This window comes from Marmota monax, unplaced genomic scaffold, assembly GCF_021218885.2.
Source record: "Marmota monax isolate L192 unplaced genomic scaffold, Marmota_monax_Labrador192_F-V1.1 WCK01_AAM20220418_F8-fsc00188, whole genome shotgun sequence".
NCBI classification, from domain to species: Eukaryota; Metazoa; Chordata; class Mammalia; order Rodentia; family Sciuridae; genus Marmota; species Marmota monax.
In genome coordinates, this window is record NW_026692655.1 from 3,343,057 (window position 1) to 3,477,081 (window position 134,025).

Below are 134,025 nucleotides of genomic sequence, written 5' to 3' on the forward strand. Positions count from 1 at the left end.
AAGGCCTTTCTCCATCACTTCCTGGCTGGGTGGCCTGGACAAGCCTTTTGATTTCCTTTCAGTTTCCTCTCCTGGAAAGTGAGGTTGAAAACCCTACTTGATCCTGCTTCCCTCTCTGGTTCGTTGACAAATTTAACATTTGGCACCTAAATGTTAAATGCATATCCCCAAGGATATGCTAGAGAGATATACAGATAATTAATCTTTTTGTGCCTAACAGTGAGGGATTTAGTCTCTGTTCTTACCACCCCACCCATCCAACCCTCAAGGGTAGTGGGTCCTCAGATGTCATATGAACCCTGCTCAGTGTCCCTTCTCCCTCTTTTTTAAAGACCCCTTGGGTCCTTACCCCATCTTCCAGTACATTCTGTGACTGATGGCACCCCTGTTCCATCCCACCCTGCTGGGAGCACTGCCCTCTAAAGCTGCTTCCTGCTCTGAAGTTCTAAGGTTTTGTGTCTTACAAGGTTTTAGGATCCACACCAAGTCTTCTTGGTTATTAACTGATTTGTCATGCCAGCCCTATGAGCTATGTAGCAGATATGGTTGGTGGCCCTTCCTGTACTCCCTTTACCAAAGCAGGGTCCTCCCAGACTGGAGGCCACGAATGAATATTGCCTGCTGTATTGTAAACAGTGCTACTCTGCTAGTGACATAAAGCAGCCACTTTGGGATACAGAAAGACCCATACCCTTTTGTCAGTATCTGGAGAGCAAATGCTATTGTTCATACTCATGGAATTTCTGTGGGTGGTTTGGGTAATTATTTGCTATAGTGTAAACATTCATCATTGTTATAATTTAAAATAGTTGATAAGCTATAGAGACATAATTTAAGAAATCATTAAGCAGTCCACATGATGAAAAGTGAATTTGAAAAAATCTTAGTGGAAATAAGAAAAGATTAAATTGCTATGTTACAAAGAAGACCAGACACAACCAGGAAATTACATACTAGTGATGTAGGAGAGAGTATCTTGTAAAGCAAATGAGCAAAGGAGTTGAAGACTGAAAAGCAGCTCTGCAAGCAAGAAGCCACCAAGGCAACCAACATCAAAACAGCTGGAGTCGGGTCAGCGTGGCTGTGAGGTACCTCTGCCTCTAAAACATTATTTTGACTCTTATGGTGATTTGTTTTGATGATTTGAAATGAGGTAAGATAATAAAAAATATTTTACCAATAGTATGTTTGTGGCAAACAAGATATAAAGAAAAAAATGTTACAAAGGCCATAGACATAGGTACTCTTGAGATCCCAGGAGAAAATGTTGCAAGCTACTTAAGATTCCATCCATTCAGTGGTTAAATGGGACTCCTCTGCCACCAATGCCAATGCTTTGATGCCTGAGAGAGGGAAGAAGAATGGCAGATTCCCCAGGGACACGGACCTGGAGGGATAATGTAAAGATGATGCCAAAGAGAACACTCATTTGATAACCCGCAGGCAGGGTCACAAGGACAAGAGCATCAAAGTACAAATGTGACAGCCAGGTTCAAGCCTCTCCTTGGAACCATGTACCGCTCACCTATGATAAAGAACTGACTTTAAACACATCTTATTGTGATAACATAAAGATGATTTATCCAGTGATGCGTGATAGCCAATGGGGTACCAGGATGGGTCAGGAGGCCACTGATATGGATACCCTGGTCCCTTGGGGTAGCCAAGAGGATCCTAAGGTGGCTGGGGCCCCTGAGACTATTATTGCTTGTCATGAGCTCCTTAAGTGGTCTTTTTTCCCAAGGACCTTCAAACTGTTATCATTTTCTACACATTATGATGTGGAAAAGATTGGGAAACAGGGGATAGGTAGTGTACTCATGCAATTTTTTATTCAAATAGAGACACTTTTGAGAATGAAAGGGGCTGTATTATGATTTTTACAGGAACAACAGAAATATAATGGAAGTGTCCCAGGTAAACTGGGTTGTAAGGTGTAGAAAGAAGACTAATGGCCCCCGAAGATGTTCACTAATCCCCTGATGGCCTAATCCCAGAACCTTTGAATACCCTATCTCCAGTGGAAAAAGGGACTTTGCATTTGTGATTCAATGAAGGAACTTGAGGAGATTATCCTGGATTGCATGGGTGGGCTTATTATGTTCATAAGGTTTTTTATAGGAGGGGGGCAGGGCAGGAAGTTCAGAAAGGAGAGAAGATGCTATCCCATGGCTTTAAACACAGAGGAAGGAGCCATGAGTCAAAAGAAAGCAGGAGGCCTCTGGAGGCCAGGGGAGCAAGGAAACAGATTCTCCCCTGGAGCTTCCAGAAAGAGCGAGGCCTGGCCAATACCTTGATTTTAGGACTTCTGACCTCCAGAACCGTAAGGAAATAAATTCATATTGTTTTATTCCACTACATTTGGGGTCATTTGCTATAATGGGAATAGGAAACTAACACAAATACTAATAATTTCTATGAAATTTGGCCTATGTTTATATAATTTTTAAAGTTACAGAAGCAATCAATAAAGCACCAAAGCAATGAAATATTTATATTGAGAGGTGGAGTAGGGTGTACATTTTCATCTTGTGTAGTGTTGGTAAATTAATAAGCGTAACTATAAGGTTATTGTGCAGAGAGATGAAGGACTGAATAGCTAAAATGAACCACTGATTTAAAAAAAAAAAAAAAAGATTACTAGCCCCAGAAAGAGAAATTTTGGGTAGAGAAGTGCTTCTTATTATAAATCCTTTAGTTAAAACCATTCCTTCTTTAACCATGGGCATGCATGTTTAAGTGGGAACATGAATTTTAAAGTCAGATGGTGTTGGGAGACACTCCCAAGAGCTTATGAGCTCAGGGTCTCTCAAGTTCTAGCCCCACTAATCCTCAAGCATGATTCCAGCTTCTGCCCTCCCAGGACCCTCCCCTCACCTCTGACTCAGCCAACAGCTTCCTTAATCTCAGTCTTGGCACAAGCCAACTGATAGGTCCTCCTGAAAGAAAGCAGAAGAAGGCACCAGTGGAGGAAGAATATGCTCAGGATGGGGGCCAGGCAGTTTAAGAGATCAGGGCCAAGCCCCAAGCTCCAGGAATAAGGAGGGCAGGCTGCCATTTACCTCACAATGGTAACAAAGGCCTGTGTGCTCAGGGGAGAGCAGGCCTCCGGCTGCCAGTACGAAATCACTGACAGGAGCCAAAAGGACAAGGCTGAGTCCAGCTCTGCCACCAACCAGCAAGAGCCTTCCTGACTGGGCTTCAGTCCCTCACTGTGAGATGAGCAGAATTCATCTCTCAACCTCCAGCCCTGTCGGTCTTCCTTTTCCAACTTCAGCAGCATTCCTCCTGCCTAAGAGGATAGGCTGGGCCCCAGGTCAGCCCCAGAATCATTCCGTATCATACTCGAGAGCTTCTCGTTCATTTTATGTAAGTGAAACAGCCTCAGAGAGACCCAAACACTTACTCATGGCCCTGCTTGGTAGTGAGTGTGAGAATCTATGGGTTCATCTATGACCCCTCACTTAAACTGTAGGGTTCCTTGGTCACAATTTGTCAGATGATTGGGAGAGAGGCTGGGACCCCTCACTTAGTCATAGAAGTCCTTGGTTTCAATTTGCCATATGAACGTACAGAATGGTAGACATGGTGGGGAGGCCCTCAACCCTATTCCAACCTCTCTCCAAACCTGCCTTTCAAATTGTAGAAGATGGAAAGAGTAGAGTATGTCCTGTGCTATCTCATGCATACAACGTTCATGAACAGGCAAAACTAAGGCGATAGGAAGCTAAGTGGTGGATGTTGGCTGTGTGTGTTGGGAGGTATTGATGGAAAGAAGCATAAGGGCATGTTCTGGGTGGTTCACACAAGTGTACTCGTTAGTCAAACTGTACATGCAACTGTCCATGTAAAATCTGCATCCAAAGTAAAGATTTTCAAATGCCTATCTTAGAAGGAGGCTGTTAAGATTGAGATATTGCCTCACACAGAGCGGGTGCTCAATAAACAATAACGAGGGCAATAGCAATAATTTTTTTTTTATTAACGTGGTCATATTACATTTCTGTGGGTAGGTTTCTGGTAAATATTTTTCTATCCTTTTCACTTCCAACCTTTCTGCATTTTTATGTTTTAGATGTCTTTTATAGACATTACTTTGGTGATATTTTAAAAATTATTTTATTTATACATATTACAATTACATACATGGTTGCAGTCATATCTACCTTCTTATTTTGTTCAATATGTTCTACCTATTACATTAATTTTTCTCTCCTTTTTTTGGCCTTCTTTTGGACCAGTTGAATTTTTCCCCCTTATTCTATTTTGCTTTAACCTCTACTAATTTGGAAGTTAAACACTTTATTCTCTCTTAAGTATGCTTAAATTAATAGAGTGGTAATGAAAAGTTAAGCAGTATCTTTCCCTAACTCCAGAAAAGATGAGTATTTTCACTACCCACTCAATTATACACTATTGGTGTTATATTTTAGGTCTCCTTTCCTTAGGAGATATACTTTTTTATTAGTCTCAGATTGCCCACGTATTTATCCCTTCTCGTTCTTCACTTCCTATTGCATCTCAGCCCTTCTATCTGAATCTGTGCCTTAAAACTTACTTTAATAAGGTTCTTTTCAATTTTATTTGAAAATATCTTTATTTTGTAGTTTTTTCTTAAAAGGTATTTTATCTTTTCTCAGCACACTGAGATTATCATTTCCAATCATTATCTCACCATTTCTGTGGTTGCTGTTAAGAAAGCAGTTAATAGCCTAAATGCAACTTTTTATTTTACTGTTGATATGTTCTTTGTACTACAAGTCTTTCTTTTTTGGACTGGGGATTGAACTCAACAGTGCTTAACCAATAAGACACATCCCCAGCCCTTTCTTTATATTTCAGAGACAGAGTCTTGCTAAGTTGATTAGGGCCTCATTAAGTTGCTGAGGGCTGGCTTTGAACTTGCAAACCTCCTGCCTCCAACTCCCCAGCTTCTGGGATTACACAAGGATCTGGTCCTAATCATTCTTTACAGTACCTTGCATACTGTACATATTTTCAAGCTCATTTTTATGGTTGCTAAACATTTAAAATAAAATACTTTGTAGTCTGTATCATAATTCCTATTTTCAATTTTCTTTTATGTTCTATTTGCTTATTTATTTTTTATGGTGCTGGGGAATTGAACCCAGGGCCTCATGCACTTCCCTTTGTTCTATTTAAATTTTCCCTTGCTTTGCTATTCCTTGGAACTTGTGTGAATTCTTGGAGGTCTGAGATGAAATGTGTGTTCCTCTTGAAATAATATGTATTTGCCTATGCCATCAGTTGGTGACTACCAATCTAAGAATGTGAATTAAATTCTGCACTTTCCAGGTGTTTGGGACTACCCAAATAGATGAATTTTGGCTGCAGAGCTGAGTGATGGTTAGATTCTCAGGCTACATTGCAGACACAATTTTACTCCATCTGGTGAGGTTCAAGGCAGTACTTTTCTTTAAAGGCCCCGGATGGAGTCTGGGTAGGCATGAAGGGTCAGGAGAGAAGAGATCTACTTTTATTCCTAATTCACTGTGTGAAGAGGTTCCAACCCATCTGGGAAGGTGGGGAGCTATCTTGTTGGAATCACCTGCTGTTTCACCATACTTATGTCCCATAAGGTCAGTGTCACAGAGTTCCACAAATAAGTCAGAATTGGAGAACTGGGTACCAAGTTGTGCTACACATTTTTCCTTTTTCACTGTGCAGTTTTAACAAAATTTAATCAAACAGGTGGTTTTTAAATACAGAGAATTTGGCCAAACTAAGCTCATAGGACCTGCTTACAATTCTGGTTCAAGTTCAAAGAGTCATATTTGGTGAATGGATTGACTTTTTCAAGAGGATAGAACTCTAGTCACCTCTTCAAGTTCCTGCATCCTAATATCTCCTAATCCCTCATGGGAATTGCAGCATGGGTCTGGGAGGGGACAAACCATATTCAGACCATAGAGTCACCCCACAGCAAACACCAGCTAGAGCTAAGTAGTTGATCCTCAGTTTGTCACAATTGCCTCTGTTCCCTATTATACACTCATTTCAAAGACAGAAAATAATTATTTCCTATTGATCACTGGGCTTGCAATGTTGTTTTCTTTATAGTGAAAGGAGAGGAAAATATCTCAGTTGCCTACAGCTCTAGAAAATAGGCCAACAAAATCTCAGAGCAAGACAGCTGCATCTTTCAAGAAAAGTTTTAAATTTACTCATAATTCTGAATATATATTGAACCAGGTGCTTTAGGTCCTGGGAATAGAGCCGTGAAGATGTAAAAACAAGACAAGCAGGGTTTTTTTTATGGAAGTGAAAATTATTTCTACCTATTTAAAAGGCACATAAATTATGTCTGAGTTTTTAAAAAATACAACTTAAGAAGGCACTTACGCAACAGACATAAAAACGAATGACCACATTAAAAAAGATGAGTGGTTGTATTGGTTATCCATTGTTGTGTAATAAGTTACCACAAAAGTAATGGCTTAACAACTCACATTTTAACAACTTACATTTTACAGAAAGGGACATTTTGATGATGCATGAGAGAGGAAAGAATAAGTATAGAAGAGATGGTTTCTTGAGCATGTGGATGAAAGGGGATGAAATCCAATGCAGGAGATAAAGGGACCTAAGGTCAAGGACAGCTCAGCTACTGTAACAAGAGGAAAAGGCCAAGTTCATGCTTTCAGACACAGGTCCATGGATAGATCTAGTGGCTGTTGTAAAAGAATATTCTTTTCTTGTTGATTCTGTTTTCTCAATGAATTAAGAACAAGGTCATCAGCTGAGACTAAGAAGAGGCAAGCTATAGAGTTTTGAACCAAGTAGAAAATAGTCCTCCTGAAGGATGAAAGAGGGATATAAATGAGAGAAGTAGTAGATTTTGACCACCCACTAACACCCACTTGAGATTCCTGTTCATAAATTTAAAATACAACCAGCTGACAAATCATGTTTTCTGTAGCCATATTTAACTGTTTGAGCACAGGCACAAGGTACACGGAAAGGTGGTTTAATTACTTAGGTAGATTTGCAGGTGAAGACAATGCAAGGTGAGGATGAGAATGTGCGACAAAAATGATTGCAGTGATTGACAGATAAGGGGGTAAAGAGAGGAGAGAGAAAGAAGGGACAGATAGATAGCAGTGTAGCCTCAATAGACTGAGGCCCTGATGAGCTCATAGGATTGTGGAGGGGTCAGACTATGGATTTGAGCTAGAACAATAGAGTTGGTAAAGTCTCCCAGAGAAGGAGATGCTTAAAATACAAATGTGGAAGGTGGTGCTGTTTTGGGTAACAAGGACTGGGGTGTGATGGCGGGACTGGGTGTCTCAGCTGGGGGTGGAGGAGAACCACCTAAGGTGGTCAAGAACATAAAAGGTTGGTGTACAGATGACTTGTTTGTGGTTGTTGAAGTCATCAAGAATGGCCACAGTAAAATAGAGAGAGAGCTGGGGCAGGAGAGAGAAGGAGAAGTTAAAATATCAGTGGAAGAGGGGACCTGGCCCTGAGGCTTGCACACCTGCAGTACAGAGAGGAGATGCATGGTCTACTGGAACACGTTTCAAAGGAGCCAGCATTCTTTTAGAGAGGGAGGAATAATGAATGATTTGAAAGCAATAATTAGAACAAGGGTCCTGGCCCTGTGGAATGAGGAGATGAGGGAATGAACAGTCCTCTATTCGAAGCCTGCAGGGACAGCAGTGACCTCATGGGGAGCCACACTTTAGTGGGAGCAAGAAGGTGGGCGACATGGCAATGCAAGGGATATTTTCTCTTCTTCAAGGAAACCTTTGCTGACTTCCTATACAAGAGTAACTGCTTTCATCGCCATCTAAGCCTCTGCATTTTCCTTCGGAGTACTGACCATAGTTGAATTGTTCTTTTATTTTTTTTACTAATTTATGGGAAATTATGATTCATTTTCATGATTTCCAGCTGAGCTCGTTGAGGGCAGGGACTACACCACTTGGAACCACTGGGTTCCCAGCACCAAGCCAAGTACCTAACACATAGGTACCCAATTGGTAGAAGGGAAAAAATTAAACTGTTAGAGCAGTAGTCTCTGTGTGGGTAAAGGAGAAGCCTCATTGTCCAGTCATTCATGCTTTTGGCCCCTCACTTTTCCTAAGAGACAGGGTCTATGTCACTTCAGGCAAGAGGGTGAATCTGTATTTAAGTTCCTGAATTTACCAAGGCTCGAGAGCTGAGTTTTGCAGCTTCTGTAGGCCCAAACCCTTCTTGCTCTGACTCTGATAGAGCCATGGTGACTCCAAGCCCCTCACTCACCCAGTGCTTAGAGCTGAAAAATGCAGTGTCCACCTGCCTGGGACTGGGGGCACTTCTACCAGCTACCAATCCCTGGATAGAAGGGTCAAAAGAATACCTACCAGGCTCCAGGGAGGGTCCAGCAACTCCTCCACCCCAGGCACTGCTTCCAGGAGGCCATTGGGATATAATAGTGTCCTTCCCTCCCCAACAGGAGCTTCTGGGCCTGAGAGCTCGTACCTGGAAACTTTTATGTTTATTTCTCTTCCTTCTTCTTTCCAGTAACCCAAAGAGATAAATTTGACTTTTTTCCATTCCTGACAAGCAAAGAGAGATGTAGATAAGTTGTATTAGTGGCAAAAATAATGTCCCTTGAACACCAGGCTTTGAATCCTAAGCATCACTCTTTACCGCTTCACTCATTCATTACACGTCACTGAACAACTGGGAATGGTGGGTCTTTGGCAATGAATGCAACATATCATTTGTGTCCCTGAAGCTAAGAATCTCACAGCCGAGGGAGGAAGGTATGTATACACATAACTGAAAATCCCAAGTGAAATCAGGGTTCCACCAGGATTCAGAAAAGGAAAGTGTTATTTCCGAATGGTGAAAACAGGGACTACGAAGTGGCAAAGTCCAAGTTAGACCTTGAAGGAATGGTACTACCAGTGATGTCATCCATGAAGCATTATCTGCTTCCATTGAAGAAGACAGATCACACCGTAGCCAGAATGATAACAAGGTCCTGAGGTATCAGAGAGCATCAGGTGGCAAGAGGGGGATCTGCAAGAGACTGAGCTTTTATACTGACCTCTCCCTGAAGAATACACATTAAGCCATTCATCTACAAATAGATTAATCCATTCATGGAGAGTGGAGCCCTCATGACCCAATCACCTCTGTAAGGTCCTACCTAGTGCCATTTCTTTTTTTGGGGGGTGGGGGGTGGGGGTGGGAGTGCCAGGGATTGAACTCAGGGGCACTCAACCAGTGTGCCACATCCCCAGCCCTATTTTGTATTTTATTTACAAACAAGGTCTCACTGAGTTGCTTAGTGCCTCAATGTTGCTGAGGCTGGCTTTGAACTCCCATTATCTCACAATCGGGACTAAATCTCAACACAAATCTTAGTAGGTTGGTTCAAACCATAGTAAACATCCACTGCTTAGAGTTAAGAGATTAAATGGGGCCATGGGTATAAGCATTGTGCAGGTAGCACAAAGACCTGGGACTTCTTCCTGGGGTCCTGTGTGGGGCAGGGTCTAGTCTGGTACTGGCATTCTAGGGATTTTGTTCCTGTGCCAGCGGGGTCACAACCTTATCCATTTCTCGAGGTGCTTTCTTATCAAGAGCTTGCAATATGCAGAGGAAGGCAATGCCCTGTACTGCTTGTCCCTAGAATGCCCACAAGTTAGGGTTAGGCCATCTGTCCTGGAACCCTGGATGCAGTCAGACTCACAGTACTGGTGCCACTGGAGCAAGAAAGAGCCATAGATCTAAGAGAGCCATTGTGATGCCCATCTGCTTGGTCAGCCAGGCCTGGAGACATAGCCGGGGGAGCATGGGGGAGTTACTTCTCCAGGACAGCCTCACCTCCCTTGATAAAGGAATGCTGCTTTGGGGGAATACTGCTTTTTCTTCTATGGAACAATATCACACGGCCATGAACACTGACAGTAGGATGATCCTTGGGGGCCGTCTTGTCCTGTACACCCCTCCTCCTATCAGTTTGGGTTTAGGGAAGAAACAGTATCTTGGACAGAAAAATGCACATGGCCAACATGCTTTGGGTGATGTCATGCTGCTGGTCCAAAGCCGACACTTTGAGTCGCAAAGCTCCCAAGCACTTCATGTGTGAAATGCTGGGTTTCCAAGCCCTCCACAGTGCTAGTGGACCAGAATGCCTCTGGAGTTCCAGAGAGCTCAGCCTAATAGCTGCCACTGTTTCTTTTTAACAGCAAAAAAGCAAGGTAAGGAAAAAAAATATGGATATAAATTCTCTACCTCCTGAGTACCTTCCTCTCTAAGCAACAAGGAACTCCCAACCTCCTACCCCTAAGACTGGGTCATCCACTCACCACTACCCTGATTGCAAGGGTCTCCCCATGTCCAACAGAATAGAGAAAATACAGAGGCTCCTAGGATCCACTTGCTCTAAATATTGTGGAGGTCACGTGTACCATGGCTGCTGTCTCTTTAGGAGCACAGCTCCCAGCTGTCAGGCCTCACCAGGATTCTCAGATCTTACAGAATCAGAAATAGGATTGGACAGGAAGTCGTATGACTCCTGTCCAATGTTTCCATTGCCCCTGGTGGTGCATGTAATGAATTTAGGGGCAGGTGGGTAATGTTTATTTTCTTAATTAGAAACTTGTATCAATATGCTCTCTTGCATCCATGGCAACTTAGAATTGCATTATAATTAATGTTTCTTTTTCAAATCAATTTAATTTTAAAACACTGACACCACGAGAAAAATAGCATAGGCGGAACACAGATACACGCTCAGTGAGGAAAACTGCAGACAGCCTGCCTGAGTTCATCCTCCAAGCTTCAGGAGGACCTGAAGCAGGAGTGAACCTGAGCCCCAATTTCCTTATCCTCGAAATGGTGAGAATTAGATAAAGTGGTGCATTTGAAGCACTTAGCACAGTGCCTGGCCCATCGCAAGGCCTGAGACCTGTGAGGTGCTTAAATATGTTGGATGAGGGAGGAAACTATGCTGTAATCATTGTTAGTCCCTCTGGGCGGCAGGCCCTCCATGGGTAAGATGAAGGCATCTGATCAGGGGATTTCTGAGGATCCTTCTTCTGCTTTTCTGAGCATTGAGGGTCATCCAGCAGTCTCCTCCTCTCAGTGATCCCAAGTGTCAGCTCTGAGAGTGGCAGAGGGCAGAAGGTCTCACTTCAATTCCTCATCATATAGTGGGATGGGTGGGTAACAGGGATTGAACTCAGGGGCACTCAACCACTGAGCCACATCCCCAGCCCTATTTTGTATTTTATTTAGAAACAGGGTCTCACTGAGTTGCTTAGTGCCTCACTTTTGCTGAGGCTGGCTTTGAACTCGCCATCTTCCTGCCTCAGCCTCCTGAGCCTCTGGGATTACAGGTGTGTGGCCTGCGCTCAGCCTCCCCATCATATTTTACACATGGAGAAAGTAAGGTCCAGATGCTTGCATGATAATATCAGCTTAGAACTCAGCCCTACTCACTTTCAGTTCTTCTCTGGGGGTTTCCTGCCACCTCTCTTAAAAAAAAAAGTTTGTTTGTCAAACAGTGAAGACAGTAGAAAGCTGAGCCTTTCAGGGATCACTGCTGGTTGTTTCTGTTTGCTGTCTGTTTTCTCAAGTCCAGTTTCATGGAAACCATTACCATTTTCCCCAGACCCCTGCTCAGGGTGGCAAATTAGATCTATCTCCTGTTCTTCAAGACCCCCGTCTTTGCCCCAAACATACTAAAATGAGAAGGAATGAGTGCATCCGCCCCCACCCATGCAGACTGAGGGAGCTGGAACCCAACAGATGTGGCTTGGCTAACTATTTTTTCCATCCTTTCAAGTTGTATGACCTTGGACAATCTATCTAAAAATCTCTGAGCCTTGGTTTCCTCATCTGTAAAATGGATATTCTAAGACTTTAAGGCAAGGATGCTATACAGACCCAATAAGGTAGGTTACATGGTCAGCACAATGCTGGATACAAAGTAAGTTATTATCATTATTATTTTGCATCCCCAGCCCTCACCAAGTGTATTGAAGAAAATTCTAATGTACTAGAGAAAGATATCTGATAGAAAGCTGTAGAATATTGAGCAAATCTTTTGGGTGGGCCTCAGTTTGTCCATCAGTAAAATGGGAGAGCCCAAAAGCTCATATGACAATCCCTGCTGAAATCTCAGTGTACATCAGCACTAGGTTTTCATATGAAAAATCAATTCTAAAAATTGGAATGCCCTTAACCTGCCTATTTTGGTGCTACGTTTTAAATCTAGCATGATAAAATTACTAAAAATTCAGCCTCAAAAGGGAGTTTACATATGGTTTTCAAATTTTTTTTATTCATTTAACCCTTTGCATAGAATTACAAAAAGAACTCAGTCTTTAAAACAAATCAGAATTATTCTCACACACACATGGCTTAGAAACACACACATATGGAGATATATATATATATATATATATATATATATATATATATATACACACACAACACATACATGCACATACATTAAAAATAAATGTAAAGGTTATATGGAAATTTATCAGTATAAGGCGAATATGTTCTAAGAATATACTATTTTTGCAACTTTTCTGTAAGTCTGAGACATTTCAAAATAAAAAGCTAAATAAAGAGAAAGATTATGATTTTATCCCCAGATTGGAGTGGCACTGCCATTGGTGCACAGATAACTGAAGCAAGGGCTAGAGGTGGTAAGGCCAGTCTAAGCCCATAAGGATGTGGAATTCCAAAGCCAGGGCTTAAACTCTCACCCTCTGGCTGGCAGATAGTGCATTTGCTGTCTCTGATTCTCCTGCTGATCTTCCTTTTTTTTAAACAGTTTCCTTTTAGTTTTCCTTTGGCAACAGTGTGTGGTTTGGAGCTGATACTCCCAAATTAGTTCTGGGGAACATGGAATCACAGATTACAGGCAGCTGAGACTGGAATTAAGGACGAAAATATAGAGATTTTTCTAGACAACTAACTTACGACACAAATAAAGAAACTGGGATTTCTTCAGTCCTGGTGCCAGAACAATGTCTACTGCTTTTGGTATCCTTCAGTCAGGAGCTGTGGCATATTCTGGCATATAACATACTCTCCTCTCCACCCACAAGCAAAAGGAATCCAAAATTACACTGCAGCCCACGCACCAGCATGAGCATTGAAGGTCACCTTCCACCTAAAATCAGAATGGCGCTCCCCCTGGTGGAAAGAGCGCAGAAGTACAACTCCTGCAAAGGCGGCCTTCCAATTACAATTTTCTGTATAACAATAATAAAGACAATTATCATTAACCATAGGCTAAAAGGCTGTTCAGAGGAAAAACCTTTCCTAAGTGTGCCAGAAGATTTTCAGGTGTGGATGGTTAGGCTATTAGTAACCGATGTTATAATCCAATAGTTCCTTATGCTTACTGAATTTAAAGCTAGAATAATGTCTTGTAGGTTTTTTGGCGGGGATGGGGATGGGGAGGAGGGTGGTCTTTTTCTCTCTAGATTTTTGATATCTGAGACGTATGAATTTACAGTAGCAAACATTGGGTAAATTGATTCATTACTAAAGAGAAGACACTGAAATTTTGCCCCCCCCCCTTTTTTTTTGCAGGTTTTGATTTTGGAAAACAAGACATGGCCCTGTGCTCAGATTCCACTCATCCTGCAGAGGTTGTATTCATATCATCACCCTATGCATAAGCCTGGGGGCCCTGGACTATCGCTAGTTTGAGGCCACCACCCAGGTGAGCATTATTCTCAGCTTCTGTAACAGCTGGTGAGTGAGCCTGGGCCTCAGAGCCAAAAATTCTTCAGTCACTGGGCTCTAGGATGATATTCAGGTAAGGCTGGTTCATCCCTTATCCGAGGAGAGTAGCAAGGCCACCCATGAGGATCAAGTCCTCAGCATGGAGGGGTAGGCCAGGACCACACCAAGGAAGGAAGTGGATTAGATAAATCAAGAGGCCTAGACTTTTACCCAATGTGGCCATTATTTGTCTTGTATTCTGGGCAAGATATTTCTCCTCTCTATATCTCAGTTTCCCTGCCTATCAAAAAAAAAGAGATTCGACTGAATGATTTTTTTTTTTTTGGTACTGGGAATTGAGCCAAGGTGTACTCAACCACTGAACCCCATCCCCAGCCTTTCAATTTTTTTTTTTAAATTTTGAGATGGGATCTCACTAAGTTGCTCAGGGCCTCGCTCTAGTTGCTCAGTCTAGCTTTAAACTTGCCATCCTCCTGCCTCTGCCCCCAAAGTCGCTGGGATGACAGGTGTGCGCCACCATGCCTGGCAGAATAAATGATTTTGAAATGTGTTTCCAATTTTGACTGATATATTGATTGGGTATCTTTCATGGACAAGTCACTCAACCAATTAAAACTGGCCTAAGTTTTAAAATAAAAAGAAAAGGGAGATATATGTAGCTTTGATCATGGCTGTACCCTGCCATCATCAGGACTCAGTCCTTCTCCATCTCTTATCTTCTCTGTTTTTATTTATGTAGGCTCTTCCAGTTCATATAGTGGTAGAGTGACTTCTAGCACCTCCTAATTCATGGGCCTTTCTCTCATTCCACCAAGTGTAGAGAAATTCCCTTTTCCAAAAAAGTTTGTTAAAGCCCTTGGGATGAATGCTAAAACCCCCCAACTAGGGTCATGTGTTCGTTCCTCAATCTAACATATGGCTACTTGAGCAAAATACATGACCAGAACAATTTAGAGAAGGAAAAGTTCATTTTGAGATTGTGTTTGCAGAGGTTCAGTCCAGGGTCAGCGGTCTCCATTTCTCTGAGCCCAACAGGAGGCAGAGCATCATGGTGGAAGGGTGTGGCAGAGGAAAAAGGCTCAGCTCTTGGCAGCTAGCAATCAAGAGTGACAGGGGAAGGGGCCACAGAGAAGATAAACCCCTCCAGGGCATGTCCCTAGTGATCTACCTCCTCTGGCCACACCCCACCTGACTACAGTTAGCACCCAGAAAGAAGAGTAGTTCTTTCAAACCTAGAAAATGGATTAATCCACAGATAAGGCTGTGGCTCTCATCATTGAATTATTTGATTTCTGAACATTCCTGTATTAACACAGGAGCTTTATAAACTCTATTAATGTGATTGGCTGGTAACTCATTTCACCTGGCCCACAAGGACATCCATGTGGACTCAAACTGCTCTACAAGGTGCTTAGGGTCCAAGAAATACTCCTGCTTCTTTCACATCATTCATGTCATTGACAGGGATGGTGTGGGTAACAGAGAGTGCCACTGAATGGAGGGGCGGTCTAGCTGAACCTTCACGAAATGTGTAAGAGTGTATGCGCATGATCTTTGACCTTGGGAATATTTCTTTTGCTTTTTTTTTTTTTTTTTTTTTTTTGAGACGGGGCCTCACTAAGTTATCTATGCTGGCCTCAAACTTGTGATCATCAAGGCTCATTCCCCAGAGTGGCTGAGATTACAGGTGTGCATCACCACACCTGGCTTGACCTTGGGAATCTTTCTTTACCTATCAAAAGCTCAGAATTAGAATAATATTCTTTATAAGATTCACAGGGTTGAAGTTCAATGACTGATATAAATCCAATCAAGGAACCTAGCACAATGCCCTAGAAATAGCTCACTAAATTTTGATGAATTATCTTGCCCTGAAAATGCAATTCCATACAAATCATCCTTCTTTCTTAAAAAAATCCAAATAAATATACCTTTTCTTGTGCATGAGACCCATAGTTGATTTTTTAACTACTATAAATTAGTGACTAAAGACTATAAACCCATGTTCATGATGTAATGGATAAGCAATAACAGATTTTAGAAAGATACAATGTACTTGCATTTCATTTTCTGAGTGATTCACACCCATCATTAGTAAGAAGAAAGAAGAATAGCAAGTAGTCACTGAGTGTTTTCCCATGCAGGCATGACCTCATTTCTTCCTTATCACTATCCATCTATCAGGTAAGGACAATAGCTGGTGCCAGGAATCCTATTAGGACTTGGCTGCATTCCTAGGCTCACAGAAGGGCTGATGCACACCCAACCAACTCCTTCTGCACCTGAGAGGCTCTATTAACATGGGTGAGCACTAGGGCTGGCCCAGGGAACCAGGAGGCATCACAGAAGGCTCTGAGACCCAACCCATGATCGGGAATATGGCAGATAATAAGTGGAGGGAAAGGGCACTGCTGCCTGAGGGAAGAGTATGTGCAGAGGTGCTGACGGTGAAGATGTAGTACCTGCTCAGGAAACGGTTCTGATTGTCTGGTTTGTTACAACATTGAAAAAAATGGAGGTGGAGACAGTGGAAAGGATAATGTATATGCTCAAAATTGAGACCAGACAATTAGAGATGAGAAAATTAGAGCTACAGGACCTGAAATATGATGGGCTTGGACCCCCAGGCTCCAGCTGGGAGCTCCTTCCTGTAGGCAGTGAGATGCCATTAAAGGCCTTTTAAGCATTTAGAGCCACACAATCACTAATATTTCTTCTGCCTTATCTCCACTAAAAGGCAGGATTATTTTTTTTTTCTATTCTTGAGGAAAAAATAGTCCTATGTGGTTAGTATTTCACAAACACAGAATTTCAGAGACCATCAGATGTAGCCCCTACCTTCCAGCAGATACAGAGCATACTCCCATTTTACAGATGAGGCCAGTGAAATCCAGGAAAGCAAAGTGATCTACATATTTAAATGTAGAGGCTGAGTTCGGATTCTCCTGAAACTGGATCCAGTAATTTTTCCAACATGCACACCACACACTCTCTGACCTCATGCAAATTCACTTACAAGAATGAGAGACCTGTTTTTAAAGTACAGGTGGTTTTGCCCACTACCTCTTATTGAATAGACGTCCCTGGTGGAGTGGAGATGGAAACCACAAGACCATCTTTTTCCCGGTGGGTCTTGGTACCGTCATACCCTCCACAGAGTGACTCTTTGAGTGAGGCCCCATTGCCTAGAGATGTATAGATTTTTTTCTACTCTAGTCTCTTAATGCTTGCTGTATGTGATTAGGGGGTCATTTAAAGGAGTTTTGATGATTTTCAAATTTCTGCCTCAGGCTGTATCAGGAGAGCTCTTCCCGCTGTCTCTTGTGGATACCTCAGAGGCTGTTGTATCTGGATGGACATTTCCTGATCCTCTTCTCCGTTTGCAGGCTGTACCAGTCTGTCAAGCTCCCCTACTTGGGTGATATCTTTCTCACCCTTCCTACAGTTCTGTCTTCATATCATTAAAACCTTCACATGTCCCCAGGTGCCGAAGCACTGGACTGAGGTGCTTTTCTCCTTTCCCTCTATCTGGTCTGAGGAATGACCCCTCCACCATGATGTTCTGCCTACCTCGGTCCCAAAGCAAGGGAGCCCCCTGACCATTGAAACCTCTGTAACTATGAGCCAAAACAAATCTTTCCTCCTTTAAACCATTTATGTCAGGTATTTGGGTCCTAGCAACAAAAAGCTAACTAACAAATATAAATGTTTCTGGAATTAAGCCAAACCTAAGAGAAGCTCATCAGGTAGGTTCTTTGATGGCAAGCAGTAGACCATAATTCTGAACCTAAACTAAAATAAAGGGATCTAGAGGTGTACCACAGAGTCAAAGGAAAAACCTAAAAAGGCAGACCTTGTAAAAGTTAGAATCAGGCAGAGCCTGAGATTGAGGTCAGAAGTTAAGTGACTCTGCCTCTGGAATAAATTTCTACCGTCTGTTACCTTTTTGGGGGCTCAATGCACAACTGCAAATTTTATGGAGAGGAAATCCAATCACATGCACTCATCCATGGGTAAGGAAAGTCAGAGCTATGACTGGCAGTGCCACCAAGACCCCCCTGCAGATAAAATAATGCCACCTGAAAGCAAAAATGGGGTTCTGCACCAGAAGAAGGTGGAACCGATGGGGAGAATGTTCAAAGCAACAGGTGTCCACACAGTGGACATCACCATCCAGATGACAGAAGTGACCAGGTAAGGGAGACTATGAGAAACAGGAAGGAATCTGATATGCCATCAGCCCCCTTAGAGAAATAGAGTTAGTTCCTTAAATTAGTAAAGATAGAGAAATTTCTAGATTGGAAGGAAACTCTGTTCAACACCCGGCCTTGTGTTCTTATAAGCTTGTTCTGGGAACCTGAGCCATGACTTCTGAATGTCCCAGAATTGCAGGCAAATGTGATATGTAAAGGCATTTGTTGTCTGATTGATTTGCTTTTCGTCTTATTTTGCTGTAAGAATTGCCAGTTCCCACCAACTTGTCAAAGAGATCTGTAAAAAGTGATGAACCTTTGTGAATGCAGAGTCTAACATGATGCCATTTTCATCAATTAAGCTATACAGCAAAGCAACAATTCACACCTTTATAGTAACACAAGAAAGAATACACTAAACACATCAGAATTGTTGCCTATGGCAGGGAAAGGAGTGGTGTCAATCACCACAATTTGTTGATCTCAGCACTAGTGACGTTTCAGGCTGTGTTTTATATATATATATATATATATATATATATATATATATATATATATATATATTTTTTTTTTTTTTACTGTGGAACTATGTCCTGGGCATTGTGGAATGTTTAGCAGCATCTGTTCCCTATACCCACTATATGCCATTAGAAGTTGTGACAAACATAAAAGTCCCCAGATGGTGCCAAATGTCCCCTGGAGAAAAAACATTCTCCCCAGTTGAAATCCACTGGTGCAAATAAATCAGGGCACAGGGAGGAATAAACAAGGAGGCAGGAGCCATACACGGACCCAGGACGATGGGTCTCCAAGAATATGATCAACTCAACCTTTAGAACTTGAGTTTCTGAAAGAATGATTGAAAAATGTTACTGCTACATTTTTCTCCAAAGTGGCCATACAAATTTATATTCCCTATTGCATATGAAAGGGCTGCTGTCCCATACCCTTCCAACACCTCATATTATTTTTTTTAAAGAGCGAGAGAGAGAGAGAGAGAGAGAGAGAGAGAGAGAGAGAGAGAATTTTTTTAATATTTATTTTTTAGTTTTTGGTGGGCACAACATCTTTATTTTATTTTATTATTATTATTTTTTTATGTGGTGCTGAGTATCGAACCCAGCACCCCGTGCATGCCAGGAGAGTGCATTACCGCTTCAGCCACACCCCCAGCCCCACCTCATATTATTAAACCTCTTCTATCTTTGACTTTTTAAAAATTTTACCAATCTGATTGGTTTTAAAAAATCATTTTGAGCTGGGCACAATGGTGCACACCTGTAATCGCAGTGGCTTGGGAGGCTAAGGCAGGAGGATTGCTAGTTCAAAACCAGCCTCAGCAACTTAGTGAGACCCTAAGCAATTTGGCAAGACCCTGTCTCAAAATAAATTAAAAAAAAATTTTAAGCCTGGGGATGTGCTCAGTGGTGTTAAGCACACCTGGGTTCAATTCTTGGTATCAAAAAATGAAATATAAAAAAAATTTAAAAATCATGTCATTGTTTCTATAAAGTTGAGCATTTCCTTACACATTTATTGGCTATTTGTATTGCCTTTTCTTTACCTGACTTTTACTTCTACTTATCAGTTTACTCTTGTGACAGTGTTTGACATTTGAGGGAAGGAGGCAAAGCTGCTGGGAGAAGATTTTTCATAAATGCTTCCTTCGTTTACACAGCAAATGCTCACGAAAGGCTAGGCACTGTGTTTTCCTACGTATTTGCTGCTTGAGCAGTTTGGATGGCCTGATGGCTGAGGACCTTCTAGTATTGCGGTTCTAGAAGCTGATGAAACTACTGGAAAGGAGAAGAGCTTGAATGGAGTGGGGGAAACAAGAGAGTGCAGAGTCAAAAAGCAGGTGGCTGGAAGCTCCACCCACAGGAGCCACTCCTCACAGCCCTGGCCTCCAGGTTCAGTCCCTCAACCCCTGTCCATTTCTGGTCTGACCCTGTTCTGGGTCCTGATCAGCCCCTGGAGAAGAGGTCTCTTCTCTGCAATGGCTTCGTCTTTAGGCTTGAAGACTCTTCTTATCTCTTTCCCTCGGGGCACCACTTTACATCATTTTAGGGGCATTCATGATTCTCATCTCTCTTTCAAAGAAGGAGGTTCAGCCAAAGAGACAGAGGTTTATTAGAGGCCATAAAAAAAAAAAAAGGAGAAAGGAGACTGCTCAGAGCTGTCTTTAATCCCCAGGTTTGGGGGGAAAAGAAAAAAAAAAAACAACTCTTATTTTTGAAAACTTAAAAAAAAAATCTTTTCTTCCCAAACTACCTTACAGGGTGCATAAAGAACTTAGGAGCTGATTAGGATGAAAATTGGGTGACCTAGTGACAACTAAGAGTAAACAAAAATAAAGCATCGTAAAGATTATATTAGGCCACTGAACATAAACGCTAGAATTTTCCAATTCAGCCCAGACTTCCCTACTTCGTCGTCTTCATCTTCATCCCTGGACAGACAGACTTAGACATGCAGAGTGACTTGTTCCATAGTCACGAATAGCCAATGTTTTACTGTCACTTTGACTCAGAGGACATGAACACCATGCTTTTCTTTGCACGTGATAGTTAAAGAGACATTCATGTCCTTTTCTTCCTATGTAGGTCCCTCACTCCTACATAGTCCTCCATGGTTGGAGGGAGATAAAGCTCAAGAATAGGTTGAGGCATCTGATTCCCATTTACTTGGAAATTTTGAAAAATAAGACAAAGTTCAATGATATGTTGCTTCCAGTTTTATCAAATCCCTGCTTCAGTACATAGAGCCATGCTGGGAGCCCTTAGCCAAGTAGGTATGACAATTTCCTTGCCAGCGTACCCCATGTTGCAGTGACATTGAATGCAGGTGACCTTGCTCAAGGACCAAGGCGGATTAGGGCATTCCCGGTTTAGGTTCCAGGTTTAAGGTTTAAGATTATTCCTGCTGGGAATAGGGCGTATCTTGCTGCCTGAGTTCCCCTTGAGTTCTCACGGGATTCAGACAGTATATTTTGGGAGATAGAAGCCCAGTGGAGGTGGATTTGGGCAGAGAACGTGGATTTCCCCAGAACGTGTTTGTAGACGGCTGGTGTGAGTTTGGGAATAAAGAGTTGCTGTTTGAATCTACAAGCTGTGTGGTGGCTCGTGATTGTGTGCTCAGCCAGGCTGTGGCATTTGGCGGCGCGTACGGGGAACTTCTGAAGCTTGGAGGTAAGTGAAATTGCTCGCCCCTGAGGAAGAGCGAAAGAATGGGTGACCAATTCAAAAAACAATGTGTTATCATTTTGATTTATTTTGTTTTTATTTCAAGTTGCCTGTTCCTAGAACTTTCTCAGGCAAACTGGGGAAAATGGTTGACTCAAGGTTTGAAGTTATTCGCCTCCGAGCAAGAGAAATTGTTAGAGGAAGAAGGCACCACAGTGAGACCAAGAACAATTTGGGCATATGTTGATACAATACAAAAATGTAGCCCATGGCTTTTTAAAGATGAGTTATTAAGTATATCAATGGGACCATCATGGTATCCTGTAGAAGGATTTTTCTTCAACAAGAAAGAGATGGCTAGTTCTGTTTACTACATTTGTCTAAGATCTTCGTTTTTACAGACATCTGATTAATTTACAAAGCTAAAGTGTTAAAATATCAACCACTAAATATAAGATCAAGTACTCTTTACTTATTAAGTTCCATAAGGTAATATATTTAAACATTATGTGTGTTTTCATAAATTGGTAAATGGAAAAAGGTTTAATATTGCTTTGGTCTGTGTCTTTGCTGAAACAAGGTTACTAAGAGTTCAGATTCTATCAGGTGTAATTTATATACAAAGAGTAGAAAAATTTTCAGTTGGGTTTCAATTATAGTATTATAGTATCATAAAAAACATGAAAGTCTTTCATCTTATTAAAGTGGAGTAATTTGTCTAAATTAGAAATTTTATAAGAGTTGTTTCAAAATGTGAATTTATAAAAAGGGTTAATGGTTAAAAAAGAGATAGAAAAAGATTCAAGATGTGGAAATATATTTTAATATAAAAGGTTAAAGGAAAAAGAAATGTTTCTAGATGAGATAATCTCTGTGTGGTAAAGTAAAAAGTTGTAAAATGCCATTTTAAAAGATTTTGAGGAAACTAGACTCACTTTAAAAGCTTGAGAAAGGAAGAAGGAAGAAAAAGGTATTTGTACATGGCAGATTGAGACAAAGCTTCTCAATGGAGTTTAAAAAAAAAAGCCTTTGGTTGAAGGGCAGCCATGTAAACTAACATTGAAGCGATTTAAACAAAATCTAAGCCTCATTTAAAAGAGTGAAGTTGTAGGTGGTGAAAAAGTACATTTAAAAGTACAGTATAGATGATAATTAAAAGGCTTTAAAAGGTTAAATTAAAGGTGGTTAAAATGCCTTCATGATGGAGGAAAGAAGCTTAATCTTAAAGGCATTACTTTAAAAAAAATCGGAAGATAATAGGATAAAAGATATTTAGATAAAGAAGATTAAAAATTTAAAGTGAAAAACTTTAAAGACAGAAGTATAGAAAGTTAAAAAGAAAAAAGATAAAGAAGATGTAGAAAGATAAAAAAGATGTAGGAAGACAAAAATTTTAAACCCACAAAATGGGAAACAAGAAAACAAAGAGGAAAAAAAAAGCAACTAAGGGTAAATATACAAACCTTAGAAAAAAAACTAGAAGATAGAAATAAGATAGAAAATGGTTGAAAATGTCAAGTAAAGGTATTTCAGATAGAAAATGCAAGAAGCTAAGACAACTATTAGATACAGACATATACTTATTAAAGCAAAAAAGAGGGAATTGGAAAGGGGTATATATCCCCCAAAGATAAACTTAAAATAACCCTTTTTACTCTAAACTTTTTAAATTTGGATTCATCAGGACTTAGTGCTGCGGAAAGACACATGTATCCAAAAAATGTACATAAGCCTAAGGTACTTTGGAAAGATATTCTAACAGGACAGTGGAAAGGTCCTGACCCAGTGATTGTCTGGAGTCGGGGATCTGTTTGTGTTTTTCCACAGGGAGAACAGCAGCCGATTTGGATTCCAGAGAGATTAACTAAAACAATTTCTACGGATCGAAAAGAAGATGATTTGACTCAAATCCATAACAGCTGATATCCAGAGCTCCAGCTTGGCCATTCTTACATCTGCGACAGTGATTAACCAGTGATGCAATTTTTATTTCCTTGCCAGCGCACCCCATGTTAATTGTGGTAGTGCTGGCATATCTTTGCTGATGGTGTCACCAGTGATGCAATTTTTCCCAAGGAGCCGTCAACTGGCTTGGTGTCGTGGCATTTCTGTATCCTCCTCCCTTCTACTAGTGATGGTCTAAAATTTGGGGGCCAATGGCTATATGCTGGACCGGTAGTCAGTGACGGGTATGATCCAATTGCAGTGGTATCAACCTAAGACAGGAGGCTGACGCCTAAAGGTCAGTTTTCCGATGACGGGTAAGAACCATATGTTGAATTGGACAACCTACCAGGCACGGTCCTTAAGCCACATTAACCTCACTCCCCCACTGGAACCAAGGCCAAATTTGGGGGCCAACAGAGGTGAGGCAAAGAACCTCACCCCGCCACTGGTGCATAGACCTATCCACAAGTATGGCTGTATGCTGGACCGGTAGTCAGTGACGGGTATGATTCAATTGCAGTGGTATCAACCTAAGACAGGAGGCTGACGCCTAAAGGTCAGTTTTCTGATGACGGGTAAGAACAATATGTTGAATTGGACAACCTACCAGGCATGGTCCTTAAGCCACATTGCTTGTTGTTTAATTAATCAGAAGGGGGGAGATGCTGGGAGCCATCAGCCAAGTAGGTATGACAATTTCCTTGCCAGCGTACCCCATGTTGCAGTGACATTGAATGTAGGTGACCTTGCTCAAGGACCAAGGCGGATTAGGGCATTCCGGTTTAGGTTCCAGGTTTAAGGTTTAAGATTATTCCTGCTGGGAATAGGGCGTATCTTGCTGCCTGAGTTCCCCTTGAGTTCTCACGGGATTCAGACAGTATATTTTGGGAGATAGAAGCCCAGTGGAGGTGGATTTGGGCAGAGAACGTGGATTTCCCCAGAACGTGTTTGTAGACGGCTGCCTAACTTATCTATATCTATCTAGATATTCTTATGACCCAATGTGCTCAATAGCTTATTTTTAAGATAAAAACATAAATGCTTTCATGTATTATCTGGTATCTGCTGTAAATCTGATATTACATTGTAATAATCCTTTATATAAAAATTCATCTTAATTATAGCAACTATAGTACATATAAGAAAACTTCCACAGCTGCTTACCTGGATCTTGAGTAATTTATATGTACATTATTTGTGAAAATAACTTATGTATTACTGCTCCCATTACTACCATTAATGATATTTTTAAAAAGAGAAAAACTGTTGAAAACTCCTGATAACATACTTAGAATTGAATAGTAAACTTTAAAGTTTTCACGTATGGTTCACAGCTAGGAAATATTTGTGTTTCTAAATAGAAATTTTGAAATAAGTTAGTGTTTTTCTATGGATTTGGGAAGGACATTTGTTTTAATACATTACATTGAAATTTTTTTTTTTTTAATATTTATTTTTTAGTATTTGGCGGACACAACATCTTTGTCTGTATGTGGTGCTGAGAATCGAACCTGGGCCGCTCGCATGCCAGGCGCGCGCGCCACCGCTTGAGCCACATTCCCAGTCCCCGTTGAAATCTTAAAGAGTAGAATTTGACGAGACATTTTGCTGATGTAAAATATTTTGTTCATTTTGACTCTCAAGTTTATCTGTCATAATAATTGATTTGTATTCATTTTACACTGTATAGTTTTGTAGCTGAGTTTTCTATCTATAAGGTATAGAAATCCCTGTTTAAGTTAATAATAAATAATTATCTTCAAAGGTGACAGATTGATTACATGTATGACTAGTCTGAAGATTAGCCTAGGATTTAGTTAACTAAAAAAATATATATATACACATAATATATAACTTAAATGAATTTTAATTTTAAACTTAGCATGATCAGGAGCACAAAATATAGTAGTGTATCATTTAATTAATTGCTAGAGTATTTTGTTCTTTGAACTTGACTATTAATTCCCTAACTTACCTGTACTACAGTCCTTGTTGAACTGTTTACTTTCTTGATTGAACTGGCCACTATCAGTTGTTTATCAGGTTGAAACACCTGGGAAATCATATTTTATATTTGCTTGTTTTGTTTACTAAAACCCATAGAGCAATTTGAAAGAGTTAAGAAACAACACTCTAAATATTATTAGTGGAGAACCACTGAAATAAATTGTGTCATGGATTTTCTCAGTTGTGCTACTAAAAACCAACCCATGTGACTAGTAAATTTGATGAAGGCTAATTGGTGAGTTAGGTAGTAGCTCTGTGGTTCAGGTATAAGTCTAAATCTCATTTGGTTCTATTAAATTAATTACCAAATATTTTGCTTCGTGAGAATCATTAAGACATGGAAAGCTCACAGATATTTGGCCTGTGAATATTTTATTCCTATTAGTCCTTACTCTTAAAGAGTCATGCAGTCAGGATTGGGGTTGTAGTTCAGTGGTAGCGTGCTTGCCTACTATGTGTGAGGTGCTGGGTTCAATCCTCAGCACCACATAAATAAACTACAACTAAAAAAAAAAAGTCATGCAATTCAAACAGCTGTAATTTTTATGTAATTGTTAATGAATCTGTTCATAACTGCCATTCATAAAAATCTGTACTTGCGGAACTCCAGAAACCTGTAGAACAAGGATTTTTTGCTCTTTTTTTTCATTTTTTAAAAAATTATAGTTTTGTTGTGAATGTGATGCAAACAAAGGCCAACTGTCCATTTCTAGAAAAGTGTATGCACTCAATATTTGAATACAATTTCAAGGAGTTTATAGACACTTTGCAAATCATTTATGGTTCTCTCATGGAGATGCTGAACCACAGGTTAACAACAGTTTTGTAGAGGTAGACTTTTTGTTTTGTAGAGATAGACTTTTTTTTTTTAAGTGCTATATTTTGTACCAATTTGTAATTGCAATCCATTTTCTTCTTGGAAGCTTAATAGATTTACTTTCTAAGTAACAGTCTTTACACACTTATAGCATCAGTGACTTCTGATCTGAGTGAATGTTTGGTTGTACTTAGGGGAAAGAATCAGGAAAATGATAGAACTAAAGGAAAGAATGGGCTGGTAATGAGCCCCAGGTGTCAGTAAGATTGGAGAGAATGGTGCTAGCCTATAATCCCAGTGGCTCAAGAGGCTGAGGCAGGAGGATTTCAAATTCAAAGCCAGCCTCAGCAAAAATCGAGGTACTAAGCAACTCATTGAGATCCTGTCTCTAAATAAAATACAAAATAGGGCTGGGGATATGGCTCAGAAGTGCCCCTGAGTTTAATCCCTGATACGAAGGGGGGGAAAAAAAGACTAGAGAAAAAGGCGGGGCGTCAGGGCAGATTTAGAAGAGGAAGTGTGAAATTTGGGACCTAAGTTACTGAAGGACTTACTTGGCAATTAGCATATGTTGCCTTATGATGATAATGAAGAAAGGTATGATTGACTTATAATCTAGGTACCATAGCTATTTATGAGGATGGAATTTATCTTATTGGCAACTCTTGTTCCCCTGTGCTATGGGATTCAATTTTTGCTACTTGTTAGAATTCCTTTAAAATACATTAATTTCTTTCATATATAAAGTAATTAGATAACTTCTTGGGTAAGAATCTATATTTCATGTGTTAAACTTTCCCATATGAAGACTTCTGAGGAAATAATCATCTATGGCAGTGATTTTCAAACTCTTTGATCTTAGGACTCCTTTACACTATGAGTGGAATTTTTGTTTATGTGGGCTTAATGTCTATCAATATTTATTTACTGCATTTGAAATTAAAAACAAATTTTAAAATATTTAAGTTAATTATAATCTTAAACCTATTACATGTTAGCATAAAGAACAATGTTACAATTAGTTCTATATTATCCTAAATAGCATTTTCCAAAACAAGATGAAGCAAAATAAAATGGTGAGAAGAGTCAAAAAAAAAAAAAAAAAAAGAAAAGAAATGGCCTGTATTAAAACACAAACACTCTTCCATTTGTACAGATATTTCTTCCATATGTACATATCTGGAACCTTAAAAGTGAGTTCTGATACTAAATTTTAAGTTGCTTCCATTTCTGTGCTGTACCTATCCTCCTGAGTTCTTGCATTTTTAAGTCTCTTCTTCTTAAAAGCTATGTGTTAGGCAGCTTTGGAGAATAAAGGAGACAAGGTCTCTGTCCTTAGTTGGCATGACACGATATAAAGGACAGACCTGAGTGGTAGCACCGGGAATAGGAATTTGGAGTAAGATATGACTGGAAACTACCATAAAAATTAACGACTTCTCCAGAAATCATATGTATACTCTGAAGGCTGTAGTACTTCCTATAATTACATGAAATGAGAACTTGATATTCATGCATGAAAATAAACAGTAAACTCAAGAGATTTAGTCTAAGACAAACATGTTACATATTCTTATACCTTCATTTAGGCTCCTACAATGGTCATCAGAAATTTAGGATTTAGGTAAATATATGTTCCCTTCCATGGTTTCCTTGGTTGGTTGACAGTTGATAATGTGGGAAGTGAGGATTAAGAAACTCTCATTTTCTAACATGAATGAGAAATTACTTCTTTAGTACTTATGGCCATTTTTGTATATAAAAGCCTATCCAAAATAGACCAATAGGTTGCCCAAGATAATCAGAGTCCAATTTTAGTTTGATGTCTGATCTACAATGATAAATAGTTCACCCAGATAGTTTTAATTTTTAAATGCTGAGAAAAATTCAGAGTAGATTTTTCAGAGAAAATACATGGACTGGGTAAATTTTTAAAATATGACTTTAATCAAATCAGTGTCGGTACATAGTGACCTGTACAGTAATATGTGACAGACATTAAGAAATTAATAAAATACTTTAGGGACTGCTTTAAAACTCAGGGGCTCCATACTGAATTGATACTGGAAGTTTCTGACACCTGAAGTTTTCTTTGTTCAATTCCTGATTTCCTGTACTTTAGAATGATGTGGCTAATCTACAGCAACTGAGAATCTAAGAATCCATTACAGAGCCATTGTATTTCCTTTTCCTTAGGCTTTTTGGACATGATATGTGAGTTGTTTTTGGCAAACTGCTGATCTACTGCAGTTTCCAGGATCAACATCAGAAGAATCCTGAAGGCATATAAAAAAGATACATTCAACTGCAAACTGGCTGTGAGACCTTTTCAATGGTGTAGCAGAAACTGACACAGCAATAGGAAAGACCAGCCTATTGCACCCTCCTGCTCCCATCTCACATGTACATTGAAAGTGCTTTGTGAATCTTGGGATCTTTTTTTTTTTAATATTTATTTAGTTGTAGAATGACACACAATATCTTTATTTATTTTTATGTGGTGCTGAGGATGGAACCCAGTGCCTCACACATGCAAGGCAAGCACTTTAATGAGCTACAGCCCCAGCCCATATCTTGGGATCTTTCTAGGATTTAATTTAACTGAATCTTGCTTGATAGTATGCTATGTGACTATCCTTACAACCAGTGTCAGGGAACACTGAAGAAACCTTGGATATTATCTATATTGGGTAGTGCGGGATGCCTGGGAACCCCACTTTGACTCACTGTTGAACAGTGACCAAGGCACTGAAACTTTTAAATACCTTGATGTGCTAGAAATAAACTCATTGTTTCATCATGAGCCTTCAATGATACATCATCTTGAGCAGTGTTTTAAGACAAACTCTTTGGTCTTGCCAAAAGATGGACTCAACATGTTTTCCTCTAGTCATTAAGTAAAGTAAGTTGCTATATTCTTTGTTGAATGAGTTGAAACAGTCAGTCCAACAGGTTAAGCTTAACAGCTTTGGAGCAATGAAGGTGTGTGTTTGAATCCTGGTTCCAGCACTTGATAGTTACTTGATCTAGGACAAGTAACTATTGATTGCCTCATAAGGTTGTTTATATTATTAAATTAGATCACGTCTACAAAGTGATTAGCATGTAATGAATGTTTAATTGACAGCTTAAGGCAACCAAAAAATCTAATTGAATACAGATTGGCAATTATCAGAATAAGCATCTTATAAAAGAGGTTTTAAGTGTTAAGGGTTCATTTACACCTTTGTAAAGATCACTCTGAAAATGATCAATTTTTGTTAAATTAATTTACACAATAGAGTCTGGTATTAAGCTTTTACAGGTGAATACTTTCAATGTCTGAAGTTAAGCATGTAGAACATATGTTCTAGAATACATAAGAATATTCTTTGATTAACTCTTCACAACAAAGATTTTCTTTATATAGTTGTTTCTAACACATGATTTAATATTTTCTTGGACATATCTGTTCTTGTGTAGAGATGAAGCTACTAGATTAGGCAGTGTTTATGGTGTTGGTAGTGGATTCTCGGAAATATAAATAGATCATCTCATTAAGTCTTCTGATCAAGGTTGTCTATTTGTCAAATAACTATCTTAATAGAAAGGGTTGCCATATAAGTGGTATGATACCTGGTACAGAGATCCAGGAGTAATTGTCTACCCTTGAGTTAATTACTTCAGAACTTAAACCAACTAAGCAAAATGGCAAATGCTGCATATGCAGACAATCTACCAATATTTAGTGGCTTCTAAGCACTGAGATACCAAAGATAATATAAACCAAATCCTTGCTTCTAGTGAAGGCTACAGAGAATATTCTAGAGTACTATGGTACTACTATATTATGTGTTATGTAGACACTAGTCATAGGAAAATCTCAACTTTCTTCTGATCACTACATGCTTCTAAAGAATACACCTATGGGTGGCACAATTAAAATACTCAAGATTACTCCAAAACAAGATAGTGGCAATTATAAAGCAGAGCCACTACTGTCACTCTTGGTTGTTAAAAAGAGTGTGTGATATTTATAAAAACTTCTGAAGGTGGCCTTTCCACATGGTTGGTTGGTTTGTTTGTACCGGGAATAAACCCAGGGGCACTTGACCCCTGAGACACATCCCCAGCCCTTTTGTTTTAACTATTTAGAGATAGGGTCTCCCTGAGTGGTTTAAGGACTTGCTAAGTTGCTGAGGCTGGCTTTAAACTCGAGATCCTCCCTCTCAGCCTCCTATACCACTGGGATTACAGGCATGTGCCACTGTGCTTGGCCACATGGCTGCCTTTTAACCTGTGCTGCTGTTTAAGCAGCATCCTGACCCTGCTCATGAGCAAAGACTGCTCATACTCCAGCAAACAGAACTTTCTCTGGCTCCAGCTTGAATCTATACCCTTATGTGCTGCAATTTGAGCTTTACCTTACCTTGCAAGACCACACGTTATTCAACAGTATTCCATTTGATAGATGTCCCTGAAACAATGTGCAATCAGTCCTAGAATGTATAAATTTCATTCTTTGGGCAAACTGGTTGGCATACCTGAGTGACTCCAGGCACACCAGTGTATCTTGGTCTATTTGAGGACTTCTTCCATCACTGAAGTAGTTAGAGTAGGGGACTGGATGGAAATTGATGTGGTCAGGGGCAATGTCTTAAAGGAGATGGACCTTCCTGGGGCAGCTAAGATCTAAACTTGTAGCTGCAATGATGAGAGCTATTCCAGGTGATTATTTCATTCTATAGCATAAAGAGTTTTCTCTTAAAATTTTCCAAGGGTCTTTTCAACTTTGTTTCTTTACTTCATTTTTTTTTTTGCACCTGGATTGAACTCAGGGGCACTTGGCCACTGTCACATCCCCAGCCCTATTTTGTTTTATTTAGAGACAGGGTCTTACTGAGTTACTCTGTGCCTCGCTATGGCTGAGGCTGGCTTTGAACTCTTGATCCTCCTGCCTCAGCCTCCCGAGCCACCACACCCAGCCTTTACTTCATTTTTTTTGAAGTGGAGTACAATCTTCATGAAATTTATCCAAATGCATCCTATTTATCTAGAGTAGCAGGCCGAGTTTCTATGATGTTAGATCACTAAGGATATGAAGGCACCCTTCTTTTATCTATTTAAGGTACAATAGTTTAGGACTCCCACCTGCTATTGGGCCCACAAAAATTTAATCCTATTCTTCTAATGATGATATCTGGCATTTCCTTATATCAAGAGAATCCTAGTCAGAATATGGAATTTCCTTGACACTTTTCAGTACTAACCACACCTAAATCTTTCTCAGTATTTGGCTGTTATTTTTTTCTCCTGTGTAAGTTGTTTTCATGTTGCTTAAACAAAATACCTGAGGCTGGGTACTTATAAATGATTTATTTGTCTCATGATCTGGTGGATGGAGGGTCCAATCAGCAGTATGCCAGCATCCTGGTGAGGGCCCCCTTTGTCTGTGTCACAACGTGGTGGATATTTGTAAAGAGAAATAGCCTCATGCAGAAGGGTCCAAGGTATGTGTTGGCTCCTCTATATAAAAATATGCTATGGTGATAACTCCTGTGAGACTCAACCATACTGCAAGACAAGCATTGATCCATATCAGAATGGAACCCTTATAACCAATTACTTTCCATAAGGACCCACCTCTTAAAAGTCCTACCACCTCAGCGTTGCCACACTGGGGACCTAGCTTCCCGTCCATCAAACTTTGGGGGACAAACCATACCAAGCTGTAAACTTCCCTTGTTTTGACACCATATTCTTGCTTCTCCTCCATCTGATCATTCCTTTTCTGGATGCTTCGCCTCTGTTCTTTGAAAGTGTTCTCCAGGGCACGAAGTTTGGCCCTCAAGCCTTCTGACCCCATCACATTCACACTGCAAAGCTTCCTGGGATTCTTAGGACAGCCAAATACCTTATTTGAGGTAAGCATGCCCCTAATGGAGACTCAGTAGCTTTGCGACAGTACTCGGCCTTGGATGAATAATATCAACTCACAGGTACAAATAACGGAGACAACTTTCTTAGGAAAACTTCCAGCTACTTTATTTGCCCTGAGGTAGGAAGTAACAGGAAGAACCTTGTCAGGAGTCTTAACTTTCCAATTTTTTGTTTTGTTCTGATTTAGGAGCACTTGCCTTGAAAAGCAACTCCTGAGCTTGTTTTCTGAGACTTCATTGTGTATCCGAATCCATTTTCGACGGGAAGCTCCCAAGTGTGCTGGACTACAGCGACCCGGTTCACCAAGCCGCCCAGGCGGCACGTTAGCTGTGTGGGGTGGGAAAGGCTGGGGGAGGGCGAGAAGAGTGCAAACTGCACTGCGACGGGGCGTCCCACTAGAGGGTGAGAGGAAGGAAACGGGTCACGGCTGACTCTGCCGAGAGATCCCGCACCCAGGAAAACTACACTTTGAAGAGCGGAGGCGCGACACGAGCTTCAGGGTTTTCACCTTGCCTTTTCCCTGGGTTCCCAGGACGAAAACAACCCGAGCACACGCCAGGCCCAAAGGGCGGGGCTTTTGTGATGTAATGAGCGGGCCCGCGCAGCCGCAGTGTGCTGGAGGCGCTCCTTACGACCAGAAGCCACGCCCCTTACGGGAGCTGCGGGAATGCGCCTGGCTCTGTCACGCAGTCGCGTTCGCGCGGTGTAGGTGGGGCTAGAGGCCGCCTAGGGGGTTGTAGGGTGACGGCGCTGCCGCCATTTTGTAGGGTGTTTGTTGCAGCGGTTGGAGAGGAACGACGGCGGTTTGGCGACGTTTTTCGGCCAAAGGGCCTTTTGCTTTCGCAGAGGTGAGGTTTCGGGTGTGATGTGCTGGGCTAGGCTACTGTCGAATCTTATTTTAGGTCTCGGAGCCAGGTGTTCGAGAAACGACCGGTTCCTGGCCTTGGCCTCTGGGGACTGAGTTGGCGGTTCCTGCGGGGTGCCGCTCCGTTGGTGGCCTTAAAAACCTGAAGGTGCTCTGGCGTCGCGGTCCTGCCAGAGGCTCTAAATTAGCCCCACGGTGTTGACCGAAGAGCTCGGACTCTATTATAGACACTGCCAGGGCCGCGAGTGCTAGGTCGGTCCGAGAGTGCGAGGTCATGTCCGGAGACCCTGCGAGGGGCCCGTCGCTGGTGTTTGTGTTGTCGGAGATCGATTCCCCCGCCCCCAGATGCCTGACCTCCACCGTTTGTAGCGTTGGGGGTCTTTTCCCTAGTCCAGCGTTTGTCCGTGTTTGTATGCCAAAGCCTCTGGCCAGGTGCCCGGGGCGGAGAGATGGGTGGGGATTGGGTGAATCCAGGTGGTGGGATTCACCTAGTGCAGGTAAGAGGTTGAAACGTGGGGAGATTCGTCCTTTGTGCAATACTGCCCCCCTCGCCCCCCCGGTGGAGCATACCATTGTGGAGAGAATGAGCCTTTCTGGTAGTTCTGCAGCGTGTTATCTCTGGTGAAGTAGCCAACCTGCAGACTACCGGCCAATCACCTGTATAGATGATTCTCCAAACAGGCACCTCCAGGCTTTTTTTTTTTTTTTTTTTTTTTGCCTATTTGAAAATGCCCTCGAATCATAACTTGTAACGCCCCCCCCCCTTTTAAGGTTGTAAACTGTTCATACCATAAAGTTGTCAAGTATTTTTTAAGATCTTTTAAAAAGGTGATGGAGCATCAGATTTCTAATACTGATTGTCGCGACCCCTTGCCGGCAAGGAAGACGCAACTCGGGAATCTTCTTTCAGCAGTTTATTCAGGCCCTTGATATTTCTTCTTCTTCTCTCTCGGATGCCCCTCCCAGCCTTAATAAAGCATCCCAAGCCCCAATGCAAAGCTGCCGCGTGGAGCTTTCTCACAGGGTGGTGAAAAATCATGTGCCAACTTTCCCAGATAAGAAGTTGTTTGTCACAGACCACAGCGGAGCCAGCGTCATCTTGTAATGGCGACCATAGTCTGCAGAAACGGCAGAAGCGGCTCACCACAGTTCCCCCTTTTCTGTTTTCTTAAAACAATACAGGCGAGAGTAGAGGTCCTATCCCACTGTGCAGAAGTGGCTGCATAGTATGACTCAGTCCTAAGGAGGCGCCTTCCCCAGATCTGAAGCCATATCAGCCGACGCCTTTTTTCGTGGCGCGGGGCGTGGACGCGTCTAACCCGCATGCAACAGGACATGCTCTCCTTGAGGTCCACGTCAAGGATCACTCAAGTGCAGTGCCTTGCCTCGCATCCTGTATCGTGACGATGGTGGACGAAGGGGGATAGCTGAGGCTGAACTGTGGCTGTTTATAACGACAAACAAGTTGACAGCACCCTGAAAGAAAGGCACGGACTTCAAGGCGATAGAAAAGTACTAAGTCTTGCCAATCTGGGTATCAAAATACATTGTAAACTTTTACGAATTACTTCTTTGCCAACAGCCAAAATATGAGTGAGTACATCTGGATAAAATACAAAACATGAAAATATCTGAAAGTATATGTAATATACTAGAATACTTTCTAAATGTTGCACAGAACTTACCATCAAATCATCTATTTGAAGGGTGAGTCTTAAGTAGCTGAACCTTAAGCTGCAGAGTAAGTACAACTTCTCTGCATCCTCAAAATTTTGTAGCTCTGAAATATATTTCATTTCTTGTTAAATTAAATTCCTTCTCTTACCAGAAGCACAAATATTTTTTCCTATGTTCATATGTTACTTGAGCATCTGGAAAAAGAGTACGTTGTCCAATGTAAGTCATTTTGGCTTTAGCAAACTGAAGGCCATGCATTCAATCCTCAGCACCAGAATTAAATAAATAAATAAATAAATAAAAGATTTTTTAAAAGCTGGGAAAAATGGAACTCTTCTTTTCAGTTCTTTCTTTCTTAGGAACGTTCTTGCCAATATAAAATGTATAAAGAGGCATTTGTGTTTTCTTCTAGTACATTACTATGTAGAAGCAAGGGGAACTTTTCATCTGTGCTTATAGATATTATTACATTTCTTATAGATATGTTTTATTACATACATGCAATTATAGGTTACTAATTCTGTGGCATGCTGATAAAAAAGAGAACAAGTAATAAAAGATTATTACTACTGCCAAATTATTGCTTTCCTTCATAATTTTTGCTTTAAAAAACTGAACTCAAGTATACTTATCTGTTCTTTTATTTTATTCATTTATACCCATACTCTGAATACCTAGGATGTAATTGACATAATGACTCTTAAGACTCTTCCTTAAAAGCTTTATGTTTGATTAATCAGAAATTTAAAACTTCAGAGATAGGACTCAATTTCAAGTAAAACTTTTCCTCTTCCATTTCAAACAGAAGCACTCTGGTGGTAGGAAATTATGAACTGCCCATTTTAAAAGTTAAGACAGTGTTAAAAACTGAACATTGGAAATACCTGATTTATGTATATCCTGTAAATCTAAATATTGAATAGATTGAACCATGCTAATTCATTTGAGTCCTACATTTCCTTTAGCTTTAAATTACTTTAAAAAAAGAAAAGCAAGGATTACTATGGTTTTAATTTGGTCTTTTATTATTGTTTTATCGTTCATCTCTCCTTACCTATAGTATTTTTAACAACTAAAATTAATTTAAATGCCACTCATATGACTATAACCACTGTAGACCTCTTGTGTGTATCACATTTCACTTAAGGTAAGGTACTGTGTGATGGTCCTTTATTTCATGTATGAATAAAAAAATTGAATGCTGCCATTATACATGTAGTGGCTTTCCAATGTCAGTGATGTCAAAATGATAGAAAAAAAGAGCATCTAAGACTCATTGAAATACATAGTCCCTACAAGATATTTGTAAAATCACTATAATAGGACTTCTTCATTAAGTGAAATACTCTGTTGATTCATAGTAATAGTAATAATTACAATAGCCAACAATTAATGAGCTGTTGCTTGTGGTAGAAACTGTTCAAACATTTTACATAGATTTTAATTTTAAGCATCACACTATCATCCCAGTAGGTAACTACTAATTTAAATCAGTATTTTATTGGAGATAAAATTGATGGATAGGAGAACTAAATAGCATGTCACAGAGGTTAAAGTAGAATTCAAGCAAATGTTGAGCTAAATTCAAGGTCTATGCTCTTTCTAGGCAAGTAGAACACTCTGGGATGGGATATAGCTCCATGGTAGAGACTTTATCTAGGAGGCTCCAGGTCGTGGTTTCTATGCCAGCACCTAAAAAACCAAAATAATCAAAAATAAAAGATCAATGGGTCCAGACCCAGTAGCTTATGCCTGTATTTCTAGTTACTTGGGAGAATGAAGCAGAAGCATTGCAAGTTCAATGACAGCCTGGGAAACTTATGGAGACTCTGCCTCAAAATTGAAAAAAAAAATCATAATAATAAAAATGGGCTTAGGATATTGCTCCTGGATTAAGTGCTCCTGGCTTCAGTCCATAGCAGTATCCAAAAAAGACAAAAGAAAAGGTCAACAGAATAGGCTGCTCATTTATTAACTTAGTGTGTACTAACAGCTAGTAAATATTATACTTTCTTTAGAAAATAATAGAGGATTTGCATACTATTTAATGTTGATAATTGCATAAATAATCATGTATTTTGAGAGGATGCTTTATGAACTTCTAACAAAGCCTCTTGCCTTCATAGGACTGCTCTACATTATGCCTGTGCCTTTGGCCACCCAGAACTGGTGGCTTTTTTAGTGAAGAAAAATTGTAATGTTCACCTCTGTGACCGTGATGGCAACACACCATTGATGAAGGTAGATGTAGCCAAGGATATCTGCAGAAAAAAAAAATGATAGAAATGCTTAGAAGAAAAATTGATTAATTCTATTTAATATGATTAATTAGTAAAACATATGAAATGTTTTTCTTGGATTGTCAAAATTTACAGTTTATTTCTTGGTATAAACCCAACAGGCCCTACAATATCTGGAAGAGAAATGTGCAGCTATCCTTCTAGAAAATGGTGCTGATCCAAATGCTCACAACAACCAAAATGAAACTCCTCTTCACTTTGCTCTTTCTCTGAAGAAAACATCACTAGCAGAAAAACTGCTTTCACTCAATGCAGATATAGAAGCCAGAACTACGGTATACACCAAACATGATTATTTCCAAAATATTTAAAATATGTTTGTTTTAAGTGTGACATTTTTCAACAAATGTGGATTTTTAAGCAGGGTTTTCTTGATCAGAATAATAACAGTTGTTGAAATTTCTGTCCATCTTCTTCATCATTTTTATCTCATGAATTTATTTAATTTACATCTAAGCATTGTGTCCATATTTAAAATTAAGATGACTGATGCAGAAATCTGGAATCCAAGCTTCTTTTAAGAACCAAATGAGGTCCCCTTTGAGCCATGTTACTTGTGGTGTGGTGGGCAGAGAGTGCCTCCTACATAGCATAGATGAGTGTTCTGTAGTTTGTGGCTGGCAAAAGTAGCATTTGCTCAGATGATCTATTTTTCCTCAATAAATAAATATATAACTCTTGTATTATAGTATATTTTTATAAAGAATTCATACTTTTCTTGGTATTTTTATCAATTAAAAATAATTTGGATTGTATAACAAACTATAAAAATCTTTGAAATGGGATTAAATTTTAGAATTTAGAAATTGGCAATTTTCTTTCTTTTAAAATTATTAGTATAGTTTTATAATTATATATGGTACTTTGTTTACTTTGACAAACTTATGTGCATGCATGGGCCCCGAGTTTCCTCTCTTTTGTTCCTCCTTGGATTCTTGTTGATAGTTCAGGGGATTTATCTCCTCACTTGTTTGGGTTAAAGTAATGTCAGGGAATGTTTAGTTCAGCAATACATTTTTTTTTTTTTGAATTCATTAATGACTTTATTCTTTTAATTGTGGGGGTAGGAAGATGTGTTAAACATCGTAAAATTCTATATTTTCCACATTTCCATATTAGCTTGAATATCAATTAGAAAAATAACCTATAAGTCTTAAATTGCTTGTCTTTTTTCCCCTAGTATGTTGAATTTAATTGATTATTCCCCTCTATGGATCAGCCAACTGAACAAAGCAAAAAAAAGGCCTATTCCTATGCATAAAATAATTCAAATAAAGTTATTTAAAAGGTATCTTACCAACCAGAAAACAATACTAAAGCAAGTTCATCTAGTAAGAATAATATAAAAACCAAAAATGTAGACAAAAATAAGTCTAAATGTTAGTATACTAGAACTCATATTTTGTGCATAAGAGTTCCGCCTAGCCTCATTCAGATCTTAATTCTACTTACTTTACATAAGTTGCAATGTATTTGGTTGTGTGTTTCCCAAGAACCCGAAGTTTAGAAAGCATCATATTAGAAATAATGAGAAACTACATCAGACAAGCATAAAGAAGGTAGCAACATGCCATATTTGTCAACATTATTGTAAAACAAAGAAGGAAATAAAAGGTAAACGTTGAAAAGTCTAAAAGAATAACAATAAAACAACATTATTATTTGTGTTAATACATTGAATAACATAACTAACTTTTTTGTTGCTAGAGATGGAAAAATAATTTAATCATACCTAAAAACAAAAGAAGGAATCTATTTCAAGGAGAGTGGGGAATTGCAAAATCCAAAAGGAGTTGAATCAGCAGCCTGCCTCTGAGCCTTAAGGAAAGCCAGCACTCTGTATCATCCCCAGGACTCTCCTCTTTCTCTGTTGGTTGCAGGCTGAATGGGGAAATTTTTCATCCATTTCACTGTAGACAGACTTTTCCTACACTGTTGAAAGCACAACAATTAGCACCTTTAGAGTTTACATTGTACAGTTTCAATCATATTTCAGAAGCAAATATGAATCAGTTCCAAGTTTGGAAAATTGAAGAAATGAGTTTTGCTTTGGAGTAAAATGTAGGAAACCCAGAAAGATCAACATTGCCAAAGCAACAACTGAAAAATCATATTTTAAAAATTTTGAAAACTTGTGGAAGCAAGAAGAATTAGACAACCTAAAATTCCAGGAAAGGATAAAATCATTTTCTATATGAGCTAATGATTGTTTTATTCCTTTAAGGCATTTTCTGATTCTGGGCACAGGTATGAATCAGACTTGGCACAGGGAGCGGGATTCTACCTTGGGAAAGTGAAAAAAGCAGAACTTTTCCTGAGTGCTGGAGCCAGTGTGTCACATGGGCATCTGCTACATACTGCAGCAAAACTGGAGACCAGAGTAAGGATAAGAAAATTCTAACATGCAAATTAAATCTCCTATAGTCTTGGAATGCTCAGAAGAAAAAGTCCCTCTGGAGGTCAGGAACCTACGTTAAATATATCACTATTCTTTTTTTTTTTTTTTTTTTAATTTTTTATTGTGGGTTGTTCAAAACATTACAAATTTCTTGACATATCATATTCCACACTTTGATTCTAGTGGGTTATGAACTCCCACCTTCACCCCATACACAGATTGCAGATTCACATCAGTTACACATCCATTGATTTACAAATTGCCATACTAGTGTCTGTTGTGCTCCGCTGCCTTTCCCATCATCCACCCTCCCCCCTCCCCACCTCTCCCCTCCCCTCCCCTCCTCTCTCTCTACCCCCTCCACTGTATAACCCTGAGGGTCTCCTTCCATTACCGTGCAATTTACCTTCTCTCTCCCTTTCCCTCCCACCTCTCATCCCTGTTAAATGTTAATCTTCTTCTCCTGTTCTTCGTCCCTACTCTGTTCTTAGTTACTTTCCTTATATCAAAGAAGACATTTGGCATTTGTTTTTTAGGGATTGGCTAGCTTCACTTAGCATAATCTGCTCTAATGCCATCCATTTCCCTGTAAATTCTATGATTTTGTCATTTTTTAATGCAGAGTAATACTCCATTGTGTATAAATGCCACATTTTTTTTATCCATTCGTCTATTGAAGGGCATCTAGGTTGGTTCCACAGTCTTGCTATTGTGAACTGTGCTGCTATGAACATCGATGTAGCAGTGTCCCTGTAGCATGCTCTTTTTAGGTCTTTAGGGAATAGACCAAGAAGGGGAATAGCTGGGTCAAATGGTGGCTCCATTCCCAGCTTTCCAAGAAATCTCCATACTGCTTTCCAAATTGGCTGCACCAATCTGCAGTCCCACCAGCAATGTACAAGTGTACCCTTTTCCCCACATCCTCGCCAGCACTTGTTGTTGTTTGACTTCCTAATGGCTGCCAATCTTACTGGAGTGAGATGGTATCTTAGGGTGGTTTTGATTTGCATTTCTCTGACAGCTAGAGATGTTGAGCATTTTTTTATGTACTTGTTGATTGACTGTATGTCCTCCTCTGTGAAGTGTCTGTTCAGGTCCTTGGCCCATTTGTTGATTGGGTTGTTTGTTCTCTTATTGTCTAATTTTTTGAGTTCTTTGTATACTCTGGATATTAGGGCTCTATCTGAAGTGTGAGGAGTAAAGATTTGTTCCCAGGATGTAGGCTCCCTATTTACCTCTCTTATTGTTTCTTTTGCTGAGAAAAAACTTCTTAGTTTGAGTAAGTCCCATTTGTTGATTCTAGTTATTAACTTTTGTGCTATGGGTGTCCTATTGAGGAATTTGGAGCCCGACCCCACCGACTGTAGATCGTAGCCAACTTTTTCTTCTATCAGACGGCGCGTCTCTGATTTGATATCAAGTTCCTTGATCCATTTTGAATTCACTTTTGTGCATGGCGAGAGAAAGGGATTCAGTTTCATTTTGTTGCATATGGATTTCCAGTTTTCCCAGCACCATTTGTTGAAGATGCTATCCTTCCTCCATTGCATGCTTTTAGCCCCTTTATCAAATATAAGATAGTTGTAGTTTTGTGGATTGGTTTCTGTGTCCTCTATTCTGTACCATTGGTCCACCCGCCTGTTTTGGTACCAGTACCATGCTGTTTTTGTTACTATTGTTCTGTAGTATAGTTTGAAGTCTGGTATCACTATACCGCCTGATTCACACTTCTTGCTTAGCATTGTTTTTGCTATTCTGGGTCTTTTATTTTTCCATATGAATTTCATGATTGCTTTCTCTATTTCTACAAGAAATGCCATTGGGATTTTGATTGGCATTGCATTAAACCTATAGAGAACTTTTGGTAATATCGCCATTTTGATGATGTTAGTTCTGCCTATCCATGAACAGGGTATATTTTTCCATCTTCTAAGATCTTCTTCTATTTCTCTCTTTAGGGTTCTGTAGTTTTCATTGTATAAGTCTTTCACCTCTTTTGTTAGGTTGATTCCCAAGTATTTTATTTTTTTTGAAGATATTTTGAATGGAGTGGGTGTCCTCATTTCCATTTCAGAGGATTTGTCGCTGATATACAGGAATGCCTTTGATTTATGCGTGTTGATTTTAAATCCTGCCACTTTGCTGAATTCATTTATTAGCTCTAATAGTTTCTTTGTAGAGCCTTTTGGGTCTGCTAGATATAGAATCATATCATCTGCAAATAGTGATAATTTAATTTCTTCTTTTCCTATTTTTATGCCTTTAATTTCTTTCGTCTGTCTAATTGCTCTGGCCAGTGTTTCGAGAACTATGTTGAAGAGAAGTGGAGAGAGAGGGCATCCCTGTCTTGTTCCAGATTTTAGAGGGAATGCCTTCAGTTTTTCTCCATTCAGAATAATGCTAGCCTGAGGCTTAGCATAGATTGCTTTTACAATATTGAGGTATGTTCCTGTTATCCCTAGTTTTTCTAGAGTTTTGAACATAAAGGGATGCTGTACTTTGTCAAATGCTTTTTCCGCATCTATCGAGATGATCATATGGTTCTTATTTTTAAGTCTATTGATGTGGTGAATAACATTTATTGATTTCCGTATATTGAACCAGCCTTGCATCCCAGGGATGAATCCTACTTGATCATGGTGTACAATTTTTTTTATATGTTTTTGTATCCGATTCGCCAGAATTTTATTGAGGATTTTTGCATCTAGGTTCATTAGAGATATTGGTCTGTAGTTTTCTTTCTTTGAAGTGTCTTTGTCTGGTTTAGGTATCAGGGTGATGTTGGCCTCATAGAATGAATTTGGAAGTTCTCCCTCCTTTTCTATTTCCTGAAGTAGCTTGAAAAGTATTGGTATTAGTTCTTCTTTAAAGGTTTTGTAAAATTCTGCTGTATACCCATCGGGACCTGGGCTTTTCTTAGTTGGTAGTCTTTTGATGGTTTCTTCTATCTCCTCAATTGATATTGGTCTGTTTAGGTTTTCTATATCCTCCTGACTCAATCTGGGCAGATCATATGACTTAAGAAATTTATCTATGCCTTCACTATCTTCTAATTTATTGGAGTATAAGGATTCAAAATAGTTTTTGATTATCTTCTGTATTTCTGAAGTGTCTGTTGTGATATTGCCTTTTTCATCCCGTATGCTAGTAATTTGAGTTCTCTCTCTTCTTCTCTTCACTAGCATCGCTAAGGGTCTGTCGATTTTGTTTATTTTTTCAAAGAACCAACTTTTAGTTTTGTCAATTTTTTCAATTGTTTCTTTTGTTTCGATTTCATTAATTTCAGCTCTGATTTTAATTATTTCTTGCCTTCTACTTCTTTTGCTGTTGTTTTGCTCTTCTTTTTCAAGGATTTTGAGATGAAGTATGAGATCATTTATTTGTTGGTTTTTTCTTTTTTTAAGGAATGAACTCCAAGCAATGAATTTTCCTCTTAGAACTGCTTTCAATGTGTCCCATAGATTCCGATATGTTGTGTCTGTGTTTTCATTTATCTCTAAGAATTTTTTAATTTCCTCCTTGATGTCTTCTATAACCCATTGATCATTCAGTAACCTATTGTTCATTCTCCAATTGATGTATGCTTTTTCCTTCCTTCTTTTATCGTTGATTTTCAGTTTCATTCCATTATGATCAGATAAGATGCATGGTAATATCTCTACTCCTTTATATTGTCTAAGAGTTGCCCTGTGACATAATATATGATCTATTTTTGAGAAGGATCCATGTGCTGCTGAGAAAAAAGTGTAACTGCTTGATGTTGGGTGGTATACTCTATATATGTCAATTAGGTCTAGGTTATTAATAGTGTTATTGAGTTCTATAGTTTCCTTATTCAACTTTTGTTTGGAAGATCTGTCCAGTGGCGAGAGAGGTGTGTTGAAGTCTCCCATGATTATGGTGTGGTGGTCTATTAGACTCTTGAACTTGAGAAGAGTTTGTTTGACGAACATAGCTGCACCATTGTTTGGGGCATAAATATTTATGATTGTTATGTCTTGTTGGTGTATGGTTCCCTTAAGCAGTATGTAGTGTCCCTCTTTATCTCTTTTGATTAACTTTGGCTTGAAATCTATTTTATTTGATATGAGTATGGACACGCCTGCTTGTTTCCGAAGTCCATATGAGTGATATGATTTTTCCCAACCTTTCACCTTCAGCCTATGTATGTCTTTTCCTATCAAATGCGTCTCCTGTAGGCAGCATATTGTTGGGTCTTGTTTTGTGATCCATTCTACTAGCCTGTGTCTCTTAATTGGTGAGTTTAAGCCATTAACATTTAGGGTTATTATTGAGATATGGGTTGTTCTTCCAGCCATATTTGTTTATTTCTGTTACTAAACATTGTTTGTTTTCCTCTTTGATTGTTTCCCCCCCCCTTTACTGTCCTACCTCCCACTGTTGGTTTTCATTGTTATTTTCCATTTCCTCCTCCTGTAATACTTTGGCTAGGATGTTTTGAAGAGATGGTTTTCTAGCTGCGAATTCTTTAAACTTTTGTTTATCGTGGAAGGTTTTAATTTCATTCTCCATCCTGAAGCTTAATTTCGCTGGATACACAATTCTTTGTTGGAACCCATTATCTTTCAGTGTTTGAAATATGTTATTCCAGGATCTTCTAGCTTTCAGAGTCTGTGTTGAAAGATCAGCTGTTATCCTGATTGGCTTGCCCCTAAATGTAATCTGCTTCCTTTCTCTTGTAGCTTTTAAAATTCTCTCCTTATTCTGTATGTTGGGCATCTTCATTATAATGTGTCTAGGTGTGGATCTCTTATGATTTTGCACATTCGGCGTCCTGTAGGCTTCTAGGATTTGGGATTCTGTCTCATTCTTCAAGTCTGGGAAGTTTTCTTGTATTATTTCATTGAATAGACTGCTCATTCCTTTGGTTTGGAGCTCTGTACCTTCCTGTATCCCAATGACTCTTAAGTTTGGTCTCTTGATGTTATCCCATATTTCTTGGATGTTCTGCTCATGGTTTCTTAACAGTCTTGCTGAGCTGTCTATGTTCTTTTCCAGTTGAAATACTTTGTCTTCATTGTCTGATGTTCTATCTTCTAAGTGTTCTACTCTGTTGGTAGTATTCTCCATTGAGTTTTTAAGTTGGTTTATTGCTTCCTGCATTTCTAGGATTTCTGATTGCTTGTTTTTTATAACCTCTATCTCCCTGTATAGTTGATCCTTTGCTTCCTGGATTTGTTTGCGTAATTCGTTGTCGAAGTGATCTTTCATTGTCTGATTTTGCTGTTTAATGTCTTCCTTGATACTCCAGATCATCTGAAGCATGTATATCCTGAATTCTTTATCTGACATTCCATCTGCTGCAGCTGTTACCTCTTCTAAAGTTGCGTTGACCTGCATTGCTTGTGGTCCTTTCTTTCCTTGTCTTTTCATACTGCTTGCGTATCTTTCCTGCAGGTGCGGGCGGCGGCTCTGCTCTCTCCTTATTCCAATTGGGGTGTCGTGGCTACCACGCCGGCAGGTCACTGGGCCTGTTCTGGGAGCTGGTGGCGGCTCTGTTCTGCCCCTACTCCAATTGGGGTGACGTGTCTGTCGTACCAGCAGGCCACTGGGCCTGTCCTGCTGGTCGGTCGCAGATCTGCCCACCTTTCGGGCACGAGTGGAGGCTCTGCTTTGCCCCTACTCCAATTGGGGTGTCGTGACTACCCCGCCTGCAGGATGCTGGGTCTGTTCCTGGCAAGGGAGGCGACTCTGCTCTGTCACTACTCCAATTAGGGTGGTGTTTGTACCCCGCCGGCAGGCTCCTGGGCCTGATCCGCCGGTCTGTTGTAGGTCTGCCTACCTTGAAGGCGCGGGCGGCGGATCTGCCCTGCCCCTCCTACCACGCCTGCGGACCCCTGGGCCTGATCTGCAGGTTGATCACTGGTCTGCTCACCCTGCGGGCACGGGTGGCGGTTCCGCTCCACCCCCACTCCAATTGGGGTCACGTGACCACCACACCGGCAGGGCCTGATCCGGGCGTGGGATAAGGATCTGCTCTGCCCCTACTCGAGTTGGGGTGACGTGTGTACCACACTGGCAGGCCACTGGGCCTGACCCACCAGGCTGTCACAGGTCTGTTTACCTTGCAAGCGCGAAGGGCGGCTCTGCCCTGCCCCTCCTACCTCGCCCATGTACTACTGGGTCGTGGGTCTGCCCACCTGGCGGGTGTGGGTGGCGGCTCCGCTCCACCCCCTCTCCAATTGGGGTCACGCGGTCACCACGCTGGCGAGCCGCTGGGCCTGCTCCGGGGGCTGGCGGCGGCCCGGCTCCTTCCCTCTGGCTCGAGGACAAATTGAGGAGACTCGGGTGACTGAGCCTCACCCCCCTTACCAGGAGACCAACTGCTTATGTCACCGCTGGTATTGATGAAGATCTCTCCTCCACCGCTTTCTGCTGACATCAGATCTCTGCCATGTTGGTATCCTATGCAAATGGCAGCATTTCGTTCCCCTTGCCAGGCAACCCAAGCAATGGGTGAGTCCTGACCTGCCCTCAGCAGGACCCGGACCGAGACACAGTTTCCGCGGGCTCCTAGCCCCGGTCCAGGGAAGTTCCGGGAGCTGGAACTCGGCCGCTCCGTGCTCGGTGTAAGCTCCTATAAGTGTAGGCTCCAAGAAGCAGCCCCCGCGGGCTCAGTTCCGGGAGCCGGAATTCGGCCGCTTAGTGTTTGGTGTATGCTCTGATAGTAGCAGGGTCCAAGAAGCAGCCTCCGCGGGCTCCGCAGCCCTGAGCCAGGGCGGTTCCGGGACGGTTCCGGGAGCCGGAACTCGGCCGCTCTGTGCTCGGTGTAAGCTCCTATAAGTGTAAGCTCCAAGAAGCAGTCCCCGCGGGCTCAGTTCCGGGAGCTGGAATTCGGCTTCTTGGTGTTTCGTGTTTGCTCTGATATTAGCAGGGTCCAAGAAGCAGCCTCCGCAGGCTCCGCAGCCCGGAGCCAGGGCGGTTCCGGGACGGTTCCGGGAGCTGGGACTCGGCCGCCCCGCGCTCCGTGTTCACTCCGATAAGATCAGATTTTAAGAAGCCCCCAGGCGCTGAACCCTAGCAATCTGTCTGCAAGCCGCAGGCGAATTGCAGCCTGAAATTACCTGTTCTATGGCTGAATGAGCTGCGGTCAGTCAAAAACAGGTGTGGTGACGTCAGTTTACCAACATGGTGGCTGCTGGCCTCCTCTGTGGTCTGACCGGTGTGGAGAACCGAGATGGACCGCTTCCTTCCCCGTCTCGAACCCAGAATTCAGCCCTGAGTGCGGTGCTTGCGCGTCTGGCAGAAACTGCAGCGCTGTAACCCTGCGTCTCTATCCCAGCGCGCCTTGCAGACTCTAGCCGCGGGGCGATTTGCTGAATAAGCAGTGTTACCCTCCGTGCGACAAACCTCTCGCGTTTGAGTCCCCGTAGCCGATCCTCATGCGATGGAAATCCTTCCTCCAGGTTCCGGCGCACCCCACTATTGCTGGAAATTCCTAACAAGATATCCTTTAGCCGTCCTGACTTGTCATACTCCCACACAGTGAAGCAGCACATGGGGGTAATGCACTCCCCTCGCCGCCATCTTCCCTCAGCAATACATTTTTTAACCTGTGAACTCTTAGTGTCCCTGTGGCTTCTCAACACAACATAGAATAGGGTTGAAAGAAACAGTAGTGATAACTGTTCCAAATAATATACCACAGAGTTAACGTTAATACCTAGATCCTGCTCTGATATCTCAACATTAATGTAGCCATAAAGAGGAGTAGTGAATTTAGCAATTGTCAAATTATAAACAATAACCATGAACTAGCTGTGGCTTTAAAGCCAATAGCAGGTGTCAGTCATATAACCTACAATACTAACAATTGTATTAGCATTAAATGTGGGGGACAGGAGCTACAATGTTAAAAATGCAGTTAAGTGAGAAAAAAGAAATGTCTTACAAAGTTAGTTAAGATTTATAAGAAAGTGAACAGAGAGAGTGCAGAAGATATTTGGCAGTAATATTTAGAAGAAGATAAGGAAAATAGAAGAAAAAAGGTATTGGGAGAGAGGGAGAGAGAACAATAGAATTTGGTTGTTACCAGAAGATAAGATAGAATGAGAGGACTGGGATGGTTATGCAGTCGTGGAGCACTTGCCTAGCACATATGAGGCACTGCATTTGATCCTCAGCACCACATAAAAAAATAAATAAATAAAATGAAAGTATTATGTCCATCTACAACTAAAAATTATGTACTAAAATTATGTATAACTTTTAGTTATGTACTGATAGAGCAAAGGAAGTGGATGTTAACCTCTTCCTGCTTTTTTTGTTACTAGTTGGAGTGGCCTAAGATTGAAGCTGTTTTACGTAAGAGGTATTTTCTTCTTTTCTGCATGAAGGGGGATGAGTTAGTAGTGTCCATTAGGACCAGTTTGATGCACTCCTGGGCTACCACTTCTGCAGCTTTCTTTAAGGGATGTTCTACCTGCTGGCACTGAGATCTAGTTGGCCTCAGGTCTAATTAGGTTTTGTTGCACCTGGCTTTCTTTGAAGAAACTAGATTGACCTACTCTTAGGCTACACAGCAGCCAATTTCTTCAATGGATCTGGTTCTCAGAAGCCTCCCAAGAAATCTAATTGTGGTTCATAGGGGATGATTCTACACTCACTGGAGCCCCAGAGCATAGCCTTTCTGGATTTAGTCCTTGACTGCATTGCCCCTCAACGACTCATATTGTTGGCCCCTTTCAAATGGTCTTTCAGCTGCCAAACACAAAGGAGAAATGAATAGAACTCCCCTTTCCCCTTCCAACAGAGCATGATTTTTAAGCATCTAGTGCAGTCTCTGGATCACATGAGTTTAGGCAGTGTTTCTGATGTGAGATTTCTCTGAATCAAGACACTCCAAAGATGCAGCTTGCAATGCAACCTCCTTTACTCCCCCTTGTAAGTCAACAAGTCTGTGCCAAATCCATTTCTGGCAGCCATTGGTCATGGGAAATGGCACTTTCTTTCTTCAGTTTTTTTTTACACTCAAATTTTGGAATCCCTAAGTTTCTTTGAATGTCCAATATTTAATTTTGGTGAAATTTCTCCTTCACCTACCTAGGCTGAGAAGCTGTATACCCACTTATTTGGTCTTTTAACACAGCACAGCTTGGAATGCAGCTTCCTTTATTCTGCTATCTTCCATTTCTCATAAATTAGAATTTTAAACACATTTTCTTATGTATACTATAAAAATCATATTCCCATTGGAATTTTTAAAGCCTGTTTAGGTTACACATTGTTATAAATAAAAAAATTATTCACACTGCAAGCAATACTATCTCTTTCTCTTCAGTTTTGTCCCTTAAAAATGCAATAGATTTAGTATCTTTCATTATGCAAAAAACAATTTATCGATATAGATCACTATGAAGCTCATCAATATGAAAAATTTCTGACTTACATTTTGCCTCAATTTATAAATTGTTTTAAGTAGCAACTAAAATGGCATAAGAGTAAAAGAATCTTGAAAACCAGATGTTCATTAGGGTCCCAGATTTACCATTAAAACTGAGGATATATGTTATGATCTTATTTTTATTAGATTGTAATAGTTATACATAGAAGTTGAATACATAGTAGTATATATAGTCATTGTTACACTTAGTAGTTTTGTCGGGTTTATCCCAACAAAATTATACATGCATGGAATTTGATTTCAGTTCAAGATTCAATTCCTTTCCTGACCCTCTCTCCTTCTGTCCTTCCTGTCCTCCATTGTTCTCTTTCCTCTACTCTGATAGACATATGCTCCCTTCTCCATTTAGTTTTGATTGGTTCTTTTTACTTAAACAGAAAGATGACATTTCCTGTGGTATATTTGTATATGCACATAACATAATTTTTGAAGAGTTCATTATTTGTTGACTCTCCTTTGTTATCCTTCTACTTGGCCCCTCCATCTTCTCCTACTACACTACTGATCTTCCCTGTATCTTTTTGATATCCTATCCTTCCTTCCTCCTTTTCTTCATTTTATCCTAGCTTCCACATATTAGAGAATACATTCAACCTTTGAGTTTCTGAGTTTGTCTTTTTTCACTTAACATGATATTCTCCATTTCCACCCATTAACTAACAAATTCCATAATTTAATTATTCTTTATGGGTGAGTAGAATGACATTGTGTATACATACAACAATTTCTTAATTTTTTCATCCATCAGTGGGCATCTGGGTTGATTTTATAATGTAGTCATTAAGAATTGGACTACTATAAACTTGAAGTAGCTATATCACTATAGTATGCTGATTTTAGTTCTTTTACAAAAATAACCAGGAGTGAAATATCTTGGTTCTATTGTGGTTTGATCCCTAGATTTTTTTAGGAATATTCAAACTGCTTTGCAGAGTGAACATACTAGTCTTCATTGTTTCCAACAATGTACAAATGTTCCTTTATCCAAACAACCTTGCCAGCATTTATTGTTGTTTGTATACTTGCTCATTACCATTCCAATTGGAGTGATATTAGCCCTTATTGTAGCATTTCTCTGATTGCTAGAGATGTTGAACATTTGTTTATATATTTGTTGTTCATTCATTTTCTTCTTTTGAAAAATGTCTCCTCAGTTCTTTTTCCCATTTATTGTAATAGGTTGTTTTGGGGGTATATTGTTGTCTGTGTTATATATTCTGGATATTAACCCCCTATCAGTTGAGTAGCTGACAGACTTTCACTGATTCCCAGGGAGAATATATTTTTGATTTCATCTTTATAACATGGAAGGTAAATATTTTTTATCTAATAATAGCAGAAAACAAGATTCAATTCCTTTCCTTTAAGAAAAAAAGCAGCATAGTCTACTCAAAGTCTATTCTTTCAATTCAGATCCCACTTCTTTTGTGAACAATTTGGAGCAAAAGTGCCTGATATTGGTATGTGGGATTCTGACACCATAAATTGAATAGAATCAAGAGGACTTGAGTAACATGAAGAAAAAACTTCCATGTTATTGGAAAGTGTATACCTGCAACTTTAGTTCTTCACATGTAAATGTTTGCTATGAAAAATCAATGTCAAAGAAGTGTTAAGCAATAGTAAAGATATTTCTGTAGTACTGGATATATAATGCACAGTCTTGTAAATATTCTCTAACAGTGAATCAAGGAACCTTTCTGATAAGGGTTGGTATTTCTGGAAAAGTATGTATTCTTTGATATGTAGATTAATAAACCCTGATATAGAGTTAAAAATTTGGCTTATTAAATAAAATATTTAAATCATTTACTAATTGTTTTAGGGTACAGGGCTATTGAGAAAAGAGGTCTCTGTCTTCAAGAAATGACTAGAGTTTATGTGGCCACTCTAAGTAGAGGAGAGACATTGCAAAGTTAAGGGTCGGAAAATATGAAAGTGAAATGAGATGAGAAGGAAGAGATTACTCTTAATTTACAATATTTGTTATATTCTTATGTTCAGACAGCACTTTGTAAGAGGTTCAGTTCAGTTGAATAATTTTGTAAAATTTTTGTTGTTTTCCAGAGGGGCTATACACCACTTTTACTTGCCATAGAGCAAAACAGACAGCAGATGGTTGAAACATTAATTCAGAACAAAGCAAATATACATGCAGTTGACCAGAAGGGAAGGTATGGTACTTTATATATATATTATTTATATAGTAACAATCACTCATGGAAAAATGACTAGTTTAATGGGAAGGTCAATATTAACATATTTAGAAAAGAGTGATATAAAAAACAAACCACAGTTAAGGTAAAAAATCAATTATTCGAATTGAGAAATACAAATAAGTATATTAATATGATTCAAAATTATTGGCAGATATTAGTTATTGGTTTATTGCTCACATGATTTTGTATTAACTAAAGAGTTTTACTATTACTATTAGTTTTGTAAAATATGGAGTTTTAGTTTACATTTTGGTTTCTATTATATTTTTAACTTCTGCATCTGATTTATTTTTCTCTTGGAAAAGATGTATTGATCATAAATAGGCATTGGAAATTATTTTTTTATTTGGTTGACTGTTCTAAATTACTTTCCTTGTAGAATATTGATGTTAGTTTATTCCTAAGTGTTTATTAATTGCTACTGCCAAATGCTGTTCATTTTTATCATATTTTGGTGCTTTTGCTTTTAATTGGAAGGTACAGAGGGAAGAAAGTAGCTTTAATGGAATAAATATTTTCTTTAATAAAGATAAGACATAGGCAGGTTTTAAAGAGAAAAAAAAAAGCCTTGGATTCTCACACAATTGGATTTTATTCCTAGCTTTTGTAGTACATCACCTTAAAAACAATACTTATGACTAAATATATTTCCTGATATGAAAAATAGGATAATACATGCTTGAAGGATGATTGTGAAATTGTACATATTGCATTGCATTCAATGTTTAGCAAATACTTATTAGTACCATTAATTGAAATAATGATTATTATTTTATTGTTATTATTAGTGTGCAAATAGCCTTTTCTGCTTGACCTTTAGCTGACAGTGAGTTACAGTACATTGTTTCACACTAAGAAGGAAATGGAGCTTTCTTCAAAAAAAGTTTTACCAATTTCAGTTAAATGACCTCATCATAGTTACTGTCCATTGAAGGATTTTAAGTTTGTTAACATCTCCCTCATTGGGAAAAGAGATTTTCTTTTTTTTCCTTTTAGACTTTGAGATGATTTGCAAAAGTGAATATTTGTTCTCTTAGATGTTTATGTCTATTAATATCTGTAAAGTAAGATGTCAAATTGAGAAAATATTATAAATTAGCTCTTTGAATAACTTTATTAAAATACTTAAAGTTGACGTTATCTCTCTTATTATAGAACAGCCCTCATGTTTGCTTTGGAACAAAAATCAAAACACGTAGTTGAGATGCTTCTTCAGAGTGGTATTGATGTCTCTGCTGCAGATAACTTTGGGCAGATGGCATTAGCTTATGCTATTGCTAGTGGTGATACTAAGTAAGTATTTACATTAAAATACTAATCAATATTGATTGGAGGCTGAAAATAATTAAAAAACTATTGCATTTTACACATGAGGTGAGATTTTATAGTACAGCTATATGTGGAATGATAATGAGTTAGAGTTCATCACCCAGGAACCCTGTAAAGTCTAGACAAAAATAGTGATGAATGTAAGAGTCTTCTCAGAGGTTCCTTTCTTCACCCCCCCCCTTTTTTTTTACTTTTTCCCTTATACATGCTAGTAAGTTGCTCTACCACTGAGATACATCACTAGTCAGCATCTTAGGATTCTTTAAAAAAAACTTTGTCATTATGATTCCCAGTCTTATCTCTTTCGTTCCAAGTATAACTCCTAACTGTGGAGTAGCAATAGTGTCACACTTTGATTTTTATAATTAGCCATTTGGGTCTTAAAATGCCCAGTTGAGCAGAAAATATTTTTACTCTCCTATGAAAGTTAGCTTTTCTACCACCCTTCTTTAATTTCCCAAGGACCTGAGAATTTCCTTAAAGTCTAAAGAGCAGGTGGAAGGACTTTTAAAATGTTAATTTTTCTCTGTCAATTCTGTTGCTGTGGTGTTGCTGTTAGAACTGGCTCTTCAGTCTGGTGATGAGTAACTTTTACTACAAAATGTCCTGATTGATCCCAATCCCTGAGTATTCATGGTAATGCACACTTAGATTTAAAAGTTACAACGCTATTTTTAGTTCATATATACATATGCTTGTTTATTCAGCTATTATTCCCAAACAGCAGAATTCTGTTTTGGCAACTTGGCCTCCTAGCTTTAGCCACACACATATTAAGAACTCTGGCCCTGTCCCACAACTCAAACCTTTATGTGGAACAACCCCCATGCATTATCCTTTGAGGACTTTGTCTTTTCTTGCATAAACTAATCATTCAGAACTATCAGATAGCTTCAAATAATATCACTGAAGAGATGAGAATTTCCAATCATCTTCCCTAAAATATGTGTTCCTCGAAACCTCTCATCCCTTGAAGTATATTTTCTTTTACTGCAGGAGGCCCAATATTAATGTTTCCCAGGTTGGGTGTGTCTAGTGATTTGCTTTCCAAAGTAAGAAAATTTCCCAAACTATTGCAATCAGTCTAAAGTTTTCAGCATATATCAAGTTCTCCCTTACAAGGAAGAGATAAGTTCTCTGAGCTTAAAGTAGATTCATTGAATCTAAGAGCGCTAAGCCCCATTATGACTTATTAGTATCCATGTGTAAAGAGGATTTGGTCTTCCAAGTCAGTTAGAGGTCGACATGGAGATTTAGCTTCCTCTAAAAATTATCCATTGATTCTTTTCAATTAGGTGAAGAAGAAATAGTAGCAGTCCAAGCCAATTCTTGGCATTGGTTAATTTCCCATTTTTGGTGTTATTGATTAGTTTCACAATAGGGGATGAATATATTCTCTAAAGAGATATGATAGTTAAAAATAAATTGTTATAAATTATTTAATGTCTAATTTGCCCTGAGACATAAAGCACAAAAAAGACTACAATCAGTAACCAAAATTAGAACTCAAAAGCATTTTTCAGTAATTTCAACACTTGAATATTAGAACCTGTGAAGAATACACATTGGTTTATTTGGGATTCCAATTATAGTTGACTAAAAAGATCAAATTATGCCATTATTTTCCTATTTCTTTTGACATGTTTTAATATTACCTCATAGAGTCTTCCTAACAACTTTGTAAACTAAAGTGGTACAACCCTTATTTTTTAGAAGAAGCCCTTAATTTTAAGAGAAATTAATTGTGCAAGAAGAAAGAGCTATTATTTACATGACATTTTCTGAGTTCTAGCTATATCAGTTAATATACTTACCTATATTGTTCTCAATTCATGATCATTTTATCTTACTTTGTTTTCTTAATATAAGCTTATGGGTGCAATGGCATGTGTATTTACCACAGCTACTTGGGGGAGAGAATGAGGCAGGAGAATTCCTTGAACCAAGGAATTCCAGACTAGCCTGTGCATCATTGTGAAATCCCATCTCAAAAACAAAAGAAAACCAAACAATTTACAAATAATTGTCAAGTTAATAAAATGTCTGGGCTTACAAATTTGAAGTGCATATTATAAAGTTCTGATATAAGATCTAATATTGTTTAAAATACTATTATATATTGAATGTTTGGTTATTGTTTTTATACCAATATTAAAATGCTAATTTGATTCATTTTTTATCTATAGCCTGAAGGAATTAATTCTTCAATATATGAAAGTAGAATCTAAACATCCTGAAAATATCAACCCAGGTAAGACTTCTGAAAGTGAATTAATCATGGTATTCATGGCTTATATAAGAAAAGTAAGAGTATGCCAGGTGCAGTGTTGGCAAGCCTGTAATTGGGTGGCTCAGGAGGCTGAGGCAAGAGGACTGCAAGTTCAAAGTCAACCTCAGCAATTTAGCAAGGCCCTAAGCAACTTAGCAAGACACTTTCTCAAAAATTACAAAAGGACTGGGATGTCTGTGAGTGGTTAAGCTCTCCTGGGCTCAATTCCTGGTACCTAAGTAAATAAATAAGAGTAAGAAAGTTTGGACTGCTAAGGAGCAGTGGAGAAATTAATGTGTTACATTCATATTGTTCTTAATATTTTTATTAATAATCTAGAATTCATGATTATTTAAGCCATTAATTGTAGGAAATTTATAATCTGAAATGATATTGTCTGAAGTAATTTTAGGCTAACTTAATCTTGGCCCCTGAAATCTTATATTTATGTGCATAAATAAGTAAAAAAATTCAAATTAGCATGTTGTCTTTCCTATATAATGACATTGTAGCAAAGTGGACTTGTAATAAAAACAGATGTTCTATTTTTACTATAGATATCAACTCTTACTGTGTATACAAATTCATGGATTTTACAGTGATATTTCCATACATATGTAAATAGTACTTGAGTCCCAAACCACTTTCCCTACTTCCATTTCTATCTGTCCCTTCATTTCTTCATCCCTTGTTACCTTCCCTCTTTCCTAATAACCCCTTTTCCATTTCCTAGTCATTCTTAATTTGTTTTCAAATTGCACATGTTATAGAGAATGTGATATTTGATTTATGTTTCTGACTTATTCTGCTTAACATAATAGCCAGCCTTTCCATCCATCTTAAGTTTTTGTCTTTGTTTCTTTCTTTTCTCTGAAAGGCTTGAAATATACCATTTCATGTTCCCTGGCCTTCAAAGTTTCTGTTGATAACTCTTATGTTCTTATGAGTTTATTCTATAAGTGCTTTGGCCTTTTTTACATCTTTCAATGTACTTTTGGCAATTTTTATAAACGAACGTGGAGAAGTTCTATTCTGGTCATGTCCATTTGGTGTTCTAAATGCTTCCTGTATCTGGACATCCATAACATTCATGTTTTTTGGGTTTTTTTTTTTTTTTAGTTTTTGGCAGACACAACATCTTTGTTTGTATGTGGTGCTGAGGATTGAACCCGGGCCGCACGCATGCCAGGCCAGTGTGCTACCGCTTGAGCCACATCCCCAGCCCCAAGGACATCCATAACATTCAAAAAATTTAAGAAATTTTCTGCTATTTTTTTCTCCAAATAAATTGCATTGCCTATAAGCCTGTAGTAATACACCATTGTCTATGTTCATAATTCATGAGTTTAGTCTATAAATCAGGTACCAAGGACTTTGTATATTCTGTTTCTTCTTCTTTTTGTTGTCATAACTAACTAAACGTGACATTCATCATTGCCTTCCAACTCTGATATTTTTTCTTCTGATTAATCTAGTCTATGATTGAAACTTAGATTTATTTTTTTTTAATTTGAAATATTAAGCTATTTATTTCCAAGATTGCTGTTTGATTTCTTTTCGGAAGCTCTATTTTTGCACTGTTCTCTAATGCCTTGTAAAGTTTTTATTACTTTATTTATCTTCTATTTGTATCATTTTTGAGTTCATACATTATTTTTAATCTTTTTAAATCCTTTTTCTGGCATTTTGTCTACTGCAGTGTCATTGGAATCAGTTGCTAGAGAGTTATGAACTTTTGGAGGATCCATGTTACCTTACTTGTTCATCTTATATTTGTGCTAAATTTTGTGCATCTGTGGGGATGTATGTTTCTTCCACATTTATGTGAGAGTCTTCTTAGGAAATAACCTTCTCTTGATGATGTATCCTGGGCTATTGGTTTATTTTGTCAAGATTATTTCCAAATTATAGACTTTGTATTATAGACTTTTATGTTTTACCTGACTGTGATTCATGGATTTTGTCACAGTTTGTACTATCATAGCCTGAAGGACCAACTTTCTTTGTCAATCTTGTGAGAATGGAGTCACATGATGTAGGCAGTGGATTATGTGGGCTGCATTTTTTGTGGTCATTAGTGTAGCCTTGTCAATAATTTTCTGTCTGCAAAGGCACGGGAGAGACCTAGTGCCACAGTCCAGCTGGGCAAAGTAACTGAGAGGTGACAAGCAACTGAAGGTTGAAGCAGTAACTGAAGGTAACTGCTTTATTGTAGAACAGCAGAAGTATATATATCTAACTGATTTACATAAAGCATGACTCAATCAGCATCATCCAATCATAGCATTGCTCCCCTACAGATACAGCAATCAGCCAATAAGGAGTCCCCACCATCTTGATGACTCAGTGGCATTGCCTCACAAGCCACTCCTCCTGGCAAACTGCCAGGCACCATCTTGACATGGTCATGGCCTCCAACAACCTAGGCTGAGGTGCTGCTTGGTGCAGACTTCATACCTGCACAACTCTGTAAACAGAGTTGTTTCACCTACCTGCTCATGCTATGAGGGTGGCTGCCAAACACTGGATTATAGTACATTCGATCCATACCAACATGGGTACATGTCAGCTGGGGGCTTTTATTTACCCTGTTATTTGACTTGAAGTACCTGCCAAGTTATAAGTGGGAATGTACGTCTTCCGTGGAAAGTAAGATGCATTTTTTCTTACCTTTGCTGTGGGTTTTAGAAGTTGCAAAGTACCTGCCAATGTGTTCAAGGAATGGGGCTGGATCCCCAATGCAGATGGAAGAAGACAAACAACAATAATACAGCATGAAGGCAAACTAGATATAGGTATACAGAAACAATCAAAAAGAAAAAAAAAACACCAGTAACAACAGAGAAGAAAAGGATAAAATATTTAGGATCTACTAAATTGTTAAAGGTTCATAAAAGTAAAATTAATTTTAAAAAAAGGAAAAATGAGAAATTAGAAGAAAATTTAAAAATTCTATTAAATTATGACAATAAGATAAAAGTAATGAAACAAAATGACAAAGTAATAATTAAAAAGAAAGTAACACAAAGCAAAATCTAGTCAAGAATTTCTTCTACATGAGTTGTATGTGCACACACTGTCCTAGTTTTGCCCAGGGCAATTGTCAATGCCTGCATAGCAGCAAGCCCTTCATACCTGCAGAGCTTTGGCATTATGAGGGTTGTGCCAGAAAGTCATATATTCCGCCTGTAGAACTATAGTCTGTGTGGGCTGGGGATGTGGCTCAAGCGGTAGTGCGCTTGCCTGGCAAGCGTGCGGCCCAGGTTCGATCCTCATCACCACATACAAACAAAGATGTTGTGTCCGCCAAAAACTGAAAAAAAAAAAAAATTAAAATTTTCTCTCTCTCTCTCAAAAAAGAAAAAAAAAGAACTATAGTCTCTGTGCCCAGGGATGTGGCAAATGTCTGAACTCCAGTATCTACCCAAAATGTGAATGTGAATTGAGATTGTTCCAAAGAGCAAATGTATTTTCTAATATTTTTTTCTATAAGTTGAATGTATTTAGTAAATAAAAGTTAGTTAGTTGTGTCACTAAAAATGAGTTGTCTCATTAAAATGAGGTGAAATACTCTGTGGCATTTTTAAACTATTTTTTGCATAAATATGTAATTAAATTATTCATTTGTGTATTTTCAATTTCTTCAACTTATGAGAATAGCCATATTCTATCGCCAATTTGGAGGTGACTATCTTGCCATAATACTTATTAACTGTTAATGGTCAGCTCAGTGAGTATCTTTTTTTTTTTTATTATCTAGTAACTTTTTGTGTTCAGTACTGTAATCAAATCTAGGGCATTATGCATCCAGGTAAGTGCTCTACCACTGAGGTATATCCTTGGTCCCTAATACATAGTTTTAAATTCACAGAAAAATATGGAAGGTACAAAGATATTTTCTTCTGTACTTCCTTTACTTTCACAGTACTCCTCCATTATCAATGTCCACTACTAGGGGCATACTCTTGCTAACAATGATGAGCCTACACTTATACATTATTATCACTCACATATTTAATTTATATTAGGATTCTTTCTTGGTGCGTGCTATACAACTGTGGTTTTTAGAAAAATGGATAATAGCATGTATTCATAGTTGTAGCTTCAGAAACAAAATGTTTTATTGTGCTTATCTTCTTCCTAATCACCTCAACACACATGTAACCCCTTCCAACCACTTATCTCTATTATATCTGGAATATTTTTTTCCAGAGTAACCTTATATTTGGAAAAGTATAGTATATTTAAAATATTAAAGTTCCAACGTAATTAAATCTAGTCATTTACAAAATACTTTTTAGTTTTTCTTTCTTTTGTGGTGCTAGTGATTGAATACATTACATCATGTGATATAGGCACATTGTCTATTAGTGGGCTTCATTTATAGCCCTTGTTTTCCAATTTTTGTTCACCAGTATAGGACATGAGGGCATATGGATTACATGCAGAAAAAGCAGGAAGTCTATAAAGATTTGCCACATAATGAAAAGGATTGAAAAAAAAATTGGATCATGCTGTACAACACAGTGCTAACTGTAACATCCTACTCTACTGGGACCAGATAAAATCGTCTCAGTGGAATCTGACAATCTCAAGAAGTCATAGTTTATAACAATGGTCATCAAAAAGTATTTTACAGCCTTGCCATAGGAAAACTTTCTAGAAAAAGAGTAGTAAACATGAATTAAAATTATCTCCTCTTCAGTTGTCAGAATGAATCTTTGATGGTTTGGATGTGAGGTGTCCCCAAAAAGCTCATGTGTGATATAATGCAAGAAGGTTTAGAGGGGAAATGATTGAGCTATGAGAGTCTTAACCCAGTCAGTGAATTAATCCCCTGATGGGATTAACTGGGTGGTAACTGAAGGCAGGTAAAGTGCGGCTAAGGATGTGCGTCATTGAAGGTTTGCCTTTGATATTTTATATCTGGTGAGTAGAGTCTCTCTCTGCTTTCTGTTCAACAAGTGAGCTGCTTCCCTATGCCTTACTCTTCCACCATGATGTTCAGCCTCATCTGGAGTCCCAGGGAATGGAGTTGGCAGTCTATTGACAGAGACCTCTTAAACCTTCAAATAAACTCTTTCCCCACTATAATTGTTCTGGTCAGGTCCTGTAGTCACAGCAATAAAAAATCGGACTAAAACAGAATCTCAATGAAATTTGCTATGTATATTTATGACAGCCCCATACTGAATCTCATCAACATGTATGTCCCCAAGGTACTAATTTTTTTTTTAAAAAAAGGATATAAATAACAGTTCAGGACAGTAGATGAAAGGAAACAAAGCAAGGGGGGGGGGAGAAAAAGGGTATCTACTGGGGACTGAATTTAAAAGAAAAAACGAAGCTGTAGAATTTGATCAAAATGAATCCTAATGTTTAAATTAAAAGAACCAATAAAAACAAAGAAAAAATAATTACATTGCCACATGCTTGAGGTAGTATATTGAGTAAAATAATTCCATAAGTGCTTTAAATTTAGCAAATCCAACATTGTCTAAAGTTATGTCCCCTTCTTTGTATAAGCCCCTTCGGATTTATTCATACTATATGCTTTACATTTTTGCCATTACAAATTAATGACGTACTTCAAATAATCTAAAAAGTAATTCTAATATTTTCAGAGAAGAGTATGAAATCAGACTATTTAATTTTAACAGAACTGACATTCTTTTAAAATTTTTGTTATTTTTATTACTATTATTATTTCACTTCTAGGGATCGAACCCAGGATTCATGCATTCTATGCAACACACTACCATTAAGCTCCATTCTGTATCCTATCAGTAGATTTTCTCTTGGGGGAAATGCCAAAAGAGTAACATTGTTTTGTTTCATAATTTAAATGCATTGGAAAGGACTTTTTTCTCATCAGAGAGACAATGGTTGGCACATTCTGAAAACATAATAGTTTACTTTAATCCTTTCTCATATCAGCTATTTCTACATGACAACTTGCTGCTACCTCCCTAGTACTTCTAAGTTTTCCTATGACAACAAAGTAGATACCAGAATGTACAAACTCTCAAGGATTTCATCTTTTTAGTGTCCCCCCCTCACTGCCCACATTGGAGGTAATGCCTTGTTTATATGACACATAAGAGAGAAAGCATCTGGAAATAAGAGAATAATATCTTCACCAGAACAGGATTAGTGAGGGTTAACATATCAATTTCTATTTAGCTCTCCTCATATTTAACCTGGAATGTCTATGTAAGCATTCCAGTTCCTGGTCTGTTTTCTTGAGTTTTGCCATGCAGCAAAGTACACTGTCCATGCATCCACCTTCCTTGTGGTAAAGGGTTTCATTTTAACCTGAGCAGTTTTGACTGAAAATCTGGAGCGATTGTGTATCATAACAGCCTAAGAATATTCTCTGATAATTATTCCTACTGCAATTAGTCCAGAAAAATCATGCTATTTGTTTGACACTTTCATCTCTATGCTCCTGAATCTGCTAATGATATTGTTTTCTGTCCATCTTGTAACTTTTAGGTAAAAGTACAGTCATGGGACTGTTTACTTTTACTTTTAGGTATCAAATTTTGATAAATCCCATGCATCTTCCTTGCATTTAAAAAGTGCAAAGTATGGGACTGAAGAGTTCTTAATGCATTAATTGCCTATCAGAAATATAATTAATATTCATTCTAGAAAAGGCTCCATATATGGGCCTAGAAGAATTCTCTATAAAAAAGCATCAGACTCATACACTTTTAATATTTTATATTTTCTATTGTTGATTAAATATGTATTTTACTCTTTTCTTTAATAGTGGATGAAGATTCTACGGATGACAATTTAAAAAGGTAGGATTTTATAGAGTAAAAAAATTGTATGATAGCTAATTATAGAATGAAGATGAAAGGAACAAATATTTTTTGAGTGTTCCAGTCTAGGATAGACAATTGCATCTAACACTTGTTTGTTAAAGTCATCGCAATGACTTTGAAAGTGTCTGTGCTATTATAACCTGTTATTTACTAATTAAGCAGTTCTCACTCATTCATAGAAGTTGACTAATTGTCCCATATTCCCACAATTAATAAGTACCAGGCCTGTAGTTACTGTAAGCTTGCCTGGCTGACAACTCCATTGTATTGCCCTACTGTGTAGGTTGATGCCAGTGCTGTACTAGAATCAAGAAGCAGGTCTGTATCATCAATTCAGAAAGTCAAAGTCAGTTGTGTGTTAATTCTGACTCATAATTTACCTGCGAAGCCTTGGTATAGAGTTTGTCCTGATATTTTTGACAGTTTCACTGATAACAAAATTTCTTTTTTTGTACATCAAAGATTTTTAGGAAAAATCTCACAAAGCTGTGGTATCATGTTTTCTTCATAAACAAGAACAGGCTAGTCCTGGAAAGGAATCATTTTACTTGAAGTTAAGGATACCTTTGTGTAAACCATGTTATATTAAATATATTAAGGCTCCATATGGAGAATATTTTAATTGATATCTCTACTTCCTGATTTCCCAGTTTGGTTTCCTTCAGTATTCTACCCCACGTATCTTTGACCTCTGTTTTTATAAACTGTTTTATAAATCAAGAGCTACATTTTCCTTCAGGCTACTACCCCTATTTACCTTTATGAAGACTTTTTTCTTTATAATCTTGTTTTCTTTTTCTATGATTAAAATCTTTTCTTGAATTTTTATTTTTATTTTTTGTTGTGCTCTCTTTATTTTTTTAAAGTTGTGTCAATTGAATATTCATTTTTTTCCTATTGAAAGAATCCAAAGCTCAAAGAATTTAAGAATTTTAAGGAATTTTCACCTATCAATGTACCCTCTCACCCTTCAATATGTATTTGACATGCTGGCCAAATGATGGTCATGATGATGACCCTGAAACGTATAGATATGAAAGGGACTTTTGTGGATATAGAAAGGAATAGCAATAAGATTCAAACTGAGGTTCCTTCATGCTAACTCAGTACTTTTCCTGATTATCATTGTGTAGTAAATGTGTTCATAACAGGTTAGGGAGTGTCTGTAGAAACCCAACTAAAGTGGATAAGACTGGGATTACTAAGTAAGCCCAGTAATAGAGTATCAGAGTGACACTAACAAATGGAAGGGCAAAACTGAAGAGAAACAGCACTGTGTTTACTAGAAATAAGGGTTGTAGAAAATTGACCAAAACCTTGGGGTTTATGACCAGTTTGATTAACACAAAATGGATATTAAGGACATAGAATATTGGAAGCTGTCTAGAAAGGCCTATTAAAAATAAGATTTGAAGGAAGTCCTGATAGGTTGTTATTTTCTTGTTTGTTTAACTGGAAGAAGTGACAAAATTCAAGGTTTTTTTTTTTTTGTTTGTTTGTTTTTTAAAAGATGTTAATATAATTTGAGCCATGGGAAAAGTCTCCATAGTTTAGAGATCTGAGAGTGGCTTAGGGACTCTAAAAACCCAGGAGACTAGAATTTGTTGGACACATGGATCTACAGTCTAGCAAGTGTCCATTCTCCTCTACTTCTTTTCTCAACTCATTGATGTCCTTCTTATGTGCACATATAGTAGATCATGAAAATAATTGGCTGGCAAAGTCATTGAAGAGCTTCAGTTAGGTAGTTGGTAAAATGTTTATGCTAAGGCCTGTGACTGAGACTCCATTCAGTTTGTTTCCCACTAGCAGAAGGAACTGTGACTCTTGGTCCTTTGAGTATAACTTGTATCAGGAATCTGCATCTTCATACAATGTAGGTTTAAAGTTTGGAGGGTCCCACTGAGTCCTGCAGATGAGAGAATGGGGAGTGGAATCCCAGAGGAAGGAGGATATTTAGATAATATTTAGGGAAACACAGGTATGATTACCAGTACTCTGTTTTTCTAGCAATCTTTTCCCTTGGGTATCTGAGGGCCTGTAAAGGTTATAGGTGCTTGCTAGTTTATGTAGATTTGAATAAAGTGGGATTCATAATACATTTATAATAAGTATTCTCAATAACAACATATACATTCATTTCTTGACTTTGAACATTCAGTGTTCAAAATTTTTTTTAAGGTTTCATGGTTTCTTTTTCTTTTTTTCTTTCTTTCTTTTTTTCTGGTATCAGGGATTGAACTCAGGGGCATTTGCCTACTGAGCCATTTCCCTAGCCCTACCTTTAATTTTATTTAGAGATAGGGTCTCAGTGAGTTGCTTAGTGCCTCACTTTTGCTGTCTTCTTTTTGTTTTTGTTTTTCTTCTTTACAATGGGGACAAAACCTAGGGGTGCTTGAACACTGAGACACATCCCCAGCCCTATTATTTTATGTTTGGTTTTGAGACAGAATGTCACCAAATTGTTGGGGGCCTCACTAATTCACTGAGACTGTCTTCAAACTTGAATGCTCCTGCCTCAACCTCCCAATTTGCTGTGATTACAAGCATGCATCACCACACGCTGCACAATGGGGTATTTTCAGTAGGTGATATCCATGCTGAAGAACTAATACCGCCATTTTAAACTACCTTACTTAGTCTTTAATCCATGGATAACCAAGAGAGAAGGCACTGTTTCTTGTTACCTTGTCTTGGGTTATAAAATGGGTGTTCCACTTAAGGTTAAAAAAAAAAGTGTGTGTGTTTGTGTGTGGATGTGTGTGGCAGCTATTAATTGGATTTTAAGTTCAGCCTTCAAGACAGGCAGTTTCTGAGAATAAGTTTATTCTCAAGTTCTGCCAATACATTCACTGTCAGTCTGAAATGGAATTAAGACTACCATCATTGAATATCTCATAGTTTAAAAAAAGTGAAGGCAGAAAGAGCTTTATAAAACAGAGGTTATGTTTTAATCATATCAGTCAAGAAATACAATTTAATAAAGTTAAATCTAAGTTTTTACTAGAGTTTATTAAAAATACTATCCAACTACTTTATTATACATTTTTGCTTTACAGGATTTCTAATAAAACTGATCCTGATGATCATTGTCTCACCTTGGATGAGGCCAAATATAAATATTATGACAAGGTAAAGTGATCTTTTGTGAAATTAATTTTCTTGTTCTGAATTTTTGGTTTTGAGGTGTTAAAACTTAGCAATGGTTTTCTGATCTATTTTATGCAAATTTGCTCAGACAAAACCATTTTAAGAGAATTATGTTGATATTTTTTAACTTGTACAAATGCCAATGTTCCCTTGAGGAGTTTAGTTTGGTGGGGGATGGAAGAAACATTGTACTGGTAAATACATATTGATAGAAAAATTGCATCAGGAATAAATTTCTTATTGCAGAAGCAATAGGAAATTTGGTCAAGGATTTTTTGTTAGATTTACATTAGTGTGACTTTTAAATCATACTTACATGATTTATAATATTCATGCCCAAATTATTTTTTGTAGAATCATGAAATTTCTTTTATGCCTTTAATTTGAAATAAATAAGGCACATTGGATAGAGGTTTTTTTTTTTTTTTTTTTTTTTTTTAAGAAAATTAACATTTAACAGGGATGAGAGGTGGGAGGGAAAGGGAGAGAGAAGGTAAATTGCACGGTAATGGAAGGAGACCCTCAGGGTTATACAGTGGAGGGGGTAGAGAGAGAGGAGGGGAGGGGAGGGGAGAGGTGGGGAGGGGGGAGGGTGGATGATGGGAAAGGCAGCGGAGCACAACAGACACTAGTATGGCAATTTGTAAATCAATGGATGTGTAACTGATGTGAATCTGCAATCTGTGTATGGGGTGAAGGTGGGAGTTCATAACCCACTAGAATCAAAGTGTGGAATATGATATGTCAAGAAATTTGTAATGTTTTGAACAACCCACAATAAAAAATTAAAAAAAAAAAAAAAAAAAAAAAAAAAAGACCCTTTATATTTTACTCAATATATTTCTAGGAGACTTTTTTCATTATTTCTATCCTTGGCTCCATTTTTACACTAAAGTAACATTAGAAATTATGGAAACATACAAATTTAGAATAGGTATATTAATCTTTAGATTAGGGGCTGCAGTTGTAGCTGAGTTATACAGTACTTGCCTAGTATGGACTGTGAGGCAAGGGGTTCACTCCTCAGCATCATATAAAACTAAGTAAATAAATGTACAAAAATATAATAACATTATAAAAATGTTTGCATTAAAAAGGGATTTCTTCATGCCTTCTGACTCTTTCCACTAAGAGTATATTTAAAACTCTTTATCTAATTGAAAAATAGATGTCTTGTGAAAAATAATAACCACTACTGGAAGCATAGACTCTCAATAACCATATGATAAGACTTTAGTTTTATATTTTTTGTATCATAGTGTTTTAAAATATTCAAATGCTTATGTCACATTCTGAGATCTCATATTTTAGACATTTTTTACTTAGTTATTTAAATATTCATTTAATAGCTTTTTAAATATTAATAAGCTAGTCAAGGTTAATAAATATATTTGCGTATATCCTGGAGCAGCTACAATATGGTTCAAATGTAAGGAAATAGCTTCTTAATTTTTTGAACATGAATAAATGAGTAAAAACACATGAAAAAAATTCTTTATTTTTAATTTTTTTTTTTTTTTTTTTGGTACTAAAGATTGAACTCAGGGCCACTTTACTGCTGAGCCACATCCCAAGCCCTATTTTGTATTTTATTTAAAGACAGAGTCTCACTGAGTTGCTTAGAGCCTCACCATGGCTGAGGCTGGCTTTGAACTTGCGATCCTCCTGTCTTAGCCTCCGAAGCCACTGGGATTACAGAGGTGCACCACCATACCTGGCTTAGAAATAAATTTCTATAGAATGAAGTGTTCTAAATAACATAGCATGCATGAGATGACTATTAATTAACTACTGAATTCTAAAAATATGCTTTAAGTTTGAATTTTCTTTTGATATCTAGGATGTATAAATTCAGGTGAGTTATGTTGAATTAGTGCCACAAAGAAGAAGCAAACTAGTCAGGGAAATTTCATAAATATGAAAGTAGGAACCAGAATATTCTTCAAGCATCCTCTAATTATGAGCATAGATTTGGACTTAAGATGAACATTTGTTTCTCACTCCTTGTTTATTTTTTTAAATTATTTAATCCAAGACTCAATATTCTCTTGAAGAAAACTTCTCTTCATTGTATGTTCTTTGAGTCATCTCTGTCTCCATTCTTTGGTTATTTGGTTAATCTTTCCATTTAGCAACTGTGAGGTTTTCATTCAATGATATTGCCCCCACAAGGTTGTTTTTGTCATTCTTCTCTATCTTGGAAGGCTCAACATTTATATTAACATGTATTTTTAGCTATTTAACACACAAGATGGACAGAACTCATATTGTTTGTGATTTCTATCAGTTTTATTTATAAGATTCTCTTAAAGCTTAGGTCTCATATTTTCCCTCAAGAGATAATTTATGCCAATATATGTCACAAAAATACATTAAAAATATCACACATAATTATTTTAAATTTCTATACATTTTTTTTCAAAAGCACTCTAAACTATGGATGGCTTCAATTTCATCCTAGGTCATTTGGATTAATAAAATAATTTAATGGACGTCAGTATTTGTGAAATTATCTTGGAGGTAAGGGGAATAACATTTTGGAGATCTCTCATCATCCTCACCCCATGAGCAGACATAGCTTAGTAAGTGGCAAGATTAAATTGAGTTTACATTGGAATGGCTCAGAAACATGTTCTCCTTCTCTTGTATCCTGCAGTAATGGAAAATGTTAAGCTAATTTTTCAAATTTGGTGCATATTACACCTAAATATTTTTTTTCCTTCCTAGGATATCCCCAAAGAAAATGGAGAATTACCTCACACTTCTAATGAATCGAAGAATGATGGTAAAATATTTGAAGAGTATCTATTGCAAGCTGATTATAGATTTAAAATTATGGAGCTTTTTCTGTACTCTCTATTTTGCTTTTATTTTTGTAGAAGAAACAAATGAAACTGAGGAACCTAAACTTAAAACATTACCTGGAAACTGTGATGGTGATATTAAAAAGAAAAATGTGATTGAAACCACTCCTGTGGAGGAAATCAGTATAAAGAACTATCCGAGTATTTTTTCTTCCTCAGTTGGCTCAAAGGTAAGATTTTTAAAAAATTATTTTTCTTATTGTTTTTGCATATCATCTCTCATATACACATAATGATACCAAACAGCCTAGAAATAAATATAAGGCCATAGAGTCCTAATAACAAGGATAGCAACAGTTTTAAGTATACCATTAACAATTATAGAATGTGATGGAACTAATCGTCAGGATGACCTTAGGCCTGAGCCTAAGCAACCCCATTTTAACTTCATTTTAAAAGACCTGCAGTTTCACTAGGCACATCCACAGATCCCTCCAGAATGGCCTCAAACAAATTACTTCCCCTCACCCTGATAAAAGAGAGTGAAGCCTCTGGCAGGCTGTCCTCGCCTGATAAGAGGGAAAGGCCAGAAGATCAGGGTGGAGACCACCAGACCAGATGTTTCTGATCCCAGGATAAATAATGTCACTGAGAAATCCAGTGGTAGCTCATAAGGATTAAAAAGGGGTTCAAAAGCCCCCAAATTTAGTATAATTGATAGAGCAAATGAACAGGGATTCAGCCAGCCAAAACAAGGATGTACTGGAGCTCGAGAGCCTTCTGAGGACCTGACATCCCATCACTTGTCATCATTCCTGAGCCTCTGTGTGATCCTCACCTCTCTCAAACTCTACTGCCTCTTCTGGACCTTGGTGAGAGCCACAGCTCCTCCCTACAACCCCTTCCTCAACCAGTCTTCTGCTCCACACCAGGAAAGCCTGCCTTGGTTCTGAACCTGATCACCGAGGTCTGAGCGAGTGTGCATCTGCTGGAAGCAAATTACATGTTAACTTGTAAAAAACCTTATTTAAAATGATCGCTAACTTTAATAACCTATAAGAAGTGATAACTGATAATGTACAATGCACAAAAAAATAGGCACTAGTGATTCCAAAATTAATATTAAAATATATAGGCAAAAATGGACTGAGAATAGTGGTGCAGGCCTGTAATTCTAGCATCTTAGGAGGCTAAGGCAGAAGGATCATGAGTATAAAGCCAACCTCAGCAACTTAGTGAGGGCCTAAGCAATCCATGAGGCTCTATTTCTAATTAAAATATAGAATGATTGGGGATGTGGCTCAGTGATTGAATATCCTGAGTTCAATCCCTGGTGACAAAACAAACAAAAAATGTGGTGGAGGGGCAAAGGAAGGAGAATGAAGACAAAAATCACAAAATAAAAATTGAGAAGATACAGATGAGAGACAATAAAGCAAGTGCAAAGAAAACCAATAAAATAATAAAAGATGATATGAATTGGAAAGATAAAAACTAATTAAAAACTATAAAAACCACAAAAATACAAGAAAAGTATATGATTTCTCCTTGCTGATGTAATTAAAATGTAGACACTTGTTTCCACAATTTCTACTTGTATAATACACCAGTTTGGGGAGGTTTCTGTGGAGCAACTATATTTACGCTGTTTTTTTCTCAATTCTAGTCCAAACAGGCCAGCATTTTTTTTGGAGACTTTAATGTGAAATCCTTTCATCCTTGCCTACCAGGGAGTGTTATGGAACCCTTTCCAGAGGAAGAGGTGAATCACAAACTATATATGTTTTATATATATTATATATTATTATATAAATAATATATATGACCATAGGAGTGTGGTCATAATAGAAACTGTCAACAAAACTGTTACACAAGGAGCCCATGGGCCAGTTTGCACTGAAGACTCCCAATTCCAGAGTTTGACTGTCAGTGAGGGGATATGCAAGATTCTAGGCCCCTGTGGGGCTTGCTCCATCTCTAAGCATTGTAGAGGTGGACTGATTTCAGGATCCATGTTTGGTTTGTGAAAATCTAGACAACAAGTTCTCCATGAAACTCTTTCCCAGCTCTCCCTGAATCTTCTACCTCACAAAACCACCCACAACATATCTTTGTTCCTGTCCCTAATCTCAAAACACCAATTTAAAAAGGGAATTATCGCCACTGTCCATCATTTTACAGACTTGCCAAGCAGCAGACCACATTCCCTGTTGACCAGAGTTTTCAGCACATCCCTGTCAGTCTATGCTCTGATCCTGGGCAAATAGGGTGGAAATCCACAATTCCAGTATAGAGAGGTGGTCACTATGTCTTAGAGGTATAAAACATGAAGATGATTATCTTACAGAGAGTCACAGCAATGGAATCTTTCTAAAGGGGGAGCCCCCTCAGTGCTCTACTTAAATTACATAGGAAGTGACTAATATTGTTTCAGTGGAAGAAGTAAGGTTTATTCCTTCAAATGCCTCTGAGCACAGTAAGGTGGTCAGACATGAAAGCTCAGCTCAACTCTGGAGAGTCTAGCAGCAACTTTTCTACTAGAACCAACCTCAACATTTGCTATCAGATTTCCTACAGCAACATTTAAATGAAACTCACCTCAGCTTCTAAACCTTGTGTAGACCATGTGACTATGAATGACTCCAGCATCCCAAAGGTCCCAACAGGTCTTTTTCTCAATTTCTCTTTTAGACATAGTCTGATTCTTGTTGTGGGTGCCTCCTGAACTAGTGAAATCATATCATAGTGGGGTCTTATAAATACAAGAAAGTAAAGACTGGGATTTCTGATCTCCTGTGAAGAAAGCCTAGGAAAAGGACACTGAGTGGAGAAGATTCCTGGAGAAGCACTTTGATATTTCTGGGGAAAATCTGTAGTACATGTATCCTCCCTTGACATCTCAGGCAGAAACAAACTTACTCCTTTGTGGAAATTGTTTATTGGAATTTAGATGAACATGATTTTCTTGAAATTGCATAAAGTCTTGGCTCACATGAGGGGAGCTTCCCCTCTTTGAACCAGCCAGTTTTCACCTAACACTGCTGCAATCTATTTCTTATTTTATTATTCTATTATTATTATTTCTTATTTTATTTTTTTTATTGTTGGCTGTTCAAAACATTACATAGTTCTTCATATATCATATTTCACAATTTGATTCAAGTGGGTTATGAGCTCCCATTTTTACCCCATATACAGATTGCAGAATCACATCAGTTACACATCCATTGATTTACATATTGCCATACTAGTGTCTGTTGTATTCTGCTGCCTTTCCTATCCTCTACTATCCCCCCTCCCCTCCCCTTCCCTCCCCTCTTCTCTCTCTGCTCCCTCTACTGACATTCGTTTGTCCCCCTTATATTATTTTTCCCCTTCCCCTCAATTCCTCTTGTATGTACTTTTGTATAACTCTGAGGGTCTCCTTCCATTTCCATGCATTTTCCCTTCTCTCTCCCTTTCCCTCCCACCTCTCATCCCTGTTTAATGTTAATCTTCTTCTCATGCTCTTCGACCCTACTCTGTTCCTAGTTACTCTCCTTATATCAAAGAAGACATTTGGCATTTGTTTTTTAGGGATTGGCTGGCTTCACTTAGCATAATATGCTCTAATGCCATCCATTTCCCTGTAAATTCTATGATTTTGTCATTTTTTAATGCAGAGTAATACTCCATTGTGTATAAATGCCACATTTTTTTTATCCATTCATCCATTGAAGGGCATCTAGGTTGGTTCCACAGTCTAGCTATTGTGAATTGTGCTGCTATGAACATCGATGTAGCAGTGTCCCTGTAGCATGCTCTTTTTAGGTCTTTAGGGAATAGACCGAGAAGGGGAATAGCTGGGTCAAATGGTGGCTCCATTCCCAGCTTTCCAAGAAATCTCCATACTGCTTTCCAAATTGGCTGCACCAATTTGCAGTCCCACCAGCAATGTACAAGTGTACCCTTTTCCCCACATCCTCGCCAGCACTTGTTGTTGTTTGACTTCATAATGGCTGCCAATCTAACTGGAGTGAGATGGTATCTTAGGGTGGTTTTGATTTGCATTTCTCTGACTGCTAGAGATGGTGAGCATTTTTTCATGTACTTGTTGATTGATTGTATGTCCTCCTCTGAGAAGTGTCTGTTCAGGTCCTTGGCCCATTTGTTGATTGGGTTGTTTGTTCTCTTATTGTCTAATTTTTTGAGTTCTTTGTATACTCTGGATATTAGGGCTCTATCTGAAGTGTGAGGAGTAAAGATTTGTTCCCAGGATGTAGGCTCTCTATTTACCTCTCTTATTGTATCTTTTGCTGAGAAAAAACTTTTTAGTTTGAGTAAGTCCCATTTGTTGATTCTAGTTATAACTTTTGTGCTATGGGTGTCCTATTGAGGAATTTGGAGCCCAACCCCACAGTATGTAGATCGTAGCCAACTTTTTCTTCTATCAGACGGCGTGTCTCTGATTTGATATCAAGCTCCTTGATCCATTTTGAATTAACTTTTGTGCATGGCGAGAGAAAGGGATTCAGTTTCATTTTGTTGCATATGGATTTCCAGTTTTCCCAGCACCATTTGTTGAAGATGCTATCCTTCCTCCATTGCATGCTTTTAGCCCCTTTATCAAATATAAGGTAGTTGTAGTTTTGTGGATTGGTTTCTGTGTCCTCTATTCTGTACCATTGGTCCACCCGCCTGTTTTGGTACCAGTACCATGCTGTTTTTTTTTATTTTATTTTATTTATTTTATTTTTTTTTTAATTTTTTATTGTGGGTTGTTCAAAACATTACAAATTTCTTGACATATCATATTCCACACTTTGATTCAAGTGGGTTATGAACTCCCACCTTCACCCCATACACAGATTGCAGAATCACATCAGTTACACATCCATTGATTTACAAATTGCCATACTAGTGTCTGTTGTGCTCCGCTGCCTTTCCCATCCTCCACCCTCCCCCCTCCCCACCTCTCCCCTCCCCTCCCCTCCTCTCTCTCTACCCCCTCCACTGTATAACCCTGAGGGTCTCCTTCCATTACCGTGCAATTTCCCTTCTCTCTCCCTTTCCCTCCCACCTCTCATCCCTGTTAAATGTTAATTTTCTTCTCCTGCTCTTCGTCCCTACTCTGTTCTTAGTTACTTTCCTTATATCAAAGAAGACATTTGGCATTTGTTTTTTAGGGATTCCATGAAAAGATGGCCCTTTCTTACCTGTGTACCCAAGGGAAAGGATGTGGCTCAGCAGCCAGAAGAAGGAAGCCCTATGCAAATGTGCACAAAAGCTTAGAATTGATCAAGGAGAGCTGGAGGCAGGAAGTCCCAGTCAGGTCAGATGGCTGTTGATACACTGAGGGCAGAATGCAGTGGATGTGAGTTATAGGTGAGGGAGACTGAAACCAGGAGTCAATGCAAATACCAACAGCCCATCTCAGAGAGGACAGAGAGAGGCAGCTAGAGGGGAGAAAGGAGTAAGGGTCACAGTTACAGCTCTAGAGAGGCCACTGCACTCTGTGGCCATATCCCAGAAGGTTCTGGAGCAGGGAGGACCTGGAGGATTGGAGGACAAGAACAAGCCCTGCTGAAGGGAAGGAGCAATAGCCACCAATTATCAAATGAAGCCTCGCTACACACAGGCACCATCATTGATATTGGACGTGTCTGCCTCTCCACTCAGCCCCTCTCTCCCTTGCTTTTGGCAGAACCTTGTGATGTTCCTGAGTGTTCTGGTGGACTGGATGATACCAGATATCCCAACAGACATCAGCGACCAGATCAAGAAAGAGAAGAGCTTGTTAGTGGACTTCTTTTTGAAAGAGGAGCATGAAAAGCTCAAGCTCTCTGAAGAGCCAGCCCAGAAGAGCGAGGGAGGCGGGGATCAGAGCAGGAGGAGCCGGGCTGCCAGCTCAGCACCCTCCAACCGAAGCCAGCCAGGCAGCATAGCATCCGCAGGTTCCCAGCACACCAACGTGTGAGCTGCGCATCCCACCCCACCGCGGAGGAGGGCGTGGCAGCAGCTAGACGCATGCGCAGGAGCACACTTGTACACCCGCAGGAGCGTGTTCTGAATCTTCCCGGACCGGCCTGATGGCGTCTCGAAGTATGTGTGAAAGGGAGAGAAGAAAATTGAGAGATCAACAGAATGAGTACTAGAAGGAAGAGACATAATGCTGCTTTTCAGAAACTTCAAGCTTAAGTTTCTTGTAAATCCTATTTTGAGTTATATCCTTTTGGGGGATTATTACCCCATTGGGGTCTCTCCACCCCAGAGTTTCCAGACACCTTGAGCCTTCCCTTGTCCCCTGGGGCTCCCTCTTGTACTTCACCATTATTTCAGATGACCACAGGCTGTGAGAGAAGTGCAGCAAGAGCCACATCCTAGTCCCCATGGTACATGATCACCACCCCCTTCCTGCTGTCACCCTGAGAAAACCGCTCTGGGACACTGGCAACTGAGGCTGTCACACATTGTGGTGGATGCAAATTAAGTTACAGAGCGGACTGCTGTGGCCACTGGACCTGAGAATGGTGAGCAAAGGTCCAGCCTGGTCTTGTCTACAGTTCATGTCACAGGGACGTGTGGAGTTCACTGCAACTGTCATTTTATGCAAGTTCCAATTTTAAATAATAAAATAAATGGCCACATTCTTTTTAAAGATACATCTCTTGTCTTTGGTGCCTTGTCATTCATTCTCTTTTCTTCCCTCCTTTCTCCTTCCCTTCCTACTCTATTCTCTCTCCTCTCTCTTCTCTTCTCTCTCTTTCTCCCCTCCCTTCCTTTGTATGAATATTTATTGAGCCCCTAGTATATGCCAGACATTATTCTTAGACTAAAGATATAGCAGAGAACAAAGGAGAGAAAAATCCCTGCCCCAGGGAGCTTACAACTCTGGAGAGAGACAGATAATAAACCAGTGAGTATATAGTACTTTAGATAGAAATAAGTGCAATGGAGAAATATTAGATAGGACAAAGGAGACAGGAAATGGGGCTCAAGAGGTGAGGGGTTCTGACATTTTATATTTGAATTAACATCAAACCCCAGCTGGTGAAGAGGTCACATCTTGTAGTGCTAATGCATTCAGTTGGTAGCAGCTTCCCAGGGCTCTGTGGTGAGATTTCCACGCATAGTTAGAAGTAAAGGCCAAACAGATCATCATCACTCACTGGACCCCTTCTGCTGTCCAGAAACCAGTGTCATGGCCACCCCATCCACACCTGTCTTCAGTTTCTCACAAGCGAGATGACTAGAGGAGACAAAGAGTTATTCTGATATTTCAGGTGCCTGGTAGGGGAGGGCCTCTGGTATGGCAGGTCACCAGCACTGTCCACCACAGTTTTTAGTTCCCTTCTGGCCACATATAGGGTTGCATTGACCACCAACACTTGCTATAGAAAGCAGCCCCTCCTCTTGTGGGAACAACAGGGCATAGATATAACTGTCAGTGAAAGCAGCAGGTAGTCATGTCACATGTGTGAAAGGGAAAGAAGAAAATTGAGAGAGCAACAGAATGAGTACTAGAAGGAAGAGACATAATGCTGCTTTTCAGTAACTTCAAGCCTAAGTTTCTTGTAGACCCTATTTTGGGTTATATCCTTTTGGGGGGATTGTTACCCCATTGGGGTCTCTCCACCCCAGAGTTTCCAGACACCATGAGCCTATACAAATAATCCTACAATCAGTTGCAACTACAGCACACTCTAATATTCACAATCACCACTGGAGCCTAGATTTGAATTCCAAAGGCATAATAATATTATCTTACAACAGGCTTCACTCATTTGGAGGTAGTAGTGGGCCATGGGAGGAAAACTGCAATTCACAGAGCAGTAACCATATGGAGAGTCCAGGCCCATAGCAAGAGGTTGCCCCTAGGGATTCACACCAGTGTGGGGGGTGTTGACATGCCCTGGAAGCAGTGCCCGGCCAGACTCAAGGGTTGTCTCCCTCACCAAGATGCCCACTTGGCACTGAATGAGCCACCCCCATTCCCATTGGCTGCCGGTATTAGTCAGGGTCCCACTTTTATTCTTCTTTTTTAAACTGAAAGGAACATTTTTATATGACCATAAAGGTAAAACTTTTTCACAAGACAGATTCAGACAGCCCCAAAAACAATGAAGATGAAAAGAAAACCACTCAAAATCCCCAGATCTATAATCAACTTTGACAAGTCTTCCCAACTTGGATTCCCTGTCACATGCATCTCTTTGTTTTAGTGACAATTATGCTCTATGTGCTGCCTTGTTACCTATCCTCACTTCATTATGTCACCAACCCTTTTATCCCAATAAATATAGATTCACTCATTCTAAAGTATGTACTGAGCATGCACTATGTCCAGGCTCTGTGGTAGGCATGTAGGGATATATCACCCCACAAAAGAAAATTCCTGCCCTCACGGATCTCAAGTCCTGTGTGGATCAGAACAATAGATAAAAAGGAAAGTAAAAGAAAGGTGATAAGTGTTACAGCAAAAAGAAAAAGGGAAGGAATGGAAGAGGAATTAGAGGTGGGATTGGGGCTCCATTTTATTTCCATCATACAGATGGGGCTTTTGCTTTATTCTTATTCCCCTTCATCAGCTGGGTGTAGAAGCTTGTGGTGGCCAATAATCAAATCCTTGTGACCAAGTCAAACAGAACCATCTGGAGAGGACTACACTACACAAAGAAGGAGACCTAATCTGACTATGAACAAGTTTCTGCTCTGAAAAGACTCACCTTTCTCCCATTCTCCCCCTGCAAGTGAATTAGGAATTTTATTATTTGCCCCCATCCTTGGGCCCAGATGATTTCAGGAGTGTGCTTATTACTAGCAAGATCTCCAAATGTGCCTGCTGCAACCTAGCAGTGGCAGAGGTTGGGTGAGGGTAAGAAACAGAACTTTCCAAAGCCGTTTTTAACCTGGGTCAAGAGTTGGTGGGCACAGTCTTAACTTAAAAGCAAAACAAACAATAAAAGTTTGTTCTCCAAGCTCTTTACAGAAATAATATGTTCTCTACCATTGTAGCATGCAAAGAATTATTGTAGATGAAAATGTGAAACACTGAAGAAAGAAAAATCACTCATTGTCCTCTTCCCCTTTCCCAGAAATAATAATAGTTAATTTCACTTTAAGTTGTGTTCCCATAGTGAATAAGCAGCCACCTATATTGATTTAGAGTAATATTTATTTTGTCTAATTTAAAGAGTGAAGCCAGACATAATCCCAGCAATTTGGGTGGCTGAGATGTAGGAAGATTGAAAGTTTGAGGCCAGCTTCACCAACTTAGCAAGACCCTATCTATCTAAAAATTAAAAATAAAGAGGGCTGGGGATGAAGCTCAGTGGTAAAGCACCCCTGAGTTTAATCCCAGGACCAAAAAATTTAAAAAAAAGAAAGAAAATGAAAAAAAGCAAAACTTTAAATCACCCAAGTTTTCACCTCCAAGACAGAATTTACCATCAGCCTTTTTCTTTTCACTTAACAGTTGATATTACTTTGCACATATTAACTTTTGGACTTAGTACTGAGAAACATCCACAAGCCCTAGTCCTGGTTATTAGGCAGAAGTGCTTAGGGAGATAAAGTATCCACCACTGAGTGGTCCATTAATCTTTCCTTATGAAAAAAAAAAAAGGAAATTAATGGAATCAACTTGATTGAAATAAACTAACTTCATGACTATTTTCTTGGCAGAGGGCTGGGTGGAGGAAAAGAAGAGTAAAAAACACAAGGTGAGACTTTCCTTCGCTCTCTGCCTCCTGGCCACCCTGCTGGATGGGCACCACTTGCTATCATCCCACTGGTGAAAGTGGAGTTACACTGTTTTCAATAAGGCTTTGAAGGATGCAGGAAATCATCACTAAATTACTGCATGAGAAAATGGTCATGAAATAGGTGGGGGGTTGGGGGCAAAAGGAGTAGAGGTTCACCAGATTGGACAGATAGGAATGGGGGAAGGAAGGAGGGGTGGGAATGGGAAAGACAATAGAATGAATCGAACCTAACTTTTCTATGTTCATATGTGAATACACGACCAGTGTAACTCCACGTCATGTTAAACCACAGGAATGGGAGGTTGTACTCCATGTATGTATGATAGGTCAAAATACATTCTACTGTCATGTAATAACTAAAAAGAACAACTTTTAAAAAAAAGAATAGAAGATGGCCATGATTTCACTGTATTTTTTTCTGTGAGAGAAATGGAAGTCTTTTGTTTAGCTAATCCTCCCCGCAAAATCTTCTAACCTTGTACATACATTAGCCATTGTTAAAAAAAGAAAAATGAAAGTAAACATCCCAGTTTCTAAACTGTAGAAGGAGTTTCTACAGGGCTATGGAAGGCCTTTCAGGGAGCAAGAGAACAAGATGGGGAATAAAGGACGAATCTTTACCTTATGGCTTCATTAAAATACATATCGAAGCAGGGTTTTGGGTTAAGAATGAATTAAGAAAACTCTTTGCCAGTTTTATATTGTCAATTCCATCCCTTAGTTGACCAGAGTACACCTTCAAGGTAAAGAAAAAAATATTTAGATGAAGGTAAAGAGGCCACCAAAGTCCTTTCAGGATTTAGGCCCTCATTCCCATGGCCAGTGGTAGTCACAACTGACACCCTCTCAAAATTGCCTGTAGTGGAAGGAAGCTTCCAGGCCGGGCCAAGGACATGTCCCTGTCCTGGGGCAGCCAACGCCCAGTGACTCTCGGCACTGCAGGGAGTAGGGATCAGCCTGCCTCTTTTTAGGTCCACTAAGGGCTCCCCTAGCTCCAGAGCTCTCTGTGGGCTTGGCCAAGGTCTCTTCTGCAATTTCCCCCAGCTCCATTTCTCCCTCTGCCCAGTGTGCTTTCCTCCCTCTCCCCAGGTGTTGCTCAAAGCAGCTCCCCAGGAAACCTCCTGCAAGGAAGGTATGTGGGTCTCATCTCAGAGGCTGCTTTCCAGAGAGCCTGATCTAAGGCATGGGGTATGCGAGTGGAGTGGTGTATTCTCTGAGCATATGCATTTCTGAAACTGCTTTCATGTTGGAATGAGGGCTTGGCTGGATTCACCATTCTCAGGTCATCATCTTTTCTTTCAAAACATTGTGGCTATGGCAATTAATCCACGCTCTTCCAGGGCTTCAGAGGAAGAGCCTCTGGAGTAAGCCTGATTGATATCCCTTTGTAATCCTCCTACCCTGTTACTGGTGCTAGTGGGATTTTAAAATTCATTCTTATAATTCAGAAATTTCACCAGGATGTGCCTCCATGACAGTTTTTTAAAAAATTTCTTTAAAGTACCTGAAATGTGAAGATCACATTTAATCTGTATGTTTACTTCATTTTCATCTCTTTTAAAAGTATTCATCCAGTATGGGAATGGATTCCAGTATACAGATTCCAGCTGATTTGGTTGCTTCAGGAAAACATTGACGTTCTAGGTTGGCCATCCAGCTTTTAAATTTCATGCCCTCCTCCTTGTCTTCCTCCTCCTTCTCATCTTCCTCCTCCTCCTCCTTTTTCATCTTAGCCCTTTCTGCAAAAACTTAGCCACCAACGTACTTCCCAGGCACTACATGTTGATATTTATTTTCTAGAAGTTGATATAAATGGGATCATACAATGTGTGCACTTTTGCCACCATCTTCTTTCTCAACATTTAATGTCCTTGTCTTATTCCTCTATACTTCAGGTATATACTCTTCCCAGAATACCGTGTCACTCTTTCCCCTGTACACTTTCCCCTGAAATAATTCATTTTTAACTTCCAACTTATTATCCAAGCAGCATCAAAAACTTCCTAACTGAAACACTCATGGATAAATCTGGAAGAGGGGTAATGACTCCCACAAACTACCTGTGGCACTACAATCCTGCTCTCTTGTTCCAGTGATGCCCTGACCTTCACCTGCAATGAGCATTTTCCATTCCTTGGCTAGCAAACCAAGGGATTAGATGGGGTAAGTTCATTCTTTCACTGTTCTGATGTATGAAGCCTAGATTCCCTACAACAGGGCCATGGTGAAAAGTATGAACCACTGTTGCTGACTCACTCTTATCTTTCACCTTACCGTTCTACCCATCTTTTGTAACACAGGCTCTGGCCACCTGTGTCTCAGGTACCCTAATCTAAACCAGACAAGAAAAGGATTGCCCTCAATTTCCACTCCTGCCCCCACCCATTGCAATACTGATTTGCACAGCTACAGCAGAGGGCGCCAGAGAGCAGAACCCACTCTTCAGTTTAGCCACACACATTCTTCAGGACAGATGTTTCCTCAGAAGGCAGCCCCGTTTGCACATCTGGCCCTCCTACCCCCATTCTTTTTTGCTGTTCGCCTCCATAGCAGTGAATGGCAGTGTCCCCAGGGACAGATTCCTTCAGAACCAGGCTAGAAGACACGGTGGAACTCATTTATTCTTCTGACCTCCCCATGACTTCTGCAGCTTTATCTCTAGAAAAAAGTTACAAGGCAGAATCCAGATGGGAATTTAAAAGGACAGCTCTACAGATTAGGAACTTTCTGCTTGATTGCCCCACCTTTCTCTCTCTTCCTGTCAGCCTGACAGGGAAGAGCTTTGGACTGAGGCTTCCAAGCCAGGACGTCTTCCTCAATTAGGGGAATGAAGCCACAGGCCCTAAGGGGAAGAGGCATTCTTTTGACATGGATCCCACATCATAACCTGCTCCTAGTTTGCTCCCAGCACGATTGGACTCTGGTTGGCCTGAACTGAATTCTGCAGAGAGCATATGTCAACTTCTATCAAGAACCACATCTGCTTGATTTGAGTGAGGCTGCTAGTTGAGAAACAGATGAGGCCCCTAAAACAGGCCTCTTCATCCCTTTTCCACAGACCTCATTTCCTACACTGGGAAACTTTCCTCAGCCCCTACCCTATCAACTTCAAACTTGGATTTCTTAACTGCCAACTCCTGACATCACAATATCCACCTGTCTCTTGATTCATTTTTCCCCTGCCTCAATTTATTGCCTATTATTTTTTCAAAAGGCGGAGTTTTTTCCCTTCATCTGTCTTCCTTCCAGAAACCCCTCCTAAGAGCCTGTCCAGGTCCACCAGCAGCCCCTGGAGGGCACTTTTCCATATGCATTACGTCAAAAGTAAGTTGTATTATTAATATGGGCAGATTCTGGCTTTGTGGGGAAAGAAGTTTTTAGGAACACTTTCTAAGAAAAAGTACCCAAAACTATGAAATATAATTAGGTACAAAGATGAATATTTAGCACAAAAATAGAAATGACAAAAAATACACTTTGTATACTAATATTTTAAGTATCACAAACTTTCTAACAAATAACTTCATTTTTTATTAGCCAAACACATAATATTCTAATATTTTCTCCTTCACATCTTTGGCTGGGTATTTGTTTTTTATTTATTTTTCATTACAATGTTTTCAATAAGGAAAAGGGAAGGCAATTCAAGTTTGATCAACATTTGTTTTGCATTTCTGATAGAAAATATCCATGTAGAAAAGTTTCTTCCAACTCAATAATGCCTATGAATCTTAATATTATTTTCAAATTTGGAGAAACTTATATCAAATGTCTTTCCTTGTAAAGGAGTTTATATTTTTAATTATTTTCTCATAGAGTTTATACTGCTCTAAGATTTGAAAGAATTTTCCTTCCACTTCAAACTGTTTCTATATCCTTATAGTACTGTGTACCCTTGAAATGGTCCTTGAGGCCAAACTATACTAGATCACTGTAAATTTGCTTGTCATCACTACCCTTGTTTTAATAGTCACTGAACTGAAGCCTGGAGAGGTTAAATAACTTACCCTCTCCACACAGCTATGAGGACTTCCCCACAGGGGTTCAGACTCCAGCCTGCCTTTCTCGGGATGCTGCTGGACTTGACACTCACTGCCCTAAGTGCTCTGTTGGAGGCCCATAGAGATGTGACAGGGACACAGGATAGCACACTGGTGATAATTACTGGTGGAACACTGGGTATGGGCCACAATCTGGGCTAAGAACTGTACAATTGTCACCTTGTTCAACCTTCATGTGCTCCTGTGAAGGGTTTTTCTTCCCCATTTTACACTTTCCAGAATGATCCACACCACCAATTTGGATGGCAAATCCTTCTTTTTTCCCATGAGTCACTCATTCACTCATATAGTTTTTGACAGAGCTCAGTCAAAAGGTCATTCATATCTTCTTTATGAGGCCTCCTGCAATAGATTTGTCCCAGTTCATTAGGTCTTGTCTCTCACCAAAGGGAAGTTTTTAGAGACTCCCCTGCCCCAGCCCTATAGAGATCCCAGGAGAGTACTGAGAGTCCTCTTTGGTGAATGCCCCATAGGGAGCCTCTGGCGACATTTGCTCACACCATAGTTGCCCTTGCTGACCATATTGCTGATCATAACAAGGTCATGACCCACACTCGGCCCCATTGCCATTGCTCCATTGTGCCAGAGAGCTGAATCTTAGAGGGCTCTTGACCACATATGGACCAAGCCCAACCCTTCCATGAGAACTCTCAGAGCTTCATATTAATCCAGGTTCTCCAGCCTAGACTTCCCTTCAGTACTGGGGTGTCACCCCTGAGACAGGTCTGCTCTGAGAAAGACCAATTTGAAGTTCATAGTGGGGGTTCAGACTATCACAGAGAATCAGCCTACCTTCCTCCTAGAAAACAGCCTCCAAACCAAGATGAATGTGAGGGATGGTTTATAACCAGGGCACACGTTATTACACATTTATCTAAAAGGAAACCTCCTACTTCAGCCCTGGCAAAACCACAGCCTCCTGTCTGCCCAGGCAGAGAGAGTGCGTGCAGTGGGGGAAAGGAGTTCTAACACTGTCATGTGTGGGTGACGAAACTATGGCTCAGAGAGGCTCGGCCCCTGCTCTAGAGACAAGTAAGCAGCAGAGATGGAAGTTAGTCTGCAGTGTACCCCACTCCAGAATTGGTGCTCCTCCCACTCATTGGAGAAGGGGAAAGAAGGCATGTTCATGGGGACAAGTGCTCATTTGGCAACGAGGAAGAATACTCTAGTGGAAAATGCACTCTGTTTTGGAGCCAGACTTGGATTCTAGACCCAACTCTCCCATTGAGCTGCTTTCCCATTGGAAGATGGATACTTTTTCTCTGTAGGTTTGTTCTTGGTAAGCCATAGAGCACTAGACCAATATCAGGATGGTATTATAAAGTAATACATACATATCTAAGAAGATGAGCATATTATCATCAATGACTTAAGAAGTTTATGTCTAGCATGCGATCCATGAGCAGAGACTATTGTGGCCAACAGTGAACCTAAGTCCAGGTAGTGCTGTTCTAAGAGGGTGGCATATATCCTAGGAAATGGAGCCTTTGTGGGATATAGTAACCTCTACAGAGGTCGGTCACTGCCTGCTTATTATTCTTGACATTACTACAGTCGCTTAATTCTGTTTTGGCACGGGGCTTCCAGATGTGTAAATGATTGAGGAAGAACTCAAATGAAATATCACTGCCCAGGATTCACTAAATAATTATGATCTTCTTTACCCCACTTCTGTTACCATGCCTTGGCTTTTGAAACAAATGTCTTGCTTCGTTATTGAATAAGTACACTGTGGTTTTTAGAAAACCTTGCCCCGACTCCATTAAAAACATATCAAGTGATGGCCAAGTAGAAGTTTTAGTTGGTAGGCCATAATCTTCATAAAATGTATTAATCTAAACTAATTTTTCATGGTTTTTGTGGTTTCCTTGAGTGGTTCCTTATAAATATCAACCAAAGTAAAGAGAGGTTTGTGTGTTTGTTTTTTTTTTTTTTTTTTTTTTGTGGGGGAGGGTAGATTTCTGGATTGAAATGCTTCTCTTCAGAAGAAAACTGGCTTTTCTCTTGATCTTTGGATGATTTCTTCAGAGCATCAAGACACATCTAGAATCCAAAATGGTAACACTAGGCATACCACTGCTGGTTAGGGATGTCATATGGATACAATTAAACTGTCTGAAAATGCCAGAGGACCTTGAGAGAGTTAGCAACAGAAACAATGTATAGTGGATTTATGACAAAATGTGTTCCATCTAATGGTGAAGATCTGTAGTCCCAAATTTATCCCCAATAAGCATAGAAATGAAGAATCAGACACACATTAAAAGGCACCAACTCAAATGAGAATTCATCTTTGGAAAGATATTATGTAGGCATTTCTCTTCCTCTTATTGGGAGATGAGGGGAATGGGATGTGGTTTGGAAATCAAGAGATCAGATAAAAGCATATTCTTAAATGCTTTGAAAAAAATATATCATCCACTTTAAAAAGAGATTTGGAATTATTATTAGAGTAAACAACATAGTTAAGTTGTAGAGACTGAGATCAGAGATGATATGCAGAGTGTCACAGAGGTCACAGATTACCAATTCATCAAGTTTCCTAACAATACAGAGACTGCGTTATTCCACTTGGATATTTAAGTGGACCCGTTGAGTACGTGATCTCTGTTGTCTGAGCACAAGGAACACCATTCTAGGCTGGCTATGAGGCTTTAATTAGAAAACAGCAGTGACAGACCCCTGCTTTCTTTCTTATGCGCTAACCTCCTAGCTCTTTATTTCTACATTGTAGCGATTCAGAGCTGACGTCTCTCTGACACACACCAGCAGGACCATTCTGGGGACTAAAATGTTGAAATAACTTTGTACTCCATTATGAATAGCCCCCAAGTTCTCCAAGTGGTTCCCCAGTCTATCCCAATTCCTCCCTTAAGGCAACTTAGTCCTCCCTATAATATTGGAAGTCAATAAAGGCCAGATGCTTTTTACAGCAGGGGCCTTGGGACCCTGAAATTTGTAGCGTCTACGTAGTACCAAGTACAAAACAGTTGAATACCTGTACTTAAAAAGTTGCCAATTCCTGGAAGCCGAATCCTGGAAGTTCCATCAATTCCCACTTGCCCTCTACCAAACCCTGCCCCACCCAGAAACTAGCATTAGAATCATTGCAGAGTTGCACACCCTCTTGCCGCCAGGCTCTCAAGCCACTGTAGGCAGCCAATATAAACACACTCAGGAGAAATTTGCCTGAGTTCATTCCAAAGGAAACAAGCAGGGTGGCTGCCCACCTTTGCCTTGATTGGAGAACTAAAGTGAGATCCAAGATGGAAAAACTGGGCATCTGTCAATGTGGCTTCTCTGTAGGAATTTTATCAAAGTATTTAGGACCTTCCAGATTTCCTGACAAGACTTTTGCAAAGATGAAAGTTTGTGTGTCTCCACTTTCTCAGGTTCCTTCTTCTTCCCCTCTCCTACCTCCTCGAATCTTGGTCTCTCCTAGAGGAGGAGGTAATTACTGTTTCTAATCAGATCCTGAGGAAATGAACTAATCACTGGCGGCCCTACATCACCTCCTCAAAGCCCTAGAGATACATCCTCTGCTTCTATTCCATTCTACTGAATTTACTCTGAGCCAACTGGAGTCTTTTCCCAGGGAGACTGAGTGGCTAAGTTGCTTCTGCATTCAAGACAACTTAGGTTTTTTTTCAGCACTACATAATGGATTTGAAGCCCACTTTAATAAACACCTGTTGTCTTCTCCATGCAACAAATCTTCTCCAGGAGCATGAAGACAGAGCTTGAAGCATTCCACCTAATCCACTCTCATACCCTCTCCCTCCTGCAGAGAAAGGATCCTGTGGAGACATGACTCAGAGACACTGATAATTCCAGTGGCTTTTGGATTCCTCTGGAGGTCACTGTATTCATCCCCATACCTCAAGGCCAGGAAACAATGGTCTCATCCCAGACTGATATACCAGAGCCCAAATGGGCAATTGAACCCAGAATCTGTAATAAATTTACTCAAGATTACAACTAGAACAGGTAATACAGAGCAGCTCCTGACACTGTCTTGCCCAGGCCAGAGGAGGACACACTGAAGGCCATCATCATGGCTTTGGTAAGGGTAGGAGCAACACTTGAAAATATTTGAGAGAAGAAAAGGGCTAATTATTTAGAATTTAATTTCAGAATACATCTGATTCAAGATTGTTTTCAGGAGCTATATCTCCACAGCCACTCTGAAGTAGGTCTGGTGGTGTGGCTGCCTTGGTGGAAGTCAGCAGGTGGATTCTGGACCACCATCAGCACTTCAGTGCCAACATCATTTTCTTAGAACGGCCTGCCCCTCTCTGTGCTTGAGGAGCTAGTGCCTGAGATTCTCACATGACATCCTTGTTCCTGCACTTAACGTGGGTCTCTGCTCAACTACTATTCTCTCAGAAAGGCCTTGCCTGGCCATCTTCCTGGGGTGCACCCTAGGACCTAGGGGTGTACACAATAAAGACATGGCCTATTCCTGGGAAGACAGACCCAGGGAAGACCACACATGGGTTTGGGACCCCATAGTCAGACAATTCTGGGACTGAGTATATGACTAGTAGTCTGGAATGGGGGCATGTCTCATTGTGTGGGGAGGGGCATGGCTGGAAGACAGTTGGGACAAACTCAAGAGGAAGTATCAACTCTGGCTTCTCTCCTCAAGGCTACATCACAGAGGCAAGATGGCCTCTGTGCTAGACATCCCTTTATACTAGGGAAAAGAGAGCAATGCGGGGAGGTAAAACAAGAAGGCTGCCAGATAAAGGTAGGTTGGCCTTTCTTCTTAACAGCTTTCTGGAAGTCCCACCCTATGACTTTGGTTTACATATTATTTTCTGGTATTTAGGAAGGGATCCCAGAGAAGTAGTTCTTTGCTAGGAACATTGCCCCATTCCCCAACAAAACTAGGGTGAGGGAAAGAAGAAAAGGGGTTTTCAGAGGCAATGAGTAGCCTGTACCCCTTTCCCCTCACATATCTCCTGAGCCTGTAAATAGAGGAGGAAAAGATGGATCTTGAAGGTCAGGGTAAGAAGAAGCACTATTGGAAGGTGTGAGTGCAGGGGGTCCCAGGAGACACCCAGCCTTGCTCTCCACATTGAGAGGAGCACAGATGCCCCAGGCTTGCCTCCTGAGGCTCCAGGGAGGTGGTGGTTTCCTCTGCTTTGAGTTTGCTGTGTTAAGAGCTTTATACACATCCTAACAACAATACTACAAGATAAGCTTTATGGTTTCCGTTTAAAGATGGAGATGAAGATGAAATCAAGGCTGTCTAGTGTCTTAGCAAAATTTATGAGTAGTGAAGCCTGTTTTTCTCCCATCTGCACCAGAATCCAAAGCACACACTTTCCTCTGCCATGCACTAGTCCCGGGCAAACTACAATGGGTGCTCTCTCCAGACCAGGTTGAGATGCTGAATTCTTCTCCTGGTCTTTCATTGTATCTACCACTTCCCCTACTGTCTCTTTCCTCAGGGTCCCTTTTCCTTTCCTATGTTGCTACTTTTTCCATCAGCAGCAATCTACTGAACGTAGAAATCAGGGTTGGAAGTTCTCTGTCATCACCCAGGCAGATCCCATATTCCTCCAGGAAGAGCACAGGGATTGAAGATGAGTGACAGGAAGACCAGGATGTCTCCTCTGAGTAAAGTCTGGGCCAACTGGTTATGTTTCTATATGATCAGTGTTCTCCAGAAAAAATAGACTAATAGGATGTTTGAGATATATAGAAAGAGATTTATTAAGAGCAACTGGCTCACTTGATTATGGAGGCCAAGAAGTCCTGCAATCTTCTGCTCTAAGCTGGAGGCCCCAGAAACCTTCAATTCTGAAGGTCTGAGAGGAGACGTGGTGTAAGTCCTAGTCTGAGTCCAAAGGCCCAGAGAACCAGGAGCACCGCCATGTCTGAGAACAGATGAAGATAGATGTCCCAGCTGAAATTCACATGGGTAGCTCTTGGCCTTACCCTTCATCCCTTCTGTAGAAGAGCAGATTGGTATCTCCAAAGGAAGAAAGCTAGAACTCCTATTCCCCAGAGATGTGGACACCTTGGACCACCCAATCCTGCTGTGGTCATTATGCTATTTGTCCAATGTATCCCCAGTCCACTCATTCTCTACTTCTCTGGGTCACTATTCCATGGTTTCTCTTATCCTTCCACCCCTCAGTAACTCCTCCCTCATCCTTCCCCTTCACTGAGAAGTAGGAACTAGAGAGGAAAACCTCTCTCTTCTTTTGTCCCCACATCCTCTGAGCCCCACATCTGCCTTTGAGCCTTCACAATCTGCCTTCCTGTGCTCTTCAGGGTCCCATCTGGCCACACCAGACCCCACCCTTTAGTTAGTTCTCAGGTAGGTAGCCACCCCTCTTCTCCTCCATCATCAATTTCTTCTTTGTCTTGGATCATTCCCACCAGCACAGAAACAAGCTGGGATACCATCTCCTATTAATATAAAAATGTATAAAAACCTCTCCCTTCAATTATTGCCCTGTTTATTTATCCTCTTTAGAGCAAATTTCCCTCAAAGAGTTTTGAGTTTTTATTGTCTTCCCTGAGAATAATTTTCTCCTATGTTCTCTTGGACTCTCACCCATAAAGTTTTTGTCCCCACCACTTGACCTAAATAACTCTTGTCAAGGTTATGAAAGAGCTCCGTATTGCTCCATCCAATCGTCAGCTCTCTGTCATTGTCTTAGTTAATAACCATCAGCATTTGGGACAGTGGGTTGCACTCTCTTCCTTCTTAATATGCTTTCCCCATCTGACTGCTGGGACATCCCTCCCTCTTGATTTTCCTCCTTCCTCCCTGACCACTCCTTTTCTACGTTCTACCTCTGCCCCAAGGCAATATATTCCTCCAATTTTTTTCTCTTCCTATCTTTTCCTCTATTATTTCTAACCTAGTCTCAGAGTTTTATTTATTCAGCAGTATGGGATGGAAACCAGGGCCTTGCATGCGCTAAGCAAGTCCTCTACTGTTGAGAGCCATCTGTGGGCTATGTGTGGACTACAGTGGCATTGAAGCTAGTGAATAGGAGAATCTGGTGTCTGGGAACTTCCAGTGGAAATTTTCTCTGACCAAGACCACCCAAACACATTGTGAACCCTATTCAGCTCTGCCTGCTCCCACACAGCACAGGAGATAGGGTGACCTGCTGTAGCTACACAGCCTCTCTGAGATGGGTGTGACTTGCCAAGATGCCAATCAACCTGCTGATTGCAAGACATCATGAAGCAAGACTCCACCCCTGAAACTTTATCCCTGCCTTTGATGTACCCACTTAAATAAACCACAGGACCCATTTTCTAATTGTCCAGCTCCAGCTCCTGTGTGGACTGGATCTATCAGGCCCTCTACTTCAAAACTATAATTCTGACTCTGTGTCTTTTGTTTTTCACTAATTATTTCTGGCATATTTTCTCCTGTGGCTTAACCCTACTTGGGCAGGAAGAAGGACTCCCTGGCGAGGCACTGGCAGCCTCCGCATACTCTACCACTGAGCTATGTTCCCATACTTTATACTTTTGTTTGAGACAAGGCCTAAGTTTCCCAGGTTGGCCTTGAACTTGTGGTCTCCTGCCTCAGCTTCAGTAGCTGGGGGTTATGGGTGTGCACTGCTATGTCCTCCGGTCTCAGGGTTTTAAACATAAACCCCAGACTTGAGTGTCTAAATGCCTATTGAACATTCTATGACTACTTAATTTTATCTCAAATTTAATATGTCCTAAACCAGATTCCTCCTGCATGATTCCCATGACTGAAAATAGCAACCTTTGCTTTCCAATTGCTTAGGTCCAAAACCTTGAATTATCTCAACCCTCTAGTTCCTTACTCAGTATGAAAGGTCCATCTTTCATCAAAGTGCCAAACAGACAAAGATTTAAAGGCCACCCACAGTTTTTCCCATTTTTGCTGATGGAAATTCCATCCTTTCAGTTGCTCAGATCAAAAACATTGACATCATCATTCCTTTTCTCTCTCCCTTTTATGCCCCACATTTGTACCATCCGCAAATACCATCAGCTCTGCTTTCGTACTATATCCAGAATCTGATCACTTCTCACCAGTTTCAACACTCCTTAGCTGCTGCCTTCTCTGCAGGATTAGTACAGCAACTCACTGATCTCTCTGCTTCAGTCCCCGGCTTCCTTACAGTCTGTCCTCAACATTCTCCACCTCACAGCCAGAGTGGCCATTTGCACATGGAAGCTACCCATGCTGCTCCTCTATTCAGAGCTACCTAGGGGCCTCCATGCTGCTCAAAGTAAAGAGCAACCTCCTCACCATCTGACCTGGATCCCAGTTCTCTCTCCAATTTTGTCTGCTACAGAGGGTACTAATCCAAAGGTTAAACAGCACAAAATGGTTCAGCATTGATGCTGACCAATTCTAAACGGGTACAGACTGTATAGTTGGAGGAGGGTCCTGAAGTTTCCAGCTCTGCCAGGAGCTCCTCTGGTAGGTGCTGGCTATGAAGAGTTACCAGGTGGAGAGGAAGCATTGATGTGGCCAAACAGATGGCAGCATAGGACTTGAAAGCTCAGAAGAGTGGTGGTTTATCAAACAGCATGCAAGTTTTTCAATAGTTAAATGATTAGTGTTCCTAAATAGCTGCATTTGGGCCAAATATCAGCCATTTTCTTCCTTGCTCTCTCTGCTTCTGTCCCATTGCCTTTCTTACTGTCCTGTGACAAACTTCCCTGCTTTGGCTATGGTTTCCCCGTGTGTGAGATTCTTCTTACTCCCTCACTCCTGCAGATTTCCATTCAAATATCACCTTCCTAAGAGAAGACCATCATGACCACCAGGGCATCCCCAATAGTTGTATCTATCAGTCTGATCAGTACATCAGGGGACTGATTTCAGTACATACTACAGATACTAACAGCCATGCATGCTCAAGTCTATTATATGAAATGGTGTTATATTTGCATGTAATCTATGTACATACATCCATATACTTTAAATCATCTCTAGATTACTGCTATACAGGGTACTATTCCAAAGGTTAAACAGCACAAAATGGTACTAACATAATGTAAATGCTATATAAATAGTTGTTATACTGTATTTTTCATGGAATAATGACAAGAAAAAACAGTCTATACATCTTCAGTACAGATGCAATGTTTTTGAATATTTTTGATCCAAGGTTGTTGAAATTATAGATGTAAAACCTGAAGGTACGGAGTGTTGATTCTATTGTTCTCCAGAATTCTGTTCAACAATCTGATATTCTGTATACTTACTTGACAACTTCTTGTACCCTATTTTTCTTCCACCAGAATACGAAATTGAAGGAAGAAAGGGCTATGTTTTTTTTCTCTTCTATATCTCTGGTGTTTGAACCTAAGAGACCTTCAATGATAATATGAAATGCATAAAGAAATGAGCACTCTGTCATTAAATACAGCAATAATTAGTACCAATAATTTTTTCCTGGATTAAAACTCAGAATAAAGAAGAACTTTTGGAGATTCAGAACTACTCAAAGTTGGAATAAGCTGTTTCAAAGAGATACTTAAAGTTTTGAATCTGCATGCAGGAAATCTGGGCTCCACCAACCTAAGGTTCACCTTCCAGGCTCTGTGTCTGCATCTTCAAGATGGGCAATATCACTCATGTCACAGGGTTAGGGTGAAAGTGTATGCAATATGCTAATCAATGTCCAGCATATCTTAGGTGGGTAGTTTGGTTTCCTACCCTTAACTTTTCTCATCCCTGCAGGGGCATAATGGTCCTCAGATGGAAATACAGCTTCACAGACTCAAGAGAAGGTGGGAGACATAGATTCAGGTAGGGTTTGGAGACAGGTGGGGGCAGAGATTAGTGCCATTGCTCCTGCTGAGATGGCTCCCAGGCCCACTGAGTTGGAGAGCACAGAGCAGGTCCCATCGGTGCCTCCAGGCTTTATGTGATGCTGTGAGAGAAGTGATGACTGCTAACCCAGGTCATGCACATTCAAAGCTCGTTCTGGTTCCCTGGCACAATGAGCTAGAGCAACAAAACAAGTAACAGTTTTCCTCCTTAAGCCAAACTCTGAGTAAATTGGTCTTTTGGTTCTGAATTGATAGGGTGAGTGGGACCTCATGAAGAGACTATATATTTTTGTTTGAATGCAAATGAATTATCTCTAAACCCAGAATTTTCACCCAAAAGATGATGACTCCCATCTGAGGGTAGAATTCAGGGGGTGCAAGAATGTGGAAAAGTAAAAAAGTACATCTCTATTTTTAGAATCTTCTAACTGAAGTGTAGAGTGTCCTTGTATTTTGGATATAGACAATAAATCACATTACCATTAGTGGCTCCTTGACTTTGTCATCACTAGAATTCACAGATAGTTTCATGCCATGTGCCAGCTGTTGCGGGTGTCTAAATGCATCATTCATACTCATCACTACTTTGATAATGTTTGGTTTTAGAATCACTTCAAAATCTTATCTAACTCATGACTAAAGAAATTTTTATCTTTCACATGATAACTGTTTTAATATCACTGCTTTCATTTTAAATCCTGTTTGGGTATGTTCAACGTATTTATACAACATTATTCTGAGAAGTGTCCTTTCCTTCCTTCCTTCCTTCCTTCCCTCCCTCCCTCTCCCCCTCCCTCCCTCCCTCCTTCCTTCCTTCCTTTTTTCTTTTTCTTTTTTGGTACCAGGACTTAAATACAGAGATGTGTAACCATTGAACCACATCCCCAGCCCTTATTTATTTACTTATGTATTTTGAGATAGGGTCTTGCTAAGTTGCTCAGGGACCTGCTAAATTTCTAAGGCTGGCTTTGAATTTGTGATCCTCTGGCCTCAGCCTCCCAAATTACTGGGATTACAGGTGTGCACCACGGCACATGGCTTGATCCTATCTTTCTTCCACAAAAATCAGTTGACTGGAGTTGGCATGCCTGGAGGATAGTGCTGCTCTCTGTTTTGTCCTAGTGCCCACCAGACCACAGCGAAGGCACTGGAGCCATCTCCTCTCCAAGGTGATTGGCTGAGCCAATGAGGTCCTCCTTCTTGGGCTTGTTCCCCAGCTCTTACATCATCCATCCACCAGGACCACACTGCCTCTGATTATCTTCTTGAATTTTCTCATCTTTCCCCATCTGTTATTCACAGAAGGTTTGAACTTCTTGATAGGTCAAAAATATTCACTCTAATTGGAAAACCAAAATAAACCACCCTCAGCTGAAAAATCAGTAACTGTCAGGTTTCCATATAGAACAATGGGTGCTTCAGAAGAGCCCAGAAAGCTTGGTTGATGTCTGTCTCCAGTTTGCGCTTCTTTGTCCCAGATTCTCTGGCACATTGGCAGAACTCCTTGGCCTGAAGCCACTTTGTTATTTCTTAATTGTAATCAGACAGATTAGGTTAGTGGAGATGGAAGCATGGATTGTCCATAACTGATTGAGAATAACTCTAATATGGAGCTACTGAAGCTCCATCCCCTGCTTCTATCTTGAATGACTTGATCATAGAAGTAGGGACCTAATAATAAAAATGCAGAAATATAGTGAGCACATAACAACCTTGACGCTGGGGATGCAATGATAAATAAAACGATGTCTCTCCTCCAACTCTGGAGGAAAAGGTGAAGGTCATTTCTTTAACAAATTAAAGCAATATAATAGAGTTGGCTAAAAATGACAGAAACCCAACTTAAATAGTTCTAGGGAAAAGCAATTAATGAATTATGAATTAACTTTAATGTACTCATCAGCCTTCACTATAATGAAACAATCACTACCGTAACACTCATCACCCTCCCCAAAACACAATTTCTTGTATTTTTACCCATAAGGCTGCAGCTCTGCTTTGTTCCACCAGTTTTCTCTGGGCCAGGTTGAAGGAATAATCTTTTCTTCCAGAAGAAATAAGTTTTAAAATCATGCATTAATTCTTCAAGCATGAATTAAATGGTCAAATTATCACAGTGACTGGCCAAAATAGCCACATAGTCAAATCTAGTATTAATGGTGGTGCCAGTATTAGCCATGCACCCAGGATCAGTTTCCTTATCTGGAAAGTCTTGGGCATTATACAATCTCTTAGCTCTCTTCTATTCTATGGCTCTGATTCTGAAGTATTCTCTCCTAAAACTGAATCAGTTCAAATATTTTGATTGCAAGTTACAGACAACCCTGACTCTGGAGTTTCTAAAAATAAGGGGATTTATTTTCCAATGCAGGAAGTTCACAGAGCAAACCAGATCAAGGACTCTTTCTTCTCACCTCTATGTTTTCCTTCCACAGGTTGGCTTCTTCTTCAGCCTCCTTGGTCTCATGGTCATAAGTTGGCTGTAGTAGTTCCAGGCATCTCATCCAGACAGGACACCCCTAACTGGAGAGTAGTGGAAAATTTTTTCTTATATCTCTTTTTTTTTTAATTTTTTATTGTGGGTTGTTCAAAACATTACAAATTTCTTGACATATCATATTCCACACTTTGATTCAAGTGGGTTATGAACTCCCACCTTCACCCCATACACAGATTGCAGAATCATATCAGTTACACATCCATTGATTTACAAATTGCCATACTAGTGTCTGTTGTGCTCCGCTGCCTTTCCCATCCTCCACCCTCCCCCCTCCCCACCTCTCCCCTCCCCTCCCCTCCTCTCTCTCTACCCCCTCCACTGTATAACCCTGAGGGTCTCCTTCCATTACCATGCAATTTCCCTTCTCTCTCCCTTTCCCTCCCACCTCTCATCCCTGTTAAATGTTAATCTTCTTCTCCTGCTCTTCGTTCCTACTCTGTTCTTAGTTACTCTCCTTATATCAAAGAAGACATTTGGCATTTGTTTTTTAGGGATTGGCTGGCTTCACTTAGCATAATCTGCTCTAATGCCATCCATTTCCCTGTAAATTCTATGATTTTGTCATTTTTTAATGCAGAGTAATACTCCATTGTGTATAAATGCCACATTTTTTTTATCCATTCGTCTATTGAAGGGCATCTAGGTTGGTTCCACAGTCTTGCTATTGTGAACTGTGCTGCTATGAACATCGATGTAGCAGTGTCCCTGTAGCATGCTCTTTTTAGGTCTTTAGAGAATAGACCAAGAAGGGGAATAGCTAGGTCAAATGGTGGCTCCATTCCCAGCTTTCCAAGAAATCTCCATACTGCTTTCCAAATTGGCTGCACCAATCTGCAGTCCCACCAGCAATGTACAAGTGTACCCTTTTCCCCACATCCTCGCCAGCACTTGTTGTTGTTTGACTTCCTAATGGCTGCCAATCTTACTGGAGTGAGATGGTATCTTAGGGTGGTTTTGATTTGCATTTCTCTGACAGCTAGAGATGTTGAGCATTTTTTCATGTACTTGTTGATTGACTTATTGAATAATAAGTCTGGTATCACTTTCTCCTCTGAGAAGTGTCTGTTCAGGTCCTTAGCCCATTTGTTGATTGGGTTGTTTGTTCTCTTATTGTCTAATTTTTTGAGTTCTTTGTATACTCTGGATATTAGGGCTCTATCTGAAGTGTGAGGAGTAAAGATTTGTTCCCAGGGTGTAGGCTCCCTATTTACCTCTCTTATTGTTTCTTTTGCTGAGAAAAAACTTTTTAGTTTGAGTAAGTCCCATTTGTTGATTCTAGTTATTAACTTTTGTGCTATGGGTGTCCTATTGAAGAATTTGGAGCCCGACCCCACCGACTGTAGATCGTAGCCAACTTTTTCTTCTATCAGACGGCGCGTCTCTGATTTGATATCAAGCTCCTTGATCCATTTTGAATTCACTTTTGTGCATGGCGAGAGAAAGGGATTCAGTTTCATTTTGTTGCATATGGATTTCCAGTTTTCCCAGCACCATTTGTTGAAGATGCTATCCTTCCTCCATTGCATGCTTTTAGCCCCTTTATCAAATATAAGATAGTTGTAGTTTTGTGGATTGGTTTCTGTGTCCTCTATTCTGTACCATTGGTCCACCCGCCTGTTTTGGTACCAGTACCATGCTGTTTTTGTTACTATTGTTCTGTAGTATAGTTTGAAGTCTGGTATCACTATACCGCCTGATTCACACTTCTTGCTTAGCATTGTTTTTGCTATTCTGGGTCTTTTATTTTTCCATATGAATTTCATGATTGCTTTCTCTATTTCTACAAGAAATGCCGTTGGGATTTTGATTGGCATTGCATTAAACCTATAGAGAACTATTAATAACACATTCAATAGTGTATTATTTAATTTCCAATTGTTATAGGAGCTTCTATTTTTTATTTTATCATTGGTTTCTAATTTCATTTCATTGTGATCTGATAGAATGCAGGATATTATCTCTGTTTTTTTTTTTTTTTTGTATTACTAAGAGTTGCTTTGTGGCATAAGATATGGTCTATTTAAGAGAAGGAGCCATGTGCTGTGGAGAAGAAAGTATATTTGCTTGTTGATGAACGAAATATTCTATATATGTCTGTTAATTCTAAATTATTGATTGTATTATTTACTTCTATAGTTTCTTTATTTAGTTTTTTTTTTTTTTAATATCTGCCCAATAGTGAGAGAGATGTGTTAAAGTCACTGAGTATTATTGTGTTATGGTCTATTTGACTCTTGAAATTGAGAAGGGTTTGTTTGATGTTCATAGATGCTCCATTGTTGGGGGAATAAATATTTATGAATGTTATGTCCTGCTTATATATACTTCCCTTAAGAAGCATAAAATGTCCTTATTTGTCTCTTCTGAATAACTTTGAGAATGTTAGAATTCTCAAAAGTCAGAATGAGAATCGAAACCCAACTTGTTTATGCAATCCATGAGTGATAAGTTTTTCCCATCTTTTCACCTTCAGCCTGTGGATGTCTTTGCCCATGAGGTGAGTCTCTTGAAAACAGCATATTGTTGAGTCATGCTTTTTAATCCAATTTGCCAATCTACATCTTTTGATTGATGAGTTTTGGTGGTTAATATTCAAGGTTATTATTGAGATATAATTTGTATTCCCTGTAATTTTGATTTATTTCTGTTTTTTTATTTGCTTAGTTTCTCATTTGGTTGAATGTCCCTTTAGTGTAGAGCCTCCCTTTGCTGGTTTTCTTTTTTTTTTCACTTAATTCTCATGGAATATTTTATTGAGAATGTTCTGTAGTGTAGGTTTCCTACTTGTAAATTCTTTTAATTTTTATTTATCATGAAAGTTTTAATTTCCTCTTCAAATCTGAAACTTAATTTTGCTGGATATAAAATTCTTGGTTGGCATCCATTTCCTTTCAGAGCTTGAAATATATTATCCCAGGACCTCCTAGCTTTAAGGGTCTGGGTTTAGAAATCAGTTGAGATCCAAATTGGTTTCCCCTTATATGTAATTTGATTTTTTTTCTCTTATGACCTTTAACATTTATCTTTATTCTCTGTGTTTGTCATTCTCATTATAATGTGCCTTGGTGTGGGTCTGCTATAATTTTGTACACTTAGGGTCCTGTCAGCATCTTGTATTTTATTTTCCATTCCATTCTTTAGGTTTGGGAACTGTTCTGCTATTATGTCATTGAAAATATTGTGCATTCCATTGGTTTGTAACTCTGCTCCTTCATCTATTCCAATAACTCTTAAAATTGGTGTTGTCATGTTATCCCATAATTCTTGGATGTTCTGTTCATGGTTTCTTACCATCTTCTCTGTATGGTCAACTCTACTTTCAAGATTATATATTTTGTCTTCATTGACTGAGGTCTGGCTTCCAAGTAGTCTAGTCTGTTGATGATATTTTCTATTGAATTTATAATTTGGTTTACTGATTCCTTCATTTTGAGGATTTCTACTTGGGTTTTTTTCACAATCTCTAATTCTTTGTTGAAGTAACATTTCACTTCCTGTATTTTTTCTTTGATTTCACTCCTTGTACTATCCTTTGCTTCACAGACCAGTTGTACTATGTACATTCTGAACTCCTTCTTGGACATTTCTGCTATAGAAGTGGCTTCTGTCATTCAAGCATCTTGGTCTGTTTGGGGTGCTTTATTTCCTTGTTTTTTTTTCATGTTGTTATGTGTTTTCCCATCTAAAAGTATGGATCTAAGGCAGCACAAATTCTACCCTGTAGAAATATTGTGTCCCTGAAGGTTTCTAATGCCTTGTCTTTAATGGTGAGACAAATATCAACAGCACCCTGTATAAATAATATATAGCTTTAAACCTAATTGCTCCCACTAAGGCATCTACTCCTTTCTCACATTAAACCAAATGATGAGTTTAATAACTATCTATAGTATAAACTGAAAATTTGTTAAAATAGTTTACAATTTCAAATGGTAGATGAGAGAACAGAAGTAACATAGAATGTGATGTTTGTGAGTGAGGAAGAGAGAAACTAGAAGAAAAAAATTCATAGAAAGAGTGGAACAGGAGCCAATAGAGATTGGCTGTTTACTGGAGAAAAAATGGGAAAAAATATAAGAAAACAAACAAGTGAGAGGAAGAACACAGAGAGAAAAAAATCAAAGACATAAGAATACAACAAAAATGCAAAATACCATTTATATATCATTGTTCTCCACACACTGATGCATTAAAAAAAAACCCACCCTGTTCCAAATATGGTAGAGATAATAGTGAATCAAAAAATAAAATAAATCTCGACAGAAAGTCAAACTGTCTTCATCAGTGTTCAAAATTTTCTCAGCCCTGTCTCTGATGTCTCTCAGGATCACCAAGCCCAGATCAGCCCTTGCAGGCCCAGTCACTCTCTCACCAATCTGGGCTTCAGATACCTCAGGTTTGGCCACACTGCCCTCCCAACTTGCAAATAGACCACCAGGGATACACTCATGCAAAAGAGCAACCCTGAGATGCAGCAGCAAGACAAAGGCCACCAGGACTACCAGCAGAAAGACCCCAGGCTCCTCCAAACCCACAGGCACCCCCACACTGGACCTGCAGGTTTCAGCCGGGGTCCCCACACAGAGGCTCTTGTGGTGGTGAACCTGCTGGCTCCTTGGCCCCAGACCCTGACCAGTGTCCCCAAATGGGTGCAGCCACATGCAAACAAACCTGGAGTCTTCCATACAGCAGACCTCTAGGTGTGGTAGCATTGATAGTGGTGATAGTTGATGGGAGCAGGCTGCAGGTCAGCAGCAGAGGTAATGAATCAGTGTCAGCAATGGCTGCAACAGTCCCTGTGGGGGCAGCATCACCAGGTGATCTCCAGGGGACAGCAGGAGTGTTGCCATCTGTTGTTGGGGTTTAAGTGTGCAGAGTTTAGCTCCCTCAGGCCTGACATTTTGCAAGAGCTGTGGCTGTGATTTAGGTCAGCTGAGGCAAACCTCAGCTAGGAGGAGGAAAAGTTCTCTTCCCCTTATCGCAAGTCACAAGTTCTGCATGGTTTGGCCAAGAGGAAGAAGCTTCCTGCATGCTTATCCTGGGAACAGTACATTCTGAAGAAACAAATGCATCCTCAGAGGAGTAGATAATGTCTACAAAGAACTTTAGGAGGGTACTTATCAAACAAACAGGAACAATTTGAATCTAGCTCTGTGTATCCGCTGAGGCATGATATTTGGACAATGTGGGTAAAGTGTTATTGAAGAATTGCTTGCTTTGTTAGAAGAAGTGTATAAAAGGAACTTGCAAATAAACTTCAGCATGCAGTTGCGATTGCTGCCTTGGCTCTGCATCCCCTGTGTCCTGGTTATTTCGTGACCCTTACCCAGGGACCCAAATGCTCTAGACGTTCACAATCTGTTGCATTGGGGGCAGTGGTGTCTGCAGCTGCATGGACAGCAACACCCAGAAAGATCGTTAGGTGACTTCTGAACAGCAGCAGCAATATCAGAGGAGGCAGCAGTGACCTCAGAGGTAGCATGACAGGTAGCCGCGGCCACACGACAGTGGCAGCTGTGGCAGTGGTGTCTTCACTTCACTAATCCAGACCATCTATTTAAAAAAATCTTTCATCTGGATCAAAAGGAAAAAACACTAAATATTTCCCATCGCTGCTAGAATATAAAAATAAGTGAATGCATGTTACCTTGAGCATTGCTTTCATTATTAGAAACAATAGTTTAATATTCTATATTAATATAAGTTGCACTGTTTTCTTCTCTGTAGTTTAGATATTCTTATTCTCTTGTAGGCCCCAGGTTTCATTTTTTAACGTTCAAACACCAAGCTGAGACCATGACTTACAGCTGTTTTCGTCCTACTACTTTTTCCTGGGTGAGCAGATCATGTGTCAAGTCTCAGTTTTTGTTTTACAGTGAGGACCCCACTTCTCTCCTGAACCTGAAGAGCCAGATCTGTGTTATGCATCTATTTTTCCAGTGGGTTCAATCTTCACCTTCTGAAATTTGGAATTTATATTTTCTTTCATGTAGTTTACCTCACTTTCTACATTTTAAAAAAGAAATGTTTATTCTGGTAAGGTATTAGCCTAAAACCTTGGAATCATCTTTGATTCTTTTTCTTTAGTTTTTATATAATCATGTAAGAAGGGAACATTGAAAAAGCAAATACAAAGAGTTGAAAACCAGAAGTCTATAAGGAAGAGATGGTTCATTATTGGAGGCAGAAGACCTTTTTATACACTTACATGCAGTATTCTTTCACACATGGATGACTATTGTGAACAAAGAGAAAGGGGATCATTTCTTATGTTACTTTAGTTTCTTTTCTCAAGTAGGCTTCCTGGATTTGGTTTTACTTATGAAGCAATTTTAATCAATTATGAAAATTACTTAATTTTCAAAGCTTCCATCTCCCTAGTTGTTTTCTTTTCTTTTTTTATTAGTTGCTCAAGACAATACAATGATCTTGACATATCATACATTTGATTCAAATGGGGTATGAGTTCTCATTTTTTCCATGTGTACAGATTGCAGGATCACATTGGTTATGTGGCCACGTATATACGTACAGCAATACTAGTGTCTGTTGTATTCTGCTGCCCTCCTTATCCCTCCTTTCCTCCCCTCCCCTCCCCTCCCACCACCTCTCTCTATCCAATCTACTGTGACTCCTTTCTCTCTTTTTTTTTCTTCCCCCTCACACCATCATATATGTACTTTGTATAACAATGAGGGTCTCCTTCCAACTTCCGTGAAATTCCCCTTCTCCCTCCCATGCCCTCCCACCTCTCGTCTCTGTTTAGTGGTAATCTTCTTCTCATGCTCTTCCTCCCTACTCTGTTTTGAGTCACCCTCCTTATATCAGAGAAGACATTTGGCATTTGTTTTTTCTCAAAGAAGAGTAACAAGTACTGACTAAAAATCACATTTATCAACAAAACAGAAAAAAATAAAAAGATAATAAGCATGGATTTGTATGGGGAGGTAGCCAGCATATTGTTGTGGAGTGAGGAGGGTGTAACTCATCTGAGAAATTAAAGCCTAGAACAATGAGTGAAGAACAAAAGACAAAGAGCAGAAAGATGTTTTCAAAAGTGGAGCCCCTGATAGGTCCAGTCCATACAGGTGCTGGAGCTAGACAATAGAAAATGGCTCCAGTGATTTACGGGGGTACCTCAAAGGCAGGGATAATGTTTCAAGGGTGGAGTCTTGCTTCCTGATGTCTTCAGTAGGTTGATTGTCATCTTAGCAGGTCACACCCATCTCAGAAAGGCTGTGTAGCTACAGCAGGTAACCCCATCTCTGGTGCTATGTGGGACCTAGGGCAGAGCTTGAATAGGGCCCACAATGAGTCAGGGCCATCAGCCAGAGGAAATGTGCACTGGTCATTCTAGGCACCAGATTCTCCTATTCCATAGACTATGATGTGCAGCAGCCCACAAGCAGCACATGGATGGCTTGCAACAGATTTGGTTCACTTTCTTAGATTTACTTTGAAATGATTGGAAAAAATCCTCATGCAATAATTTTTGGTACCCTTTTAATCTTTTCATTGTTTTCCAGAGCACCATCAAGCATCAAGAAAGCACAGACTTGGAAAATAGACTTGGAAAATTTAAAGCAAAAGAATGTTATATTTTTGAAACTTGATTTGAAGTATAAAAGCATTTTACCAACTTGTCTTCTCAGAAACAAACACAAAAGTACAGGCCCAAATTTGCTGAGGGTATATGCTTTCTTTCTTGAGACTATGGCAACTCTTAAATAAACCACAGAAATATCTCAAATGCAAGATTAATGATTTTAACATGAATTGGTTGAAATATATTTACAGCAATATTTCCATATATGAAGTTGAATTCTGTTCTATGTTGTAATACTGAAAGTTCAGTGCAACATATGGTTTTATAGAATTTTACTTCCTCCAAGTTTAAATACTTGAATGCAAGAAGTTATTATTATGTTTTAGAAGGAGATGTAAAATATGGCTATCTTTAAGTGTGAATCATAAGGACAGTTAATTCCTATATGTATTTAGAAATGATAATTAGAGCAACATTAAGTTTGCTTATTATGTCTTTGTATTGTGTACCTAAGTAATATGTTGTTTAGAAAAACAAGAAAGAGATATTTAAAGGAAATATTCACAAAACATCTACAAGTATTAAGAATAATAAGATAAATACAAGAAATCTGAGTCAACAAAATAGGAATTAGATAATTTTTAAAATTTACTATGAATTATCAGTCAGTCCCTCCATGCTGTTCAAGACCTCTAGTGAAGGGTAAGAAAAGAGATGATCAGAATGAATAAGTTACTGAAGAAACTGGCCATAGTTCAAGAGGCCCTTCTCATGCTTGTCCTTGGGTTGGCTGACTGACAGTGAGTCTAGTCAAAACTTAGGGCTGCTCTGTCCCTCTTTACAACTGGGAAGGGGACCAGAGAAAAGAGAATTGTAATTGCAATTCCTGCAGTGAGGGAACTCAATAATCTTCGATTAAACTCTCAATATTTCTTTTTTAAATAAAAATTCATTTAAATAAAAACTATTAACTTTTTCTGTGAGGGCTAATTATGAAGAACTAAATGAAAAAGAAGATGCACCATTCTTAATTTTTCATTTTATTTGCATTCATTTTTCTCTCAACATATGCTTTCATTCCTCATTGTTTTTTATGGAGAATTATAAATTTCCAAGGAAACAGAAAAGATTAAAAATTGTCAAGTCATATTCATGTGACTCAGAGACATAATTCAGTGAGATTTAATAATTCAAAATATAAGTGATTCTTCAAAGAAAAATTTATGTAATAAAATAAATGCGATTAAAATGTGACGTAATTTATATCTCTTAGATTGATAATGTATAAAAACTTTAGATGATAGAAGGAATAGGCCCTCAGACATATTTGGTGAAAATGGAAATTGCTTTAAAATTATGTAGGAAATTTATTTCCAGTTTTAAAATGGGCATACTCTTTGACACACAAATTACCACATAGGAATCTATATAATGAGTATATATATATATATAGACAGTAGTATATGTATAATCATGTTCAAAGCGACAGAAGAATAGGAACATAGAGAACACTTAAATATATGTATTGGAAGGATATTTTAATCAGTTAAAATACTCTCAAAGAATAGAAAGTTATGTACAAGTTAAAAAATTAGAGATATATACGTATATATATGTGTGTGTGTGTGCGTGCATGCATGCACACACGTGCATATATTACATAGTACCTGAGATTTAATTTTTTAAAATATGAAAAGGAATTATGATACTATGTGTTTAAGCCCTTAGATATATGTATTTTATATATTTCTAAATAATTTATAGAAAGCTAAATCAAGGCAGAATTATTTAAAGTGCACAACTAAAATAGAAAAGAGAAAGGTTGTATGAAGGAAAGGTGTATGGGGTCACCATATTACTCTAGTCTCTTAAAATTTTACAACAGCAATGTATTATGTCCATAATAAAATTTTTGAAATACTCAATGTATCACAAAAGCAGTGAAAAATGAATGCAAGCCTCAGAGCTATTTGTTTGAAGAAATCAAACAAGAACAAGAAATATATATAAATACAAACAAAATTTAAAATCATGCTATTATAACAGAAATGAATATTAAAATATGTATACAAATATCATTTTATAATAGCAAGCATACTGCACACATATTTATACATTTTTAATATTTATTTAAAATGACCAGGGAATGCTGTTTTTAATGAAAATATTCCTAAAATGTGAAGCACAAAGCATTTTCATCATAAATGTTGAAAAATTGATGATACAAAAATTGTATCTTTTATGAGTTGAAAGCTCAGAACTGCATAGTCAGTACCTGGTATTAGTTTTGTCTTTGAGGCAGAGTAGACTGCTATAATTTTAATTCATGAAGACCCAAATCATCTGAAAACTGGTGATATTCAAATCTTAGCAATTTTTGATTAATATATTGATATATGTTCATATATATAAGAAAAAATGGGTCTCAAAAATATCTAGAGTGTTTTTTCTACTTTTGTTCCATTTATAATGAATGTAATTGTTTGATCCATACATTTATGTCCGTTCTCATATTGTCAGGTGCTTGGCTGAGGAAGCTCATATTCTTAAGGAGATTTTGAGTCTGGATAATATCTTTATACAACACAGATAATCAGGTCCCTGACAAATAATCTAGCTAGAACACTGAGGATGGATATGTCTGGGTTCAGCTCAGCTGATGACACAGAACCAGTAACAGGAATAAAATTTCTTAAGTTAATGGTCTGGGTCATTTTGAACAAAGTAAAAGATAATATAAATAATTTCTAGCACTTACATGATTTTGTTTGAATTTTTTTTAGGGATGATACTTTTTTAAGAATAATTCACCATAAAGCATTGCTATATTCAATTTTGAGAACAATTTTCTTTTTTTTTTTTTTCAGTGAGAGAAGTTCCTAGGTCAATAAATGACTTCCTTATTACCAGCCCAATTGAGAATGTTTAGGGAATCTGCTCTCTCAGTAAGCAAAGGTAGAAGAAGCCTTCTAATGAGAGGCTGAGCAGAATAACTCTAGAGCTACCCAATATTAGTGTAACCATATCTGTTCTACATCACTCTAGACCAACAGGCCACTCACTGTACAGAACAAGTAGGCAGGGCTACTGATTCAGGGAAAAACTCTCTAATGAAGCATCTGGAGGGCATTCCAGGGCAGTCATTACAGATTTTAGCAAGTTTGACACAGGGAAATATGGAGAGATGGCCAGAATCCCGTTAGGGGGTTCTTCTTCCTGCCAAGGAGGGTGTAAGCCACCTGAGAAGTTAAAGTCTAGAATAATTAGTGAAGAACAAAAGACAAAGAGTCAGAAATATATTTTCAAAAGCAAAGCTCCTGATGTTTAGTCCACACAGGAGCTGGAGCTGAACAACAAAAAATGGCTCCAGTGGTTTATTTAAGGGGTACATCAAAGGCTGGGGTGAGGTCTTGCTTCCTGATGTCTTGCAGTCAGCAGGTTGATTGTCATCTTGGCAGTTTACACCCATCTTCGGTGCTTTGTGGGACATGGCAGAGCGAAATGTGAATTCACAATGTCTCTGGACAGTCATACACAGAGGAAGTGTTCACTAGAAGTTCCCAGATACCAGATGTTCCTATTCACTAGGTGGAGATGCTGACAAAGTCCACACACAGTCCATGGACATCTTGCAACAGGGAAATGTAATAATTAAGAATTATTCCTACCAATTTGTCACAAAATTAATTCCTTTATATTCCAAAGACCATCAGCATTTCTGTCACCTGGGAGCCTATCAGAACTGCAAAATCTTAGTTCTAGCTCCAGACCTAGTAAATCAGAATTTGAAATATTAAAACTTGAAAAAAAATAATGCAGGAGGCATAAGAAAAATTTGAAGATTATAGATGTGTTTATGGTCTTGATGGGGGTGAAGATTTTGTGAGTATAACTTATTTCCAAATTCCTGGAGATGTATGCATGAAGTGCATACAGCTTCTCATTTGTCAACCCGACCTCAGTAAAGTGGTTTAAAAGTATAAATAAACAAATATATCCCTCCCAGTTAATGTGTATGGACATCAAAGTTTGAGAAGAAAAATCTTTAAGTACCTCATACACAGCAAATATTTTCTCTATACCACCAAATATAAGTTTTTGAAGCTTTCACTGTATATTCTTAATTTATTTGTTAAATCTCTAAGACCAGTTCAGTATGAAAACAGCGTTTGTGCCAGGTACTCCTTCTTTGTTCAAAACATTACAAAGCTATTGACATATCATATTTCATACATTTGATTCAGGTGGTTTTGAACTCCCAATTTTACCCCAAATACAGATTGCAGAATCACGTCGGTTACACATCTACATTTTTACATAATGCCCTATTAGTAACTGTTGTATTCTGCTACCTTTCCTATCCTCTACTATCTCCCCTCCCCTCCCCTCCCATCTTCTCTCTCTACCCCATCTACTGTAATTCATTTCCCTCCTTGTTTATTTTCCCATTCCCCTCACAACCTCTTATATGTAATTTTGTATAACAATGAGGATCTCCCTCCATTACCATGCAATTTCCCTTTTCTCTCCCTTTCCCTCCCACCTCATGTATCTGTTTAATGTTAATCTTTTCTTCCTGCTCTTCCTCCCTGCTTTGTTCTTAGTTGCTCTCATTATATCAAAGAAGACATTTGGTATTTTTTTTAGGGATTGGCTAGCTTCACTAAGCATAATCTGCTCTAGTGCCATCCATTTCCCTGCAAATTCCATGATTTTGTCATTTTTTAGTGCTGTATAATACTCCATTGTGTATAAATGCCACATTTTTTTATCCATTCATCTATTGAAGGGCATCTGGGTTGGTTCCACAGTCTAGCGATTGTGAATTGTGCTGCTATGAACATCGATGTAGCAGTATCGCTGTAGTACGCTCTTTTAAGGTCTTCAGGGAATAGTCCGAGAAGGGCAATAGCTGGGTCAAATGGTGGTTCCATTCCCAGCTTTCCCAGGAATCTCCATACTGCTTTCCAAATTGGCCGCACCAGTTTGCAGTCCCACCAGCAATGTACAAGAGTACCCTTTTCCCCACATCCTCGCCAGCACTTGTTGTTGTTTGACTTCAGAATGGCTGCCAATCTTACTGGCGTGAGATGGTATCTTAGGGTGCTTTTGATTTGCATTTCTCTGACTGCTAGAGATGGTGAGCATTTTTTCATGTACTTGTTGATTGATTGTATGTCCTCCTCTGAGAAGTGTCTGTTCAGGTCCTTGGCCCATTTGTTGATTGGGTTATTTGTTAACTTATTGTTTAATTTTTTGAGTTCTTTGTATACTCTGGATATTAGGGCTCTATCTGAAGTGTGAGGAGTAAAAATTTGTTCCCATGATGTAGGCTCCCTATTTACCTCTCTTATTGTTTCTCTTGCTGAGAAACAACTTTTCAGTTTAAGTAGGTCCCATTTGTTGATTCTTGTTATTAACTTTTGTGCTATGGGTGTCCTATTAAGGAATTTGGAGCCCAACCCCACAATATGTAGATCGGAGCCAACTTTTTCTTCTATCAGACGTAGAGTCTCTGATTTGATATCTAGCTCCTTGATCCACTTTGAGTTAACTTTTGTGCATGGCAAGAGAAAGGGGTTCAGCTTCATTTTGTTGCATATGGATTTCCAGTTTTCCCAACACCATTTGTTGAAGATGCTATCCTTCCTCCATTGCATGCTTTTAGCTCCTTTATCAAATATAAGATAGCTGTAGCTTTGTGGATTAGTCTCTGTGTCCTCTATTCTGTACCATTGGTCCACCCTCCTGTTTTGGTACCAGTACCATGCTGTTTTTGTTACTATTGCTCTGTAATATAGTTTTAAATCTGGTATCGCTATACCACCTGATTCACACTTCCTGCTTAGAATTGCTTTTGCTATTCGTGGTCTTTTATTTTTCAATATGAATTTCATGATTGCTTTATCTATTTCTACAAGAAATGCCATTGGGATTTTGATTGGCATTGCATTAAACCTATAGAGAACTTTTGGTAATATCGCCATTTTGATGATGTTAGTTCTGCCTATCCATGAACAGGGTATATTTTTCCATCTTCTAATATCTTCTTCTACTTCTCTTTTTAGGGTTTTGTAGTTTTCATTGTATAAGTCCTTCACCTCTTTTGTTAGGTTGATTCCCAAGTATTTTATTTTTTTTTTTTGAGGCTATTGTGAATGGAGTGTTTTTCTTCATTTCCGTTTCAGAAGTTTGTCGCTGATATACAGAAATGCCTTTGATTTATGCGTGTTGATTTTATATCCTGCCACTTTGCTGAATTCATTTATTAGTTCTAGTAGTTTTTTTGTAGACCCTTTTGGGTCTTCTAGGTATAGAATCATGTCATCTGCAAATAGTGATAATTTAAGTTCTTCCTTTCCTATTTTTATGCCTTTAATTTCTTTCGTCTGTCTAATTGCTCTGGCCAGTGTTTCGAGAACTATATTGAATAGAAGTCGTGATAGAGGGCATCCCTGTCTTGTTCCAGATTTTAGGGGGAATGCCTTCAATTTTTATCCATTGAGAATGATGCTAGCCTGAGGCTTAGCATAGATAGCTTTTACAATGTTGAGGTAAGTTCCTGTTATCACTAGTTTTTCTAACGTTTTGAACATAAAGGGATGCTGTACTTTGTCGAATGCTTTTTCTGCATCTATTGAGATGATCATATGGTTCTTATCTTTAAGTCTATTGATGTGGTGAATAACATTTATTGATTTCCGTATATTGAACCAGCCTTGCATCCCAGGGATGAATCCTACTTGATCATGGTGCACAATTTTTTTGATGTGCCTTTGTATCCGATTCGCCAGAATTTTATTGAGGATTTTTGCATCTAGGTTCATCAGAGATATTGGTCTGTAGTTTTCTTTCTTTGAGGTGTCTTTGTCTGGTTTTGGAATCAGGGTGATGTTGGCCTCATAGAATGAATTTGGCAGAGCTCCCTCTTTTTCTATTTCCTGAAATAGCTTGAAAAGTATTGGTATTAATTCTTCCTTAAAGGTTTTGTAAAACTCCGCTGTATACCCATCCGGTGCTGGGCTTTTCTTGGTTGGAAGTCTTTTGATTGCTTCTTCTATTGCATCTATTGATATTGGTCTGTTTAAGTTGTGAGTATCCTCCTGACTCAGTCTGGGCAAATCATATGACTTAAGGAATTTATCGATGTCTTCACTATCTTCTATTTTATTGGAATATAGGTTTTCAAAATAATTTCTAATTGTCTTCTGTATTTCTGTAGCGTCTGTTGTGATATTGCCTTTTTCATCCCATATGTTAGTAATTTGAGTTCTCTCTCTTCTTCTCTTCATTAGCATGGCTAAGGGTCTGTTGATCTTATTTATTTTTTCAAAGAACCAACTTTTAGTTTTGTTAATTTTTTTCAATAGTTTGTTTTGTTTCAATTTCGTTGATTTTTGCTCTGATTTTAATTATTTCTTGCCTTCTGCTACATTTGCTGTTGTTTTGCTCTTCCTTTTCTAGGGCTTTGAGATGAAGTGTGAGCTCATTTATTTGTTGGTTTTTCCTTTTTTTGAGGAATGACCTCCAGGCGATGAATTTCCCTCTTAAAACTGCTTTCATTGTGTCCCATAGATTCCGATATGTTGTGTCTGTATTTTCATTTATCTCTAAGAATTTTTTGATTTCCTCCTTTATGTCTTCTATAACCCATTGATCATTCAGTAACATATTGTTCATTTTCCATGTGATGTAGGATTTTTCCTTCCTTCTTTTATCATTGATTTCCAGTTTCATTCCATTATGATCAGATAAAATGCATGGGATTATCTCCACCCCTGTATATTTACTGAGGGTTGCCCTATGGCATTATATATGGTCTATTTTTGAGAAGGATCCATGTGCTGCTGAGAAAAAAGTATAGCAACTTGATGATGTCGATATGTTGTATATATGTCAGTTAAGTCTAGGTTGTTGATTGTGATATTGAGTTCTATAGTTTCTTTATTCAACTTTTGTTTGGAGGATCTGTCAAATGGTGAGAGAGGTGTGTTGAAGTCACCCATAATTATTGTGTTTTGGTCTATTTGATTCTTGAACTTGAGGAGAATTTGTTTTATGAACGTCGCAGAACCATTATTTGGTGTATAAATATTGATAATTATTATGTCTTGTTGGTGAATGGTTTCTTTTAACAGTATATAATGTCCTTCCTTATCCCTTTTGATTAACTTAGTCTTGAAGTCGATTTTATTCCATATGAGGATGGCCACCCCTGCTTGCTTACGAGGACCGTGTGCGTGGTATATTTTTTTCCCAACCTTTCACCTTCAGCCTGTGTATGTCTTTTGCAATCAGATGTGTCTCCTGGAGGCAGCATATTGTTGGATTTGTTTTTTTAATCCATGTTACCAGCCTATGTCGCTTTATTGGAGAGTTTAAGCCATTAACGTTTAGAGTTACTATTGATATATGGTTTGTACTTCCAGCCATGTTTGATTATTTATCTTCTTTTTTTTTTAATTTAGTTTGTTTCTCCATGGTTAGCTTTCCCCCCACCCTCTGTTTTTATAGAGGCACTTCCCACTGATGGTTTTGGTTATTGTTTTTCATTTCTTCCTCGTGTAGTGTTTTGCTCAAGATGCTTTGCAATGCTGGTTTTCTGGCTGCAAATTCTTTTAGCTTTTGTTTATCATGAAAGATTTTTATTTCGTTGTCGTACCTGAAGCTTAATTTTGCTGGATACAGAATTCTTGGTTGGCATCCATTGTCTTTCAGTGTTTGAAATACGTTGTTCCAGGATCTTCTTGCTTTCAGCGTCTGTGATGAAAAATCCATTGTTAACCTTATTGGTTTACCCCTGAATGTAATCTGCCTCCTTTCTCTTGTAGCTTTTAATATTTTCTCTTTGTTCTGTATATTGGATATCTTCATAACAATGTGTCTTGGCGTTGGTCTACTGTGATTTTGTGTGCTCGGTGTCCTATATGCATCTACAATTTGTATATCCGCTCCTTTTTTATTTCTGGAAAGTTTTCCGTAATTATTTCATTCATCAGGCTACTCATTCCCTTGGTTTGAATCTCTGTACCTTCTTCTATCCCGATGACTTGTAGGTTTGGTTTCTTTATGTTATCCCATATCTCTTGGATGTTTTTCTCGTGGTTTTTAACCAGCCTTTCTGAGTTGGCTAGGCTCTTTTCAAGATGATATATTTTGTCTTCATTATCTGATGTTCTGGCTTCTACTTGCTCCACTCTGTTAGTGATACTCTCAATTGAGTTTTTAATTTGGTTTATCGTTTCCTTCATTTCTAGAATTATTGTTTGATTTTTTTTATAATCTCTATCTCCTGATAAAGATGCTTAACTTCTTCTTTTATCTGTTTATGTAATTGATTTTCAAAGTGTTCTTTCACTGTTTGGATTTGCTGTCTCATATCCTCTTTAAGGTTCCATTCCATCTGTCTAAGGTGTTCCTTGAGTTCTTTATATGACCATTTTTCTGCTGACTCTAGGTCCTCCTGAATATTTAGGCTGTCCTTCATTGTTTGTACCCCTTTTCTTCCTTGTTTTTTATGCTGCTCATATTACTTCTTGTTCTGCTTGACTGCTGAGTTACTGTTTACTCTTATAAATTTATTTGATGCTTGGGAAGAAAGATATTAGAAGGGAAGGGAAGAAGTCACTAAAGAGAATGAGAGTAGGCAGGTAGAATTCAAAGAAGGGGGAATAAGAAAATTGAAAAGAAATGAAAAGACAAAAGAAACAAAAACAAAACACACAAAAAAAAGTTAGAAAATAAAGAAAGAAAAGAAAAAAAAATTTTTACAAAAATAATAATAAAAATAATGAAAATTAAAATTAAAAAAATTATAATAATAAAAAAAATTTTTAAAAATTAGAAACATTAAAAAAGTTAAAGAACAACAACAATAAAAAATTGAAAATGAAAGAAAAATAAAGAAAAAGAAAAAAAATGATAATAATAATAATAATAAATGCAGTCATAGAGTTCGATTAATTTCTCTTCCAGTAGGTGGAGCTGTGCCCACTGGGTCAAGCTTCTCCTCTCACTAAGTGGGAACTAATCACTGTGTAGCAGCTCTTCCTCACAGACTGGGCGGGTCTCCAATCCTGAGTGCCTAGGGCCTTCTCTTGTGTTTCCTCAAGCCAGGCCGTGCTCACCTGTGACGCTCACCACAATACTGGCTACATTCCTTGTCTGCTGCTCCTGGGAGCCCTGTTGCGCTGGTTTCAATGCAGTTATCTCCTCCACCCATGAGGTCAGTTCTCTGCCAAGTTGGTATCACATGTAAATGGTGACCGTTCGTTCCCTTTGCCAGGTGACCAGTGCAACGGGTGGGTCCTGACTGTCTCTCCCAATCCCCGTTTCAATCCTGTGGCCACTGCCTATGAAGGCTCTGTTGGTTTTTACCTCTGAAAGTTCCTAAGGGCCAACCAGTTATTTCAGCGGGATTGTTAGTGCTGAGTCACGAGAAGCAGGCAATCCGGAGCTTGGATGCAGCCGATCCGGGCTCGGTGTGTGTGTTCTGAGGGGCCCAGACTGTACACCCCAGATCCACGTCAGCTCAGCATTGCCTAGTGATCCTGGGCAAACAGCATTTATACAGTTTACAGCTCCCTATGCCCGCGCAGTTGAAGAGGTCAGAGACTTGATCTCTCCCCGCCCGCTGCCATGTTAGATCTCCTCAATGATATTCATGTTGCCCTTACAGCTTCCTGGCATAAGCAAGTTCTTGGGATTATACAAACTGCTGCTTCTGTTTGCAGTCCAGATTTCTAGAAATTAAACCCTGGTATTGGCCATTAAGAGGTGGTGCCAAAAAAGAGGTGGGGCCAAAAAGAGGAGGGGCCAAAAGAGGTGGGGCCTAATAGGAGGTCCTTTAGTAACTGGGGGAGTGGCCTCAGGAGTGGTTGTGGAACACCAGTCTCTGTCACCATCCTCTTGGTTCAAGATGTAATCACTGGGCTGGGAATGTGGCTCAGTGATAGAGCACTTGCCTAGAACATGTGAAACCCTGGGTTTGATTCTTAGCACCACATTAAAAAAATAAACATATAAAATAAAGGTATTGGTATTATGTTCATCTATGACTAATTAAAAATATTAAAAATAAAACGTAATTACTTTCTTGCTAAATCAAGCACATGCTTCTGCCATTGCTATCCACCATAATGTGACTACATTCTCACCAGAAGTGAACTGATGCAGGCATCTGCCCTTTTCCTCCAAAACTGTAAGCTAAATAAAACTGTCTACTTATAAAGTTAGCTGTCTCAGGTATTGCACTGTAGTAATGAAAAACTAACCAATAAACTCACCATAGCTATTTCAAACTACTAGTGGCTTAATTCTCATTTTATAAAAAATTAAGGAACTTTAAAAAAATAACTTTATGACATTTGCCAATAAATGGATGGGTCTGGCACTATCAAGCTAATTGAAATAAACCAGTCCCCAAAACCCAAATGTCAAATGTTTTCTCTGATACATGGAAGTTAATCCAATATGGGGGGTTAAGGGATTAAAAAAAAAAGAATAGTAGAAAGATCAGTGAAGTAGACAAAGGGAAGGGAGGAAGGATGATGAATCTGACATAACATTCCTATGTGCATATAGGAATATACCACAGTGAATTGCAACATTGTGCATATTCATAAGAAACCATTAAATCCATAACTATGGGCAAATAGCAGAAAGATCTGTAGAGAGAAGGGAACAGGGGGAGAAGCGAGGAGAAGAGGATATACTGGAGACTAAACTAGAACAAGTTATATTCTATGCTTTTATAATTATGTCAAATGGACTGTATTGTCATTTATAAACTAAAAAGAACCCTTGCTTCTTACAGGTGGATGGAAACCAGCTCTCACAGATCACTGATTGTAAGAACAGATTCACCTATATCTGAGGCTAACAGAAGTATTCAAGGTGAAAGTCCAGAGAAATTTGCATATAATGTGGGACAATGAGCATTCCTTACTCTAATTTCTCAGTCCTCTTTTTATTCATTTAAAATAGAGTATGCAAGAAAAGTGAATATGAATAATCTGAAGAGTGCATTTTGGTGCTTGTCACAAAGTATCTAGTTTTAAAATGTCTTGTATTTGGTGCTTAATTGTTTAAATGTTTGGTTTTAAGAAGGATTTTGTAAATTTGCTACATATCACAAAAATTTTTTTGGGAAAGCTATTTTTGTTTTGCCTAAGAAAATGAACTCAGTTGGAAAGGAAAGCTGAATATTTTATTTTGAGTAACTATTCTTTCCTTTATTTTTAAATTTCCTTTAATTTTACCAAATATGCTGGAATTTCATGTTCTCATAAATATATTGCAATTAATTTAAAAAATTAATCTTATCATTTTTGAAGCCATTGTGAATGGAATTGTTTTCCTGATTTTATGGGCAGTGGATTCATTATTGGCATTTAAAAAGAAATTTTTGATTTTGTATGGTGAATTTATATCCTGCTACTTTGCTGAATTTAATCATCTTTAGAAGTCTTCTAGTGGAACAATTAAGGTCTTTTAAGTGTTGGATAATATCATCTACAAATAGGTATAATTTGACTTCTTTTCTTATTTGCATCACTTTTCTTTCTTTCTCTTTCTTGTGAGAGGGGACATACTTTGTTGAGAGCCACAGCCGAAGGGGCCCCAGCAAACTTCCAGCTGCCGGCTGATGATTGGCTCACAGCGGCCCCAGCAACATCTAGCTGATTGGCTCCTCTGCGGTGATGCTCATTGGGCTGTTTCCCTGCCCTTTCAGACCATGGAGCTGCTCATTAGGGGACTTTTTTGGCTCCGCCCACGTGACCCAGCCAATCGGCCTCAAGAGCAGGAGGATTGTGGGAGGTGGAGAGAAGCTTGTGTGGGAGAGAGAGGCTTGTGGAAAGCCGGTGGTGGCAGTTGAGGCTCTGAGGGTTTTTCCTGAGAGGCTGTTTTGTTTGGCATGTGTGGTTCTAAAAATAAAGTTAGTTTCTTTTGACAAGTGGCTCCTGATTGTGCCCAGCCAGACTGCGGCATTTGGTGGCCCGTACGGGGAGCGACTGAGGGTAAGTGAACTGCTCGCCCCTGAGGGCAGGGCAAGAGGATGGGTAGCCATTTTAAGATTCTTCTTTTGTTATTTTGTTTCACTTTTGTTTTAAGTTGCCTGTCCCTGGAGATGTGTAAGATGGAAGAAAAACCGCTCATATCTGAGGAACAGATAGGGAGAAAGGATGGATGGACATTTCAGGAGGCTATTATAATGATTTTGTGTTGTTCCAATTTTGTTTCACTCAGTTTCAGTTTTGTTAGGTGTTATCTTGTTGGGTTGTATTATAGTAGAAATACGGGATCAGAAATTAGTAAAAAACAAACTGAAAGAGTGTTAAGTAAATTGTTAGAGGAAGGAGGCATCTCAGTAAAATCAAGAACAATCAGGGCATACGTTGATACAATACAAAAATGTAGCCCATGGCTTTTTAAGGAGGAGTTGTTAAATATATCACAATGGAACCATCATGGTGAAGATTTAAAAAGAATAGAAAAGAAAAGCCCAGGGACTCTGCCAGTTGGCACATTGCCATTGTGGACGTTCATATCTTGTTTGCTTAGTCCAAAGCCTTCAGTTCAGACAAAGGTAGAGGAAGAAGAAGACATAATGATTCAAGTAAAAGAGAAGGCCTCTCAAGCTAGACAGACAGAGAAAGAAAGTGTAAAACAGAAAAAGCCATCAGGGGGAAAGTTACAACAGGAGACTGCTACTAACACCTTTCTATCACCAGAGGGTGTAAGTGTCCAACCAACAGCACCACCTCTACAGGAGACTGCTACTAACACCTTTCTATCACCAGAGGACGTAAGTGTCCAACTAACAAGGCCACCTCCATATGCTGGGAGGTCCCCAACCCCCGCAGTTGATAGTTGGGATCCTGAGACAAGATCTCAAATATTAACATGCCCTGTATTTGAGGCAGGAGGGCAGCGATTTTACCAAGTTTTAAATTTCAAAACAGTGAAGCAGCTAAAAGAGGCTGTAACAACCTATGGTCCTCAAGCACCCTTCACTGTAAGCATGGTCGAATCCATTAACAACTTGAACATGACGCCAGCAGATTGGGCTAATATGTGTAAAGCTGTGCTAAATGGAGGACAATACCTGTTATGGAAGGTTGCTAATGAGGAATTTTGCAAGGAGACGGCTAGGCGAAATGCAGCAGGTGGTTATCCTCAGAGAAATCTAGATATGTTGTTAGGAAAGGGACCTTATGAGGATCAGCAGCAACAAATTGCATATGATCCTGGCGTATACGCACAAATTGCTGCAGATGCAATTAAGGCATGGAAGACTTTACAAGGACATGGAGGTTTACAAGGTCAATTATCTAAGGTAATACAAGGAGCTAATGAACCTTATGCTGAATTTGTAGATAGGCTTATTCAAACAGCTACCAGAGTTTTTGGGAATACAGAACAAGCAATGCCATTACTAAAACACCTGGCTTATGAGCAAGCGAATCGTTGGTGCAGAGATATCATTAGACCATGGAAACATGAAGATTTAAACACATATATTAAATTATGTAGAGACATTAATGAACAAGAGCAAGTCGTGGCAGCTGCAGTAAAACAGGCTTTAGATGCCAGAGACATTAATGAACAAGGGCAAATTGTGGCAGCTGCAGTAAAACAGGCTTTAGATGCCAGGCCAAGAACATGCTACAATTGTGAACAAACAGGACATTTTAAAAGGAATTGCCCCATTGGAGGAGGGTTTAACAAAACTAGGTATCAAAGGAGTAGAATACCAGGTATTTGCCCACGATGCCGTAGAGGGAGACATTGGGCTAATGAATGCCGTTCTCAAACCACCATAGAGGGTACTCCATTATCAAAAAATGAACAAGGACCAGGTGTTTATCCACGATATCGTGGAGAAAGGCATCGGGCTCCATTGCCAAAAAATGGACAGGGGGGCCCAATGCTCCGGGGCCCAAAACCACAAATATACGGAGCACTGGAGGAACCCAGCAACCCCATCAGGGTAGTGCCCAGGACACATTGTCCATCAGATCCCTCATCAGACAAACCAGAGGGAGCACAGGGTTGGACATCTGCGCCTCCGCCAGAGCAGTACTAACTCCAGAGATGGGAGTTCAAATCATTCCCACAGGGGTGAAAGGACCTCTTCCCAAAGGAACAGTAGGCTTATTATTGGGACACAGCTCTTCTACTCTAAAAGGACTTATGATAAGTCCTGGGGTAATTGATCCCGATTATGAAGGTGAAATAAAAATTATAGCCAGTTCTCCAAAGGGTATATCAGTAATTTCACCAGGAGATAGAATAGCACAGTTACTAATAATACCCAGCCTACATGATAAATTTTCCAGTCGTACTGTAGAAAGAGGTTCCAAGGGATTAGGCTCCACAGGTGTAGATTGGGCTATGCTTTCTTTAAATTTAGATTCTCGCCCCATGCTAAAACTAAATATTCAAGGACATGAATTTAATGGGCTACTGGATACAGGTGCAGACCTTAGCATCATCTCTCGTCAAGAATGGCCAAAACATTGGCCATTACAACAAGCCACTCAAACACTTTGAGGCCTAGGAGTGGTGACTAATCCCCATAGAAGTGAAATGGTATTAGATTGGAAGGATCCTGAAGGATGTGAAGGAACTATACAGCCATATGTATTGGATCATCTTCCTGTAAATTTATGGGGACGAGATGTCCTAGATCAATTAGGTTTGACATTAACAAATAACATCAACCAAAATGCACCCACTATTATGACTAGACAAGGTTTTAGGAAAGGAAAAAGATTAGAAAAACAAGAATAAGGTATAGCAGCACCAATACAAATAGATCAAGGAACAGAAAGACATGGGTTGGATTTTCAGAAAGGGCCACTGAGACAATAAAAATTACTTGGAAATCAGAAAGACCAGTATGGGTTCCTCAGTGGCCCCTGACTAAAGAAAAGATACAAGCAGCCCATGACCTGGTCAAACAACAATTAGTGGAAGGACATATACAACCTTCTGTATCTCCCCATAATACTCCCATTTTTGTCATCAAAAAGAAATCTGGTAAATGGAGATTATTGCAAGATTTAAGAGCCATTAATAATGAGATGGTTATTATGGGACCTGCTCAATCAGGGATTCCTCAATTGTCTGCTTTGCCAAAAACCTGGTATGTTTTAGTTATAGATATTAAAGATTGTTTTTTTTCAATTCCAATTCATCCTGAGGATAGTCCAAGTTTTGCATTTACTATCCCTGCACTGAATCATGAAGGTCCTGATCAGAGATATGAATGGAAAGTACTCCCTCAAGGGATGGCTAACAGCCCAACTATGTGTCAAATTTATGTTAACAAAGTAATCCAGCCACTTAGAAATCAAAATCCTGAACTACAAATATTTCACTATATGGATGATGTATTATTAGCACACAAAGATAAAAACACATTGCTAGAATGTTATGCCACACTTACAAACTTATTAAAAAATTATAATCTAGAGATAGCAATAGATAAAGTACAATTAAATTTTCCAATTAATTATTTAGGAGTTCTATTATCCTCAACCATGGTCCGTCCACCAAAAATTCAAATACGAGTAGATCAACTCAAATCACTTATTGACTTTCAAAAGTTATTAGGAGACATAAATTGGATAAGGCCTTATTTAGGTATACCAACAGGAGAGTTGGGACCTTTATTTGATATCCTAAAAGGTCCATCAGATCCAAATTCACCCCGAATGTTAACGTCTGAAGCAAGAAAGGCATTAAAAATCATTGAAACATATATGGAAAATATGCATTTGGATAGAATTGGTATAAGTTTGCCTTTATTATTTATTGTACTACCAACAAAAAATATTCCTACAGGAGTATTTTGGCAAGAAGGTCCATTATTATGGATACATTTATCTTATTCTCCTAACACTATTCTTACTAGGTATCCTGAGGCTGTAGGACAATTAATACTCAAAGGAATAAAAGCAGCAAAGGGAGTGTTTGGAATTTCTCCCAATAAAATTATTACTCCATATACTATGAATCAAATTGATGAGTTAGCTAATGAGTTAAATACTTGGGCAATAATCATGTGCAAATCTAATGTTTCATTTGATAACCACTTACCATCTAATCCTTTATTGTCTTTTTGGTCATTGCATCCTGCAATTTTTCCAAAAATGACAAGAAAAACACCTATCATGAATGCTCCAAATATATTCACTGATGGGTCAAATAATGGTACAGCAGCAGTAGTTACCCCTGATCAAACTTTTACATTTTTAGTACCCAAACAATCAGCTCAAAAGGTAGAGCTTAATGCAGTTTTACAAGCTTTTGTGATGTTTAAAGATTCTGTATTTAATTTATTTTCTGATAGTATGTAGTTAATGCTATAGTATCTCTTGAAGATGCTGGTAGGATTTCCCCTTCTTCTACTGTTTTCTCTTTGCTTTCCACTGTACAAAGTCTAATCTGGGACAGAAAAGATCCATTCTTTTTTTTTTTTTTAATTTTTTATTGTGGGTTGTTCAAAAAATTACAAATTTCTTGAAGGTGGGAGTTCATAACCCACTTGAATCAAAGTGTGGAATACGATATGTCAAGATCCATTCTTTATGGTACATATCAGGGCACATACAGGATTGCCTGGAGCCCTTAGTTTGGGCAATGATTTAGCAGATAAAACTACACATGACATACATATTTTCTCTACACTAGAAGAAGCTATAAATTTTCATAAAAAGTTCCATGTCAATGCTAATACTTTACAAAAGCGTTTTAAAATAACTAAGGAACAAGCTAGACAAATAATAAAACAATGTCAAAATTGTGTGACCTTTTTACCACAAGTTAATCTTGGAGTCAATCCTAGAGGATTGATACCTAACCATATTTGGCAGATGGATGTCACACACTTGCAAGAATTTGGAAAATTAAAATATTTGCATGTTACAGTTGATACTTCTTCTGGATTTTTGATGGGCTCCCTTCATGCCGGAGAAAAAACTAAAGATGTTATAGCTCATTGCTTACAAAATTTTGCCACTATGGGTGTTCCAAAACAGTTAAAAACAGATAATGCCCCTGGTTATACTTCTACCTCTTTTAAACAATTTTGCTCAACATTTGGCATTACTCATATAACAGGAATCCCATACAATCCACAGGGACAAGGCATAGTTGAAAGAGCTCATCAAACTATTAAAATGTGTTGCGACCCCTTGCCCGCAAGGAAGACGCAACTCAGGAATCTTCTTTCAGCAGTTTATTCAGGCCCTTGATATTTCTTCTTCTCTCTCTCGGATGCCCCTCCCAGCCTTAATAAAGCATCTCAAGCCCCAATGCGAAGCTGCCACGTGGAGCTTTCTCATAGGGTGGTGAAAAACCATGCGCCAACTCTCCCAAATAAGGAGTTGTTTGTCACAGACCACAGCGGAGCCAGCGCCATCTTGTAATGGTGACCATAGTCTGCAGGCTCACCACAGTTCCCCCTTTCTGTTTTCTTAAAACAATACAGGCGAGAGTAGAGGTCCTATCCCACTGTGCAGAACTGGCTGCATAGTATGGCTCAGTCCTAAGGAGGGCCCTTCCCCAGATCTGAGGCCATATCAGCCAACGCCTTTTTTCGTGGGGCGGGGCGTGGACGCGTCTAACCCGCATGCAATAGGACATGCTCTCCTTGAGGTCCTCTTCAAGGATCACTCAAGTGCAGTGCCTTGCCTCGCATCCTGTATCGTGACGATGGTGGACGAAGGGGGATAGCTGAGGCTGAACTGTGGCTGTTTATAACGACAAACAAGTTGACAGCACCCTGAAAGAAAGGCACGGACTTTAAGGCGATAGAAAAGCACTAGTGTGGAAACCCATCTGCGTGCAATGGCAGTAAGACCGGCAGAGTGCAAGGGCTTTCCAACACTAAGAGAATAACAAGGAAAGTCATGTCGATCCCAGTGCAATGTTATAATAACTTGGGGTGTAATGACCATGTCAAAGGTTTACTGTTTAAGATGCGCAAGCCAGACTTGAGGCGAGTTGCCATTCTCTAAAGCTGCAAGAGCTTGTATGATCATAGCCTTATCGTGAGCAATACGGGCCTTAAGGCGACAGAGAAACCACAAACAGAGGAACATACTGAAGCAACACATTGCACCAAAAATGCCTACCCCCACCCACTCTTTGAAGAAGGAAAAAGCAGAAGATATCCAATCGGTGAATTGACCCAAAGTCACGGGATCGACACGGGTACTGTTTAAGACAGCTATCTGGGTTAGTTGAGACTGGATCATGTCTTCCGCTGCCATGGACCAATTTCCGGCCAAATATTCGCCAATGATGCGGGAGGCATTCCTAGAATCATTAAATCTGACAGAGGTTATGCATAAATGTGCACGTTGGTCAACACAACCCAAAAGCACCAAGTCAGCCAATTCTTCTACCTGAGCTTGGAGTAAATCTATTCTTTGGTTGGCAGCTAAAATCCCTGACAAAATATGTTGATTAATTGTATTTTGGGATTCAAGTATGGTGGAAGTTTGTTGAACAACTTGATTAATGGTGGCAGCAGTTTGTACTTGACTGGCCATGGCCACTCCGGCTGTAACCGCTGCAGCAGCAGACACTGCCACAGCTGTCACTATAGCTGCCGTAATTCCAAAATCCCTGCGGACTCTAAGTAGCTCAACAATGGGGAATTTATCTGGGTCCGCAATGACTGGGATTGGGACAAAAGTTGGAATTTTCATAACCACTGCTACAGTCCAAGAACCATTCCAACACTCAGATAAGAGACAGGTAACATTAGAACAATCCAGCATCCCCAACGAGGTGTCATTAGCCAAAAGGAGCAAGAACGGGGATTGGACACAGACCATTGCAGGGGGCAATGTGGCATTATATAGCAGAGAGTTGAACGAAACAGATGTAAGTCTATTACCTCGTTCACTCTCCCTAACAGTGCCAGAAACATTAGCCAGCCAGCTTTTGGCTCCCAGCAATTGAGCCAATGCAGAAATATCGGCTGAAGCCCCCTTCTCATTGGAAATCAGCCATTGAAACCAGGACCAACCTACTCCTGTAGAGGAGTTGGCACTGTTGTTAAAGTTATAAACATGCCTCTTAAGAGAGGGGGAAAGGGAGAAACCTTTAGCAACTTGATGTTTCTCCCAAGAATGATCCTGACAAGGCGTAAATGTTGGGGGGAAACCAAGATTAGGGGTACAGTAAGGGGAGGCCTTGAAATGAGTGGCATTGTAAGTATTATTAGAAGAAGGAGGCACTGGGATTAGTACCTTGGAGATAATAGCCAAGGTAGTTATGTTTAAAGTAGAGCTATTTGCGGGGGTCCCTGAGCCTGATTGCTTCCCCGAAACTACTTGGCTCAGTACGGCACTGATAATGCTCCCTGAGACCTGACTGGACCGCAATGGGTCCTCCCAGTTAGTCAAATTTTTGGTCTTAAGGCTGATGCAATTAGCGTTTCCAAGGCTGAAACAAAAAACTCCTGTGAGATTAACTTGAGATTGATTAAAAATGCTCTCCATGTCCCCTCTAGGAGAGGCACAGGGAGCAGACATCTCACATGAAGTAGAGAAAAGAGTGGGGAGGACACTAGAATTACCATGAACCGGCATCGGCATTGGCCAAGCCCGTGCCACTGCCCACCACTGCATTGGTGTCGTCTGTGCCATCGGCACCAGCACCAGAACCAGAGCACACAGCAGAGTGAAGATCCTCATCACGGGATTGCTGTGGTATCTCTTGTTGCTGGTCGGTTGATGTCAAGACTCTTCTTGTCAGGCGTTCAGGGACCCACAACGGTTCCATGTGATCCTGGGGAAAAACACATACAGATCCTCGCGCCCATGTCAGCACGGGGTCGGGGCCATTCCATTGGCCCGTAAGAACATCCTTCCACTTAACATAGCCAATCACAGAGGGCTGAAGGGACACATGTCTATCAGCCACAGAGCGACCATGAATATCCAAATTAAAAAAATTAATGGTAAAGAGAGCTAAGGACAGGCGTTCTTTAGGAGTGTGTTCAGCTCCTATTCCCCCTTTTTGTTTTTGTAAAGTTTCCTTTAAGGTGCGATGAGCACGCTCAACAATGCCTTGTCCTTGAGGATTGTAAGGCAGACCATGAGTAAGTTGCACTCCCATGGTAGAACAAAAGGATGTAAATTGTCTGCCAGTATAAGCAGGTCCATTATCAGTCTTAAGGGATGCAGGAGCACCCCATGCTGCCCATGCTTCTAGGCAATGAGTAATAACATTACGTGCCTTTTCTCCCGATAAAGCAGAAGCATGAATAACTCCAGAGCACGTATCAACAGAAACATGCACATACTTGAGGTTACCAAAGTCAGGTATGTGTGTCACATCCATTTGCCAGACAACCAATGGCTTCAATCCCCGTGGGTTCACTCCATAGTTAGGGGGATGAAGAAATGTGACACAATGGGGACATTGTAATACTATCTGACGAGCATCTGCTCTTGAAATGGAAAAACGCCTGCGCAGCGTTAAAGCATTAACATGGAAATTCTGGTGAAATAATTTAGCCCCCTCTAAGGAGGAAGCCAAGCATATCAACTGACCTCTAGTGGCTGAGTCCGCACAGGCATTACCCTGTGATAACGGACCAGGAAGAGAGGTGTGAGCCCGGATGTGCATTGGATAAAAAGGAGCAGTGAGGCTACAGATAAGCTGTTGAAGCTGATTAAAGTAAGCAGATACATTATGGGCATTACTAATAGCTCCCACGGCCTCCAGGACTTTTAGTGCTTGTACCACATAGATGGAGTCCGAAATAAGATTAAAAGGAAAAGAACACTGTTTAAAAACCTCAATAACAATTTGCAGTTCCACCCATTGTGGATTTCCAGGGGCAAATTGATGCTGAACAGGGGGAGAATCATTAATTACATAAGCTCTCATTCCAGACTTGGAACCATCAGTAAAAATATTAACAGCCCCCGGAATTGGATTGGGTGAAGTTACCTTAGGGAAAATGATGGGATGTTCTTTAACAAAATGGAGTAATGGATGGGAAGGGTAATGATTATCAATATCCCCTTGAAACGAGCAACATACAATAGCCCAGTTGTCTAGAGTAGCACACAAAACATTAAGTTGAGCTTTAGTATAGGGTATAATAAGAGAAGAAGGTGATTGTCCGAAAAATTGAATGCTTTGTTGAATCCCTTTAAGTGCTAACGCTGCAACAGCATCAGGATAGTATTCTAAGGATTTTCCTGGGGATACATGTGGGTGGATCCATAGTAAAGGCCCATCTTGCCACAGTACTCCAGTAGGCTGCCGCATAGTGGCAAGCACACATAACTGGAAAGGTTTATTACTCTGGAGCCTGCATAGAGTAGCATGTTGTATAGCTTCTTCTACTGTTATAAGGGCCGCTCTAGCCTCTTTGGTGAGGCTACGAGGAGAAGCAAGATCTGGATCACCCTTTAGGGTAGCATACAAAGGCTGGAGCACACCATTAGGAATATGTAAATATCCCCTTATCCAATTAATATCTCCCAGCAGTTTTTGAAAATCATTTAGAGTTTGGAGATCCTGAGTTCTTATGGTGATTTTTTGTGGTTTTAATTTGTCATACCCAATTATCGCTCCCAAATACTAAATAGAATTCCCCGTTTGAACCTTTTCAGGTGTGATATGTAGCCCATATTGAGCTAACAGCTTTACTAATTCTTTATAGGCCTCATTAACTGTCTGCTCTAACTTAGCGGCCAATAACACATCATCCATATAATGAATGATCTTGATGGAGGAATACTTATGTCTGAGAGGTGCAAGTGCCTTCCCCACATACATCTGGCACATCGTGGGACTATTAGCCATTCCCTGCGGCAACACTACCCACTCAAACCTTTGATCTGGTTCCTCGTGGTTACACGAGGGAAGGGTGAAGGCAAAACGCTGTGAGTCTTTAGGATGCAAAGGAATAGAAAAGAAACAAATGTCAATAGCAATAATATGCCAGCCCTGAGGAACAGAGGAGAGCAGAGGCAGCCCTCTTTGAATGGGCCCCATAAGTTGCATTTGAGCATTAACTGCTCGTAAATCATGCAGTAGGCGCCACTTTCCTGATTTTTTCTTAATAACAAATATGGGAGTATTCCATGGAGAAGTAGAAGGTTGGATGTGACCCAAGTCAAGTTGTTCTTTGACTAGATCATGGGCTGCTGCCAATTTAACCGAGGGAAGAGGCCACTGAGGCACCCAAACAGGCTCCTCGGTGAGCCATGTTATGGGTATTTGAGCCCCAGTGGCCCCTAGGAAAAACCCAGACCAAATCTGTTAAGCTTTTGATGACCTTGCACAGGATGCCTACGCCCCTGTAGGTGTTTTCCTAGTCCTAGACCTGGCCTATACCCCATATTTTGCATAATCTGTTGAGACACTGGGGAATAGTCCTTACTAAGAGTGAACCCCATGTCTTTCATCAGATCACGGCCCCATAAAGAGATAGGTAAATCAAGTACATAAGGCTGAAAAGTGCCATTGTGTCCTTCCGGGTCCTTCCAAGATAGATGTCTACAGCGGATTTGAGGGGCTTGGGCATATCCAAGTCCTCTCAAGGATTGATCAGAAGTCTGCACTGGCCATCCCTTAGACCAGTCCTTAAGGGCTATGATACTACGGTCTGCTCCTGTATCCAGCAATCCCACAATAGATTTACCTTCTATGCTTAATTCCAAAGTGGGGCGATTGCTCATATCTAGTGACAAATAGGCACAATTCCCTCCGGTGGTACCAATCTCACTTCCCGTCCGTGACCTTGAGTCAGCAGGGAAGTGATTATGTAAGCTAGGCAAAATTAGTAATTGAGCAATCCGATCCCCTGGGGAGATAGACACAATGCCCCTTGGAGCCTCCACCATAACCTTTACTGCCCCTACAGTATCAGGGCTAATGACTCCGGGAAAGACATGAAGACCTTGTAAGATAGAGGATGCACGTCCAATTAGCAAACCTACAGTGCCAGGTGGTAAAGGCCCTTTGAACTCAGTTTCCACCAATTGGACTCCCATCTTAGGTGTTAATACGAGTCTGGAGGTGGAACAGAGGTCCAATCCCGCGGCACCTGTAGTGGCTCTCCGCGTCTCATGGGATGGCGCAGAGATGGCCATGTCTCGGGTTCGGGTGTGACATTCTCCACTGCCCCATATATTTGTGGGCCCTGGGGTCGGGGGCCCCTTCGGCCGTTTTTTGGCCCAGCTGAAATAGGCTGTCCATGGATGTCCCTCACTGATCTACACTCTTTTGCCCAATGCTTCCCCTTTTTACATTTTGGACACAGCCCCGGTTGACGAAGGCCATTGGAAGGGCCACCGTGAGGAGGTCCAGTAAAATTGTCTTTTTTGGGACATTCACGTCTGAAATGACTGGGTTGACCACAATGGAAGCATGTTCCGGCACCAGGACTGCCCCCTTTTGCAATCCGAAGGACAGCAGCTGCAAGACCTGCGTTAGTTAAAGGTCCTCCAATCTCTCTACACACTTTCATCCATGCTTCTATGCCCTTATTTTTATAAGGAGTGATTGCCGCTTTACATTCCTTGGTGCATTGCTCAAAGACCAATTGCTTGATAAGGGGCATGGCTCTATCAGGATCCCCAAAAATCTTTCCAGCGGCATCTACCATCCTTGCTACAAAATCTGAAAAGGGTTCTGTAGGGCCTTGTAGAATCTTGGTCAAATTACCAGACACCTCTCCTCTATTTGGAAGCGACTTCCATGCCCGAATGCAAATGTTGTTAATTTGATCATATGCCTCAAGAGGAAATCCTGTCTGTTGATTTGCAAATCTACCCTGCCCCAAAAGCATATCCTTGTCCCAATGGGGGTGTCCCGCCGCATGGTTTTGGGCGGCCTGCTCTATTGCGCCCTCTAGCACAAATGCTCTCCAGTCCAAATATTTCCCCGGGGAAACACAAGCCCGAACAAGGCTAGCCCAATCAGAGGGAGTCATGTAGTATCTAGACAGACTCTCCACCTGAGTTAGTGTGAAGGCGGCATCCACCCCATAAGTGCGCACAGACTCCGCCAGGGTCTTCACAATTTTAAAATCTAAGGGTTCATGGAATCTTCCCCTATTGTCATCCTGAAAAACTGGATAAGCAAGACCCATCTCAGCGTTAACAGCCCTCCATGTTTGGGCATGGAAAGCTCTCCCCGAAACACCCCCACCATACGGCGGTGGATCCGGGGGATCGCTTTTCTTGAGCCCCTGTTTATTTCTGTTCCCTTCTCCTATAGCTAAACTCTCTAGCTGACGAGACAGCCTCCCGAGCTCTTCCTCCTCATCCTCCTCTTCCTCTGACCCACTTTCACATGGGGGTGTGCGCAGCGTACTGAGATCTGGATACAATCGTCTCCTCCCCTGTTTCACGCTCCGCACACTCCCATCCTCCTGAGGCACCTCACTTCCTGCCGTCTCCGATTTCTCCTCATGTAATTGCTCTAGAACTTCCTGTCCTTTAGTAAGTGCTTCCTGACATCTGCCATCTGTAAGGCAACTACGGACCATTTTCCAAAGGGGTATCACCCCACCCTCTAATATGCCCTGCTCAGAAGCAAAGTCAAGATCTTTGCCTAATTTATCCCAACTAGGTACAGTAAGGCTGCCCGAAAATGCAAACCACGGTGCAGCGATATCTATCTTCTGTAAAAATCTCTGTAAAGTACTATGTTTCACTTCCAGGCCCTTGGAACGTAACAGGCCATCTAGGGCCAGGAGAAGCGGACTTGAAGATGCGGCACCCATGACACAACAACAAAAGAAGCACAAAAAACAAAAGCGAAATGACACAACAAAAGAAACACAGAAAACAAAAGCGAAAGTACACAGTGCAGCTGCAATAAAATGTAATGCTCTCTCTTTCTTTACAGAGGAGCTGCCCCGCTTTGGTCGCGGATCCCACTTACCTGGGACTAACCCCGCTTTGATCGCGGATCCCACTTATTGGGACTAACCGGTGCACCACCCCTGACTGCTGAAAGTTCTGGTTCTCAGGTTTCGGCACCACTTGTCGCCACCCCTTGCCCGCAAGGAAGACGCAACTCAGGAATCTTCTTTCAGCAGTTTATTCAGGCCCTTGATATTTCTTCTTCTCTCTCTCGGATGCCCCTCCCAGCCTTAATAAAGCATCTCAAGCCCCAATGCGAAGCTGCTATGTGGAGCTTTCTCATAGGGTGGTGAAAAACCATGCGCCAACTCTCCCAAATAAGGAGTTGTTTGTCACAGACCACAGCGGAGCCAGCGCCATCTTGTAATGGCGACCATAGTCTGCAGAAACGGCAGAAGCGGCTCACCACAAAAATGTACTTATTAAAGCAAAAAGAAGGAATTGGGAAGGGGTATATATTCCCCAAAGATAAACTTAAAATAACCCTTTTTATTCTAAACTTTTTAAATTTGGATTCATCAGGACTTAGTGCTGCGGAAAGGCATATGTGTCCAAAAAATGTGCATAAGCCCAAGGTACTTTGGAAGGATATTCTAACAGGACAATGGAAAGGTCCTGACCCAGTAATTGTCTGGAGTCAGGGGTCTGTTTGTGTGTTTCCACAGGGAGAACAGCAGCCGATTTGGATTCCAGAAAGATTAACTAAAGCAATTTCTACAGACCAAAAAGAAGATGATTTGGCTCAAATCCATAACAACTGATATCCAAAACTCCAGTTTGGCTATTCTTACATCTGCAACAGAACCAGGATGCTTTTTTCAATATCTATTTTATTATTGCCCTTTGCCATATCATGAAGTTCTATTTTGTTTTTTGAGCTCATACAGACCTAGGTTACTGTTTTGCTGATCAGTTCTATTTTTTGACTATAGAGTTTTTAAACATTGCAATGGAGATTTCACCTGTAAAAAGTTATAAGGCCTTTACTATAATGTTATGTGTTGTATGTATTATATTATGTGTGCACACTTGTGTTTTGTGTTATATGTTTGAATGTATGTATGTCCATATATCATATATGATGAGCGCTCATGATAAAATGGATCCAAATATTTTTTACTTGTTTCTTAGAGGAAATACTTTCATTCTTCCCCATTCAATATGATGTTGGCTTTGGTTTTGTCACAGATAGCCTTAAATATGTTGAGGGAAGTTCTTTCTATCCTGAGTTTTATTCAAGGTTTCTTTCTTTCTTTCTTTCTTTCTTTCTTTCTTTCTTTGAATCATGAAGGGGTGTTGAATTTAGATGAAGGCCTTTTCTGCATCTGTTTATATGATCATGTGATTTTTGTCCTTGGTTTATTTATGTGATGTGTTACATTAATTGATTTGCATGTTTTGCAACATCCTTGCATCCCTGGAATGAAACCAACTTGACCATGGTGTGTGATCTCTTGAACATGTAGCTGAATTCTATTTCCTAATATTTTATTGAGGATATTTGCATCTATATTCATCAATGATATAGCTCTTGAGTTTTATTTCCTTGAAGTGTCCTTATCAGGTTTTGGTATCAGGGAATTAGTTTAGAAGTGTTTCCTTTCTTTCAATTTCTTGGAATAATTTGAGGGGTACCAGCACTAATTATTATCTAAAGTTCTGGTAAAAATCAGCTGTAAATCTGTAGGTCTGGGAATTCTTTGTTGTGAAGCTTTTTATTACAGCTTCAATTTCTTTGCTTGATATTGATCTGTTTAGATTTTTAAAATCTCCTCTTGATTCAGTTTTGGTGTGTGGTATGTGTCTAGAAATTTGTCCATATTTTTTCCTAGTTTTTCCAAATTATTGGAATACAAGTTTTTAAAATATTTTCTAATAACCCTCTGGGTTTCAGTTGTGTCTATTTATGTTCCATTCCAAATTTTTTATTAATTTGGGCCTTCTCTCTCTCTTTTGGCTAGGAGTTTATCAATCTTCTCTTATTCTCTTTGGCTAAGAGTTTATCAATCTTATTCATTTAAAAAATTATTTTTTGTACATCCTTTACTGAATCCCACAGATTTGGGTAGGTTGTGTCTCCATCTTCATTTGATTCTAGGTGTTTTTTAATTTCTCCATTAATTTCTTCAATGACCCACTCATCAAAAGTGAATTTTTCAATCTCCCTGAATCTGTATAGTTTATGTCATTTTTCTTTTTGACTTTTCATTCTTTTATAATCTGAAAAAATGAGAGAGATTATTTCAATTTTTTAATATTTTCAAAAGATTTCAAAAGATGTTTATAATGGAAAAATCTAGAACTCTGAAGAAATAAACTGGAATAGACACTAGAAGATGGGAAAACTTCCCATTTTCATGGATAATAAGAAGTAATGTTAAAATGGTCCTATTACAAAAACAATCTGTAGGTTTAATGCAACACCCATCAAAATACCAATGACATTATTAACAGAATTATATAAAAATGTCCTAAAATTCATTTGAAAGAATAAAACGCCCAGAATAGCCAAAGCAATTCTTAGCATACAGAGCAATGCTGGAGACATCACAATATTAATTTCAAATTATAGATTCACTTCAAATAGATTCACTTCTAAAGATCATTATAGGTTTGGCATCCATATGAAAATATTTTTATACAAATTTAAATTTATTATTGAAATGCATTCTTCTGCTTAAATCTACTTCCCACATGCAAGAATGAATGTTACTTTCTTTAGAGACCATCTGCCCCCACAACATGACCCACATTTAGACTCTTAAGTCTCAAATCCTAAATCCTCACCTTTCTCAACAATCTTCCTTTTGTTTATCACAATGAAAACTTACTATGTTGTCATCATTTTCTTGTAAGTTATGTCAGAGTGAAAAAATATGCATTTGCTTTAATCCCATTATTTTAGAGTACTTTAATTTCTCAAATATTATAATTCCTTTTTAACAACAGCAGCAACAACAAAAAGACTCCAACAAACCCTAATAGTGTGCTATGGGTTTAATATTTTGTTTTAATGCAAAACAATATCTTAACTTGAAAGAAGAAATAGCTTTCAAATTTAAAAATTAAATGTTTTTGCTAATTAATGCAGATAATGCCTTCCATAATCAGGGAGAAAAATATAGTATTTAAATTTTCCTAACATTAAAAAGTTGTTTTAAAAAGCCCTTTGGTTCTGGTGTCTAATAAATTTTTATTTTTTATATTTTAGATAAATTATAATACTAATTGAGAAACCAACTTGGAAGTGGCTTATCATAAAAATTTCCCTGCAAGCCTATAAAAATGTTCATTTTTATATTTACAATTTGTGGAAGATTTGGAAAAATATTATTGTAACCATGGTCAGATATTTACTGATCATTTACTAAATCACAGACAATATACTCAGTGCTATCAGATAAAAAAAAAAGATCCTTATGACACTGGCTACAGAGGTCTAAGTCTTTTTTGTGGTCTTGGGAGATGAGAGGTAACTAAAAACACAAAGTAGCAATTGATACATGGTTAATAAAAATAACAGTAACTGACATGGGCAGAGGGATTGATTTGTAGAGGTTTTATAAAGGAAATGTGACCTGAAAATTGAAAGCTAATTGCTTTAACTCCATTCATTCCCTTGTTGTAAGTGGTAATAATAATGGAAGTCAGTATTATAACCATTTTCTTCAGAATTTCTGTGCTGGATAATCTATTTGGTTCTTAGTTCATTTACTATTTTATTCTCCTGAGTTCATGGCTTGTTTTGTCTGGCTGTGTCATATTCACTTCACAATAAGTCCTCTGAGGGAAAAAAAATGATGTTTATGCAAAACGGTTGAGCACAAAAAGCTAGCTCCTGAGGGCTAGCTTTTCTCCTCTTGTAATGAAAGAACCATTTTATGATTCATCATGTCCCAGGTGATCATTTTCTGCACATACCAAGAATATGAGTGAAAAGAGAAAACAGGGCTCAGACATGTTTTTTCTAAGTCTTTTCCAGAAATGAGGCTTATCATGTCTACTCCCATTCTACTGGCTAGAACTCAGCCACATGGCAGACTCATCCAACAAGGGAGTTTCAAAGTGCCTTGCAATTATGTGTGCCCAGGCAAGAGAGAAGGGGTATGTGTATGAGTTTTTGGTAAATGGTGAGAAGTTCCCCCCCCCCACAGCCACAGTCATTATGCTAATTTTCTAAGTCTAAATCCATGAATTTATGATACCATTCTCTCTGACAAACACCTGCACTCTGGATACTTCTGAGACAAGCTAAATTTCAATTGACAGTTACTTACTAGTTTTTACAACCTCCAGCTGAAAGAATGCTGTTTTGGGAGGATTTTGTGTAGCCTTTCCATTCCGTAGGATGCTGCTTCTCAATAAGTGGCAGTTTTGCTTTCCCACAGGGGACTTATGGCATTATCATAACTGGAAGAGTGAGGCTACTGCCCTCTAGTGGGAAGAGGTCAGAGCACACAGAGAACAAATGTCAGGGCAAAATGTTAATAGTGCAGAGGTTGAGAAATCCTGCTTTAATAACTCTGTAAACTTCATGCAGTGAAGCTGTGACATTAGGAATGTGAATAACCTGTGCATATTACAGTATTTATTATATTTTATTGCTCAACCAATTTTTTTTATTCTGATATGATATCTTCGAACTATCTGAATGAATACTACAGGAAACTGCAATTCATCTCTATATTTCTTATAAAATAGATGTTTTGCCTAATATTAACTCTTTGAGAAATTGTAGAAGTTTCTCTTCATTTCTCTTAAAGTCAAGGCACAGATTTCCTTTTATTTGATAAAAATCCCTATAATTAATCATATTCACCACTTGTCTATTAGCAAGTTTAGAACCAAATATGGACCAACTATTGGAGGAGAGGTTAAAGATATGTGATTGTTGTATGTGGATGCTCACTACCTGGATTTTATTTTCTCAGCCTTTTCCTTGAGAGAGAGAGTGTGTGTGTGTGTGTGTGTGTGTGTGTGTATGCTCATACCTACTACGTGCCTAGATTCACATTACTTTCTAAACATTTCTGTCATTTTAAATAAATTTTCTTACTCATTTAAAGTATATTTTTACCAGGATATGCTATTTATATTTACTTTCTCAAAATGATGTGGGGTTGAAAAATAATGAATCATTGTGAATGAATTAAATAGCAGTTATAAATAAGACCATTCTCATAATGTTCATATTTTTCATTAAATATCATCCAAATGTTGGCTGATTTGTCCAATGTTATGTGGTATGCAGCAGATTCTTGATCAGGAGATAGAATAATCAAAGCATAACTTAATTTTCAACAAAGTCAGAATGGTAAAATAAGATATAAAAAATGTTCTTCTGGTTGTTTTAAGATAGAATTATTAGTCATGTGGAATTTAATGTGTGCAAAAAATGACACAACAATTTACCCAAAGAATTAATGTCATCTAACTATAGTGATATATAACAGCACAATTCACAATAGCCAAAGTATGGAACCAGCCTAAGTGTCCATTAATGGATGAATGGATTAAAAAAATTTGGCATATATATATATATATATATATATATATATATATATATATATATTCACACACACACATACATACACACATTCAGCCATAAAGAAAAACAAAGTTATGGCCATTGCAACTATCATGTTAAGCTAAATAAGTAAAACTCAAAAGGCTAAGGATCTGTAAGTTTTCTCTCAGATGTGAAAGCTAGAGAGGAAAAAGGAAAAGTTAGAAAAGGTGGGGTGAATCTCCTAAAATTCAAAGGGAGATCAGCAAAGGAAATGGACCAAGGGGCAGGTCATAGGGAGGTAGGCGGGAAGTCCTGGGTAGTAATATTGGCCATATTATAATATTATATTGTGTGCGTGTACAAACATGCAAAAACAAACAACTATCATGCACCAATAAAAAAACAACAAACAACTATCATGTACCAATATAAAAAAAAGTGGGAAATAAATGACACCACAAATTATACCACCTGATCCCAAACTAGAGTTTTTCTGAGTGATACATGCATGTCTCACTCAAAACCAATATTTAATCATCATTCAATATCTATGCGCTAAACTAGGTTAAATGTCTTCAGTAACATAAACTTTCATGTCATCATAATTACCACAAAATTTTTTAGTACTCTCGAATACTTGATTACCAGTCTTTGCTCCAAAATTGCAGTTTTGTAAAACCAAAGAATTACTGAATCTATGAATGGTCCCACAAACACAAATATTTTAAACAGTTCATGATTTTTTTTTATATAATTTAAATCCAAGTACTATTTTCACAACATTCTGGATTTCTTTTAAAAGACACAAGCTGCCTTTTGAAGTATTTATATACATTTTAAAATTCATAAACAGGCAAGCTATTTTCTTTGGCCAGCCTGGCATTTTAATATTTAATATACTTTTAAAATTATTTGATTTATTTTAAAAGTATGGATATTTTTGGCAGCTACCAGAACTCTTTATTTCCTGACAACATCAATCATCCTAAAATAAAGAGAATTTACATAATTTGCATTTAACTGCAGCAAAACTCTACCAAGTTTGCTGATTTCATTCCCTTGCTGGCCCCTGTGGGAATCTCTTCCCGGGACCCACTTTTCAGTTCTATGACTATGAGTTTAAAAATAGCAGATACAAGACAGGAACTGATGCTCACCCATAATCCAGGCAACTTGGAAGGAGGCTCACAAGTTCCAGGCTAGCCTCAGCAACTTAGCAAGACCCTAATAACTTAGTAAGACCTTGTCTCAAATTTTTTTAAAAAATAAAATAAAAAGATCTGGGGATGTAGTTCAGTAGTAGTAAAGTTCCCCTGGGTTCCATTCCTAGTTAAGAAAAAATAAGAAAGAAAGAGAGAAAGAAAGAAAGAAAGAAAGAAAGAAAGAAAGAGAGAAAGAAAGAGAGAAAGAAAGAAAATAAGAGAGAAAGAAAGTAAATAAGAAAGAAAGAAAGAAAGAAAGAAAGAAAGAAAGAAAGAAAGAAAGAGAGAAAGAAAGGGCAGATGCATTTTGTATATTTGATTTTTCTTCACATTTATTAATTTTGAAGATAGCATTGCCATCATAATAAAATGCACGATTGCAAAATCAAAGGTGCTTTAAACACCTGTCATGAACTCCTCAAGCTTGTGTGTGAGTACTGTTGAGCACTTGTCATCAAACCATGGAGAACTTTGCTTGTATTTCAGATTTATCCACACTATAGTTTTTAGCCTGATCGTGGTGTGCTTAGTTTACCAAGATGTCTTAGAAATATGTCTCTGATTGCAAGTGATAAACTAAAAAGATGGTGAATCTTTTCACTTTTTAGTAATAATTTCAGAAATCACCATGGAAACCTGTTAGGATACCTTGGAAAAGAATGTATAGCTATTGGAGAATATAATTT

The 134,025-nt window shown here is 39.2% G+C and overlaps 1 protein-coding gene across 1 annotated transcript; it reads left to right on the plus strand.

The window, feature by feature from the left end:
- Positions 1 to 17,737: 17,737 nt before the first annotated feature.
- On the plus strand, positions 17,738 to 73,702 carry LOC124093864 (ankyrin repeat domain-containing protein 20B). Its single transcript, XM_046446405.2, has 14 exons — positions 17,738 to 17,922; positions 31,981 to 32,129; positions 32,386 to 32,641; positions 36,462 to 36,576; positions 36,737 to 36,910; positions 50,525 to 50,631; positions 51,832 to 51,969; positions 54,192 to 54,256; positions 61,050 to 61,083; positions 64,167 to 64,239; positions 66,985 to 67,042; positions 67,137 to 67,291; positions 68,728 to 68,823; positions 72,745 to 73,702. Exons 1-14 carry the CDS (start codon positions 17,738 to 17,740, stop codon positions 73,015 to 73,017), a joined length of 1,878 nt encoding a protein of 625 aa, XP_046302361.2. The 3' UTR covers positions 73,018 to 73,702.
- Positions 73,703 to 134,025: the final 60,323 nt, after the last annotated feature.

Bases quoted from the DNA above. Each gene is read 5' to 3' on its own strand.
- LOC124093864 (XM_046446405.2), top strand. From the start codon at position 17,738: ATGGGTAAGGAAAGTCAGAGCTATGACTGGCAGTGCCACCAAGACCCC. The intron at 51,970-54,191 runs GTAAGTATTTAC...TTTTATCTATAG, and splicing joins ATTGCTAGTGGTGATACTAA to CCTGAAGGAATTAATTCTTC. The intron at 67,043-67,136 runs GTAAAATATTTG...TTATTTTTGTAG, and splicing joins TAATGAATCGAAGAATGATG to AAGAAACAAATGAAACTGAG.